The sequence below is a fragment of the Tursiops truncatus genome, chromosome 1, assembly GCF_011762595.2.
Source record: "Tursiops truncatus isolate mTurTru1 chromosome 1, mTurTru1.mat.Y, whole genome shotgun sequence".
In the NCBI taxonomy this organism is placed as follows: Eukaryota; Metazoa; Chordata; class Mammalia; order Artiodactyla; family Delphinidae; genus Tursiops; species Tursiops truncatus.
This window is the reverse complement of record NC_047034.1, coordinates 155,941,440-156,085,618: the sequence shown is the minus strand read 5'-3', so window position 1 is coordinate 156,085,618 and position 144,179 is coordinate 155,941,440. Positions and strand designations below refer to the sequence as shown.

Here is a 144,179-nt window from a genome sequence, read left to right as displayed (position 1 = left end):
TGTTAAATATTTAATAATAAATCTAATAAAAGATACATAAAAGTATAAATATTTACTCAAATTCATTAAAAAAGACCTAATCAATGGAGAGATATTTCACATTCATGGATAAAAAATCATGATTTTGTAATGATGTCAGTTCTTTCCATATTGATCCCTACATTCAATGCTATTTCAATTTTTAAAAGTGTAGGGCTTCCCTGGTGGCGCAGTGGTTGAGAGTCTGCTTGCCGAAGCAGGGGACACGGGTTCGTGCCCCGGTCCGGGAAGATCCCACGTGCCGCGCAGCGGCTGGGCCCGTGAGCCATGGCCACTGAGCCTGTGCGTCCGGAGCCTGTGCTCAGCAACAGGAGAAGCCACAACAGTGAGAGGCCCACGTACCGCAAAAAAAAAAAAAAATGTAATTTGATAAGCTGATTCTAAAATCATTATGGAAAAATAAAGAACCAAGAACAACTAAGGCACATTTTTAAAAACTTTTTATCATGAAAAATTTCAAACACACACACAAATATATAGTAGAAAGACTAGTATAACACCCCCGCCCCCATGTATCTATTACCCAAATTCAATTATTATAAATTCCTGGCCAACTTAGTTTAATCTATATATCTCCCACTCTCCCTCTCTGTATTATTTTAAAGTGAGTCATAAACATAATATTTTGTTAATAAATATTTTAGTATGTATCTCCAAAACCCAAGAATTTTTTGTTAAACCTAATTGCAATATAATGATCACATCTAATAAATTTAACAATAATCCCTTAATATCATCAAACATCTAGGGAAATAGCCAATCAAATATTTCTGATTTCTCATACATTGTACAGTGGACCCTTGAACAACACAGGTTTAACTGTGTGGGTCTACTTATTCACAGATTTATTTTCAGTGAATGTGTACTACAGTACTACATGATCCATGGTTGGTTGAACCCACAGATGTGAAACAGCAAATATGGAGGGCCCACTGTAAAGTTATAAGTGGATTTTTGACTGCTCGGAGGGTCAGCTTCCCTAACCTCCACATTGTTCAATGTTCAAGGGTCAGCTGTAATTGACTGATGTCATTTAAGTCTTTTTAATATCTAGATTCCCTCTCTCCATTTTTCTCAGCAAATTTATTTGTTGCAAAAAACAAGATTGTTAATCTTGAGAACTTCCTACAGTTTGGATCTTTTTACCTGCAGAGTTATTTATCATATTTCTTTATCCCTCATATTTTTTGTACATTGCTAATTAGATCTAGAAGTTTGATCAGATGCAGGTTCAACTTTGGGGCAATAATTCTTCATAAGTAATGTTATATATTTCTATCATAATCTCTCTTTTTATGATGTCTCCTTTTTCTGCATTAGAGGCTGCAAAATGGTGGTATACCAATTTTATAATACCCTCCTCAATTATTAGCTGGAGCACTTTTACAAAGAAATACTTCTATCAAAAGAAACTTCTCTCCTCAATTATTTTACTGCCCTAATGTAAAGTTTGTAGAGGAAAAGAAGAAAAAACACGTGATTTTTTTTTCCCTTCAGTTTTCAGTCTTTTAAACAATGAGTTGGGTAAAAAAATGAATCTTGACCTCAAAAAGTAGAAGAAAAAATCTTTGACTATAAAAAAAGCAATTCAACATGGATTATAGACCTAAATGTGAATGGTAAAATATTAAAGCTTACAGAAGAAAATATAGGAGAATATCTTTATAACCTTGAAATGGGCAAGTATTTCTTAAGCAGGATGCAAAATGTGCTACCAGTATAAGAAAATATTGAAAAGAGGATTATGGGAATATGGTGGAGTAGAAAGCACCAAGAATCTGTCTTCCCACCTATACATCTGCATTGTGAGAATTTGTCTGATATAACTATTTTGGAACTATGGAGGCTATTGAGGGCTTGAAACTTTCAGGGGAAAACTTGGACTGTAAATTGCTATTGATTTTGGTCAATTTCAGCTTTTAGTACGGTAGCAGTGGCCTGTTCCCCATCCTCAGCCATGTAGCAGGTAGCTGTGCATGTATTCCTAGAGCAGTTTGCATAAGCCAGGGTGCAGAAAGGGCCCTGTTCTCCAACTATCAGAGATCTATGCTCTGCTCAATGAAGCCATATCTAATAATAGAGGTATAGACAAAGAGGAAGTGTCCATTGTTGTTGGACTTCCACCTATTATTGCAAGACCCTACCCCTCTGGCTAAAGTGATTTCCAGAGATTTATGGGCCTGGAGATTTTTTTCCCCATTCATTTTCCTCTTTTCCATTTTTGGGACACAGGAATTAAAGACTAAGATATTCAAAAGCAACTACATATTCAAGAGAAATTAGAGTGTCACCATCCATGCCCAGGAAAAGGTACAGGCTCAGAAAACACTTGAGAAGACCTCAACTTTACACCTCATGTTGATCCTTGGTACAGAAACAGCCTACAAGAATTTATTTTAAAAAAACAACAGCAAACCCTCAGGATGAGGGAAAAATCTGATTTCCAGAGTTACCACATTATTAGATTAAAATGTCCAGATTTCAACAAAAACAATAAAATCACAAAGCCACAAAAAAAAACCCACAAATCACAAAGAAACAGAAAAGTATGGCTCATTCAAGGGAAAATAATAAGCCAACTGAAACTGTCCCTGTAAAAGAACTAATGGTGGCTCTACCAGCCAAAGGCTTAGAACAACTGTCTTAATAAAAAGAAACTGAAAAGATATTCTGGAGATGAAAAATATAATAACTGAGGGGAATCCCCTGGTGGTCCAGTGGTTAAGAATCCTCCTTTCAATGCAGGGGACACAAATTCAATCCTGGTTGGGGAACTAAGATCCCACATGCTGCAGGGCAACTAAGCCCATGTGCCACAACTACTGGACTCTGGAGCCCGCAAGCCACAATGAGAGAAGCCCGTGCACTGCAAAGAAGAGCCCGCGCACCTCAACTAAAGATCCTGCATGCCACAGCTAAGAGGTCCACATGCCACAATGAAGATCCTACATCCTGCAATGAAGACCTGACACAGCCTAATTAATTAATTGAAAAAAAATACAATAACTGAAATAAAAATTTACTAGAGTGTCTCAAAGGCAGATGTGAGCAGGCAGAAGAAAATATAAGTGAACTTGAAGATAGGACAATGGAAATTACTGAGGCTGAGGAACAGGAAGAAAAATGAACAGAGCCTAAGGGACCTGTGGGGCACCATAAAGGAGACCAATGTACATATTGCAGGCATCCTAGAAGGAGACAAAAAAGAGAAAGGACAAGAAAGAGAAAGGACTCTTCAAATATTTGGCTAAAAATCTCCCAAATTTGATGAAAGACATGAATATAAACATTCAAGAAGCTCAATGAACTCCAAGTAGGATGAACCTAAAGAGACCCACACTGAGACTAATTATAATCAAACTTCAAAAGACAAAGAGAGAATTTTGAAAGCGCAAAAGAAAAGCAATTTGTCAAAAACAAGGGATCATCAATAAAATAGTAAGCAGATTTCTCATCAGAAACTTTGGAGGCCAGAAGAAAGTGGCCAATATATTCAAAGTGTTAAAAGAAAAAACTATCAACCAAAAATCCTATATTCAGCAGAACTGTTCTTCAAAATGAGGGAGAAATTAAGACATTCACAGATAAACAAGGCTGAGGGAGCTTGTTACCAGTAAACCTGCTCTGCAAGAAATGTTCAAGGGAGTCCTGCAGATTGAAATGAAAGGACACTAGACTCAAAGCTGTATGGAGAAATAAAGATCTCACTACAGGTAAATTCGTGGACAATTATAACAGCTAGTATTATTGTAATGATGATTTGTAACTGTATTTTTTGTTTGTTTCTACATGATTTAAGAGACTAATACATTTAAAGAAAAAATTAGTGTAAAAGTTAGTATTACTATAAATTTGGTTTGTAACTCCAAATTTGTTTTCTACATAATTTAGGAACTAATGCATTTTAAAGAATTATTAATTTATGTTATGGGGCACACTATATGTAAAGACAAAATTTTGTGACATCAACAACCGAAAGGGGTGCAGACAGAGTTTTTTTGTATGTTATTGAAGTTAAGCTGGTATAAATTCAAATTATTGTTATAATTTTAGGATTTTAAATGAAATCCCCATGGTAACTACAATGAAAAATAGCTCTAGAATATACACAAAGGAAATGAGAAAGGAATTTAAATGTTTCATTACAAAAAAAAATACCTAAACACAAAAGAAGACAATAATGCAAGAATAAGAGTGGCTATACTAATGTCAGACAAAATAAAATTTAAATCAAGAAGCATTACAAGAGGGCTTCTCTGGTGGCGCAGTGGTTGAGAGTCCACCTGGCAATGCAGGGGACACAGGTTCGTGCCCCGGTCCAGGAAGATCCCACATGCTGCAGAGCGGCTGGGCCCGTGAGCCATGGCCACTGAGCCTGCACGTCCAGAGCCTGTGCTCCGCAACAGGAGAGGCCACAACAGTGAGAGGCCCGCGTACGGCCAAAAAAAAAAAAAAAAAAGCATTACAAGAGACAAAGAAGGACATATGCTGAATGAAATAAGCCAGTCATAAAAAGATAAATACTACATGAGGTAGTATTTATATGAGGTACTTAGAGTAGTCAAAATCACAGAGACAGAAAACAGAATGGTGATTGCCACTCATCGGAGGGAGAAGGGAATGGACAGTAATTGTTTCAATAGGTATACAGTTTCAGTTTTGCAAGTGGAAAAGTGTTCTGGATATGGATGGTAGCGATGGTTGTACAAGGATATGAATGTACTTAATACCACTAAATTGTACACTTTAAAATGGTTGTGAGGGTAAATTTTATGTTATGTGTATTTTACAACAATTTTTTTAATTGAAGAAAAATATTAACAAATTGGATTTTGTTAAAATTAAGCAGATGTTCACTAAAAGACACCATTAAGAGAATGAAAAGGCAAACGACAGACTGGGAAAAAATATTTGCAATACATGTATCCAATAAAGAACTCATATCCAGAATATAAGAAGAATCCCTCCAAATCAACATGAAACAAAATAACAAACAAAAAAATTTAATGAGAAAAATACTTGAGTAACTACTTCTCAAAAGAAGGTCTCTCACTGGCCAGAAAACCTCAATTGGATACCACCACACACCCAACAGAATGGCTATATTTTTAAAAGAACAATACCAAGTGCTGGTGAAATGTGGAGCAACTAGAACTCTGATATATTACTGGTAAGTGTGTAATGGTACAATCATTTTTGGAAAACTGTTTGACAATATCTCTTAAAGCTAAACATATATCTACACTATGACCCAGCAATTCTACTCCTAGGTATATATCCCCCCAAAGTGAGCGCATATGTCCACCCAAAGACATGTACAAAAATGTTCATGGCAACTTAATTCATAATGGCCCCCAACTGAAAACAACAAAATGTCCATCAATGGTAAAATAAGTAAATAAATGTTAGAATATTAAAACAGTGGAAAATCATGCAGTAATAAAGAGAACAAACTACCGCTACATGTTACAACAGTGAAGATTTATAACCTTGCTTCTTAAAATGTGGTCCACAAACCAGCAGTATCAGCATCACCTGAGAGCTTGTTAAAAATGCAGGATCCACGGTCTTACTGAATCAGAATATACATTTTAACAAATTCACTAGTTGACGCAAATGCACACTGAGATTTGAGAAACACTATTCTATATCTTGTTCTGAGTGATAGTCGCATAGATGTATATAACTGTAAATTTTCATCAATCTTTACATTTAAGATAATACTTTCAATTGTACACATTTAGATCTATACATTTAAATGCACTCTATTGTGTCTTTTTAAACTCGATACAAAATTAAGGTAATCAAATAAAAGTAATGATTTGGTTCACTAGCATTCTTAAGGGCACCAATGAGGATTTTAAAAATATCATTACAGGGACTTCCCTAGTAGCCCAGTGGCTAAGACTCTGCGCTCCCAATGCAGGGGGCCCTGGCTCGATCCCTGGTCACGGAACTAGATCCCGCATGCCGCAACTATGGATCCAGCATGCCACAACGAAGATCCCGCATGCCGTGACTAAGACCCGGCACAGCCAAATAAATAAATAAATATTTAAAAAATATCTCATGGGATTCTCTGGTGGCACAGTGGTTAAGAATCCACTTGCCAATGCAGGGGACACAGTTTCAAGCTCTAGTCTGGGAAGATTCCACATGCCATGGAGCAACTAAGCCCATGCACCACAACTACTGAGCCTGTGCTCTAGAGCCCACAAGTCACAACTACTGAAGCCTGCACGCCACAACTACTGAAGCACGGGCGCCTAGAGCCCATGCTCCGCAACAAGAGAAGCCACTGGAATAAGAAGCCCGCATACCACAACAAAGAGTAGCCCCCGCTTGCCGCAACTAGAGAAACCCTGCATGCAGCAATGAAGACCCAACCCAGCCAAAAATAAATTAATTAATTAATTAAAACAAAATTTTTAAAAATCTCATTACAAACTCATGGATTTAAATATATTTAAAGTATTTAAATCCATTGAATCCATGAATTAATTATTCTATTTTGCTCTCTTTTTCCCATCTTTGACCAAAGAGAGCCTCTTTAAGCTGACTGCTGGGCACTTTGCAACTCCAGAAATATTGGTGATTTCCTTGCTTTCTAATATAAGAAAATGTTCCAGAACTTCCCTTGTGGCTCAGTGGTTAAGAACCTGCCTGTCAGTGCAGGGGACACAGGTTCAAGCCCTGGTCTGGGAAGATCCCACATGCCGCGGAGCAACTAAGCCCGTGTGCCACAACTACTGAGCCTGCACCCTAGAGCCCGCGAGCCACAACTCCTGAAGTCCACACGCCTAGAGTCCATGCTCCACAACTAGAGAAAGCCTGCGCACAGCAATGAACACACAACGCAGCCAAAAAAAAGAAAAAGCAAATGTGGTACATATATACATATTATACAATGGAATACTACTCAGCCATAAAAAAGAACAAAATCATGCCATTTGCAGCAACATGGTTGCAACTATAGATTATCATACTAAGTGAAGTAAGTCAGAAAAAGACAAATATCGTATTATATCTCTTATATGTGGAATCTAAAATATGACACAAATGAACCTGCCCATCAAACAGAAACAGACTCACAGACATAGAGAACAGACTTGTGATTGCCAAGAGGTGGGTGGTTGGGGGAGGGATGGACTGGGATTTTGGGTTTAGTAGAAGCAAACTATTACATATAGAATGGATGGACCACAAGGTCCTACTGTGTAGCACAGGGAACTATATTCAGTGTCCTGGGGTAAACCATAATGGAAAAGAATATAAAAAGGAATATATGGGCTTCCCTGGTGGCGCAGTGGTTTAGAGTCCACCTGCCGATGCAAGGGACACGGGTTCGTGCCCCGGTCCAGGAAGGTCCCACATGCCGCGAAGCGGCTGGGCCTGTGAGCCATGGTCGTTGAGCCTGCACGTCCGGAGACTGTGCTCCGCAACAGGAGAGGCCTCAACAGTGAGAGGCCCGCGTACCGCAAAAAAAAAAAAAAAAAAAAAAATAAAGGGGAGTATACATATATATATATATATATATATATATATATATATATATATAACTGACTCACTTTGCTGTACAGCTGAAATTAACACAACATTGTAAATCAACTAAACTTCAATTTAAAAAGAATTGGCATCAAGAATTTTTTAATTTCTTTATATGAGTTCCTTCAAATGAATGAGAAAAAGATAATGAAATAGAAAAATATATGATACAAGAGTAAAATACATGAGCAAGATATATGAGCAGGGAATTCTCAGAGGAAAGGCCTATGGTTAATATACACTCAGAAAGATGCTCAAACTTATTAGTAAACAGGAAATGCAAATCAAGATCACATTGAGATACCAACTTACACCCTTTTTTTTTTTTTTTTTTTTTTTGCAGTACACGGGCCTCTCACTGTTGTGGCCTCTCCCGTTGCGGAGCACAGGCTCTGGATGCGCAGGCCCGGCAGCCATGGCTCACGGGCCCAGCGGCTCCGCGGCATGTGGAATCTTCCCGGACCGGGGCACAAACCTGTGTCCCCTGCATCGACAGGCGGACTCTCAACCACTGCACCACCAGGGAAGCCCAACTTACACCCATCTGATTGGCAAAAATTAAGATATCTGACAATTCCAAATGTTGGAGAGAATGTGGATCAACAGAATCTCCTATATTTCTTGTGGAGGTATAAATCTGAACAACGATTTTTAAATAATTTGGCATTAATTTACAAAGTTTGCCATTACACAGACCCTCAAGGATAATATTCAGAGTATTAACAACCAATACCACATGGATACGGACAAATTAGAACAGATGCCTGGCCAACCAGACTGGATGCTAGCCAATAGTGCTACTGGTGTGCACTGGTTTGTTACTAATGCTACTTCCAGTACAACTCAGCATTCCACCCCTATTTACATACCAATGGAAACTTGTTCATGTTTATCAAGAGATAGGTACAAGAATATTCATAGCAAGACTGTTAGATATTAATGCCCAGTCAAAATGCCTATTACCAGAAGAACAGATAAAACAATCATGGAGTAGTCACACAATGGAATATTATAAAGAGCATGTAGAAATATGGATAAATCTTAGTTAATATAACGTCAAATTTTCTCTAAGTCCCAGAAGATTATATACACGCTAATACGCTTTTCATAAAGTTCAAAAACAACTAAAACTGAACAATATACTTAAGCCACATAGACATGTTATAAAACTATAAAAACAAAAAAGAAAGGGAATGATCATCACAAATTTAGGAAAGGGGAAGCACAGTTATAGGATGAAGAGGAGTAGATAGGTAGCTCTTCCAGCTGTGGGGTTGGATGGTGGGATTATAGGTATTCACTACATTCTTTTATATATACATACAAACATTCATTCATACACAAATAAGAGGTCTATGTCCAATGACGCCAGTGACCATGAACTAAGGGTTATGATTTATCCAATTCTGTGTCTCAGATTCATTAAAAAATTAAAGGCAATTTTGAAACATGAGCAAAGAACAAGGAATTTTAAAGAATGACCAAGCAGATAAGAAAAGGAACTAAATATAACTTCTAGAAATGAAAAATATACTAGTTATAATTAGAAACTCAATAAATGGGTTTAACAGCCAAGTGGAAGCAGGTACTAACAGAACCAGTGAAACAGAAAGATAGGACTGAAAAAATATATGCAGGAAACATCATAGAGAAATAAAGCTCTGAGGGAGAAGGGTTTAGAGACACGAAGGGAACATGAAATGACCTAACATACTTCTAATCAGAAGCCCTACCCCCCAAAAAAGAGGGAGAGAATAGGGCAGAAGCAATATATGGAGAGAGAATGATGATTTTTCAGAACTGATAAATATATCAAACTATAGATTCCCAACAAATTTCAAGTAGAATAAATAGAAAGAAATCCACACCTACAACATTATATTAAAACTGTAAAACCAAAGATAAAAAGAAGAATTTAAAAGCAGCCAAAGACAGGTTGTCTTCAAAGAAGCAATAGATAAGCTAACAATTGACTTCACACAGCAACAACAGACACCCAGGAAACAGTGGATCAGTATGTTCAATACGCTAAGGAGACAAAACAGTCAACTTAGAAATCTGTGCCCAGTTAAAAAAGACTTTTCACATTTTTTTTTTTTTGCTATACACAAAACCATCAATTTTATTCCAGAATACATCATCTTAATGATAATAAAAAGCTTCTGTATGCATATACTGCCAAGACATTTTAAAAGGCCCAAATTTTAACAAATAGAATAGAGAGTGGCATGGACATATATACACTACCAAATGTAAAATACATGGCTAGTGGGAAGCAGCCGCATAGCAGAGGGAGATCAGCTCGGAGCTTTGTGACCACCTAGAGGGGTGGGAGGGAGACACAAGAGGGAGGAGATATGGGGATATATGTATATGTATAGCTGATTCACTTTGTTATAAAGCAGAAACTAACATACCATTGTAAAGCAATTATACTCCAATAAAGATGTTAAAATAAAAAGACTTTTCAAGAGCATGGTGAAATAAAGATATTTCAGAGAAGAAAAAATTGAAAGATTGCCATTAGCAGACCTCAATAAAGAAAATTATAAAGGAAGTTCTTTAGACAAAATATCTTCTCATGTAAAAAGTGATCTCAGATGAAGGTTTAGGATGCAAGAAGTAATGAAGAACAAAGAAAATGGTAAATATGCAGATACATATAAATAGGCCTTGACTGTATAAAACAGTAATAATACAGGATGGTGGCTTTTTCAAAGATAGAATTAAAACATATGACAACAATAGCATATATCTCTGGAAAAGAAAGAAAAAAATGTAATTAAAGTATCTAAGACCACTGTATTTGATGAGAGGAGGATAAAGAGATCGATTAACTTTAGACTTTCATAAGTATAGATGTTAAATTTTCTAGAGTAATCAAAAAAAGAATAGAAATAGAATATATTACTTCCCAAACAGTTGTAGAAAAATTGAAATACAAGTTCGTCAATGAAAGTGGGAATCCAAGTACCATTTCAAGATGATGAGACTGTGGGAATAATGGTAGGAGATGAGATTAGTCATAAAAGCAAGAGTCAGATTATAAAGGGTCTGGTGAGCCCAGCTGAGGAGTTGGATGCCTAAGCAATGTGGAGTCAGCGAAGTTTTAATTTAGGCAAGACTGACATGATCAGATCTGCTTTAAGAAACAGCATTTTTTGTTTTTTGTTTTTTGTTTTTTTTTTTTTGCGGTACGCGGGCCTCTCACCGCTGCGGCCCCTCCCGCTGCGGAGCACAGGCTCCGGGCGCGCAGGCTCAGCGGCCATGGCTCACGGGCCCAGCCGCTCCGTGGCATGTGGGATCTTCCCGGACCGGGGCACGAACCCGCGTCCCCTGCATCGGCAGGCGGACCCTCAAACACTGAGCCACCAGGCAAGCCCAAGAAACAGCATTTTAACAACAGTGTGGATATAGACTAGATTTCATGTACACACACACACATTTATATAAAATCTCACAAAGATAATCAGAAGTGTCAAACTTTGCCAGGAGGTGAATACAAATGTCACACATTAACATTCACAACTAAATCTTGGTAGCTTAAAACCCAGGCCTTTTGAAAGCAAGCAAAAAGTGAGAGCTTTAACCCGTGGCTAGCCAAGCCAGAAACCTGCTCAGTCAGAGCCCAAGCATTTGTGGAAGCTCCCTCCACACTGGCATTGGCACCCCCATCATTGTTATGTGCCATTGTTAATGGAATTAAAATGCTGCTGCTTTGGCTTGAGATTAAAGTTATCTCTTGTGAAATGGAGAGAAAGCTTTTTCTATGTAATGCGCAGTTGGAGAGGTCCTGCAGTGAAATTGCTTGAGCTGTTAGTTATGTCATTCTTTTCCTCATTGTCATGGATATACAGGCGGGGACTCCATACCTCAGGCCCTAACGTTTCCATGAGAGTCATACTCCTGCTGAAGCTCCATGCTTATCGATGTTATCACCACCACCACCACTAGGAACCAATGAAGCAGGAACTCAGCCATGCCACATGCTGGTAGAGTTGGAATTCAGCTGTAGCCTGAAGGTCATGAAACTTAGAGCCTGTACTGTACTCATGGCCAAGAATCCATGGCTTCACTCCTTGGAAGTAAGAAAGAGACTGTCCTGATGAATGTTCAGTGGAAGAGAGGAGGGCAGCCATAGCGAGGTTGACTGAGCCCCACGGTGTTATAGATATCAATGATTTGACACTTCCAATTCAAAAAATAAAAAGTATTTTTATTTCCGTTGTTGTTTATCCACCCTACATATAATACTTTGCATCTGCTAATCCCGAACTCCCAATCCGTCCTTTCCCCACCCACCCTCCTCCTTGGCAACCACAAGTCTGTTCTCTATGTCTGTGAGTCTGTTTCTGTTTCATAGATAAGTTCATTTGTGTCATATTTTAGATTTCACATGTAAGTGATATCATATGTTATTTGTCTTTCTCCTTCTGACTTACTTCACTTAGTATGATAATCTCTAGGTCCATCCATCCAATAATGCAAATGGCATTCTTTCTTTCTTTTTTATGCCTGAGTAGTATTCCATTGTATATATGTACCACATATGCTTTATCCATTCATCTATTGATGGACATTTAGGTTGTCTCCATGTCTTGGCTATATGTTCTAGGGCCCTATGTGGGCTGCATGAGCTCTTCGGCTGTGATGGAGCCAACTACTGTGGACACGATGGTAAGAGGGACTGGCCCCTGGTCCAGTTGCCTCCAAGGCTCATGCAATAGCTGTGGACCCACTGGAGGGTGGGGTAGACTTCCTGTGTAGTAGGCTGTGTAGCCGAGGGCAGGGGGAGAGGTGGTTGAGGTTGGTGCCAGACTACTGGTGGGTGGGACCAGGTCCCCAGCACTAATAGTTTAGATAGAGGATTCCAGAATGATGCTTGCCAGCACTGGTGTTATTGCAGTAGAATGAGCTCCCCAAAATGGCTGCTGCCGGCATCTCCATCCCCAGAAAGAGTCCCAGTTGCCTCATTCCCCTCAAGAAGGCTTTCCAGGATCAGCAAGAGGGTCGGATGCAGGCTCCTTTCAAACTGCTGCTTCTGTACTGGGACTCAGAGCATGTGAGGTTTTGCATGCCCTGTTTAAGAGCAGAGTCTCTGTTTCCTATAGCCCTCCTGAATGTAAGCTCCACTAGATTTCAGAGGCAGATGTTCTGGAGTCTGGTCTTCCTGGCGCAGGATCCCCAGGCTGGGGAACCCAATGTGAGGCTCAGACTCCTCACTCCTGCAGGAAGACCTCTACAATTGTGATTTTCTGCCCTTTTGTGGATTGTCAACCCAGGTGTGCGGGTCCTGACTATCCCACACCCCTCCTACCTGTCTTGTTGTGGTTCCTTCTTTATGTCTTTAGTTGTGGAAAATTTTTAATGCTAATCATCAGGTCATTCTCATAGAGAGTTGCGCTGTAAGTAGTTGTAATTCTGGTGTGTCTGTGGGAGGAGGTGAGTTCAGGGTCTTTCTACTCTGCCATCTTGACCACTTCCCCCTAAGTATTTTCTAATTTTCCTTGTGATTTCTTCTTTGCTCCACTTGTTTAAAAGAGTATTGTTTAATCTCCACAACTTTGTGAATTTTCCAGTTTTATCTTTGTTATTGATTTCTAACCTCATCCATTGTGATCAGAGATTACTTTGTTGATATCTATCTTTTAAAAATCTATTGAAACTTAATTTGTGGCCTAACGTATAGTCTACCCTGAAAAATGAGCCATGTGTCCTTGAGAAGAGTATGCATGCTGTTGTTGTTGATAGAGTGTTCTGTATATGTCTGTTAGAATACTTTGGTTTATTGTTCTGTTTAAGTCTTCTATTTCTTTACTTCTGTCTGGTTGTTCCATCCACTATTTAGAGTGGGGTACCAAAGTCTTCAACTATTATTGTGGAGCTAGTTTCTCCTTTCAATTCTTTCAGCTTTTTCTTCATATATTTTTATTGTAATTAAGTGGTAAAATTTATAATTGTTCTATCTTCTTGCTGTATTAAACCATTTATTAATATATAATGTTCTTTTTTGTCTCTTGTAAACTTTTTTATTTGAAGTCTATTTTGTCTGATATAAGTATCACCATACCAGTGCTCTTTTGGTTACTATCGTATGAAATGTCTTTTCCCATATTTTCACTTTCAACCTGTTTGTGTCTTTGGATATCAGATGAGTCTCCTGTAGACAGCATATAGTTGGGTCATGTGTTTTACAGAGCTACTAAGCTCTGTCTTTTGATTGGAGAGTTTAATATGTTTACATTTAAAGTAATTACTGCTATTCACTTCTGTCATTGTGCTATTTGTTTTCTATATGTCTTCTATCTTTTTTGCCCCTCATTTACTGATTACTGTCTTCTTTTGTGTTTAGTTGAAATTTTTAGTGAAATATTTTGATTTTTCATTTCCTTTTATGTATATTCTAGAGCTATTTTCCTTGTGGTTTCCATGGGGATTACATTTAACATCCTAAGATTATAACACTATAATTTGTATTTATACCAGCTTAACTCCAATAACATACAAAAACTTTGCTCCTTTACAGGGCTGTCCCCACCCTTTTCAATTGTTGATGTCACAAAATTATATCTTTATACATTCTGTGCTCAAAGTCATAAACTAATAGTTCTTTTAAATGCATCAGTATCCAATTATGCAGAAAATAAGATTTGGAGTTACAAACCAAAGTTACAGTCATACCAGATTTTACACTAATAAGTTTTTTTAATGTATTAGTCTCTTAAATCACATAAAAAACAAACAAAATACAGTTACAAGCCACTGTTACGATAATAATTGCTCTTATAATTGACCATGCATTTACCTTTACTGAGATCTTTGTTTATCCATACAGCTTCCAGTTACTGTTTAGTTTCCTCTCATTTCACCTTGCAGGATGCCCTTGAGCAGATACAGTCATGACAAACTCCTTCGGGTCTTGTTTATTTGAATGTCTTACTTTAATTTATCCCTCCCTTTTGAAAGACAGTTTTGTAAGTATAGGATTCTTAGTTGACAGGTTTTTTTTTTCTTTTGGCACTTCAGATATATTGATCACTGTCTTCTGGTGTCCAATGTTTTTTTATGAGAAATTTGCTGATAATCTTATTGATGATCTCTTGTATGTGACAGGTCACTTCTCTCTTGCTGCTTTTAAGATTCTCTCTCTGTCTTTGTCTTTTGAAAGTTTGATTATAATGTGGCTCAGCATGAGTCTTTTTGAGTTCATCTTACATGGAGCTTGTTGAGTTTCCTGGATGTTTATATTCATGTCTTTCATTGCATTTGAGTAGTTTTCATCCAGTATTTTTTTCAAATATTCTCTCTGCCCCTTTGTCTCTCTCCACTCCTTGTGGGACTCCCATTATGCATATGTTGGTCCACATGATGGTGTCCCACATGTTCCTTAGACTCTGTTCACTTTTCTACAATCTTTTCTCTTTCTGTTCCACAGCATCAACAATTTTCATTGTCTTATCTTCAAGTTCACTGATATTTTCTTCTGCCTGCTCAAATCTGTCTTTGAATTCCTCTAGTGAATTTTTCATTTTAGTTATTGTACTTTGCATCTCCAGAATTTCCTTTTTGGTTTCTTTTAGATTTTCTATCTCTTTCTTGATATTTCCATTTTGTCCATACATTGTTTTCTTGACTTTCTCCACATCTTCCTATAGTTCTTTGAGCATCTTTAAGGCAGTTGTTTTAAAGTCTTTGTCTAGTATATCTTCCATTAGATCTTCTTTAGGGATGGTTTCTATTGGTTTATTTTTCTTCCTTTGAATGGGCCACACTTTCCTGTTTCTCTGTGTGCCTTGTGATTTTTTGTTGAGCACTGTACATTTTACTCTAATAATGTGGTAACTCTGGAAATCAGAACCTCTCCCTCCCTCAGGGTTTTCTGGGTTTTTGCTTCTTTTTTCTTTTTTTTTTTTTGCAGTACGCAGGCCTCTAACTGTTGTGGCCTCTCCCGTTGCAGAGCACAGGCTCCGGATGCGCAGGCTCAGCGGCCATGGTTCACAGGCCCAGCCACTCAGCATGTGGGATCTTCCCGGAACGGGGCATGAACCTGTGTCCCCTGCATCGGCAGGTGGACTCTCAACCACTGCGCCACCAGGGAAGCCCTATTTTTTCTTTTTTGTTTTTGTTTTTTATTGTTGTAGGTTGTCTCTATGCTGATGATCGGCCTGAGTTGTAAACTTAATGTCTTCTTAGATCTTTTCTATGCCTTTTTGTGGGACTGTGTGGTCATTATTTAATTCTCCATGTAAATGCAGTTTCTTTTGAATGTGCTTGTCTTTAATGTCTGGTTCCCAAAAGGGAAAAAGTGAAAAATGAAGGAGGGGGAAAAGGGCACTGGTTCTTTAAATCCCCTGAAAGTCACTTCAGCCAAGGGGGAGGGTCTTGCAACAAGGGGGGAAGGTGCAACAACAATGAATGCCCACCTCTTATCACCACTGTGATAAGAAGCAGCAATTAGCAATCAGAGCAGAGACCAACTATATTTGGCAGACAAGATCATTTTTGCTACCACATGCTATGTGCAAACTGCTCTAGGAATACCTGCACAACTGCCTGCCACCTGGCTGAGGGGTGGGTATGGGTCACCTGTTATTGTGCTAAGAGCTGAAATTAACCAAAATTAACTATAATTTACTGCCCAAGTTTCCACAAGAAATTGTAAGGCCTCAACAGACTCTAGATTTCCAAAGTAGTTACAGCAGACATATTCTGCCAAAGCAATTGCTGTCTAGGTAAGAGACAAATTCCTGGTGCTTCCTCCTCTACCATCTTCCCAGAATCCTCCTGAACAGCAAACTAATATTACATATATTGTGAACTACTAAAAGAAAATATGGAAGTCAAAAATAATTACTGCATAATTAGTTTTATACCATTGCTAGAAAACCAAGATTTTTTCCTTTTTATTGGCATATACTTCATATGCAGGAAAGGGCACAGATCCTTAATGTACAGATCAATGAATTATTACATATGTAATCACTATCCCGGTGAAGAGGTAAACATTTCCAATATGGCAGAAAGATTTCCTTATGTACCATGCCACTTAATATCTCCCATGAGATTACCCACTATTCTAAATTATATCACCATACAGTAGTTTTGTCTGTATTTTACATTAAAACAGATTCCTACATACTATATATAGAAAATCCTAAAGATGTCACCAAAAAAAACTAATAAATAAATTCAGTAAAGTTGCAGAATACAAAATTAATATACAGAAGTCTGTTGTGTTTCTATACACTAACAACAAACTATTAGCGAAATTAAGAAAATAATCCCATTTACAATTCCATCAAGAAGAATAAAATATCTAGGAATAAATCTAACCAAGAAGGTAAAAGACTTGTATTCAGAAAACTCTAAGACATTGATGAAAGAATTGAAGATGACACAAACAAATGGAAAGATACACCAGGCCCATAGGCTGGAAGAATTAATATTGTTAAAATGACCATACCACCCAAGGTATTCTACAGATTCAATGCAATCCTTGTCAAATACCAAAATACAAAAATACCAAAGACATTTTTCACAGAACAAGAACAAATAATTCTAAAATTTGTAGAGAAACACAAAAGACCTTGAATAGCCAAAATGACCTTGAGAAAAAAGAACAAAGCTGAAGGTATCACAGTCCCTAATTTTCAAACTATACTACAAAGCTACAGTAATCAAAATGGTCTGGTAGGCACAAAAACAGACACATAGACCAATGGAACAGAATAAAGAGCCCAGAAATGAACCCACGTTTATATGTTCAATTAATCTACAACAAAGGAGACAAGAATATACAGTGGGGAAAAGACAGCCTCTTCAATAAATGGTGTCGGGAATACTGGACAACTACATGCATAAGAATCAAACTGAACTAATCTCTCACACCATATAAAAAAAAACAAACTCAAAATGGATTAAGGCTTAAATGTAAGACCTGAAAGCATAAATCTCCCAGCAGAAAACATAGGCAGTATGTTTGTTAATCTTTAGTATATGCTTCCAAATAGTTTTACAAATGTTTGTACAAGTTTATACTCCCATAAGCAATGTACGAAACTTCTAGTTTCTCTACATCTTCATCAACTCTTGGAGTTTTCAGTTCTTTTAATTTTAGCCATTTAAAATCGGATGAGTATGAGGTGGTATCTCATTGTAGTCTTCTTTTTTTTCTCATTGCAGTCTTAATTTGCCTTTATCTGAAAGATAATAATGCTGAACAGTTTTTACAAATGTTTACTAACCATTTGGATATCCTCTTTTGTAAGCAACCTATTCAAGACTTTTTAAGTTTTTAGTTGTAGTTTTTTTACATTGCTCATGAAAGAGTTCTTGATGTATTCCTGTTATGAGTTCTTTTTCCAAATATGTGTTTCAAACATTCTCTACAAGTCTATGCTTTGCTTCTACAGTCCCTTAATTTTGTCATTTGTTGAAGAGAAATTTGTAATTTGAATGAAGTCAAAATTACCAATCTTCCTTTTTACAATTATTTCTTAACTATAGTCCTTAAACTAAGTGCTGTTTAAGAAATCTTTGCCTACTTGAAGTTTATGAAGATATCTCCTCTGGTTTCTTTTAGAAGCTTTATCATTTTACCTTTCACATGTAGGTCTATGCTTCATCTCCAATTAGTTTTTAAGTAGAGTGTGAGGTAGGGATCAAGGTTAATTTTCTCCTATATCACTTATTTAAAAGACCCACTTTTGCCCCCACTGAATCACAGCAGCATTTTACTTGTAAATCAGAGGACTATATGGGTGTGGACCTATTTCTTCTCCTCTACTCTGCCCCATTGAGCTAACTGTCAATTTTTGCACCAATTACAAAGTATCTTAAAGCAATGTCTGCCTTGACCTCAGCCTCTGGCAATGATGGACTTATGGGACCTATGCTTAGCCTTCCACCAAAAGAAGTAGGAAGGCTTCCTTGGTGACACAGTGGTTGAGAGTCCGCCTGCCGATGCAGGGGACACGGGTTCGTGCCCCGGTCCGGGAAAATCCCACATGCCATGGAGCAGCTGGGCCCGTGAGCTATGGCCACTGAGCCTGTGTGTCCATAGCCTGTGCTCCACAACGGGAGAGGCCACAACAGTGAGAGGCCCGCATACAGCAAAAAGAAGAAAAAAAAGAAAAAAAAAAGAAGTAGGAAACTTGACAAAGTATATGCAACAACTGTTTTCATACATTGGACACATAGAGCAGAACTGTAAACCTGAGAGAAGGAAAACAAGCATAGTGAGCCCTATGAATTCCCCAGCAATCTGCCTGGAGATGCATTCTGGACCATGGTGCAGAGTAGATGATCTTATCCCAAGCAGAGTATGGAAGTCTTGTTTAATTGAGGAAAATAGAAATTGGGATTTGTGGAGCCTGACCTAGCTGCAACTCACAGGGCAAAGTTACAAATAAAAGGAACCCTGAAAAAAAGAGCTCTAGAAATCTGGTTAAAGGTTCCCTTGGGTTTATTCTAACCCCCAAGTCATGCACAAAAAGGGGAACACCACAGGGCAAAGAACATGTAAGGAATTGTAAGGTTAAAAGTTATCAGAGCTTGGGCTTCCCTGGTGGTGCAGTGGATAAGAATTCACCTGCCAAGGCAGGGGACATGGTTTCGAGCCCTGGCCCAGGATGATCCCACATGCTGCAGAGCAACTAAGCCCACGTGCCACAACTACTGAAGCCCATGCACCTAGAGCCCGCACTCCACAACAAGAGAAGCCACTGCAGTGAGAAGCCCGCACACCACAATGAAGAGTAGCTCCTGCTCACCACAACTAAAGAAAGCCCGTGTGCTGCAGCAAAGACCCAATGCAGCCAAAAATAAAATTAATTAATTTTTTAAAAAAGTTATCAAACTCACACAAGTTTGCGAGACATTCAAACTCTGACCAGTTAGAGTGGAGAGCCCTCACTGAACACCCGTGGCATTCACTAAAGCTCTCAGGAGGATCATGCATTAGTAGTAGGGCTAAATTATCCCTATAGTAAAGATTACTCCCAACTAGTCCTGATAAAACTTTAAAACAATGCTGAAGAAATCAATATGATTTGAAATAACTTAGTTGCCTCATAGTACAAAGTACAAAGCTCTTTAAAAAGACACTGAAACTCAATAACATAACTTCCAAAATGCCTGACATCCAATCCAAAAATGATAGATATGCCAGGAGAATGTGATCCATAATCAAAAGAAAAAAATTAGTAAATAGATACAAAGATCAGAAATGAGAACGCTAATGGAATTAGCAAACAATGACTTTAAATAACTCTCATATATATGTTTAATATAGTCAAGAATGTGAAGGAAAACATGAACATAATAAGGAGGTAAATAGAAGACTTAAAGATAACTAAGTGGAAATTCTAAACATAAAAAATACAACATGAAAAAGTCACTGGATGGGATTAATAACAAATTAGACGCTCGTGAAAAAAAGATCAATGAAGTTGAAGACAAAATAAAACTTCAAAATAAGGAATAGAGAGAGGGGGGGAAAAGAAAGACTAGGAAAAATGAACAGACTCAATGGAGCAATTTCAAGTGGGTAGAACCCTGCCAAGCTGTGGAGGCAATGTTGCCACCCCAGTGGGTGTGAATGGCAGAACATCTAACCAAAGAGGATTTTTCTCCAACCTTAAAATCTTGTGGAGCTTGCCTTGCTAGATTTCGGGCTTTCTTGGGACCCATCGCCCCTTCCTTCTTTCCTATTTCCCCCTTCTGGAACGGGAGTGTCTCTCCTATGCCTGACCCACCATTGTATTTTGGAAACACATACAGTGGTTTGTTTGGTTTCACAGGTTGAAAGCTGGAGCATAATTTTTTCTTGGGTTGGATTATACCTTGAGGATCATCCATATCTGATTTAGATGAGACTTTGGACTTTAGATTTTAGAATTGATGCTAAAACAAGTTAAGACTTTTGCAGATGTTGGGCTGGATTGAACATACTTGGTTATCAGAAAGCCATGAATTCGGCAGGAGGTTGGGGACAGGAATGAAATACAGTGGACTTGAATGTTTGTGTCCCCCAAAATTCATCTGTCAAAATCCTGCCCCCTCCTCAATGTGATGGTTATTACAAAGTGGAGCCTTTTGAGGTAATTAGGTCATGGGAGTGGAGCCCTCACGAATGAGATTAGACAACCATCATACACAAAACTCTTTCAGAAAATAGATGAGAAAACATCCCATCTTGTTTATAAGATCAGCATTATTGTGGTATCAAGTCCAGACAAAGATATTTCAAAAAAATAAAACTGCTGATCAATATCTCTCATGAACATAGGCACAAAAAACCCTAGATAAAATATTAGCAAACTGAATCAAGCATTATATTAAAAAAATGTCTTGATATCTGGAAGTGTAAGTCCTCAAAATTAAGTTCTGTCAAGACTGCCTTGGCTAGTCTAAGTCATTTATATTTCTATATAAATTTCAGAATCAGCTGTCAACTTCCATAAGGATAACCCTGCTTAGATTATAACTGAGATTGCATTGAATCTATAGATCCGTTTAAGGAGCACTGACATCTTAATAACATTGAGACTTCCAAACCGTGAATGTGGTATATCCCTTTATTTACTTGGATCTTCCCTAAGAATATCTTAAGATACTTCAGTTTAGAAAGTCTTGCACATCTTTCATTAGATTTATTAATAGAATTTGTGTGTGTGCATACTATGGTAAATGATATTATTTTGTTTTGTTTTCTAACTGCTGCTGTTGTATAGATATACCATTGTTTTCGCATATTGATCCTGTACCCAGTGACCTTGGTAAGTTCACTTTTTAATTCTAATATTTTGTCAATTTGGATTCATACGCAATCATCTACAAATATTGATGTTTTACTTCTTCCTTTCCAATCTTTTTAACACATTTCTTTTTCTTTCTTTATTGCTAAAATTGTTTTCTTTCTTTCTTTACTGGCTAGAACTTCCAGTAAAATGTTGAATGACATGGTGATAGCAGACATCCTTATCTGTTTCTGATCTCAGGGCTAAAGGTTTCAATGTTTCATAATTAAGAATAAGGTTAGCTGTAGAGCTTTTGGCAAGTAACTTTCATCAGAATAAGGAAGTTTTTCATTCCTCATTTTCTGAGACTTCTTATCATAAATGAGTATGATATCTATTAGTTTTTCTTTATTCTACTAATGTGGTGAATTACATGGACTGCTTTTTAATATTAAACCACAACTTGCATTGTTAGAATAAAACCTTCTCACTTGGAATGTATTATCCCTTTTGTATATCATAGAAATAAGTTTGTCAGAATCTTGCTTAGGATTTTTGCATCTATGTTCATGAAAGATATTGGTGTGTAATTTTTCCTCTCTTGTAATGCCCTTATCAAGTATCATTGCTATGGTGTTCTCACAAAATAAATTGAGAAGCCTTTGCTCTTTTTTCTATTCCCTGGAAGAGTTTTTGACTAATGGTATTAGTTCTTCCTTAAATTCTGAAGGTATTCACTAGTCATCTGGACTTGGAACTTTCTTTGTGGGAAGGTTTTAATTATGGGTTCATATTATTTAATATATAGAGAGAGATTCTAATTTTTACTTTTTTCTTGTGTCAGAATTGTTATGTCTTTCAAAGAATTTGCCCATTTCAGGTTTATTATCTTTTAAATATTTCCATAATTACTTCCCCTATTGCTATGTATATTGATAATTTTGTTTTTCAATCTTATTTTTCTTTATCAGTTTTGCTGGTTATTTGCCAATTTTATCAATCTTTTCAAAGAAGCAACTTTTGGCTTTGTTGATTTTATCTTTTGAATGTCTGTTTTATTTTCATTGTTCTCTGCTCTTATTTCTTATTCTTTTCCTCGACTTTCCTTAGGTTTAATTTGTGTTTCTTCTTGTAGCATCTTATTCTACTTTTTTTTTTTTCTTCCTATTTTTTTGGCCATGCCTCCCCAACCAGGGATCAAAATCGTGCCCCCTGCAGTGGAAGCATGGTGTCTTGACCAGTGGACTACCAGGGAAGTCCCTGTAGCTTCTTGAGATGGAGGCTTAGATCATTTGGTTTTAAACATTTCCTCTTTTCTAATATATTTACTTAAAGCTGTAATTTCCTTTCTAAACATTGCTTTAGCTGACTCTCACAAGTATAATAGTATAATAAGGGACTTCCCTGGTGGTCCAGTGGTTGAGACTCTGCGCTTCCAATGCAGGGGGTGAGGGTTCGATCCCTGGTTGGGGAACTAAGATCCCACATACTGCATGGTGCAGCCAAAAAAGAAAAAAAAAAAAAAAACTTAACCAAAAAAACAATATAAATAAATTTTAAGAACAAATATAATAAAATATTTGGAGCTAAATAATAATGAAAATGCAGTATCATTCAGCTTAAATATTTTATAATTTACATTATGGTTTCCTCTATGACTCATGGGTTATTTAAGACTGAATTGTTTAAAATCCAAATATTTGGAGGATTTTCTATTTATCTGTTGTTCCAGTTTCCAGTATAATTTCACTGTGGTCAGAGAATCAGGTTAGGTCAATTTTTGAAAGTTGCTGAGACTTGTTTTCTGCTATATCATATTTTAAATGTTCCATTTCACCTAAAAAGAATGTTGTTGAATATTATGTTTTATTAATGTCAATTAGATGCAGTTGATTAATTGTGCCATTTAAACACTTTATATTCTTACTGAATTTTTGTCTATGTGTTGTATCAGTTTCTGAGAGATATATGCTAAATCTCCAATCTGTAGATTTGTCTATTCTCCCTTTTAGTCCCATCAGCCCTTCCATTACATATTTTTGAGGATGTATTATTATTGGGTGCATATAAATTTAGATTTGCTATATATGTGTTTTGGATGGACTCTTTCATCACTAAGAAATGTCCCTTTTCTTCTCTATTAATACTTCTTGACTCAAAGTACACTTTGTCTGATATTAATATAGCTGCACCAGCATTCTTTTAATTAATATTTATATAGTATATCTTTTCCATGTTTTCACTTTCAACCTGTCTGCATCCTTTTATATAAAGTGTATCTCATAAAATGCAAATTGTTGGGTTTTGCTTCTTATCTGATCAGACAAACATTGTCTCTTAATGTTATTGTTTGGTCATTTACACTTAATGTAATCACTGATATAGTTTGGTTTAAATCTACCATCTTGCTATTTGTTTTCTCTGTCTCATTATTTCTTTGTTCTTTTACATTGCTTACTTGCCTTTTTTAAATTAATCAGATATTTTTTATTTTATTTTTTTCACCTCTATCACCTTTTTATGTTATACATTCTTTTATAATTCTTTCAGTGTTTACCCTAGAGATTGCAGTATGCATCCTGAACTTATGATAGTCTACCCTAAATTAGTTTTTCTTATATTGTAGGCATATTAGTGATGAATGTCCTCAGCTTTTGTCTTTTTTGGGGGGATTTTTTAAAATTTTTATTTTAATTATTTATTTTTTATACAGTAGGTTCTTATTAGTTATCTATTTTATACATATTAGTGTATATATGTCAATCTCAATCTCCCAATTCATCCCACCACCCCCACAACCCCCACTTTCCCCCCTTGGTATCCATATATTTGTTCTTTACACCTGTATCTCTATTTCTGCCTTGCAAATTGGTTCACCTGTACCATTTTTCTAGATCCCACATATATGCATTAATATATGATATTTGTTTTCCTCTTTCTGACTTACTTCACTCTGTATCACAGTCTCTAGGTCCATCCACATCTTTACAAATGACCCAATTTCGTTCCCTTTTATGGCTGAGTAGTATTCCATTGTATATATGCACCACATCTTCATCATCCATTTGTCTGTTGATGGGAATTTAGGTAGCTTCCATGACCTGGCTATTGTAAATAGTGCTGCAATGAACATTGGGGTGCATGTCATGCATAATTCTTTTTGAATTATGGTTTTCTCTGGGTATATGCCCGGTAGTGGGATTGCTGGGTCATATGGTAATTCTATTCTTAGTTTTTTAAGGAACCTCCATACTGTTCTCCATAGTGGCTCTATCAATTTACATTCCCACCAACAATGAAAGAGGATTCTCTTTTCTCCACACCCTCTCCAGCATTTGTTGTTTGTAGATATTCTGATGATGCCCATTCTAACCAGTGTGAGGTGATACCTCATTGTAGATTTGATTTGCATTTCTCTAATAATTAGTGACGTTGAGCAGCTTTTCACGTGCTTCTTGGCCATCTGTATGTCTTCTTTGGAGAGCTGTCCAGTTAGGTCTTCTGCCCATTTTTTGATTGGGTTGTTTGTTTTTTATAATATTGAGCTGCATGAGTTGTTTTTATATTTTGGAGATTAATCCTTCGTCCGTTGATTCATTTACAAATATATTCTCCCATTCTGAGGGCTGCCTTTTCATTTTGTTTATAGTTTCCTTTGCTCGGCAAAAGGTTTTAAGTTTCATTAGGTCCCATTTGTTTATTTTTGCTTTTATTTCCATTACTCTAGGAGATGGGTCAAAAAAAGTTCTTGCTGTGATTTATGTCAAAGAGTGTTCTTCCTGTTTTCCTCTAAGAGTTTTATAGTGTCTGGTCTTACATTTAGGTTATTAATCCATTTTGAGTTTATTTTTGTGTATGGTGTTAGGGAGTGTTCTAATTTCATTCTTTTATATGTAGCTGTCCAGCTTTCCCAGCACCACTTATTGAACAGACTGTCTTTTCTCCATTGTATATCCATGGCTCCTTTGTCATAGATTAGTTGACCATAGATGTGTGAGTTTATCTCTGGACTTTCTAACCTGTTCCATTGATCTATATTTCTGTTTTTTGTGCCAGGACCATATTGTCTTGATTACTGTAGCTTTGTAGTATAGTCTGAAGTCAGGGAGTATGATTCCTCCAGCTCCGTATTTTTCCCTCAAGATTACTTTGGCTATTCGGGATCTTTTGTTTCTCCATACAAATTTTAAGACTTTTTGTTCTAGTTTTGTAAAAAATGCCATTGGTAATTTGATAGGAACTGCATTGAATCTGTAGATTGCTTTGGGTAGTATAGTCATTTTCACAATATTGATTCTTCCAATCCAAGAACATGGTATATCTCTCCGTCTGTTTTTGTCATCTTTGATTTCTTTCATCAGTGTCTTATAGTTTTCTGAGTACAGGTCTTTTACCTCTTTAGGTAGGCTTATTCCTAGGTATTTTATTCTTTTTGTTGCAGTGGTGAATGGGATTGTTTCCTTAATTTCTCTTTCTGATCTTTCATTGTTATTGTATAGGAATGCAAGAGATTTCTGTGCATTAATTTTGTATCCTGCAACTTTACCAAATTCATGGATGAGCTCTAGTAGTTTTCTGGTGGCCTCTTTAGGATTCTCTATGTATAGTATCATGTCATCTCCAAACAGTGACAATTTTACTTCTTCTATCCAATTTGGATTCCTTTTATTTCTTTTTCTTCTCTGATTGCCATGGCTAGGACTTCCAAAACTATGATGAATAATACTGGTGAGAGTGGACATCCTTGTCTTGTTCCTGATCTTAGTGGAAATGTTTTCAGTTTTTCACCATTGAGAATGATGTTTGCTGTGATTTTGTTGTATATGGCCTTTATCGTGTTGAGGTAGGTTCCCTCTATGCCCACTTTCTGGAGCGCTTTTATCATAAATGGGTGTTGAATTTTGTCAAAAGCTTTTTCTGCATCTATTGAGATGATCATATGGTTTTTATTCCTTAATTTGTTAATATGGTGTATCACGTTGATTGATTTGCGTATATTGAAGAATCCTTGCATCCCTGGGATAAATCTCACTTGACCATGGTGTATGATCCTTTTAATGTGTTGCTGGATTGTGTTTGCTAGTATTTTGTTGAGGATTTTTGCATTTATATTCATCAGTGATATTGGTCTGTAATTTTCTTTTTGTGTAATATCTCTGTCTGGTTTTGGTATCAGGGTGATGGTGGCCTCATAGAATGAGTTTGGGAGTGTTTCTTCCTCTGCAATTTTTTGGAAGAGTTTGAGAAGGATGTGTGTTAGCTCTTCTCTAAATGTTTGATAGAATTCACTTGTGAAGCCATCTAGTCCTTGACTTTTGTTTGTTGGAAGATTTTTAATCACAGTTTCAATTTCATTATTTGCGAAAGATCTGTTCATATTTTCTATTTCTTCCTGGTTCAGTCTTGGAAGGTTATACGTTTCTAAGAATTTGTTCATTTCTTCCAGGTTGTCCATTTTATTGGCATAGAGTTGCTTGTAGTACTCTCTTATGATGCTTTGTATTTCTGTGGTGTCCATTGTAACTGTTCCTTTTTCATTTCTAATTTTATTGATTTGAGTCCTCTCCCTCTTTTTCTTGATGAGTCTGGCTAGAAGTTTATCAATTTTGTTTATCTTCTCAAAGAACCAGCTTTTAGTTTTATTGATCTTTGCTATTGTTTTCTTTGTTTCTATTTCATTTACTTCTGCTCTGATCTTTATGATTTCTTTCCTTCTACTAACTTTGGGTTTTGTTTGTTCTTCTTTCTCTAGTTCTTTTAGGTGTAAGGTTAGATTTTTTATTTCAGATTTTTCTTGTTTCTTGAGGTAGGATTGTATTGCTATAAACTTCTCTTAGAACTGCTTTTGCTGCATCCCATAGGATTTGGATTGTCGTATTTTCATTGTCATTTGTCTCTAGGTATTTTATGATTTCCTCTTTGATTTCTTCAGTGATTTCTTGGTTATTTAGTAATGTATTAGTTAGCCTCCATGTGTTCGTGATTTTTACGTTTTTCCCCCTGTAATTGTTTTCTAATCTCATAGCATTGTGGTCAGAAAAGATGCTTGATATGATTTCAATTTTCTTAAATTTACCGAGCTTTGATTTGTGACCCAAGATGTGATCTATCCTGGAGAATGTTCCATGTGCACTTGAGAAGAAAGTGTAATCTGCTGTTTTCGGATGGAATGCCCTATAAATATCAATTAAATCTCTCTGGACTATTGTGTCATTTAAAGCTTGTGTTTCCTTATTAATTTTCTGTCTGGATGATCTGTCCATTGGTGTAAGTGAGGTGTTGATATTCCCCACTATTTACTGTCGATTTCCTCCTTTATAGCTGTTAGCAGTTGCCTTATGTATTGAGGTGCTCCTATGTTGGGTGCATATATATTTATAACTGTTATATCTTATTTTTGGATTGATCGCTTGATCATTATGTAGTGTCCTTTCTTGTCTCTTGTAACATTCTTTATTTTAAAGTCTATTTTATCTGATATGAATATTGCTACTCCAGCTTTCTTTTGATTTTGCTTTGCATGGGATATCTTTTTCCATCCTCTCACTTTCTGTCTGTGTGTGTCCCTAGGTCTGAAGTGGGTCTCTTGTAGACAGCATATGTATGGGTCTTGTTTTTGTATACATTCTGCGAGCCTGTGTCATTTGGTTGGAGAATTTATTCCATTCACATTTAAGGTAATTATTGATATGCATGTTCCTATTACCATTTTCTTAATTGTTTTGGGTTTGTTTTTGTAGGTCCTTTTCTTCTCTTGTATTTCCCACTTAGAGAAGTTCCTTTAGCATTTATTGTAGAGCTGGTTTGGTGGTGTCAAATTCTCCTAGCTTTTGCTTGTCTGTAAAACTTTTAATTTCTCCATCGAATCTGAATGAGATCCTTGCCAGATAGAGTAATCTTGGTTGTAGGTTCTTCCCTTTCATCACTTTAAATATATCGTGCCACTGCATGCTGGCTTGTAGACTTTCTGCTGAGAAATCAGCTGTTAACCTTATGGGAGTTCCCTTGTATGTTACTTGTCGTTTTTCCTGGTTGCTTTCAATAATTTTTCTTGGTCTTTAATTTCTGTCAACTTGATTACCATGTGTCTCAGTATGTTTCTCCTTGGGTTTATCCTGTCTGGGACTCTCTGTGTTTTCTGGACTTGGGTGGCTATTTCCTCTCCTGTGTTCAGGAAGTTTTTGACTATAATCTCTTCAAATATTGTCTCAGGTTCTTTCTCTCTCACTTCCCCTTCTGGGACCCCTATAATGTGAATGTTGGTTTGTTTAATGTTGTCCCAGAGGTCTCCTGGGCTGTCTTCATTTCTTTTCATTCTTTTTTTTTTATTCTGTTCCATGGCAGTGAATTCCACCATTCTGTCTTCCAGGTCACTTATCTGTTCTTCTGCCTCAGTTATTCTGTTGTTGATTCCTTCTAGTGTATTTTTCATTTCAGTTATTGTATTGTTCATCTCTCTTTGTTTGCTCTTTAATTCTTCTAGGTCTTTGTTAAACATTTCTTGCATCTTCTTGACCTTTGCCTCCATTCTTTTTCCGAGGTCCTGGATCATCTTCACTATCATTATTCTGAATTCTTTTTCTGGAAGTTTGCCTATCTCCACTTCATTTAGTTGTTTTTCTGGGGTTTTAACTTGTTCCTTCATCTGGTGCACAGTCCTCTGCCTTTTCATTTTGTCTATCTTTTTGTGAATATGGTTTTCATTCCACAGGCTGAAGAATTGTAGTTCTTCTTGCTTCTGCTGTCTGCCCTCTGGTGGATGAGGCTATCTAAGAGGCTTGTGCAAGCTTCCTGATGGGAGGGACTGGTGGTGGGTAGAGCTGGGTGTTGCTCTGGTGGGCAGAGCTCAGTAAAACTTTAATCTGCTTGTCTGCTGATGGGTGGGACTCGGTTCCCTCCCTGATGGTTGTTTGGCCTGAGGCTACCCAGCACTGGAGACTACCCGGCTCTTTGGTGGGGCTTATGGTGGACTCTGGGAGGGCTCATGCCAAGGAGTACTTCCCAGAACTTCTGCTGCCAGTGACCTTGTCCCCGCAGTGAGCCACAGCCACCCCCCGCCTCTGCAGCAGACCCTCCAACACTAGCAGGTAGGTCTGGTTCAGTCTCCTATGGGGGTCATTGCTCCTTCCCCTGGGTCCTGATGCACACTCTACTTTTTGTGTGCCCTCCAAGAGTGGAGTCTCTGTTTCCCCCCATCCTGTTGAAGTCCTGCAATCAAATCCCACTAGGCTTCAAAGTCTGATTCTCTAGGAATTCCTCTTCCTGTTGCTGGACCCCCAGGTTGGGAAACCTGATGTGGGGCTTAGAACCTTCACTCCAGTGGGTGGACTTTTGTGGTATAAGTGTTCTCTAGTTTGTGAGACACCCACCCAGTGGTTATGGGATTTGATTTTATTGTGATTGCACCCCTCCTACCATCTCATTGTGGCTTCTCCTTTGTCTTTGGATGTGAGGTATCTTTTTTGGGGAGTTCCAGTGTCTTCTTGTCAATGATTGTTCAGCAGTTAGTTGTGATTCTGGTGCTCTCGCAAGAGGGAGTGAGCACACGTCCTTCTACTCCGCCATCTTGAACCAATCTTAGGAAAACTCCAAACTCCAGAACTCCACACTCAAGAAGCCCTCCTTTGGACGTGTTCAGTTTTTGTCTTTATTTCACTTTTATTTTTGAAGGATTGTTTTTTTTAGGTTGTCAGTTTTTTTTCCCCCAGCACTTTGAAGATGTCATTCCATTGTCTTCTACCTTCCATATTTTCTTTGGAAAACTACATATTAATCTTATTATTGCTTCTTTAATTGTAATGTATCTTCTGTATGATTTTAAGATTTTCTACTGTCTTTGGATTCAAGTTCTTTGACTAGAATATGACTATGACATTTTTGCTTGGCTGGTTTGGTTTGTTTGTTCTTATTTATCCTACTTGGGGTTCACTGAAGTTCTCAAATCTGTGCGTCAATGTATTTCATCAATTTTGAAAAATTCTTGGCTCTAATTTCTTCAGATATGCCCTCTACCCCCATCTTCTCTCTTCTCTCTGGCTCTCCATTACAAGCATATTGGAGTTTTGATTGATCTCATCATTTGTGTTCTTTTCTTAAATTTTTTTGTTCTTTATTCTCTTTGTATTTCTATTTAGATATTTTCTATTGACATTTCTTGAATTTTATAATCTATGTCCAATCTGCTGTTAAATCTATCCAATGACTTCTTAATTTCAGGCACTGTAATTTTCAGTCCTAGAATGTTTATTTGATTCCTTTTCTTTCTTTTTTTTCAAGTAAAGAAAGGAAACTCAAGTTTATTTTTCATTTTCTTGGTAAATGGTGATGCATGGGGGTTTTACACAAAAATGAGCTACAGGCTCAACTTGGAAGCCCCAGCTCCAACCAGTCATCTTCCATCAGTCCTCATCAGGAGGTAGTTCCAGAAGGAACTCTCCCTTCAAACAACATTCTCTGTACCATTTGCAATGGAAATCTGTGAGCACTTCTTTTAACAGAGGATATAAGCTATTGTCCCTGTTTGTTTAAGCCTGTCCCATCTCTTAATAACAGCAGCATTTTCAGAATTGTCAATCCACTCGGTTGGCCAGAGGAACCTGTTTTTTCAGCACATCCTCTTGTTTTAGTTAAAATTCATAATGCAGAAGATTAGTTATAACACAAAATCTCAAACATCTCCACTTCTGACATTGTACTACTAGTTTATTTCTGTTGTTACATTCCAGCTTCTCTGTTTTATTTTGAAAAATATATAGATGTAAATTCATTTTTACATGTCTAAATTTCCTATTTAATATTCAGAAGTAGGTGTATAGTTTTGTGTCTGTCCTGAGTGTGTGACCAGTGCTTAGATGCCACATTTTATATTCCATTATATTGCACTTTATTCCTACAGCATTGTAAAAGCAAATCTACTCAAAGAAGTCCAAATTAAGAACAAAGTCTTCAAAATGAGCATTTAATCTTCAAATATTAGTTCCACCACAATAGTAAGAATTAGCAGCACCACCCATTGACACCTTTTTATATCCAAGTATTATATGACACACCTTACGGATACTGTCTCATCCTTTACATCTGGGTAAAACTGAGCATGTGAGGGGGCAGTACTTTGCCAAGGTCCTATATCTGGAACATGGTGGGGCTGGGATTTCATCCTAGGTCTCTCAAACTCCAGATCCCATGCTTTCCCCCTCTGTATCCCATGCTTCTGTCATGCCTTAATTTCCAAGAAAAATTTAACAATTCAAGCAAAATAACTTGAACTAACTGGAATATTAGATTTTTCATTTTCTTTCAAATCACAGTAATATATCATTTTTTTTCTCAGTTGACATTTTTACAAAGACAGTTTGCTCATACAAGTGACCCCTTCCCCATGAAAACTGCTGCTGTTTTTGAAGTTTCAAAGGTAACCTACCCCATCTCTGATTCCCTCTAATGCCCCAGGACAGAAGCCCTGGCAGGCTGCAACTAAAAAGGTTATTTGACCCCTCATTGTCTTAAGTGCCTGAGACCAATAAAGTATTTGATGACAGACTTTTCTTACGTTGTTGCCATCAGTGTTGAAATGCTAATGATCCTTTCTTCCCAGAAAAATTACCTTGGTAAAAATTTACCTTGTAACATTAATTACTCATGTTTATTGGTAGATTTGCTTCTAGCAAGAGCTCGATTAATTTGTTTTACTTTTTTTTTTTTTTTTTTTTGCGGTACGTGGGCCTGTCACTGTTGTGGCCTCTCCCGTTGCGGAGCACAGGCTCCGGACGCGCAGGCTCAGCGGCCATGGCTCACAGGCCCAGCCACTCCGTGGCATGGGGGATTTTCCCGGACCGGGGCACGAACCCGTGTCCCCTGCATCGGCAGGCGGACTCTCAACCACTGTGCCACCAGGGAAGCCCTGTTTTACTTTCATATATAGTTTTTTGACTGGGTGAAATTATATGTGTGAATTCTGCTTATTAACTGTTATTCTGTTAATAAAAGAATCCCAAGTTTTGCCAATATTACCTTCTCTCTATTGTTCTCAAATCAATCACTTGATTCCTTTTGGGGAATTTCAATTCTCCATTGAAAATGTCTATTTTTAATTCATTTTGTCCATATTTTCCTCTATTTTCTTTAATCATTTTAATTAATTATAATTATTTAAAATCCTTGCCTTGGGGACTTCCCTGGTGGCACAGTGGTTAAGAATCTACCCGCCAGTGCAGGGGACACAGGTTCAATCCCTGGTCCGGGAAGATCCCACATGCCACGGAGCAATTAAGCCCAGGCACCACAACTACTGAGTCTGCACTCTAGAGCCCACGAGCCACAACTACTGAGCCCATGTGCCACAACTACTGAAGCCCACGCACCTAGAGCCCATGCTATTCTACAAGAGAAGCCACCGCAATGAGAAGCCCGTGCACTGCAATGAAGAGTAGCCCCCACTCGCTGCAATTACATAAAGCCCGCATGCAGCAACAAAGACCCAATGCAGCCAAAAATAAATTAATTAATTAAAAATAAATAAAGTCTTTGTCTTATACGCCAACATCTGGATCACTTATTGATCAGTTTTTATTGTTTGTCTGATGATCAGTCTCATTTTCCTACCTCTTTGCATGTCTAGTGACTTTTTATTGTGTGCCAGACATTGTTAAAGTCATGTAGAAGGTCTGTATGATATCTCCTATCACAGAAAGTTCCATCTTTCCTCTGTTAGGCAGACAGGATAAGGGACTGGTCACCTCAATCCAGTTACAAGTTAACTATGACAGAGCTGGGTGACAACTTCAGTATGATTCAGTCCACCTCCGACTCATTCTTGCTTTCAGGTTGGGCTTTCCTGGGCTTTTGACTAAGAGTCTAATTGCTCTCTGTCTCCCCAATCCTGAAAGACTCACTGGAGATTCGGTTCTGCCCTTTAGAGGCTCTGCACCTGGCACTTTAGCTTTTTTTCCTACCTCCTCTTTACTCCCACAGCTTCAAAGTCTAGAAATTTTCTTGAGGGGAATATCAGCTATGTTTTTGCATCAGGCCTCATTCCTCTAATTGGACTTTGTGTCCTAAGCATCTCAAGATTATGAGAGATTTCACTTGGCCTTTTGGAAGCCCTCAGCTTAGCTTCCCAGCCTTTCACACTCAGACTCAGAACTCAGAAAATGTCCTATGGTTACAAACAGCTGTGTTTTAGAGTCCCCAGTTTCTCACAACAGCCCCACTTAACTGCCAAAAGACATGTGGTTCCTTTTTCTACCAATATAAGGTCTCTGCATGGGTCAAGCTCAATACTCAACTCATGCACAGAATGAGCAAATGTTCCCAGGGAAGAAAACATCCAGTGACTACCAACTCAACTTAGAAGGGATACTCCCTGTCTGAATTCCAATTCTTCTAGTCATTGCTGCTTCCACAGCTCTTCAGTATCTTTAAAATATGGTATTTATAATTTATTTGGCTTTTTCCAGTTATTGCAACCAGAGTACAGTATGTGTTAGGGTGCTATACCCTATGCAAATCAGAATTCCAAAATACAAGTATGATTTGAATGAAGAACGAAAAAACAGCTTTCAGTTTTGAACATTGATTTAAAAGATTGCCAAGGGGCTTCCCTGGTGGTGCAGTGGTTGAGAGTCCGCCTGCCGATGCAGGGGACGCGGGTTCGTGCCCCGGTCCGGGAAGATCCCACATGCCGCGGAGCGGCTGGGCCCGTGAGCCATGGCCGCTGAGCCTGCACGTCCGGAGCCTGTGCTACACAACAGGAGAGGCCCATGTACCGCAAAAAAAAAAAGATTGCCAAGGATAAATCTATGGTCATAGTGCTAATGTGATTAACAAAGAAAGGTATACAAGGCAAAAGTTGGGCCAAAAATCCAGAAATATTCTTTGGCCATGTATTGTACATAGTTTGGATTTACTAAAAGACATAGTTTCAATTGTGCTGATAGCAATGACATTTTTTGGAGTAATTCAAAGATTATATGTAATATTTTCTGGACATGCCCAAAGATAGAATATATTGATGAAACACATCAAATATGACCTCAGAACCACTCTCAGACACATGGTAGAAATCTCAACCAAATGCCATTAAATCAATTACATTTAATTTACTTAAGATATGATATGTACCAGAAAAGTTAAATGAAACAAATAAAATTCTCCACTAAAGAACAAACTATGTTCATTGGTGGAAAAATATATTAATTTTAAAGAGATATTAGTAAAAAAAAATGTTAGTAAAAGTTTATAGAAACATAAGAGTTAACTATTTCACTTTTATTTATTTATTTATTGGCTGCGTCGGGTCTTTGTTGCTGCGCGCAGGCTTTTTCTAGTTGGGGTGAGCAGGGGCTACTCTTTGTTGCAGTGCCCAGGCTTCTCATTGCCGTGGCTTCCCTTGTTGCAGAGCACGTGTTCTAAGCGCGCGGGCTTCAGTAGTTGTGGCGAGCGGGCTTCAGCCCTAGGCCTCCGTAGCTGTGGTTCACAGGCTGTAGAGCGCAGACTCAGTAGCTGTGGCACACGGACTTAGTTGCTCTGCGGCATGTGGGATCTTCGTGGACCAGGGCTCGAACCCGTGTCCCCTGCATAGGCAGGCAGATTCTTAACCACTGTGCCACCAGGGAAGTCCCTGGACTGTTATTTTAAAATAACAGAAAATGACGACTCGTTGCTAAATTTGTTCAGATCTCTCTTCAATCAAGATTATACCTCAATCTATAGTACCCAAAAAGTAGTCTGTATAAAAATTAGTTTTGAGATTTTATGTCTGTGAATCTTATTCATTGTCAGACATTTTCCTTTCTTTGTTCTAATTGCCTCATATTTTATTGAAATCTCACTTTGGTTGTATATTTCACATGCAGTGTTTCTCAATTTCAAAAAAAAAATTTTCTGATATGTATAGATATATGTTTTAGTTTTAAAAGTGAAATAGGGCCTTCCCTGGTGGCGCAGTGGTTGGGAGTCTGCCTGCCAATGCAGGGGACACGGGTTCGAGCCCTGGTCCGCGAAGATCCCACATGCCACGGAGCAACTAAGCCCGAGCACCACAACTACTGAGCCTGCCCTCTAGAACCCGTGAGCCACAACTACTGAGCCCGAGTGCCACAACTACTGAAGCCCGCCTGCCTAGAGCCCGTGGTCTGCAACAAGAGAAGCCACCTCAATGAGAAGCCCGTGCACCGCAGCGAAGAGTAGCCCCCGCTCGCCGCAACTAAAGAAAGCCCGGGTGAAGCAACAAAGACCCAACCCAGCCATAAATAAATAAATAAATAAGTAAAATTAAATAAATAAAATAAAATAACAGTAAATTATTGAAATTTTTGAAAAAAAGAACTTAAGAATTTCTGTATGAGTATAGAAATGGCTTGAAGAAATGGTAAAAAAATATTTATATTATGAATAATGGTGATTTATATGATGAAATTAAAATAATTAATATTTTCTGTAATAATAATTTATCATACACCACCCAAACACAATGTTTGAACATAATATGTAAAATTAGATTCTCTCACCTTTGATAATTTGCTGATTTTCAGTCTTGAAAACCACAACTTTAAATGTATTTTTCTATTCTGTCATTATGAAGGTATATTTTTCAAGGAAGATGAATGGAATGCATTTCATTTAAAAATGTGCTTGCTTAATTTATAACTTGTAAATATTTAGACATATAGTATCTGGGCCTCCTTCTGCACGCTCACCCAGAACCCCACCAATGCTAGGGGCCAGCGTGAGCCCAGCACCCCAACCACTAGTACATTTCAGAGCTAGCCTGGTGCTCACGGAAAATTAGGGGCAAAGAAGCATGACTTAACGACAGCACTAGGGCCAGATGGTGGGCATGTTCCATACCAGCAGAGGGAAAGGGCAGGCCTGGGAGAGCCCTGGAGTGACTGGTCTGGGGAGGAGGTCCCAGTCCCTGAAGCTGGAATGTAGTCCATGGAGCTGGTTTCAGGACCAGTGAAAGACAGCTGCAGCCACAGGGGTATCTGCAAAACCCAGAGGGAAAACACTATCCTCCTTCCAAGGCTAGAGGAGAAGGAAATAGATGTCAAGGCAAAGAATCAGCTGCAGAGAGAGCGCCTGGGGCCAGGGCCTGAATACAATAGAGAAATCAAGCTGAGGTGTGACAGGCTTCCTGCAGGGGCTGAGGGAACAGGCGAGGCTGGTCTGGAGAGGCGGACTCAGGAAAAGCAAGCAGGGTCACTGAGGAAGCACGGCTGGCTGAGGGGCCCTAGGCTGGTGTGTGCAGAGCCGAGGACCTGGACCAGCCCTAGCCAAAGGCAGGAACGGGCTTGGGCTGGGTTCAGAGACCTGGACAGTAATTGAGCTGAAGGAGAGAGCGGGTTCCGGCAGGAAAGGAAGCGTTCTTCCTTCGGTGTCAGGAGCATCTTCTCTGCACCACGTTTGGACCCCACAGCTACAGGGTGTGGCCTGGGTGGGTAGGGGTGGGAATTGGGCGTTCCTGGCCCTACAAGAGGTAGCGGGGTCCAGGGCATACTGAAAACATACCCTAGACTCCCCCAGCTGCTGGGAACAGTTGGCAGATGAGTTTTCCCTGGATCCTGGAGAAAGAGGGTGTCCAGCATCTAATCAACGACCAACCTAGGCTCGCTCTTCTCCATCCTGGACTGAGGGAGGGTCTTGGGTCAAATTCTTGAAAGTTTAGAATAAATAAGGCAAAAAGAATCCAAAAGGATTGACAGTACAAAGCCATCTGTTCTCTCTCATCCCTCAAGCTCTTTGCCTCTGGGTTCTCACCCCAGGTTCCTACTCTCCTGAATCACCAGGGAGAGGGGAGGGTGATTCCCAAATGCACTAACTCCAAACAGAGGCCTTCCTTCCACTGTGTCTGAGCTCCCAGAGGCAATCAACTCTCAAGTTCTTTTTCCTCAGGTCAGACACAGAAGACTAAGTTAGACATTTCCCAAAGGAAACTGACTACTAAGGGAAAAGTCACATCAAAAGCAAGATAGAAAAAAAAAAAAAAAAAAAAAAAAAAAAATCCAAGATAGTACAAGACCACGGGGATGGATGATGCCACAGGGAATCATTTTTTTATTTGAACAGAATCAAATTTGGCCTCAGGAGATTCAGCTGGCTCTAGCGTGGACACGAGATCATTTCTCAGAGACCCAGCAAGAAGCAATTCATTCCACCAGAGCAAGTGAATTCATGACGTGGGCCCAGGCTGCCTCCTGGCCTTGGCCTGAGATGATGGTCAGTGTTGCATGGAATGAGCCAACCTAATTCCCAAGGAAGGAGAGATGACAATTACCAATGTGTATTTGGGCTTTTGTTTAATTCCTCTAGCAAGCAAGACAGGCGTTTGGCTGGTATGAGGTCTCAGGTGATACCCTTTCCCTTCCCACTTCTGCCCCCACTGGCAGGTTTCAGATATGGAGGAGACTGAGAAGACTTCTAGGAAAAAGAAGCAAATTAACCATGCCCACAGTTGAAATGCAGACAGGAGTCCAGATTCAAGGAGGAGGCAGGTGACAATATCCAGTCCTAGTGAGGGTGTGATAAAACAGGGACTGTTACGAGCTGTTGATGGGTGTGTGATTGGTGCTGCATTTTTGGAGGCAATTTGGTGATTTAATTAAACCATTTAAGTGCGCACACATACTCCTTGACGCAGCGATTTCACTGCCAGGAATTTATTCTACAGATTTACAAGTATGCAAAGATTTGTGGACAGGGACACTCATTGCATTATTAGTTATCACAGTAAAGCAAATGCCCAAGGGGTGGGATAGGGAGGGTGGGAAGGAGACGAAAAGAGGGAGGAGAAATGGGAATATATGTATAGCTGATTCACTTTGTTATACTGCAGAAACTAATACACCATTGTAAAGCAATTATACTCCAATAAAGATGTTAAAAAAAATGCCCATCAACAGGGGGATCAATTGAGTGAAATCAATACTCTGCATCTATTAAAAAGAATGAGGTAGATCTATACGTGCTGATATAAAAAGAAGTACAAGATACATTAAATGAGGAAAAGTGCAGAAGAGCCTTGTAACACTATCCCATTTGTGGATTTTTGAAGGAAATTGACTATACCTATATCTGTACTGTAATAGAAAATCTCTGGAAAGATACACAAGAAACTGTGAATGGTGGTTACCACCGGGAGAAGCTTTATTTTTGATTTTGCATTTTTCTCTACTGCTTTGAATTTCTTTTCATGAGCATTATTTTTAAAATGTAAAAGAAAACAGTTAAAGGAGGAATAAGGGAACAATGAAAGGTAATGTATCAAAAATTAAAGAAATTTCTCAAACTTACCATTAGAAGGCAAATTCAGCAATAGGACCTGAGGTCAGTAAGACATGGTAGCTGACTGGTGAACCCTTCCTGACCCATCTGACTTGGCAACATGAACACGCTGCCCTCACTCATTAAGCTTGAGATCCAAGCAGCCTTGTTATGGGGCCCCCTATAACATGGCCGAGGAGAGGGAGTGGTTCCATTCCCCCACTTGAAGCCAACTGCTAAGTCATCAAGGCACGAGGAGGGAAAGCACTGGTGGCCAGAACCATTGCCAGGGATTTGCACCCAGTGACAGAGTCCCGGCTAAGCTGAAGCAGAAGGCAGCAAGTCTGACGGATCCCTGTCCCAGCTAATGGCAGGATGGATCTCCAGCTTGGTTATCACCAAGTCTTGGCACAGGACTCTTGGGACAGTGGAGGTGATGGCAGAGTCGTGGGTAACCAGCAACTGCAGACGGAAGCAATCATCAGGACTGCTTCAAGAATGCATCTGGGGGCTTCCCTGGTGGCGCAGTGGTTGGGAGTCTGCCTGCCGATGCAGGGGACGCGGGTTCGTGCCCCGGTCCGGGAGGATCTCACGAGTCGCGGGGCGGCTGGGCCTGTGAGCCATGGCCGCTGAGCCTGCGCGTCCGGAGCCTGTGCTCCGCAACGGGAGAGGCCACAACAGTGAGAGGCCCGCATACCGCAAAAAAAACCAAAAACAAACAAACAAAAAGAATGCATCTGGTAATACAAGCTTGGAGAATCCCAGAAACACTTGAGGAAAATCTACCGGAGACTAGAATGTCTGAGTGAGTCCTTGAGCATTTTAAGCTAATGATATTCAGGTTTCATGCATTCATCTGACATACTGAAGTCTTACTACATGCAAGGCACAGTAGCAAGCAGTAAATATGACAAACATGGAATTTATTAAGTTGAATTGGATGAAAATAAAACTGCCACTATTCAACCCTTTTGGGTCTACAAAAATGGCACTCTCTTATGGATCGACATAAATACAGAGAAAAAGAACAACAGAAAAAAAAAAAAAGAACTAACCAGTTAATTGCTTGATTGCAATTGTGGAAAGAGCTATAAAGGAGCAACCAGATCTAACCCAGTCTAGGGAATGGTGTATGTGGTGCTGGTCAACAAAGGCTTCCCTACAGCTACGTTTGAGGAAGTGAGAATGGAAAGGAATTAACTTAGCAAAGGAGACGGAGGGACATCATTCCTGGCGGTCAGCTGCAAAGGCTTTGAAGAGGAGGAAACTGGTCTGTTCCAGGGACTGATAAGGTGACTCAACCCACGGAGACGGGCAGATGTGGTAGAGGAGAAGAGGGAAAATGAGGATGAGAGGATGCTGAGAGAGAAGCAGGAGGCAGTTAGCCCTTGTAGGCCCTGTTTAGGACTTTGGGGTTTATCCCCAGAGATTTTGAAAGCAATGGCATATTATGTGTATCCAAACACTGGCAAAGTCTAGGAAACATTCAGGTCAGTAAAGAATGTTCTTTCCCCTTTTGACAGAGCCCGAAGGTCTACAACTACAGGCGGCTAGTATGTGGCTGCGTCAGGACTGGAGTCTAGGTCCTTGCAAAGAGCTTTCACCACCCAGGACGCCACTGGGAGGGTGGCAGGGGTGAAGCAGGCAGCAGGCCAGGGGACTCTCTAGGAGGAGGCCGTGGAGGCCGAGGAGACCGAGTGTGACCCGGACCTCCCTACCCCCGGGAGGCAGCTCAGAGCCCAGCAGTCCTGGCAGAAGCTGCGCGCAGAGAAGCAGTAGATGAGCGGGTCCAGGCAGCCGTTGAGACTCAGCAGCGCCAGGCTGAGGGTGTGCAGGACGTCAAGCGTGGAGGTGGCCTGGCACCCTCTGTCGTCGCGGCCCACGGTGTCCTCCTGTCCGGCCACCCAGGGCGCCAGCAGCAGGTGGTAGGGCGCCAGGCAGAGGGCAAAGACCAACAGGTGCCCGAGCACCATTGTCCTGGCCGCGCGCCGGTTTGGACCGTCTGGGGCGAGGGCCGGGCCCGGGCCCGAGGGCGCCGCGAGCACCCGCGCCAAGCTCACATAGGCCGCAAGCACCAGCAGGAAGGCGGCGGGGAAGGCGGCCACGGTGTCGTAGGCCAGGTCCGCGCTGGCGCTGCCCGGCCTGGGGCGCAGCGCATGCGGGGCGGCCAGCGAGGGTGCGGCACAGGCCTGGCCGGCCAGCCGGGCAGCAGCACACGTGGCGCGGGCGGGGCCCCTGCGGCGCAGGGCTGGGCGGCCGCACCGAGCCGCAGCGGCACACGCTGGTGAGCGCCGCGAAGGCCAAGGCCGCGTAGGTGGACACGCAGTAGGTGGTCCCGGCCGCGCGGCAGGCAGCCTCCAGGAAGGGCCAGTGGGTCGGGCCCAGGTAGTACGTGAGCCGCAGCGGCAGTGTAAGCATGAAGAGCACGTCGGCCATGGCCAGGTTGAGCAGGTGGAGACGCAGGGCCTGGCCCAGGCGCCTGCCGCGGCGGACGAACACTGCCAGGGCCGCCACGTTAGCCGGCAGCCCCAGGCCCGGCGCCAAGGCGTAGGCTGTGGGCACCGCAATGAAGCCAGCAGGGTCGCCCCAGGGGCTGCGGCCGCCAGCACCAACACCCAGGTCCCCAGCGCTGCTGTTCATCTCGGACCTTGGGCTAGCAAGAGGAAGAGAGGTCACCATGGAGGTTAGCCATACAAGAGCCCTCCATCCCGCCTTCCCCCACCCGACCCCCGTCCTCTTTTCCTCAGTCGGTGGTGGTGGGAAGCCCGGTGAGGGGCTGAGGCCTGAGCACAGCCAGCACCAGCTGGGGATGGAGAGGAGGGGATGGGCTCCAGAGTTATCTGAAGTAGAATGAGCTTGGTGACAAGATGTAGAAAATGAGGAAGAGACAGGAATCCCAGGTAGTTTGGAAATTTCCAACCTTGGCGACTGGGAGGGTGAAGGTGTCCCTCACAGATGGTGTACGGTTCTGACTTGTGGTGCCCAGGTATGTGCATTAATAAGCCTAAGCAAGGCTGAGCCAACAGGGAGTTATGGAGAAACCAGGCTGGAATATAGGGTCCTTCCTAGAAAAAGCCCACGCCTCCCTGCTCCAGTGCCATCCAGATCAGTAGGGGGGAGAGTGAGGCGTGGATGGAGTTATGGACTTAGGATGCAGTGACCCAGAGGCAGGCCCATGCACAGTGACCTTGGACTTACCTTGGTGAAGGTCCTCTCCTGGGGCTTGCCTGGAGCACCCTGGGCAGAGCTGAAAAGGTTTCAGGTCTCACAGGCCTTCCAGTCTTGTTTCCTTCCCCCTTGCCTTTTGACCACAAAGAAGTCCTGGGTCTGATTTAAAACTTTGGACAGCAAAGCAAAAAGAGCACAGGCCCGGGAATCAGGCAGATCCTAGATACACACATTTATCTGCCATTATGACCTCGGGCACATTACTCAGCTTCACTGAGCCTGTCTTCTCTGCTGTAAAATGGAGATTAAAATACCTGCCTCACAGTGGTGTTGGGGGGATTATGAGAAAACATAAGTAAAACTCTGAGCACTGGCTGACACTGGGGAGATACGCTCCCTTCCCCTCTAGGCAGCACAGAGATGAAAGTGTACACTCACACAGGCACACACACAGCGTTAGGGACACGGACACCCCAGTCAAACACAACAGCACAAACACATCTGGGCATATTCCCCCTCTCCCCAAGGGGGTAAGTGCACAAGCCAATGTCCTGTTCCTAGTTGTGGCACATAGTCACACTCCTAGGGTGTTCCAAAACATGGTTCCTCCAATACCAAAATTTGTACTTCTTACCTTTGAATCTCTCAGGCTCCAGTCCTTTCTGGGACCCTGAGTGAGTGTATTCCCTTCTGCCCCTCGCACTCAGCTCGGCCCACCATGGCTCTGGCCCTAACCATCCCACCCTGAACCTCTCCCCGCCTTCCCACCAGATCACTCCTCTCTTACCTCTTGCTGCTCTGGCTGCTGCAGATCTCTTTGGGTTCCTGGGGGCCTGGGTTTAAGGAGCTGAGACAGATGAGAATCCACTGCCACCCACATATCCTAGGCCCTCCCATCAACTGACTAATCCCAAGACATGACATGAAGAATGGGCTCAACAGCTGGAAGGGCTGGAGTCCACCTGTGACAGCTGTGAGCAGGGTTTGTGGGGTGCAGCCAGGGCCCCAAGGGAAGGGAATGTCATTGCAAGGCAAGGGGGCACAGGGAGGGAGATAGCAAAGTATAAGGAAGGCCTCGCAGCTGAATGTCATTGTGCCAACCTGACCAAGGCTTAGGCTGTGGTTTGGGGGGCCCATTTCCTAAGGCCTGGCTTCTCCTTGGGGTGAGGCAGCACAGCTAAAGCTAAAGATACTCCTGCTGCTGTCAATCCCAACTGCTCCTCCATACCAGCTGGCCAGCCTACTCTTCCAGCACCCTGCCTTTACTGAAGCTGCTAGGTGGGCCCTACAGCCAAGCTTGAAGGGCCCTGTAGCTGCTAAATCAGCTTACAGGCCAAGCCTCGGTAAATAGGAGCCTTCAATCTAATACCAGCTGTGTGAGGTTTTACTCAAAGTCCTGGTTGGAGACAAGCTGGCTATGGAATCCTGGAAGGGGTGGAGATGGTAAGAGGCCAAGATCCCAGGGTTTCCAGGCTCTACTTTCAAGGGCTTCAAAATTTTCATGCAGAAGGGCAATTCTGGGAAGCAATGGAGATTTAATTACATTGAACCGATCATCCCATCTACCTTCAAGTTGAAGAGCAGGGGTGCCACACCTGCCCACTTCCAACTTTGGCAACTGGTGCAGTGGAAAGTGTGGGTTCTGGAGTCAACCAGGTCTTAATTCTAGTCTCAGGTCTGACACATAGGCACTTAAGCTTTCTGAATCCATTTTCTCATCTGTAGAACTGCTATTTAATAACAAACGCTATTTAATAATAGCATTTACTGAGCACTTATTATGTACCAGGCACTACTGTAAACACTTTAACTCACTAAATCTTCACAGCAACTCTATGAAAATATTTGCCATTATTATCCATATTTGCAAATAAGTTAATAAGTGGCACTATCTACTCTCTCCCTTCTTCTTTGCTGACCACTTGACCAGTGTGGGTAAATCTTAACTTGTCTAAGTCCAACTTGGAAATTCCATTCTCCTTGCCAGTGACTGGTCTAAGAATGGAAATGTGACATAATTCTGTACAGTGGGATGCAAGGGGAAACCTAGGGTCTTCTAAGAGAGCTTTCCTCTTTCTTTTCACCTTTGGATATTATGTGCAAATGTGTTGTCTGGAGTTGCTTCAGCTATTTTGTAACCCTGAGGGCAGAAGTCAATAAATTGAAAGCAGCACAACTACTGAGCCTGCGCTCTAGATCCCACGAGCCACAACTACGGAGCCTGTGAGCCACAACTACTGAAGCCCAGGCGCCCAGAGCCCGTGCTCCACAACAAGAGAAGCCACCACGATAAGAAGTCCGCACACCGCAACAAAGAGTAGCCCCCACTCACTGCAACTAGAGAAAGCCCATGCACAGCAACGAAGACCCAATGCAGAGAAAAATAAATAAATTTATTTTTTTTTAAAAAAGAAACTGAAGCTATGTTATCTCTGGACCTCTTATGTGACAGAAAGTTTCCTTATTGTTTTGACACACTGTACATGTAGTATACATATACTACTACATATATATGTATTAATATACATATATATGTATACACACACACATACATACACACACACACACCCCTAACTATAGAGAGGTTGCATCACTGTGCTTTCAGACACAAGAAGACCTAACTAAGAGTGCCAGCTTACCTGAGGTTCCCAGCTCATCAGTGTCAGAGCAGAAATTACCCTTCTATAGTGAAGATGAAATGGAGTAATATACATAGACTTCTCTCACTCCTGTGGGCTCCCAAAAGCCATTCCCTAACCCCCAAAGCAATTTGTAGGCTGGTGGCTAGAGTATTTGCATAAATAAATGATTTCTTTTTCTTCACTATTTTCCCTTATGGAGGTACATCACTTCCCAAAAGAACCCCACTGAGGTGAAGATGGTTGGTGATGTGATAGTAGGTACCCTAACATGGTCACTTGCCCTCGAGAATTGTCTCTCACACACACCCTTCCGACTCCCTAGGACCTCTGGGATTCATCACAGGTTCTGGCACTGCTTTAACGTGCAGCATGCCTTAGAGTTGGCTGTCCCCTGCCTCCATCTAGGTGCCAAGGAGCACTTCCCTGGCAGTTTCAGGTCCTGTAAAATGACTTAATGCCCATCTCTGTTAGCTTTACAACTCTCAAGTGCACAAGATAAAAAGGAATGGGAGGGGGCTTCCCTGGTGGCGCAGTGGTTGAGAGTCCGCCTGCCAATGCAGGGGACACAGGTCCTAGCCCTGGTCTGGGAGGATCCCACATGCCACAGAGCTACTGGGCCCGTAAGCCACAACTGCTGAGCCTGCGCATCTGGAGCCTGTGCGCCGCAACAAGAGAGGCCGCGACAGTGAGAGGCCCGCGCACCGTGATGAAGGGTGGCCCCCGCTTGCCGCAACTGGAGAAAGCCCTTGCGCAGAAACAAGGACCCAACACAGCCAAAAATAAATTAATTAATTTAAAAAAGGAATGGGAGGGACATCCCTGGTGGTACAGTGGTTAAGAATCTGCCTGCCAATGCAGCGGACACAGGTTCAATTCCTGGTCCAGAAGATCCCACATGCTGCGGAGCAACTAAGCCCATGAGACACAACTACGGAGCCCCCATGCCACAACTACTGAAGCCCACGCGCCCTAGAGCCCGCGCACTCTAGGGCCCACATGCCGCAACTACTAAGCCTGTGTGCTCCAACTACTGAAGCCCGTGCGCCTAGAGCCCGTGCTCCGCAACGAGAAGCCACCGCAATGAGAAGCCCATGCACCACAACAAAGAGTAGCTTCCGCTCACCACAACTAGAGAAAGACCGCGTGCAGCAACAAAGACCCAACGCAGCCAAAAACAAATAAAATTTAAAAGAAAAAAAAAGAATGGGGAGTACCCCACGTGGCTCAGCAGGCAGAAGCAGGTATACTCAGTACTCTGCCGTACTCGATGTGTAAATTCTGAGCATATAATAAAAACCTTAAAAACGTGCATGCCTTTTGAATCAGCACCCTCACTTTTAGGGAAAGAAAATAAATATGCAGAGATGATTAACTGTGAGGTTTACAATAGTTAAAAAATTGGGAATAATCCAAATGTTTCTCATTGGGGGCTTGTATAGATACATTACAGTACATCCTTACAATGGAATACTATGCACCCATTAACATCAATGAGGTAAAACAGACAGAGAATGGTATTACAGTGTATTAGGTTTAAAAAGCAGATAATAAAGTAGTATATATGGTCTCATTTTCATTTAAAAACATCTGTATAAAGGCACAGAAAAAACTGGGAGGTACAGTTATACAAAGGAATTGAAAGTAGTTATTTGGGGGCATTAAAAGTTTCGGTGATTTAAATTTATTTTCTATTTTCATATGACATGAGGAATGCTAGAATATGTAACATGTACCCCTCAAAAAAGAGCAGTAAATGTCCAAGAGACAAAGCAGGGCCAGGTAGACCAGATGTCTACTTCAACGCTGGCCAACCTTGGGTGTACTGGTAACAAGGTGACATTCTGTGTTCCACCATGTTCCTGCTTTGGCAGTGACATGGCATGAGGAGGCAAGACAGACTCTACTCCCAGGATTCCTTGAATGCACTTGGAGACTTCCTCCTAGGGTGTCTGAACATCTTTTTAGTTTGGACTAAGAGCTAGCAGATATCCAGCAGCAGCAGGAGCCCCAGGCAGACGATGGCTGGGATGCAGGTGTTCAGTGATTCTTTCAGAGACACCAAAGTGAAGATAGCCCCTGGAATGGAAAATGAGGTCCCTGAGGCTCCCTGGGAATGCTCAGGATATCCAGGAGCTCAGGGCCCTCCAGCCAAGCTGACCCACTCTACCTTAAGCCCTCTCTTGAACACTGCCCCCCACCAACACACACACCCTAAACTAGCTGCACTCATCTCTCTGACCTCCCAGAGAAAGCAGAACCAGAAATCAAAAGTTTCTTGAACTAACGTAGACCCTCTCAGATGGCAAGAAATAGCAACAATCCAACCAAACAGGGCAAGGTGAGTAGGTGGGCATTTTGGAACAGATTCTCCCTGATCCTTCTCCTTTCTCAATCCTAGTGGAGGGAAGAAGGCCCAGGGATTGGTGGTGGAGGTAGTGGGAAAGATCTGAAAATGAAGGAAGCTGTGGAAATGGAAAGAAAGCCTGGAAGAAGGGTGGTAGTGGCAGCAGCAATGGTGACACAAGGCCAGGGGACATAGAAGAGCCTGAAGATGTCTGGCCTTTGAAGCAGCAGCTGTCTTTGTACATCAGCAGTTCCTGTGGGCAGAGCCACTAAGAGGAGGCCCTCTAGGAATGCCTGCCACAGGGAAATCCTCTGCCTTTCTGGTCAGGGGGCCCAGCTTCCTTGCTCTCTGTTTCCACCTGCCAGACACATGAGTCCAGTGGCGGCTGCTACTCCAACCCCTCATCTCAGGGTAGGGGTAATGAGAAAGGGGTAGGGGCTTTTAGGTTACAATATATCCTTATAATGGAAATACCATGCAGCCAATAGAATTGATGACATAGAAGGTATATCTGACATAGAAGAGGGTTATAGTATATTAAGTTTAAAAAGCACTTGGCCTAGTCTGAAGACCATGGAAACTGCAATAGAGCAGGAAATGCTTCTGGTTCCAGATGAAAAGAGTGGCAAAAGTAACGAGAACAGCCAGACTTTTTGCTATCACCCTCGCCTAGAAGTCCCCATTTCACCAGCCCAGTTGCACCCCCCTTACCCATCATGAGCAGTGTCAAAAGCAAGTTGCTGATCTCTTGCAGCATCGGTGGGCCCAGGACCAGCAGCAACCCAGCTAGCAGTTCCAGCCAGCCCACAGCCACTTGGTAGCTCATGGGATCTGGCTGGTAGCCGAACACCTTCAGTGGAAACACCTCAGCGAACTGCACGAACAGGGCTTTCTAGGGGCGGCAGGGAATGCCTGTCAGCCAGAGTCACCAAGGATCCACTGCCCAGATGCTCCACAGAGGCATTCTGTGCCAGTGCCCTCAACGCCCCCAGCAAAGGAGATACTACTCTAGGCCAGGTCCAGGGCTAAGGTCAGCCAGCCTGGAAAGGAGACGGCCTCCCTGGGGGGCTGAGCTTTGGAATCAGAAAACAGGCTTTACGCTCCAAGAAGGGTGGGATGGTGGTACAGAGATGGACTGATTTTCTCACCAGATTACAACCCAGCCCCAAATTCCGGGAAGAGGAAGCTAGGCTTGGGCTTTCTCATCTAGTGCCAAGGCCTTGGGAACTCCGGCGCTTCTCTTTCTGTTTGGCCTGGTTTCTCTTCAGGCTACTATGCAGGGAATATCTGGTGAGGAGGAAGGGAATGGAAGGGGAGATTCTTGTTCATTAAACAGATTCTACTCAATATCATATGCTGGGACCTGGCTCTCATTGCAGTAGACAGAAAGGGAGTTGAGGGGGTCAAAGTGAGTGACTCAGCTCGCTCGCTAAGTCAAGCTCTGTCCTGGGCCACATGACAACTTCACCTGGACCCTTAGGTTGGCTACCTTTGCTGGCTCTCCCACCTCAGCTCTACCTCCCCTACTCAGTGCTCTAAGGAAGAAACTCTAAGCTGTCCGGTTCTGAGGATGTACTTCCCCAAACAACCCCCCACCCTAAGCCAGGCCTGGAAGAAGGAAACTGGCAGAGATCTAGAAGTCTGGCTTATCTGAGGGACTGGGCAGATTGGTGGGCAGAAGGACATGACAGCTTTTCGGAGAGTCTGGAACTAGACAGGAAGTCGAAGGGCGACTTCTAGGCCTCCCTCTCAGGCTCTGGGAAGGGCTCTCTGGATTCTAAGTTAGGAGAGTATCTAAAGTTTGGGTCCTGCTTCTTGACTAGTTGTGTAACCTTTAGCAGATACACTTCACCTTCAGGGCAGGTTTCCTACTCTGATAAGCAGGGATTAATAACCCCCCGCCTCATGAACACCCCCAAGAACTCAAGCAAAGGAAGGAGGGCGCAAAGGGAGCTCGGTCCCTCTCTCTCCCCAAGGGTCCCAGAGTATTCCTCATCGGCTCCAGATTTGCCTGGGGCCAAAAATGCCCGAATGGAAGGGAATGTGACCGTCCCCTTCCAGGGAAAATCCAGAGAACTCGGAGGAACTCCCCAGGCAGGGGCCCACGCCTAAGTAGCTGTCCAGGTGCTCCCCCCAGCTCTAGCGCCGTCTGGCCCGAAGACAGGCGGGTCCGCGGGGCGCGGGCGGGCACGGAGAGGCGGGGGCCGGCCGGGCACCTGGGTAACGGCCGGGGTCGCAGCCCCCGCCGCCCTGCGGCCAGTCCCCCGCCCAACCGTCCGCCGCCCACCCCGCGCCGCTCACCATCTGCTCTGACACCGGAGCCGAGATCTGCTCCGAGAGCTTGGCCGCCCCCGTGAGCGCGAAGAAGCCGCCCAACAGGACGCGCAGAGCTGCGAGCGGGAGCGCCATGGCCGCGCCGGCCTCCGCGACGCGCCCGCCTCAGGGTAGGCCCCGCCGAAAACCCGCCCCCTGCCGCCCGTCCGTTTCCTCCCTCCCGGGGCGGCCGGAAGACCTGCGCCAGAGCCGCCGCTCCTCGCCCCCAAGGGGGTTGCCGCCCTCTTTTGGGCCAGCACCAAAAGGCTGAGGCAGGAGACGGCGCTTGGGCAGGGCAGCCCCATCTCACAGATGGGGATACTGAGGCCCACTTGCTCTTAACTAAACGGGCCCCTCCGAATTCAGGGAAAGTCTCCCAGCTAGTATGGACAGAGTAGAATCAAACATGGGTATATGGACGTGACGTGCAGAAGAGCTCTGTGACGGTCAAAAGACGTTGCGCGGCGGGGGTTAGGGAGGTAGGGGAGGAGGGAGTCGCTCCTGCCCTTGCCACACTAGCTTGGCGATCCGAGCTGTCACCTAACCTCTTTGGGCCTCAGTGGCGTCTGCATCTGTAAATGGGGATAATGCCGTTATCAGTTCCGAGCCTAGAGCAGGCCTAGCAGAACGCCTGGCACATGTAAGAACTCAGAATTATTTGTACATTAGTAAATTTATGAAATTATTAAGAATAAATCAATAACTAGTAATTTTAAAATAAGTTGTTCTTTTCTATCATTGCCTGAAATGTATTTTCCCTCTAATATCTCTCAGCTGAAGTTAAAATGGGAAAGGTGTTTGAAAATTCAGGTTCTTACAGCCATGGGTAGAGAGGCTTTCACTGAACAAAACCCTACAGGCCACTCCTGGCCCATCTGCTTTTACCTGGAAATCTATCTAGACCTGGATGAGAAAACTGACAAATTCAGAAAGCGCTCTGGTTTTACTCCCTTCCCCTCCCTCAGCTAACAATGTTTGTTTACATTTTTTAATAAAAATTTTTAAGGCAGCTTTCATGACACATGAAAATTATATGAAATTCATGTTTCAGTGTTCATAAATAAGTTCATAAACTGTGGTTTATTGAACCACACTTTGCGTATTGTCTACTGCTTTTGTGCTGCAACAGCAGAATTGAGTAGTTCCCACCTTACAGCCTGCGAAGCCTAAAATGTTCATTACCCAGCCTTTTATGAAAAAGGTTTGCCAAGCCCTGGTCTAGAGAGCCAGAGAGGCCCCTAACAGGGGTCTCAAACTCTCCTGCTGCTTCCACTTCCTGATAGCCGAGCTGCTTGGATCTTTGTTTTCTACCTACCCACAACCTGCTGGGTAGGTAGCCGGCAGGCTGAAGACTGAAATGTCCTATGTGCTTCTAAAGACCAAGCAGTTTCAACATCCAGGTGTGCTAGCTATTACATTATAAACTGGGCCTTTCATTACCTACATCTTTGTCACTAATCCAAATTATCTGATCAGTTAATAAAATAGCTAAGTTCTCTACCTTGGACTATTATATATAATTATGTATAAATGCATAATTATTAAATTCCTCAATGAAAAGAGAAAAATTATTAAAACACTTATTTAATCACCGAGAACACACATCCACATTAGGAATTTATATTTTAGGATACTTATCTCATACAAAATTTAACACAAAAGTATAGACTTTGATAATAAGCAATATGCACATTACTATTCTTTCTCCTTTACTAATTTTTCTATCCTCGGAATTAAAGATGTGACTGCAAGTCGTAGGGCAGGGCCAGAAACCAACAGATTTCTTTGTTTTGACTCAGTCAAAGCTGAAAATGTAGCATCACATAAATAAATAGTTGAAAAAGGCAATAAAAATTTCAGTGCCTTTTCATGGAGTTCTGGGTAACTTGCCTTTGCATTTATCCAAAACTGAGTTACAGACATTGATTTAAATACTGATTGTAATCCTAAATCTGACGATAACCGTGCTAGTTTTTCTTCTTCGAAGTCCGTGAGATTACTATTTTGGTGATTCATAAAAGGATTAATTATCCACAAATTTCCTGAACACAAGTCTTCTTCTGGTGGGTAACAGTCATTGAGCATTTGAGAAAGTCCTTCCAGGTGCTCAAAAATAATGCTTGCAATACTGCTCATATTTAAGCCTGATGAGTTTGAGAATTCAGAAAATGAAGGGAACATGTCATAATCATTCTCTTCCATGCGCTTCAACCACATTTTTAACTTTTTCTTAAGTATATCGATTTTATTATACAAATTGAAGAGAGTAGTCATAGATCCTTGGAGACTTAAATTTAGTTCATTTATAAGTGAAAAAATATCTGATAAGTAGGCCAGCTTTGCAACCCATTCCTCATCAAAAAAATATTTGGCCAAATCTGAATGGTTTTGATTTAAAAATATTTCAATTTCATGTCGTAATTCAAATAATCTTGTTAAAATTCTCCCTCTTGATATCCAACGTACTTCAGCATGAAGTGGTAAATTCACGTGCTCAGACCCCATCTCTTCACACAAAATTGTTAACATTCGTGAATTCAACGCATTGCTCTTTATAAAACTTAAAATTTGTGCTGACTGCATAAGAATTTCATGTAAGCACGGAGACAACTTTTCTGCTGCTAAATGTTCACGGTGAATAAAACAATGTGTAAATGCCACTGTATTCATGGCAACTTCTTGAATTTTTGCCCTTAAACCAGAACACCTACCAGTCATGCTTGCAGCCCCATCTGTACAGAGACCAACACAATGCTTCCAGTTCAGAGATTTACTATCAATATATTTATTTATTAGTTCAAATATTTCAAAACCAGTCATCTGAGAAGGCATTTCAATGCAACATAATAATTCTTCTTTTATATCACTACAACCATAATCAATGAAACGAATATAGCACAAAAGAAGGGTGGTATTTGAGATTTCTAATGACTCATCTATCTGAAGGGCAAACCACTTTGATTCTCTGACTTTCTGAATCAGCTGATCTTCAATGTCTGCAGATAGTTCATCAATCCTGTGTCCAATTGTACTATTAGAAAGAGGAATGGTTTTCATTTTGTCTCCAGCACTGGAACCCAAAACTTCTGAACACATTTCTGCTAAATATGGTTTAATTATTTCTTCAGCAATGGAAAATGGCTTTTTGCTGGCAGCAATTTGGAAAGCAATTAAATAAGAAGCTTTCACAAGTGACTTTTCAACTAGTAAACACTTTTTTAAAGCACTGTTTTGACATTCCATTTCAAGAGATTTTTGTTCAAAAAAATCTACTGGTTTGTTTTCTAATTCTGAATGCTTTGTCTTCAAATGATGAGAAAGATTTGCTGGCTTCATGTTTTCACTGGATAAAATTTCTCCACAGATGACACACTGTGGTCTTGGTGAGCTTTCTTTTGATCCCGGACAGATAATAAAACCAACTTTTAAATATTCCACATCATAAGTCTGGAAAAAACCTATTCTTTTTTTCTTTGCAGGTGGAGAATCAAGTTCCGCATCATTTTTCTCATTAGGCATAGATAAATCTGAATGAAATATTTGAATCACTGTTATTTTCAAGAACAAATAAGCAATGTTCTTTATGTTTTTCCCCCACGTTTAAAATTTATATTTTGTTACTATTCATATTTGTCAAAAGCATACACTAATTAAGGTTTAAACACAAACCATAATACTTCCATGATGCCATTAAAAACTGAATTTCTTGGGACTTCCCTAGTGCTCCAGTGGGTAAGACTCCATACTCCCAATGCAGGGGGCCAGAGTTCGATCCCTGGTCAGGGAACTAGATCCCGCATGCATGCCGCAACTAGGAGTCCACATGAGGCAACTAAGAAGGCTGCAGGCAACAACTAAAAGTCCACATGCCGCAACTAAGAAGCCCGCATGCCGCAACTAGAAGATCCCGCATACTGCAACGAAGACTAAGACCTGGTGCAGCCTAAATAAATATTTTTAAAAAACAAAAAACCAAAAAACTGAATTTCTCTTTGCCCAAAGCTTGGTCACTGACTGTAGTAAAACTGTAGGCAGTGGTATGTGTCCTAGCAGTGCCATGTATTCAGTAGATTAGTGGAATTAGGGCTGATGTCCATAGAATACACCAAGTTAAGAGTAAACTATTTTAGGGACTTCCCTGGTGGCTCAGTGGTTAAGAATCCGCCTGCCAATGCAGGGGACATGGGTTTAAGCCCTGGTCCGGGAGGTTCCCACATGCTGCGGAGCAACTAAGCCCATGCGTCACAACTACTGAGCCTGCGCTCTAGAGCCCCCAAGCCACAACTACTAAGCCTGCGTGCCACAACTACTTAAGCCCGCGCACCTAGAGCCCGTGCTCCACAATAAGAGAAGCCACCGCAATGAGAAGCCCAGGCACCACAATGAAGAGTAGCCCGCACTCACCGCAACTAGAGAAAGCCTGTGTGCAGCAACAAAGACCCAACGCAGCCAAAAATTAATTAACACCAAAAAAAAAGAATATACTATTTTACTTTTTAAAAGATGGGGAAAAAAACTGAGAGGAGAAAAAAATTTGGCAAAAAGTTAACATTTGGTGAATCTAGATGAAGGGTATATTCATTATGTATATTCATCTAAGGGTGTTCATTGTGCTGTATTTTCAATCTTTCTGAATTTTGAATTTTTCAAAATTAAAGTTGAGGGTAAGGGGGTTAATTATTAGTTTTAATACCCAGTGTCAGTGAAGGTGTAGAGAAATGGATGCTCTCAAACATTGCTGATTGGAGCATAAATTCATATAACTTTTCAGGAGGGCAATTTTGCAATACATATCAAAATCTAAGCCTTAAAATTCTATGAGAGCTTTTGAATCAGTAATTCCACTACTTAGGATTTATCCTAAGGACATAATTAGACAAGTGGAGAAAGATCCATTTATACAGCTTAACTCAATACTGTTTATAATATTAAAAAACTAGAAGCAATCTAATGTCAACCTTAGGAGGATGGATATACATTATATATATCCATACGTTATATATACTGGAATCTATGCATCCATTAAGAATCTCAATGTATATTTAAATTTACGTTGATGTGGAATGATGTTTTCGTGCAATGTCAAGTGAAAAAGTAGTTTACAACAGTATACAGAAAACATCCTAATACTTAATCTAGAAATTCAAAAATGTATAAGCACACACATACCCACATATACAGCTGTCCACAGATCCCTTACTACCTTCCACATGTGAATGTGTATTTAATATAAATTCATGTAAACGAAGAGTGTATCATTTTTACAGGAATATAAAACAATCAAATTTACTGAGGAAGGAAAAGAGAATTCTCCTTGACTCCTACCAAAAGAAAGGCATCCTACATAAAAACTCATGGTTAGCTGTTGACAGACTAAGCTTTTACTTTCATCTTTTGGCTGCGCCGCACAGCACATGTGGGATCTCAGTTCCCCAACCAGGGAACGAACCCGCACCCCTCGCACTAGAAGCGCAGAGTCTTAACCACTGGACCACCAGGGAAGTCCCCCGACTAAGCTTTTAAATATATTCTATGAAGTAAAAGTAGCATTAAAAACAAAAATCAAAAAATGTTTTGGGCAGAGTAGCCTATAAAAGTAACTGAAAACATAAGGGTAGTGGGATTAAAAGCAGTTAACATGGATTGGGGCAAGAGTGTACAATATTTTCAAGTATGAATTCAAATAATTTTCCTAATCACCAATACCTCAGACATATAATTATACTCTTAGTAAGTCAATTCAGTATTTAAAAAAAGAACCAAGGTTAAATCACTAATACTTTTAACTAAATTCGTATCTTAGTAATTATAATAGCCTGTCTATACATTTGAAAAGCAGTGCACATGTACAGAAGATGCTTGTCCACTCTACACATAATGCTTTGCGTGCATATGGATTCAATTCAGTAGTTATTAGTGTTAATGACAATAAATACAAAAGGAATCAATTAGATGTTCAAAGTATGTGATCCAAGAATTGTTTTCACATTTAAGAAATTGTCAATGGCTTTCTTTTCCTTTCTTAAAAAATCAAAAACAAGCACACAAAACAGAAAACAAACTTACTACATGTGGAAAGCACAACAACACATACCTGTCTGACATTCCTTGTGTTGTGTATGTGGTTTGCAAGAGGTGGCCTTGGTCTGTGTGACGGGTTTGCACAATAATGCTTTGTTCTTTAAAAGCTTCAAAGACTGGGAAGACAGAAGTTTCATGGCATCTGTCTGTGTACTTCCCTAGTTAAAAAAATCCAGAAACCAGAGAGATTTTTTTTAGTACCTTCTCACTGACTAATATTGCTATCAGTTGAAAGGTGACATATATCAAGAGAAATATAATTCTCTAAAAGAGTGGTACAAGAAAGTTGCTTTGGAAAATATATACTAATTCCTAATTCTTCAATCAGTATCAGTACCATTTATTGATTTAAAAAAATACTCTGCCAATAATAAGTACAATCAAAACAAAGAAAACAATCTGATTAGGACAATTGGCTATTCAGAAAACTTAGATCCAACTTCAGACCATATGCAAAAAAATATTCCACATCGATTAAAGACCTCAACGTGAAAAAAATAAAACTTTAAAATCAATGGAGAATTTTCAAATAACCAGAACTCAGAGGAAGTATTCTTAAATAAAACACAAAAGAGTTAAAAATATAGTAGAAAAGGTTGATACAACTGACCACCTTGAAGTTTTAAGCTTTTGCAAACAAAGGTCTTAAAGGGTGAAGGATAAACAACAGAGTGGGAGAACGTATTTAAAACATGTTCTTTCATTCAGTAAACATTTACTGAACGTTTACGACAAGCCAGGCACTGTCCTTAGACCTGGGCATACAGCAGAAGACAAGAAAAAGTCCTGCTCTTATGGGCCTTACCTTCTAGAGGGAGACACAGAATATAAACAAGTAAAACAAATACATAATGTATAATTCCAGGTAGTAATAACTGCTATGAAAGAAATAAAGCAGGATAAGAGAATGGAGAGTGACAGCGTGGAGCAGAGGTAATTCTGGAGTAAACATTTGAGCAAAGACCTTATGAATATTCAAAAGAGCATGTCATGCAATGCCTGAGGTCAGAGGATTCCAGGCAGAGGGACTGAGATGCAAAAGACCTGAAGTGGGAAAGAGCGTGACATGCTTAAGGAACATCAACAAGAACAAGGCTGAAATAAAGTTAAGCCAGGGCTAAAATGATACATTTGGAAAGGTCGGCAGAAGCCAACTTGTATAGGACCTGGAAGGTCTTAGTAAAAAAAAAACAACAGAAAATTAGGATTGTACTTTAAGCATGATGGGAAACCACCGAACAGTACACAGTAGCCTCCCTCATCTGCAGTTTTGCTTTCCTTCGTTTCAGTTACCCATGGTCAACTGCAGTCTGAAAATATTAAATGGAAAACTCCAGAAATAAACAATTCATAAGTTTTAAATTGTACACCATTCTGAGTAGCACTATGGAATCTCTTGCTGTCCCATTCTGTCCTGCCCAGGAAGTTAACCATCCCTTTGTCCAGCGTATCCTGCCCATTAGTCATTTAGCAGCCATCCTGGTTGTCAGCTTGATTGCCGTGGTGTCACAGCGCTTCTAGTCAAGTAACCCTTATTTTATTTCATAATGGCCCCAAAGTGCAAGAGCAGTGATGCTGGCAATTCAGATATGCCGAAGAAAAGCCCTAAAGTGTGTCCTTCAAGCGCAAAGGGAAAAGCTTAACACTTCATCACAACACCTACGTTTTTCACCTCACTTCATCACCTCATATCACCACCACAAAGGTGAATACAGTACAATAAGGTATTTTGAGACAGAGATCACATTCATATAACTTTTATTATAGTATACTGTTATAATTGTTCCATTTTGTTATTGTTAATCTCTTACTGTGCCTACTTTATAAATTAAACTTTATCATAGATATGTATGTATAGGAAAAACATAGTGTATATATAGGGTTCGGTACTGCCCATGGTTTCAGGCATCCACTGGGGGTCTTGGAACGTATCCCCCACGGATAAGGGAGTACTACTGTTATTTAAATTTACTTTTTAAATAGGTGATAGAGGCAGTAATTTTGAATGACGTAACAATTCAAAAGGTATAAAAGTGTATACATGAAAAGTAAGTTTTCCACACCTGTCTGCCATCTATCCAGACTCAGTCTTGAACACAGTGTTCCCAGTTTCGTATACATCCTTCTAGAGATGGGCTATGTAATTAAATAAGTTGCTTCTGACTACACATGGTAGCATATTATTAGCAAGGCTCAGCACCTTGCTTTGCCACTTAGCGAACTATCTTGGAGGTATTTTCATAAAACTTTATACAAAGCTGCCTAGTAACAGCTTTATACACTGAATGTACTACATGTAATTTGAAGAGTCCCTGCTGCTAAACATTTAAATGTTACAAATCTTTTGCTATTATAAACAATGCTACAATAAATATCCTTACATACAAATTGATTCTTCATGTGCCAGTGTATCTGTAGACCAAGGTCTTTCTCTTTTCCTGCAAAAGCTTTCTTGTTTCCATTGGGTCCATGGCTTGGGAGAGGGCTCCAGCGTGGTTAAAAAGCTGCCTAGTGGCTGCAGGAAGAGGCTCAGACAGAAGCCCTGACACCGGAGGATAACAGAGGGGCCCCTCAAAGGCAGCTGGGCTGGAGGCTCCTAGCCCTTCTTGAGTTGAGGGTGGCCCCCTCAAAGATATACTCGCCCAGCCCAGCCTAACACCAGCCAGTGTGTCAGGTGGTGGCCCATCTTCTTTATGAGTTTCATCTCCTCATCTATGAAGTGATTCTCCAGGACGTCACAGAGATGGGGGTCTGCACAGGCAGAACCAGGGTATGAAGATCCAAAAGGGCCTGGTTCAGGCTCTTCTCCACAACCATGGTGGCTTCCATGGCATCCAGGGTTTTACCCCACTCATCTTGGGACAGTTTCTGCACACCCTGGAAGAGGATACAGCCACTGCGCTGGTTTTGCATCTTCAGGAGACTCGGAAGAAGTGGCCCACACTCTCCAGAGCCACATGACCACGGCGGAAATGGATGCTCAGAGAGTGGTACGTGTAGGAGGCCAGCAGAGGCAGGCTGACCAGGCGATTGACGGAGGCCTCCACCTTGGTGGAATAATTCTGACCAGTCTGGGAGTTCTTGGTTGACTGGCAGTAAGGACGATGAATGTGCAAAATATACCTGAAAGATAAATTCTTAAAATTGGAGTTCCTGGGTAAAACGGTATTTATGTTTTAAATTTTAATAGGTTTTACTAAATTGCCCTCTGTAGCAGTTTTACCAACTGCCATTGGCAATATGTAAAAATGCCTTAACAGTGTAATTCATCATTTTTATCTTTGCCATCTGATAAAACTGTAGTTCTAAATGGCATTTCTCTAATCTTGAAGTTGAATTATGTTTGCATGTGTTTAAGAACTATTATTTCCTGGTCTGTAAACTGATGGATCATACTTTTGCCCATGTTCCTAATGGGTCTTCTTACTGACTCACAGACACTCTCTACATATGGAAAAAAATAGCCTTTTATGGCATAAATTGCAACCTTGTTTTTTTCTGTGTCTTTGCCTTTGAAATGTAGTTGAATTTTCCTTACAAATCTTTTATGGCTTTTGGGTTCTGTGACATATTTAGACAGACTTTCCCCACTTCTGCACTAAAATTCTTTCCTATACTTTTTCCTAGTACTTTCATTATTTTTTAAAACTTAAAACTTTTCTCCATCTAGACATCATTTTGGTTTAAGAGGTAGAAATCCAACTGTATTTTCTTCCATATGTCTACTCAGTTGTCACAACACTATTTACTGAATAATCTAGATCTCTCCTACTGATCTGAACTGCCACCTAGATTGTTTCTAAATTCGCATATATATATATATATATATATATATATATATATATATATATATATATATATATTTTTAGGTCTATTTCTAGACTTCTTTTCTATTGAGCTGTCTATCCATGGCTTCTTGTTGTTTCAACTACGTAGCCTTATAAAGTCTGTTGTATAACTGATTCACTTTGCTGTACACCTGAAACTAACACAACCTTATAAATCAACTATACGCCAATAAAAATTTTAAAAACATTTTTTTAAATTTGTAGTTATCCTATAGTTTTGGGAACTAGCTCTTCCCCTTCTCTATTCTTCTTTTTTCAAAATTTCACTGAAGGTTTTTAAAGCACTGGAATGACAATCTGATTTGCGTTTTAAGATGATCATTCTGGCAATAGTGTGGAGAAAAAAACTGCAAAGGGCAAAAATGGAAGGAGGAAGACAAGTAGGAGGTCACTGCAATGCAGAAGAAAGGTGATGGTGGCTCAGACTAAGAAGACAGCAACAGGAGTGATAAGAAGGAACACTGGAGAGGAAGTGTGGGGGAAATAAAACAGCTCTGCTTTATTTGAGATGGCTATTCACAATCTAAGAGTAAATGTCAAGCAAGCAGTTGGATGGATACGTGAATCTAGAGCTCAGAGGTCAAGGCAAGAGAAATAAATCTGGTAATCAGCCACCATCTAGGTGGTTTAAAACCACAGGACTATAATGAGTCCCCTACAAAGAAATGTAGATTGACAAAAGGAACAAATGATTGACCTAGAAGCTGAAGAAGGTATTTCAAGGAATGAAGGAGAGATCAACTGTATCAAATGTTACTGAAAGGATGAGTAGAATAAGAACTGAAAATTGACCACTGGATTTGGCAAAATAAACACTGATGGAGATCTTGACAAGAATAGTTTCAGTGGAGTGGTGCAGACAAAAGCCTGACTAGAGTGAGCTAAGGGAAGATAACAGATAAGGAAATGGTGGCAGCAAGTAGAGGCCACACTTAGAGGAGTTTTTCCAAAATGGAGAGCAGAGAAATGGGACAGTAGCTGAAAGGTCATGGTGTTAAAGAAGGATTTTTTTCAGGTAGGAAAGATTACTGCATGTTTTTGTGTTGGTAAAAATTGTAAGTAGAAAGGAAGGTAAATCCAGAATATATAAAGAAACCCAGGACTTCCCTGGTGCAGTGGTTAAGAATCTGCCTGCCAATGCACGGGACATGGGTTCAAGCCCTGGTCCAGGAAGATCCCACATGCCGCAGAGCAACTAAGCCCATGCACCACAACTACTGAGCCCACAAGCCAGAACTACTGAGCCCTGCGTGCAGCAATGAAAACCCAATGCAGCAAAAACTAAATAAATAAAAATAAACGTATTAAAAAAAAGAAATCCATAAGAAAAAGACAAACACAAATATGGGGAAAAATTAAAAACAGGAAATTCAAAGAAAATTCAAATGTTCAAAAACAGAAATATAAGCAAACACACTAGTAATCAGTGACATGTAAAATAAAACAAGATATTACTAAACAGACTGGCAAAAGAAAGTTTAAATCTGACAACATAAAATAACAATAAGGCTGTGGGAAATAAGTACAAAAATAAACTGCTGGTGGGAATGAAAACTGGAACAGCCACTCTATAGGGCAATTTGAAAACTAAAAATGCAAATGCACTTTGTCGCCAAAATTCCATAATTCCATGTCTACACTAGACAAACACCTGTACACGTGCACAAGGAGACACAGAATGTCCACTGTAGCAGATATTTTTGATAGTGAAGCAATCTAATGTTTATCAATAGGCAATAGATAAATAAAATATGGTCCCTATATACAATATTATACAGCAACAATGGGAATGTAACAAATCTATTAAATATCACATGGATATTTTAAAAAATAACATTATTTTCCATGGATGTGTATATATGAATGTGAAAGATTAAAAATGGTCTGAAAGGACACACACCAAACTCAGAACAGTAGTTGCATCTAGGGTTGTGAAAAAGGACTGAAGGTAGTGATTCATTTTTTAAAAAGGAGAAAAAAAGGGAGGGTAGAAGAAAAAACAAAAAAACTGTGAGCTAATAAGCCAAATCTATCAATGGTTAATTCTGGATGGAGGGAATACAGTAGAACAGGGAGTTGGCAAAATACAGTTCATGGGCCCACCACCTGTGTTTGTAAATAAAGTTTTACTGTTCCAGTGTTTTACTCACTCATGTATTGCTATGGCTACTTCTGCACTACAATGGCAGAGGTGAGAAATTGTAACAGAGACTGTATGCCCTGCAAAGTCTAAATATTTACTCTCTAGACCTTTATAGAAAAAGTTTGCTGACATTTGCAGTATATTCTCTTCTTTGCACTTCCCTGTATCTCACCTTTCCCCCAAATTTAAGACCACTTAAATAACCTGAAGAGATTCAGACCAAAGTCCCAGAGAAACAAAGAAAAAATTCTAAAACTGTCAGGTTTTTTTAATCATAAAAATACTACATTATTTATTATTATACTTTTTATAGACTAAACTGAAAATATTAATCAGAACTATTCTGTAACATAGTTTAAATGATTGGTGAATTACAGAAATACTCCATATAGGGAAAACATATATAGGGCAGTCACATTTAATATGAGGGATGTGTTCCTGAAAATCCTGAACAATTCAAAACCAACATAATTCAAGACTAATTGTCCCACACATATAAAGTAGAGGAGGGATGCATTATCAGAGTCATAAGCCTATAACCAATATAGAATATTTTTATAATACATATTAATAATACTTATTAATATAAGGTACATTAACAACGATTCATTATACAGTTAGGCAGTTAATAACAAAATTATTAATTCTACAACATGGCGATCTATTAATAATGTAATTTTAAGATATAATTTAATGTACAATACATAGCATACATATAGACACAAAATTAACTTACTGATAGTTCATTAACTAATGTAGTATACTGCCTGAAAATAATTAAGTAGAGTTATCACCATCTTCCAACAACACTAATAATGGGAGAGTTAAGAGATATCGAACTAAGTAGGATAAACTATCTCTCCACATTACGGAGAAAGCTGGTCTGATTCCCTGGAAGACTTTTGCTAAAGAATGAATCTAATGAATCTAACGTGGTTTGTTTTTTTTTTCTCATTTTTTCTTTTTTCACTGAGGATTTCTTGATATGCAGACACACTGTCCGTCTTTCGCCTTGCCACTGTGGAACCGCAATCCACATTTGGATCATCTTCAAATATAGCAACTGGTTGCTGAAATATGGTCAAAAGTCTATGCCAGTCACTTCACTGCTAGTTGATGTGTTAAAGGCCCAGGCTAATTGCTGGGGCCCTCTTCCTTTGTTTTTCTAATTCTAGCAAGTCTTCCTTTATTAATCCCTGGGCAACAACCCAAGCAAAATTTCAACATTCCTTTCAACAACCTTGCACAAATTTACCTTCTTTACCATTTTCATAGCTTTTTTTTTTTTTATTAATTCATTTAGTTTTGGCCGTGTTGGGTCCTCGTTGCTGCATGCGGGCTTTCTCTAGTTGTGGCGAGCAGGGGCTACTTTGTTGCGGTGCGCAGGCTTCTCATTGCAGTGGCTACTCTTGTTGCGGAGCACCGGCTATAGGCGAGAGGGCTTCAGTAGTTGTGGCTCATGGGCTCTAGAGTGCAGGCTCAGCAGTTGTGGCTCACAGGCTTAGCTGCTCCACGGCATGTGGGATCTTCCCAGACCAGGGATTGAACAAATGTCCCCCGCACTGGCAGGCGGATTCTTAGCCACTGCACCACCAGGGAAGTCCCTTATAGCTTCTTTATTACCAGATGTTATGGTGTCTTCCAAGTTAAAGCCTCTTTAAATTCTGGTAAAGCTGAAATGTTTTGATAGCTTCAGTGTTAGCAGATACAGCTGGCCTGCTCATTTTTATATTCTTAAAACCTTGGTGGGCTTTAAAATTGGAAAGCCAGCCATGACTTGCAGTAAACCTTTTTGTCTCAGTGTCGCCTCCTTTCAAATCATCAAAAATACTTCATGCCGTAGCACAGATGATAGCTTGGCCCTAGGGACGCATTATGGCAGCACTGATTTTGCAGCTGTGTTGCCAGGATTTCTTCCATTTATTCCATTATCCTTGCCTGGTTACAAGATAATTTTGTGAACTAAAGAATGTACCTGCTTTAATACTGCTTTGGGGTTTTTTGAGCATTATCTCTAATACTCTGCAGGGTGCACTCTCCTAAATTAACAGCATGAGATATCATAGCAATGGTCTGGCCTTCTTCACAAAGTTTTATCACATCTAACTTCTGCTCCAAATTTAGAATTTGGGGCACATTTTTTAGTATAGCAACACCACTTAATGAACATGAATGACGCTGTTATATGATATCAATATTTAAAAAAAGATTTGAATTGTATCAAGAGCAAATGTTAAGAGAGCAACACAACAGTCACTGAAAACATTAACTCAAGATCTGACACATTAGGTTCGTGTGATACTGATAAAGGATGATAGGAATTTTGTTTTCCTGCTAAAGTGATGCTGACATAGGACAACAATGAGATAGTCTGCAATTCTTTCAGCCTGCCAGATTTGAAATTATATATTTCTTTAAATTTTTTTTTAAATCTTGGGAAGTTTCACAATAAAGTGGGAATTTAAATATATTTTTATTTTGCACTATTTTCAGCCTCACGTAATTCAAAGATGCATAAAACAACAATATACTGAACTTTTTCAAGAGACCTTCTAGTCTAAAAGAAAAATACTTGAATGTAGTAAAAGAGAAAAATAAGCAACCAGACGGAATTAACAAGTATTTAAAGAAACTCAGGAACCAGAACACAAACAATAAAATCAGGAATGCATTCTTATTAATGATCTAACTTTAAGATTCAAAAACAAAAATCAGTGTATAATATATTACTCTACTTTTTAAAAAGACTAAGCAGCAAATAGACATGAACTCAGACATATATTAGAAGGCTATATCCAAAATGAAACTAAACCCAAGGGGCATTAATCAGGAAAATATTTAATAAAACTTACATCTTCAATGATCTTTGCTGCCTCTTTAGTATTAACTGCACCTGTTATAAATTAAAACATACATTATCCCTAGAATATACAGAAGTAAACACTAAAACCAAGAGGTTACTTTCCTCTTGCTAAGGTGGTCTACAGCCTAGTCCAGAATTTCTCAAAAAGTGGTACAAGGAAACTTGGCATCAATACTACCTGGGGTGCTTGGTAAAGGTAGGGATTCCTGGGCCTAATCCCATCCTACTGTATTAGAATCTCCGAAGGTAAAGGCAGTGATATTAAAATCAATTGGGAGATTGGGACTGACATATATACACTAATATGTATAAAATGGATAACTAATAAGAACCTGCTGTATAAAAAAATAAATAAAATAAAATTCAAAAAAAGGGCTTCCCTGGTGGCACAGTGGTTGAGAGTCCGCCTGCCGATGCAGGGGACGTGGGTTCGTGCCCCGGTCTGGGAAGATCCCACATGCCGCAGAGTGGCTGAGCCCGTGAGCCATGGCCGCTGAGCCTGCGCTCCACAACGGGAGAGGCCACAACAGTGAGAGGCCCGCGTACCGCACAAAAAAAAAAAAAAAAAAAAATCAAAAAAAAGAGATAAATAAATAAAATCAATTGGGTTCTTAAAAAAATAAACTATACATGCCGCTTGCTACCCACTTCCCTCAGAGACAGAGGGGCATGTTTCCTCATATAAACATATATGTAAACATTACCAATAAGAGCTATTTACCCTAGACAACACTCACCTCTACAGTCTACCCAAATGCCTTTACATCAAGTCATACCTTTTAAAACAACATTCTCTGTGAGCTGGGCAGGAGATATTTTTGCCAATGACACCACATTGGTTATAACTGGTATTGTATTTGTCCTTGCAGAAGGGAGCTCCACTGAAGCAGTTTGTGCCTTAGAAATATTTACTGATTAAAATAGACAAAAAGGTAAGACCTAGTATAAACAAAAGGATCACACACACACATTAAAAAAAACCCTGTTTAACAGCTAAGTTTCAAGGTACAATGCAAATATCTAACTCTGTATAATGTTGGGTTGGGTGATTCTGTTCAGATTAGTGTTCATTAGGACTTAAAGGGTACCTGATTCTCTAAAATTATAAACTTCAACTGATACTTAATAGGTGAAAATACAGGTATCAGCTTCAGGATTAACCGGACTTTTCCGTTAGTGAATACTAAAATTCCTACACCTAAGCTTGATTCAAATAAAAATTTAACATGCTAATTTTTATAAGTAAGTTGGTGATGTAGCTGTCCATCCACATAAAAACAGTGACTTTGTTAACCCACATTATACAATGAAAATTCTACCACCACCCTAACTGGTCTTACGGAATGAATGATAACACAAAAGATTAGTGCAAGGCATATGTGATTAAGGTGATGATTAATAAGATTGCAAAGGCAGACAAAGGCCAGACTTTAATGTCAAAGCACATGAATTCTGTCAATTCAGCAGCATGCCAGGCTTTGAGGAGAGAACATAACATCAGATGTTTTTAGTCTAACTCAGAGAAGTGCTACTTCAGAGAGCTACTTTCAGAACATGCCACATATCTATTCATCTGGATATTCTGACCACATTAGCTGTCCTACTTGCAAAATTATTTTATTCTTAGCCAGGAAAAACTTCGCTACCTGTGAAGAACTGGTCTACTTTATTTTTTCTGATATAATTAATGTGTTGTTCTTTTTTCCTTGGCTACAAGCAAGCTCTGGATCAAATCTGACACCAGTCACAACAACCATATTAACATACTTATATCCTCTTCCTTTGTTTGCCCTGATGTTCTGTTTTTATTTCTGGTTTATTAACTGAATAGCATATATCCCTTAGTGTAAGTTATTTATGTACAGATAATTCAATCAAAAGCAATCAAATCTAATTTTCCTACAAAATCAGTGCTTATATGTTTACTGATTCCTTGGTGTGTTTGATTTTGATAGCAAAAGGCATCAGGATTAATTTTCCCTCAAGAGCAATCTTTAAGAATTCTTACAGGAAAATTTAAGGAAATTCAGGCTATTTGACTCCAGCGAAATTTGTTTTATTATATTATTTACAACTGTGTGTGCTGATAGTAACTTAGGACTGACATAAAGACCCCCTTAGCCAAGTTTAACTTTACCTTTATTTTGTGACAGAGGGTCATTCATAATTTGCTGACGATGACAAAACTCCATGACACAAAATAGGTTACAGAAATGTTTGATGTTTCCTCGCCATTTTATGGACTCACTTAGCTTACCCTGTCGTTTACAACCATCACACTTGGCCATCTGAGAAAGAAATGTAAAACAGGATAGGCTTAAAACTGTAAAATAATGAAAATATAACAATAATCATAAAATCGGAGGAACTATGAAAACAGGATACGTGAGTCAGTTGAGATCACAAAATGTAAGGTTCCTACCTTAAGACACTGTACTTAAAAATATATACACTATTTGTTTCGTATAGATGCCCTCAATTGAGAGGATATAAAAGTTATCTCCTGTTTTCAAAATTACTGATGAAGGAATCTAAAGATAGGCTTTTTTTTTTAACGTTAAGAGGTAGCCTACTGCAGTATAAAGAATATGGGCTTTGGAGTCATAAAGATTTTGACTCATTCAACAAATATCTAACTAGATATCCTTCGTCTTGAGCATTGAGATAGGTCTTGGTCATATAATTATGAAAAAGACCCCCAAAGAAAGTTATATGTTAGGAAGGTAGACAAGTAAACAGGTGATTTCACTGGAATGTTACAGGTGCTGTCCATCACCTACCAGCTTCTTCAGGGGCACATTACTTAACCTCCCTGGACCTTACTTTTTTTCCTTATTTATAAACAGGTAATACTATACCTACCTCTTAGGATTGTGGTGAGGAGTAAATGAAATAACACTTATGAAGCACTGGACATGTATTAGTGGTTCAATTAATTATAGCTTTCTTTGTTAGCCTTTCAAAAAAAAAATTTTTTTAAGAAGGCAGGTGAGGGTTAAGGAGGTCAGAGTCATTTGACCTATGAAGTGAGAACAAGGTCTGACTTCAAATTTCTCAGAGTAACTTTCTGAATGAGAGAGCAACTTAAGGCAACATAACTATGTAAAGTTCTAACTAAAAAAAACCCAAAGTTATAAATAAGGTCCGTGTGCCTTATAAGAAAGCAAAAATTAAAGGAACATATCTTCAAACAACAACAAAGTCTCCCGAAATTCTATACTTTTTTTTAAATTCTTTTATTTATTTATTTTAATTCTATACTCATTACCCCAAAGATTTCATGTTTATATTCAATTGAATTTTGCTTTAGGAGCCCATAATTTATTTACCCAATTCTAAACACCCAATTTTTCTTCACATAATCTGAATATATTTCAAATAGAAAATAATTTGTATGAACTTCAGAAAGCCAAAGAGATATATTACATTTACCTGATAAAACAGAACAGTAAATTTGGTCATGCAGTCTTCACAACAAAACTCTTCTAACTTGCCCTCCAATCGATTTTCTACCAAATTAGGGGATGTCTGTGAACAATAACTGCACATCTTACAGTAGTTTCCCCATCGTTCTCCAAAGTCACGGGCAGAGAGGAATTTGCAAACTGAGAACCAGAGGGATAAAAGCAAGAAACATCAAGTTTATATAAACTTGAAGACAGTAAAGTGAGTTTCTACAGTCTTAGATAGCAACTTTAAGCTAATTTCTAAATACTTGACACAATTATTTGCCTCTAGGTTAAAACACAGTCTTATCTATATTCACAAAACAAATATATCACTTTTGAAACATATACTCTAAATATTAGGTCGTCTATATTCAGAAACATCAGAGGTATTGGGTTGGCCAAAAAGTGTCTTCAGTTTTTAAGTAAAAATAAAAGACACATTTTTCATTTCCACCAAGAACTTCATTGAACAACGTATTCACCCTTTTGTTCCACTACCTTCTGACATTTTTCAGGCAACTTCACAATTCCATCTTCACAAAACTTTTTTATCTTTTTGAGCAAAGAACTGTTCAGGTGCCTTTTACTGTCTTCCAGGAAAATGAAATTTTTCCCATTAAAAGAATTTTGTAAAGACCAAAATAAAAGGAAATCCGAAGGTGCAATGTCTGGTGAATACAGTGGATGAATCAAAACTTCCCAGCCAAGTTGTAACAGTTTTTGCCAGGTCATCAAAGAAACATGCGGTCTTGCGTTATCCTGATGGAAGGTTATGCGTTTTCTGTTGACTAATTCTAGACACTTTTCATCAAGTGCTGCTTTCAGTTGGTCTAACTGGAAGCAGTACTTGTTGGAATTAATCGTTTGGTTTTTCCAGAAGGAGCTCATAATAGAGGGCTCCCTTCCAATGTCACCATATACACAACATCACCTTCTTTGGATGAAGACTGGTCTTTGGTGTGGCTGGTGGTGGTTCGTTTTGCTTGTCCCACAGTCTCTTCCATTCCACATTACTGTACAGTATCCACTTTTCATCGCCCGTCACAATTTGTTTTAAAAATGGAACACTGGGGCTTCCCTGGTGGCGCAGTGGTTGAGAGTCCGCTTGCCAATGCAGGGGACACGGGTTCGTGTCCCAGTCCGGGAAGATCCCACATGCCGCGGAGCGGCTGGGCCCGTGAGCCATGGCCACTGAGCCTGCGCGTCCGGAGCCTGTGCTCCACAACAGGAGAGGCCACAACAGTGAGAGGCCCGCATACCGCAAAAAAAAAAAAAAAAAAAAATGGAACACTGGGACTTCCCTAGTGGTGTAGTGGTTAAGAATCTGCCTGCCAATGCAGGGGACACAGGTTCGAGCCCTGGTCCGGGAAGATCCCACATATCACGGAGCAACTAAGCCTATGTGTCACAACTACTGAACCTGCTCTCTAGAGCCCATGAGCCACAACTACTGAAGCCCACGTGCCTAGAGCCCGTGCTCCGCAGCAAAGACAAGCCAGTGCAATGAGAAGCCTACGTACCACAACGAAGAGTAGCCCCTGCTCACCGCAACTAGAGAAAGCCCGCGCACAGCAACAAAGACCCAACGCAGACAAAAATAAGTAAATAAATAAATTTATTTAAAAAAAAAGAGAAAAAAGCCAAGTTCAAAAAAACAAAACAAGGGCTTCCCTGGTGGCACAGTGGTTGAGAGTCCGCCTGCCGATGCAGGGGACACAGGTTTGTGCCCCGGTCCGGGAAGATCCCACATGCCGTGGAGCGGCTGGGCCCGTGAGCCATGGCTGCTGAGCCTGTGTGTCCAGAGCCTGTGTTCCGCAACAGGAGAGGCCACAACAGTGAGAGGCCCGCGTACCGCAAAACACAAACAAACAAACAAACAAAAATAAGAACGTCTTCCTTACGTTTAAGTAGAGAATTGCATGCGGAAATACAGTCAAGGTTTTTTTCGCTTAACTTATGTGGAACCCAAACATCAAAGCGATTAACGTAAGCAACGTGGTGCAAATGATTTTCAGTGCTTGATTTGGATATTTTGAGTATGTCAGCTGTCTCCCGCGTGGTATAATGCTGATTGTTCTCAATGTCTCAATTTGATCACTATCAACTTCAACTGGTCTACCCAACCGTGGAGCATCGTCCAGAGAGAAATCTCCAGCACGAAACTTTGCAAACCACTTTTGACACATTCGATCAGTCACAGCACCTTCTCCATACACTGCGCAAATCTTTTTGTGTTTCAGTTGCATTTTTACTTCCTTGAAATAATAAAGCATAATATGCCAAAAATGCTTTTTTCTTCCATCTTCAATATTAAAATGGTTACATAAAAATTCACCAATTTTTTTATTTTTTTAATTTTTGCCCATGTCGGATCTTAGTTGTGGCACACAGAATCTTCGTTGAGGCATGCGAGATCTCCTCGTTGCAGCACGCAGACTTCTCTCCAGTTGTGGCATGCGGGTTTTCTCTTCTCTAGTTGTGGCACGCAGGCTCCAGGGCACGTGGGCTCTGTAGTTTGCGGCACACAGCCTCTCTAGTTGAGGTGCGCAAGCTCAGTAGTTGTGGCGCATGGGCTTAGTTGCCCCGCGGCACGTGGAACCTTAGTTCCCTGATCAGGAATCAAACCTGTGCCCCCTGCGTTGAAAGGTGGATTCTTTACTACTAGACTACCAGGGAAGTCCCCCAAAATTCACCAATTTTGATAAGTCTTTTTTTAAATGCACGCTGATATGACAGCTGTCACATACAATCTAACAAAATTGTTTCAAATGAAGTTAAAGAAAACTAAGTGCTACAAGAGCCATCATACAGAAAAAAACGAAGCAACCTTTTGGCCAACCCAATATAAAAGTTTCTTAAGCCAAGAAGCAGTAATTGCCTAAGTACCCTCTTTATGAATGGGTGCAAAAACAAAAAGATCTCTGAAGTCATAGCTAAACTTACAAAGAGATTTTCTATATACGAATACCATTGACCTAATTATATTTTTTTTTGACCTAATTATATTTTGAAAGTTTTTCTTTATTGAGATTATTATAACATTTAAAAGGATAGAATTTAAAGTGAATTAAGTATATAAACTCAATAAAAAAGCTTCAAATTATACTTCATAAAAGAAATTACTTGAAAATTAATTGTGGATTAACAGCTCAACTCATCATGAATTACTTCATAACAACCATATGCTCTGCGGCCAAAACTGAGCTTTTTTCTTTACCTTCACTACAGAATGGCTTATCAACCCCTGAGAATCGTACAGTCTCCTTTATAATTTTCTGCAGTTTACAGTAGTCACACATTGCCATAACTTTATTTCTCTTTTTGTATTCATCAGAGCAAATCTTGCCACAAAACAGAAACATTTTACCCTGCAGAGGAAGAACAGTCATTAATATCTAATTAAATTAAACAGTTGCTTTATTGTTAAGAAATCCTTTTCTTTCTCATTTCAAAGCAAACCAAGGGACTGTCAAAGATGAAAAGACAAAAATACTTCTTTAGATAAACTCATATTCAATCCCTTCCACGATCTCTCTTTACCTTGTAGAAAAGAAGTTCTGGTTTTGTGGCAAACAGATGGTTACAGTGCTGACACTTGAGTTTAACAACTGTATGGGTTAAAGCAACTTGCTGGGACTGAGCAGAAGGAGGCTGGAGATTGGCTGCGGCAGAGCCACTGACGGAGCTGCGGGAAACGGCAGAGGTGTTACCTCCTCCTGCTGACACTGCTGACCCAGAGGGTGGACTTACAACCACTTGGCCCTGAGACAAGGGCACTGCTGAAGAGTTTGTTCCTTTTGGCTTGTTAAATACATTCTGAATGAATACAAATAAGGCAAAGATTTTATCAACTGAGAAATAAGGTAACTTGATCAATTTCATTTTCTCATTTTAATAAATTAATTCCCCCCAAACGTTTCTTGAAAATTTTATTGAGTAGTTCACAGAAAGAGTTGAAATGGCATACTTCCAGAATAGGACTGAGAAATGCAAATTAAAAGATTGAGGACTAAAATTCAGGCTTTCCAGACAAAGATCTCTAGTACATGACTAATTAATAAATTAAAGCAGCCCTCTCCTTTCCCCCAAGATACCCCTTCACCTGCACTCCCATTACCAACCAGCCTCTCATGGCTATTAAGAGCACAGTGGCCACCAGTAGTCTCTTTCTCCCTGGTGCCAGGGATACTACATCAGGCATCTTCCCACCCAGGAGGATGGGAAACTCTACCCTTTCCCTGTGTATCAGAGAGAAGAGAATGGGACAAGTACGTGGAAGCTTCCATATCCACACCAGGACTCATTATGTATCTGGCCCAGGATGAAACGAAGGGACACATGAGCACATCACCATGCCACCTATCCAAACCATAGCCTAGCTTCCATTCTTTTGAAAGGGAGAGAGCCAAGGGAGAAAGTGGGAGAGAAAGGTAGTTTAGGTGAGCACTCTGAATTAAGAAGGACTGAGGGTCAAATCTTGGGCTCAGACATTTTGCAGAAATGACCTCTTGGATCACAGCTGAATAGAATTTTTTTCTTTCTAACTTAATAAGCATGGTCCTTCAGCAGTTAACATTTGCCATAGACCAACGCCTAAGAGAACTGCAAGGGTAAAGTACTACCTTAGCTCATACCTGGAAAGCCACCACACAACTGGAGCTGCAGAAGCTGTATATAGTTCCATTGGACATGGCTAGGTGATACTGAGGGACTGCTGAGGTTTTGCAACTATGACACAAAACCTGGACACCTTGGTAGCAAAAAATAAAAACCAATGAGTAAGTTACACAGATGAACAAATGATCCAAAAATGTATTAGGAGAGTAAAAAAACCAAATATGCAGTAATATGCAAAACAAAAAAGAAGGAACTTTACAATAATATGTAAAGCTAACCTCAATTAAGTCCCACTTACGCAAAAATTAACTTGGAACTTATACGTGTTTTTTCTCTCTTTTCACATATGAAATTACAAAATAAATACTTCAATCAAGAGAATCACTGAAAAACTTTGTCACTTAAAAATCAGCTCTTGGGCTTCCCTGGTGGCGCAGTGGTCGAGAGTCCACCTGCCGATGCAGGAAACGCGGGTTCGTGCCCCGGTCCAGGAAGATCCCACATGCCGCAAAGCGGCTGGGCCCGTGAGCCATGGCCACTGAGCCTGTGTGTCTGGAGCCTGTGCTCTGCAACGGGAGAGGCCACAACAGTGAGAGGCCTGCGTATCGCAAAAAAAAAAAAAAAAAATCAGCTCTTTGTGGGACTTCCCTGGTGGTCCAGTGGTTAAGAATCCGCCTTCCAATGCAGGGAATATGGGTTTGGTCCCTGGTGGGGAAACTAAGATCCCACATGCCACGGGGCAACTAAGCCCGTGCGCCACAACTATTCAGCCCGTGTGCCACAACTAGAGAGAAGCCTGCGCACCACCACAAAATATCTCACATGCTGCAACTAAGACCCAACGCAGCCTAAAATAAATTAATTAATTACTCAAAAAAAATACTGCATGGATCCTTCAAAGAAAATAAAAATAAAAATCAGCTCTTTGAAACTAAAATAACCTTGGGTCTTTATTTAACCACATAGATCAGTTTAGTTTGTAACGAAGTGAAAGAAAAGCAGTCACATTCTTCTTTAACAGTTACGAAATCTATAAATTTATCAAACTTAAACATTACCTGAAGAAATAACTGTCTTAACTCTGTAAGCAGATAAGCAATTAATAGAGCAGAAAAGCTCTGTTTTTCCTGAGTCGTTCGTAGTCTCAATCATTTCAGCTGAGGGCCTCAATGATTTCCCCAAGGCATATGGAGGAGTTTGGGCTGAATTCTATTAAAATAAAATAAGATTTAGATACCTAGTACAAGCACACGTATATATATATGGTTTAAGGAAGGAAAAATAAAATCTACCTACAACCAAAGCCTTTGGCTAAAATATTTGAGCATGACAATGATAGCAGCTACACTAAGTACAGACTTTCCTAAAAGTTGGGATGTAGGAAAAATAAGTTCTTTCAGACAATAATACAGGCATACCTCATTTTATTGTGCTTCACTTTATTATGCTTTGCAGATACTGCATTTTTTACAAATTGAAGATCTGTGGCAACCCTGTGTCTATCAGTGCCATTTTTCCAACAGCATTTGCTCACTGTGTCACATTTTGGTAATTCCCACAATATTTCAAAATTTTTCATTATTATTGTATATTTTATGGTGATCTGTAATCAGTGATCTTTGATGTTACCACTGTAACTATTTTGGGGCACCATAAACCACGCCCATTTAAGACTAGCTAAATTGATAAACGTTGTATGTGTTCTGACTGCTCCACTGACCAGCTATTTCCCATCTCTCTCCCTCTCCTCAGGCCCCCTATTCCCTGAGACACAACAATATTGAAATTAGGCCAGTTAATAACCCTACAATGGTCTCTAGGTAGTCAAGTGAAAGGAACAGTTACACGTTTCTCACTTCAAATCAAAAGCTAGAAATGATTAAACTTAGTGAGGAAGGCATGTGGAAAGCTAAGAGGCCTAAGGCTAGGCCTCTTGTGCCAGTTAGCCAAGTTGTAAATGCAAAGGAGAAGCTCTTGAAGGAAATTAAAAGTGCTACTCCAGTGAAGACACAAACGATAAGAAAGCAAAACAGTCTTACTGCTGATATGGATAAAGTTTTAGTGTCTGGACAGAAGATCAAACCAGCCACAATATTCCCTTAAGCCAAAGCCTAATCCAAAGCAAGGCCCTACCTCTCTTCAATTCTATGAAGGCTGAGACAGGTGAGGAAGCTGCAGAAGAAAAGTCTGAAGGTGGCAGAGGTTGGTTCATGAGTTTTAAGGAAAGAAGCCATCTCTAAAACATCAAAGTACAATGTGAAGCAGCAAGTGCTGATGCGGAAGCTACAAGTTATTCAGAAGATCTAGCTAAGATAATTAATGAAGGTGGCTACATTAAACAACAGATTTTCAATGCAGATGAAATAGCCTTCCATTGGAAGAAGATTCCATCTAGGACTTTCATGCTAGAGAGAAGTCAATGCCTGGCTTCAAAGCTTCAAGGACAGGCCAACTCTCTTGTTAGGGGCTACTGCACCTGGTGACTTTAAGTTGAAGCCAATGCTCATTTATTATTCTAAAAATCCTAGGGCCCTTAAGAATTATGCTAAATCTACTCTGCCTGTGTTCTATAAATGGAAAAACAATGCCTAGATAACAGCACATCTGCTGACAACACGGTTTACTGAATATTTTAAGCCCACTGTTGAGACCTACTCCTCAGAAGAAAAGATTCCTTTCAAAATATTATTGCTCATTGACAATGCATCTGGTCACCCAGGAGCTCTGATGGAGATGTACAATGATATTAATGTTGTTTTCACACCTGCTAACAAATCATCCATTCTGCAGCCCATGGATCAAAGAGTAATTTTGACTTTCAAGTCTTATTATTTAAGAAATACATTTCGTAACGCTATTGCTGCCATAGATTGTGATTCTTCTGATAGAGCTGGACAAAGTAAATTAAAAGCCTTCTGGAAAAGATTCACCATTCTAGATGACATTAAAAGCATAAGTGATTCATGGGAAGAGGTCAAAATATCTACATTAACAGGAGTTTAGAAGAAGTTGACTCCAACTATCATGGATGACTTTGAGGGGTTTAAGACGTCAGTGAATAAAGTAACTGCAGATTGGTGGAAATAGCAAAAGGACAAGAATTAGAGGTGAAGCCCGAAAGATGTGACTCAATTTCCACAATCTCAGGACAAAACTTTAATGAACAAGGAGTTGCTTCTTACGGCTGAGCAAAAACAAGTGGTGTCTTGAGATGGAATCTACTCCTGGTGAAGATGACTGTTGAAATGACAACAAAGGATTTAGAATATTACATAAATTTAGTTGATAAAGCAGCAACAGGGTTTGACAGGATTGATTCCCATTCTGAAAGAAGTTCTACTGAGGGTCAAATGCTATCAAACAGCTCTGCATACCACAGAGAAATCGTTTATGAAAGGAAGAGTCAATCCATGCAGCAAACTTAATTGTCTTATTTTAAGAAACTGCCACAGCCACCCCAGTAATCACCTTCAGTAATCACCACCCTGAGCAGTCGGCAGTCATCAACATCGAGGCAAGACCCTCCACCAGCAAAAAGATTACAACTCGCTGAAGGCTCAGAGGAATGTTAGCATTTTTAAGCAATGAAGTATTTTTAAATTAAGGTATGCACATTGTTTTTCTAAGACATAATGTTATCGCACACTTCACAGACTACAGTATAGTGTAAACATAACTGTTATATGCACTGGGAAACCAAAAATTTGTGTGTCACTTTATTGCATTATTTGCTTTATTGTGGTGGTCTGTAACTGAACATGCAGTATCTCTGAGGTACGTCTATAAATGCCCTCTCTTTCTAAAGGTGAAGAAAAGACATAATCTATCTAAGTTAGTTATCTAGTAAGCTGCTTTCCTAGCTACAGAAACTGGATGAACTCAATCACATGTCTCTAAAACTCTTAACTGATGAAATGTCTATAAACACTATTTTAGAATTATTTAAGGATTAGCTCTTTACTTTTTGAAAGGACCCACATAGACCAGAAACATACCTCTTTCAACCAAGAATATATATCAATTATATATATAATATGTATATATATAAATTATATTCGTGTGTATGTGTATATAAGAATTGATACATATAATCTTGCTTTATCGCAGTGGTCTAGAACCAAACCCACAATATTTCTGAGGTATGCCTGTAAAATGTAAACTGAAAAATATTAGTAACTACTCATCTATATTAGCAACAACAAAACACATTAAAAGTAATAACTAATTAGTCATAACATACTTCTCTCATCACAAATAATCAGAGAGGACCAAGTAATCCATGAACCGAAGGACCACCCTCAGGACAGACCTGGACATCAATCTAGGATAGAGTCTACCACCTTGAAGGTTACTTAACTAGGAAGACTCTTTATCAGGAGATAGAAAAGATGTTTAATGTATATTAGGAGATTCTACAGAACTACCTGTAGTTCAAGCTGAGTTTCATAATAAAATTTGCCTGTAAGGTTATTCATGTTTTAAGAAACAACAACAATAATAATGCTACCATTTATATAAATTACCAATGTTATTACTTACTGAGTGTTTACCATGAGCAGGCCCCACACTAAGCAATTTACATACACTGTACCATAAAATCCTTTCAATAACATAGTGAGATACTTTAAAAAAATTATATATATATTTTTAATTTAAACAAACTTTAAATTAACAAATAAACAATAAAGTAGGAGACTAAACTTACTTCATCTGGCTCCTAAGTCCAAGCTCCTAACTGCTACCCTGTCACTGACACAATATAAGGTCTTTTAGTAATGAATTAAATAGGGAAGTAAAAGGTAGGAAAATATAAATTGCAAAGTTACAATACATAATCTTCCTGGTAAAAGACGAACATCATTCATGCAGTTGATAGGGTATAATACCAGTAACAAAATCAGGAATGGAAATGATTTTTGGAATACATATATATATGTATATATATATACACACACACATATATATAAAACATGGATTTTATTCTTGTGAAAGTAGTAGCCAGACTGCAAAAAGTGGCTAAGTTTCTAGAAAAGAGATACTTTCCAAAGATGAACATCTATTACCAACTGCTCAAAGGAATTAAAAATAAACCAAACATCCTAACTGAAAAAAACTTTTAATTATCATTTATACCTGTTTAAAAAATAACTTTTTAAAGACCCCATATTATTCAGCAATAATTAAACTGACACAAATTAATATATTTAGTAACGAAACTAATAAATAAAAATTAGCTAAAATTTTAAAAAGGCAGTTGGAAAATAGAAAAAAGAAAACAAAAAAGCTACAGTATTCTAATAAGGCAATGTTGCCAGAATAATTACAATTCATTCCAAAACACATTTAAAATATATATTTTCTAAAAGGAAAAAGATGTTTTATATTTGCTGATTATATCATCTTTTAACTCTTGGTCATAGTTTATTCACAATAATATGGGGTTTTCTTCACTATCAGTATGTCACAGAATATTTCAGACTCATAGCAAATCATGAAATTATATTTGTGAATTCTTGGCCATGAAGGAAACCCTAAAAAATGACCTAGTTCACCTATATCATCTCACTGTCAAATCAACCCTTACAGCATCAGAATCTATCCCATTTTTCAGGAGGGGAAATCACACACCAAGATCAACTGATGGGAAGAGCTCACTCTTTTACGCTGCACTTCATCCCTGTGCAGCCATCTCAGAAGGGGTAAGCCCAACTGTACACAACAGACTGATATTCATACCTGTTTATATGCTGTGATACTTGTTGAACTAAAAACCTTCTGGGACTGGCAAGGACCAGAGCTACTATAGCAATAGCTTCCACAGTTCTCACAACAGTTCATGGTAAGGTTGTTGGTAGAATGAAATTTTGAAAAACAGGCATCACTACAAAGACCATGTACCACATTTTGATATTTAACTTCAAATCGAATCTAGGAAATAAAAACACATACAGATACAAAATAAGCAAAGCCAGTTAAAAACATCTAATCTGTGAAGAGAATCCCAATAAAGGTGAAATTCAACTTACATCAGCATTCTTCTGGCACATACTGCACCTAGTTGAAATGCTATTGGTATATATGGTAACAACAGGTTTTTTCTTTAGCTCATAAGAAGAAAGGCATGATTGGCTGCAGAAATCCTTGCTAGGAGAGGAATTTTCAAATCGGGTTGTGATCACATCCTTTGGATTTAAAATGTCTCTAAAAATAAATAACAAAGGCAAAATGAAATGTGTTCTTCGTAATTGTAATTTCTTCCTCTTTGTGAGCTAAAATAACTACATTTACTAAGGGCAGCTATTGTATAGTAGTAAATGGGTAGCCCTGGAAAAGGCATCTGGGAAACTGGGTTTGATGATTAGTTCTATTACTTATCATCTGAGTGACAATGAGTGAGGCAATTACTGTCTCAATTTCCTCATGTATAAAACAGAGTTTATAATACTGAATTCATAGATGTGTTGAAGGAGAGCTACATTTAAAATATATCTAGCCAGATGCTCATGAAAAAAACATTGAGGCTTCCAGCTCCAACCAACTTTCATCCACTGGAGCCAACAGAACAAGTGGCCATCCCACAACTCCAGACCACAAAACACTTGTCCTCTTACTACCCAGTAGCTGCCAAGAGTAGAAACATGAATGAAATAAGGAATGAAAAAACTTTTTATTTAAATGTAAGATTTGGGAAACAGATGAACTACCAAAGATTAGCATTAAAAATTAGCATGGTATATAAATCTTCACTATAACTGAAGAGACCAAAGAAACAAATGACAGACAAAAGCACTATTAAGGCTTGGTATCAGAGGACAGATGGAAACAAGAATGAAACAAAAAGGATACAAATAACTGAGTTGTTCTATGAGACTTGTAGAGTTATTCTGTAAGAGCTAATTGTTACAATAAGCACTGCCAGTAAAAACAGAGACTAAGTTATTGCCATTCTTCTGACAAGTATAAAAACTGAAGGAAATAGTCATTAATTAGAAACACTAGTTTCTAATTAATGACCACACAGTAAAGAAAATTAATGGCAATAATATTATGTACTACAATAATGTACTGGGTAATTTCTATGTGCCACACACTGGTCTCTTTACTCAAATTATCCAATTTAATTATCAAAAAACTCTGTAAGGTAAGTATTATTAGGACACCAAATCAGAAAGGTTAAATAATGACTTGCCAAAGTCATTCAGCTGGTAAGCAGTGAAGCCAGAATACAAATCGAGGCAGTCTGATTCTACAGTCCATGGACTTCATCATTCCACTATTCTGCCTTCCATCCTGTACCTTTATTATACAGAACTCCATGGTAAACTACAAAAGAATAACAACAGCAACAGGGACTCCCCTGGTGGTCCAGTGGTTAAGACTCCGTGCTCCCAATGCAGGGGGCTCAGGTTTGATCCCTGGTCAGGGAACTAAGATCCCGCATGCTAAGATCCTGCATGCCGCACCACACAGCCAAAATAAAAAAAAATTAAAAATATAAAAGAACAGCAATAGAGCACTACTTTAATGTTCTAAAACTCACCTAGCCTTACTAATATGACAGTGAATCTTGGAAACCAAGTGGATATGCCTACATGCAGATGAAGTATTAATTTTGAAAAGTAATTTTTCTACTAAAATGAAAGCAATTAAGAATTTTATTTAATAATGTAAATCTGCCAGTGCTATATATATATAAGTAAACCAATGAGAATGACTTTTTAATGAAAATCTGTGCACATAAATATAAATGCATTCTAAACTTTATACATCCAAATATATGTTTCCTCTTAACATTCACCTTAGAGAAACCATACCTCTCCCAACAACATGGCTCAAACATTTTTTCTAATTTCTCTTTTAAGTTATAAGAACTCTAAGCACAACTTTTTAATTTTATAGTCAGAGACCATGTTTAACAGTATGACTCAGTTTAATCATCTACACTAGTCAGCTGGTAAGACATCAAGTAACTTTTGGCAATGTGCAAAAATCAAACCCCAGCTTGAAAGATAGATTTATCACCTAACTTAGTCTAAAGGAATGTTTCACAGCCTCTGAAGGCAATGCAAAATCAAGAGACAAAAAAAAATTTTGAATAACAACAGCATTGTGGTAAAAAGCCAATGACAAGAGTCTCTACTTTTAAGAGAATATGTATTTGGATGTATAGGCGGTGTTATGTTCTTTAAAATTTAATTAATTTCCTTTTGATATTTGATATGTTGAGATTGAATATCTAAAAACAAAAAACTAAATTTACTCTTCCAGATCAGTTTCATGAGAATGACATAAAAGAGTTAAAGTAAGGTATTAGAGGGGCATTTTGGAACAAAACTAAATTTGAATATTTAAGTAAAATGTTTTAAAATGCCTCTTTGCTTTTAGTCGGGGATTTCCATTTTAACAGGATCTACTTTTAGATACCTAAGGCCAACACACCAAGCAGATAAAGAAACTATCATATATCGCCAAAGACAAAATAGAGACCTATAAATTATGTTAAATATACATAATACCAAATTTATTATTAAAAATAATAGGATCCCACTTATTAAGCATTTGCTATGTGCTAGGTCCTGTGCCAACACTGTCTCATTAAAACCTGAGGAAGTAGATATTATTTACCAATGAAGAAACTAAGGCTTAGAAAGGTTAAATATCTGACCCAAGGTCATATAGCTGGTAAGTGATAGAGCTACAATCTAAAACCAAGCTCTTAACTTTCCTTGCTCTACATTAGTGACTACTGACAACACACTGTATTCCTAGAATTGCACTACCACACAAATAGGTAAAACGTGCCAAATTCTTCAAACTTACTGAGGCAGAGAAAGAAGTTTATATAACTTCATTGCTATTTCTTCCTCTCTCTGCATCTATGCATTATTATAAAGTAACAATGACCCCCAACAAAAGCTCACAAGGACTTTTCAGGAATAAATGCATTATTTTTGTGGCCATTTACCTTCTAAAGAATTAAATAACTTTCATATACTATTATACGGGTGATATTATTTCATTCTATACTTCAATAACATTCACGATAACAATTTTGAGTATTGTTGTCTACAATTACAGTAGACGTACAATATAGGAGTGGTCCTATAGTTTCTCACAAATAATTTATTTCTTTCTAATTGAAAGATAGGAAAACTGGTCTAAACAATACTTTTTTACATCAAGTCACTTATTTAACTTTACAAAACTTTAGAATTTGCAAACTTCTCAATTAGCTAAAAAGTATTTCCAGGGAAATGAGCTAAAGAGATTTAAAATAGCAATAGCATATTTGAACTAAAAACACTTAAAAAGTAAGGGATATAATTAAGAATTTCATACTTTGAGCAGTTTGCACAGGTTTTCTTGGGAGGAGGTGGTAGACAGACAGGTGAAGAATATCCGATGATGCACCTTGTGGAGCAAAAGAGCTGAGTAGATCCTGTCTTATGAAATGCAGTTTGCCCCTTATAAAGCATTTTTTTGCAACCAGAACAAAAAACCTGAATAGCTACGGCTGGAACTGAAGGAAGCGATATATTTGGGCCAGATGATGCAAGAGAGAGCTGAAAGCCTGGGGTCAACTGTTGGGCTATAAAAACAAAATAAGAAAAAACAACAAAAACTGTTTTCACATCAACATGAACATATACACATTCTCTATTTTTTAGGACAAATTCCCTCAGTCTTGAAATCCAATATTGAGGCAATAACCACTCTAAAACAGGCAGCTTCAAACTTTTGAACCATGACACATGTTAGAACTACATTTCACATTATAACCCAAGAGACACACACATACATCTGTATGTGCATGTGTGTGTATATGTATATAAAATTTAATAACTGAAACAGTAGTTTCATGAAATAATATGCTTCCTTACTATATGCACCACACTCTGATATACAGTTGACCCTTAAACAACTCAGAGGTTAGGGGTGCCGACCCCACGCAGTCAAAAATCTGTGTCCTGCTATCTCTGTCTCAAAAACAAAAGAATTGATAAATGACTCATCCAAGGGCAGGAAGCTGAAACAGTCTGGATAGAATCAGGACTCAAACCCTAGTTCTTCTGATTCCACATATTGTGATCTCCAATAGAACATAAAAATGTCCCCACACTTAGTTAATTTACAGATCTGTAGAATAAAAATACAGGTACTATATTTATTGAAAAAAATCACCTGTAAGTGGAACTGCGTAGTTCAAACCCATGTTGTTCAAGGACCAACTGTAATTATATTCCACTTTTTAAAATACTGGTCAAGACCAGCTAGCCAGTTTGAAAAGCACTGCTTTGTCTAAAGGAAGAAAAAGACTTACATGAGGTACTTTCCCTCAATTCTACTGGTCAGAATATAACAAATACTGATTCTAACTAACTTACAGTTCTGTTTCTTACCAAGAGGACTGTCACTGACTGAAAAGACAGCACTAATTTTCAGTTCACTTTCTTGAGTTTTCGGCTTTGAAGCATGTACATATTCCTTAAAGAAAAAAAGAAGAGACAGAGAAATGAATACAGTGTTAGTACTGAGGAAACTAGAAATTCAAACAAAAAAATAACTGTCATATTCATCTCTTCTACATTATAGTCGTAATCACCTTCAAATACCTCAAAAGTCAAAATTTACAAGTTATTAGACTAGATTTAATCTTTTTCTTTCTTTTTTTTTGGCTGCATTGGGTCTTCGTTGCTGCACGCAGGCTTTTTCTAGTTGCGGCGAGCATTGGCTACTCTTCGTTGCGGTGGGCAGGCTTCTCATTGAGATGGCTTCTCTTGTTGCAGAGCACAGGCTCTAGGTGCACAGGCTTCAGTAGTTGTAGCACACAGGCTCAGTAGTTGTGGCTCGCGGGCTGTAGAGCACAGGCTCAGCAGTTGTGGTGCACAGGCTTAGTTGCTCCGCAGCATGTGTGATCTTCCCAGACCAGGGCTCAAACCTGTGTACCCTGCATTGGCAGGCGGATTCTTAACCACTGCACCACTAGGGAAGCCCTAGATTTAATCTTTACAAAAAGGATCTTTAGAACTGAAGAATCTTTTATGATAGTTATATCTACTTCTCAAATGTAATCTTGTTATATGGGAGTAATACACAGCTATTTCAATGCTGAGCACTACCCCTTTTATAGGCTGTGTTTATAACGGAGCAATAAATGAAATTAAATCTGAATGATTTAGAGTTTGGATCAAATTAGTAATTTTAGCCAACAGATTTGCAAGTGGCATATCTCTTAATGTCAGAAGACACGAGTTTCAATGCAATCTGCTCATTACACAAAAAATCAACACAGCCTAAATCAGGTTTACCTTTAATGTATTCTTCAAAATGCTTTAAAATAACACGTAATCATGAAAGAAATTAAAATACATATACCTAACTTGAAAAAGAGTGCCCTTTATTCTGAGATCAGAACTACCCTACATTTTGGAGCGGCGGGGGGGGGGGGTGGGTTGTTAAAACAGCCTTACATATTTCAAATAAAGTTTATTTATTTTTTTAAATGACAGTGTTCTTTTTTTTTTTAGTTATAGTATTTTATTTATTTTATTTGTGACTGCGTTGGGTCTTCGTTGCTGTGCACAGGCTTTCTCTAGTTGTGGCGAGTGGAGGCTCCTCTTCGTTGCAGTGCGCAGCCTTCTCATTGCGGTGGCTTCTCTTGTTACAGAGCACGGGCTCTAGGCGCGTGGGCTTCAGTAGTTGTGGCTCGCGGGCTCCGTAGTTGTGGTGCATGGGCTCAGTAGTTGTGGCATGCGGGCTTCAGTAGTTGTGGTTCGCGGGCTCTAGAGCGCAGGCTCAGTAATTGTGGTGCACGGGCTTAGCTGCTTCATGGCATGTGGGATCTTCCCGGACCAGGGCTCGAACCCGTGTGGCCTGCACTGGCAGGCGGATTCTTAACCACTGCGCCACCAGGGAAGCCCTTAAAGTTTTTTGGGTTTTTTTTTTTGCGGTACGCAGGCCTCTCACTGTTGTGGCCTCTCCCATTGCAGAGCACAGGCTCCGGATGTGCAGGCTCAACGGCCATGGCTCACGGGCCTAGCCGCTCTGCGGCATGTGGGATCTTCCCAGACCGGGGCACAAACCCATGTCCCCTGCATCGGCAGGTGGACTCTCAACCACTGCGCCACCAGGGAAGCCCGCCCTCAAAGTTTTTTGAAACAATGGTGATAATAAATGGTAGTTGTATTTTTAATCTCCCTGTACTTAGCAAAATAAATGACAAATTTATCGGTTCCCAAAGTTACTTTGGAATTTCTTTGGAATATTAAATGCCAAAGATTAAGAACCACTGCATTAATTTACCACTTCCCATGATGTACGTTATGGCACCAAACAAACTGCTGCCTATAAGGTAAGAATTATTGAACCTTCTTTATGGATGAGGAAAGTGAGGCTTAGAGATGTTCATCAACTTGTCCAAGGTCACAAAGATACTAAGTGCACAGATGGGAATCAAACCCAGGTCTCTCTGTTTCAAAATCCATGCTGTCTCCCTCCTAAATGTACAAATACAATATAACATAATTACTATAATGAATTCAAACTCTGGTCCCCAATGGAAATTAAGTTCCCCTGTTGTAGCTTCTCCCATCTCCTTTCACTCACAGCACTTGTCATAATACATCATATCATATTTATTTGGGTGATAATCTGTTTAATGTCTAACACCCCTCCTCCTCCCCCACACATACACTAGACCAAAAGGACCATGTCCACTAGGGACAGGGACCATATCTGTTTTTCCACCTCTGTACATTCAACACCCAGCACAGTCAACATAACAAAGAAGACTGTGGGTTCCGGGAGCAGACAGAAACAGGTGTGGTCCTGGTTTTTTTTTTTTTTTTTTTTTGCAGTGGGGTGCCCGGGCACCAACACAACTTGATACGTTTGACTGTACAGGACAATGGTTACAGCACACAAAGATTCAGAAAGACCCACTGCTTGGGCCCAACAAAAGACAATATTCGCCCTCTGAATTCACAGTCCTCGGGGCTGCAAGGAGGACAGGCTTTTTCCTACATGCCTCTGGTAGAAGGTCCATGACAGTACTCAGTAGAGCCACATCTGAGCCTAGCTGTATGCAGTGGGTGGATAAGACAGGACAGCCTCATTTCAATTACTTGGGTGCGACCCTGAAGACACAGATGTGGATGGCTGAGTTGTTGTAGATCTGGGTCAGCAGCGCTCACGTGTAAGTCTCTGGTTCCAGTTCAACGACAAGCTCCACAGTGGAGGTACTGGCACCACCTGCCGGAACCTGAAGCTGCCAGCCTGAAGCTGTAGGGCAATGTTGATGGTGCAGTTGATGGCCAGTGCATGTAGATCTCAGTGCATGAGTTCTGACCCCATGCCCGTCCGTCCAGCAGTTTCTGGCAGTGGGCCAGCTGGGCCTTAACCTCAGTCTTCATGTTGACAGAAATGTCATTGGGCTTCCGGTGCAGGCAGTGGGGAAGCCGCTTCCACAGGGTGTACTAAACCGGGTCCAGCTCAGCCTCGATGGCCCCGCGGGGCTCTCGATTTTCAGCCATGCTGTGTGCCTCCCTCCGGTCCACAGTGTCCTCCACGCGCATGTGGCCCACTCCCCTGCCAGGCCACTCAAGCATTGCGCCAACCAGCCAGAACACAGAATGCTGCCCATGACCCCAAGGCCCCAAGAAGGGGAGAAAAGGAAAGGGGTATGCCGCAGGAATGCCAGAACACTAGTGATCCCGGTTCTTAAACAAGTTATTTAATCTTTCTCAGTTTCAACTTCCTTATCTATAAAGATAATATTACCTAACCCACTGGACTAGATTTATGGGGGATAAATGATTTAATACAAATAAAGTGTGTAGTGTGATGTCTTGCAGTTAGCCAGAAGTTAAACATGATTTAAGAACAAAAATGCTAGCTCTTACTCTTTTCATAATTATGACATTGAATAAATATTTGTTGAATGAATGAATCTAAGTTAGTTCAATTCAAAGTGGACATTCAAGTTCATTCAATTCAAATGTTCTTAAACATTATACTCAAATAACAGTATTTACTTATTGGCACTTGCAAAAAGAAGAGGAAGTTAAAGTACCTATATACACCTCCTTCAACTTACCAAAAAGAACACTTAAGACTCAATAAAAAATTGTCTTACCATCAATTCAATCTCTAGTATTTTTCTAATATGCCTGTTACATTTCCCTAGTCAGTTTCTTTTACTTCATAAAGTAAACTGTTCCACACCTCCATCACTCATAAGTCCCAACCCCACATTCTTCCTGCTCAGTAATGTTTCTATTTCACCAAGAAAATAGAAGCAGCTAAGTAAGAATTCCTGCAACATTCTGATTCCCCCCCCCCCCACACCATGCCTACAAATTGATCAGCAAACTGTCCTTGAACCTTACAGGAAAAGGCAACCTTCTCAGTCATGACTAAAACAGCGCTTATGTTCAGGATCTCTTTCCCTCTCCCTTCTTACAGCACTTCATACTGATTTTGTGTATCCTCAGCCTCTCTCTATCTTGTCAACTAAAAGCAGCATGAACTGTAAAGAGGCAAAAAGGTAGTTTATTTAGGTTCTTAGAATTGTAATTCAGGGATCACAGATTCCGGAAGAACCCAGAATAGTGTCCCAGTGGAGGAAAATGGGTGGAGGTTTTTATGGGGAAAAGGAGGAAGCTCACACAGGCTTACACAAGCTGTTTACCAAGAATTTGGATTGGACGATAAAACTGTTCTGTTCATACGATTGGGTTATCAAGCACGTCTCATCCATTACTAGGGAAAGGTATGGTTTCCTTAGTCCAGAAAGAGTCCAGTTCTCAGCATTGTTCTTTCCTTTTGGCAACTCAGCAACTATTCAGCAGTTTTATGTTAGAGAGTTCAGCAAAAGTTCAGCATGGGCAGCAAATGTGGAGATCCTCAAGACAGTCTCAGTCATTCTTGCCTTTGTTCCTTTCACAACCTCCATATAGGTTTCTTCCCTTCGGCTTACAAGGAACCTATTCCCTAAGGAACTACTGCCCTCTCTTCTCTCTCCCTTTACAACCGAACTTAGAGAAAAAGTATTCCATTCTTTCTCTACTTCCTCACTTCGATTCCCTCCTGAACACAATGCAATCAGGCTACTGCTTCAACTGAAGGTGTTTTAAGATAACCGATCATCTCACTATTGTGTAATTCAACAAACAATTTTAGGCTTTATCTTACTTGGCTTCTCAGATACATCTGACACTGCCAATGATTCCACTGGTTGTCTTCGGATTATGTTATTACTTCAATTCATCATTACTATTTCTTAGTATCCTTCATTGATCTTATATTCACCCCTGAAGTCAATGGTTCCAAATTCAGTGGCATCAGAAGCCCCTAAAAGTCTTATTAAGACATAGAGTGTTGGGTTTCAGCCTCAGAATTTCTGATTCAGCAGGTCTGGAGCAGGGCCCAAGAATATACGTTTTTAACAAGTTCCCAGGTAATGATGAGGCTGCTGCTTGAGGGACTACTTTGAAGCCATTTTGAAGCACTAAATTAATCTAGTTCCCAGCTTTCTATCCTGAGCTCTACTCTCTTTTCTCTACTTTTGTTCCCTGAACAATCTCATCCACCTTCATGACTTCAACTATCACCTATATAGGGTCATCAGATATAGCAAATAAAAATATAAAATGACCAGTTAAATTTGAATTTCAAATAAACAACAAATAATTCTTTAGTATAAGTAAGTCCCAAACATTGCATGTAACATACTTATATGAAAAAATATTCATTGTTCATTTGGTAGTCAAATTTAACTGAGCATTCTACATTTTTATCTGGCAACACTATACCTACAGGTAGATAACTCTCTCATCTCTAAATACCACATCCATATGGGCAAATGCCTCCCAGTGCAAATTACCACTTGAATGTCCCACGAGCCCCTTAACACAACAGATTCCAACACTTATTACTTCCCCCCAAATCCTGTTCCTAGCCCCTCAGTAAATGGTACTGTCACAAACTCAACTTACTGAAGCCAGAAACCTCTTGAGTATTCCTGGATCCTCCTTGACCCTCATACTTCATTTGCTATCTCTAAGTTGGATCAATTCTACCTGAACATCTAAAATCTATTCTCTTCTCCCACTTTACTAGTGAAATACTCAACCACTAAACACACCACATTCTCTCACCCCTCCATGACTTGGCACATGCTCTTCTCTGTCTGAAGCTCTTCATCAATTGCTATTAACTCAAGCGCTACCCATCCTGTGAAGCCTTCCTCTCCTCCCTAGACAGACATAAGGGATCCTTTCCCTGTGCTCCCAATGCACCTTACACAATATTTAAAATTACAGTAATTACATAATACTGTGATTTTATATCTGTATAGAAGTGGCACAAAGCAACAGAAAGAATATATGCTTGAAGCCAGTCAAAACTAAGTTCCTATTCTAGTTCTGATGCTTCCTTTGAGTTTGTAAGTTACTTAACCTGTCCTTCCCTCAGTTCCCTCCTTTGTAAAATGGGGTAAGGATACTTCCCTCCTATGTTTGTAGAGTTTAAATGAGAATAGGTAAGACATATGTAGCATACCTTCTGGCAGGGAGAAGTCACCCAGCAAATAATTACCTCTCCCATTTCCATACCTTTATTCCCCCTTACTATCAATTCTCTTGAGAGCAGAGGCCCTATCTTTTCATCTTTGTAGCTCCTCTGAAAACAAAATAACTAACAAAGCTTAGCATCCTAGTTAAGGGTTTGGGCTCTTGAACCAGACTGCCTGGGTTCAAATGCTAACTCACCCATTTACTAGTTGTGTTACATTTAGTTTAGCAAGTTACCATCTGTGTCTCTGTTTCCTTGTATGTAAAGTGGGAATAATAACATACTTAACTCGTAGGGTTGTAAGCGTCACATGTAAACTGCTTACAATGGTGTTCAACAAGTGCTTTAGGTTATATAAACAGGAATAAAAGTCACTGAACGACTGAATGAGAGCTCAACTATAGCTTTAATATCCAGAACAGACCCTTAGTATATCATAAAATACTCAACTTTTCAATTTTTTGTCTATTTTCCAATATTCAAATACGACATGAAAAATTGCACATACTATTTGTTCAATTGGCTTTTCCACCATAGGTCACACTCTCAATCATGAAAAATTATAGCCTATTCACCTTGAAGCATTAATATAAACCAAAAGGAACTAAGTAGGTCCCTATCCACTTAAATTTACAATGTAAGCTGTTAACGGGATTTTCATTATCACAATTTTTATACAGAAAGAATACTCAATTAACTCACAGTACAATATTTCTTAAATTTTTATACTACAGGCAAGGTACGATGAAAGAAATATTGGATCTGGAATTTTAAAAAACTGGTTTTGTATCCCAGCTTTGCCATGAGACCTTGGTGAAGTCACTTATTCCTTCAGGCTCAGTTTCCTCATCTGTGAAACACAGCCTCTTTTATTTTGATTATTGAGCATGTGCCAGTCATTGTGCAAGGAACTGAGATCAAATAAGACGAGACCCAGGAAACCAAATTCATTGACCTCCAGATGCCATAATAAATGTAAAAGCACTACATGATTTAAAAAAAAAGACAGAGAAAGAATGGCTAATTCTACCTGAGTGACAGTTAAACTATATCTTAAAAGAGGAGGAACTTTTTGCCAAGCTAAAGTATCCAGTTTAGGATACACAGGCAGAAGAAATGGCATGTGCAAAGGCAAGGAAATAAAAATCAACAGAATATACCTTCCTGTGAAATGCAAATAGTTTGCAGGAGCATAGATTAGAAAAGGTGGGAAGCACTACTGGGCATATATCCTGAGAAGACCATAATTCAAAAAGAGTCATGTACCACAATGTTCATTGCAGCTCTATTTACAATAGCCAGGACATGGAAGCAACCTAAGTGTCCATCAACAGATGAATGGATAAAGAAGATGTGGCACATATATACAATGGAATATTACTCAGCCATAAAAAGAAACGAAATTGAGTTATTTGTAGTGAGGTGGATGGACCTAGAGTCCGTCATACAGAGTGAAGTCAGAAAGAGAAAAACAAATACCGTATGCTATCACATATATATGGAATCTTAAAAAAAAAAAAAAAAAAGGTTCTGAAGAACCTAGGGGTAGGACAGGAATAAAGACACAGACATAGAGAATGGACTTGAGGACATGGGGAGGGGGAAGGGTAAGCTGGGACGAAGTGAGAGAGTGGCATTGACATATACACATTACCAAATGTAAAACAGATAGCTAACGGGAAGCAGCCACATAGCACAGGGAGATCAGCTCGGTGCTTTGTGTTCACCTAGAGGGGTGGGTTAGGGAGGGTGGGAGGGAGATGCAAGAGGGAGGAGCTATGGGGATATATATTTATGTATAGCTGATTCACTTTGTTATACAGCAGAAACTAACACACCACTGTAAAGCAATTATACTCCAATAAAGATGTTAAAAAAAAAAAGAAAGAAAAAAAAGGTGGGAAGGATGAGTGACGACACTGAAGAGGAAAACAAAGGCCTAAACATGGATAGTTCGGATGCCACACTAAAAAGTTTATGTTTTATCCCTCATGAGGAGACAGGGTCTTTAAAGAGAGCAGTGTCATCAGATCTATAAAGAGCACCATAGTGCTCTTTCCCTGTTGCTGGGGAATTGCATGGGAGGTAGAGGCACCGGTGCATTCAAGATTCGGCTCCACCCATAACCCATTGCTGTGGCCATAACCCACCGCCTTGGTGGAGGAAAGCATTTCCACTGGAGGTGTAATGGACATTAATACTGCTTTACAAGAGATGCTGAAGACCACCCTCATCCAGGACAGCCTAGCATGTGGGATTCCAAAGCTGCCAAAGCCTTAGACAAGTGCCAATCCCATCTCTGTGTGCTTGCATCCAATTCTGATGAGCTTATGTCAAGTTGGTAAAGGCCCTTGTACTGAATGACAAATCAACCTAATTAAGGTTGATGGTAACAAGAAACTAGGGGAATGGGTAGGCCTCTGTAAAACTGACAGACAGGAAAATCCCTGTAAAGCGGATGGTTGCAGTTGTGTGGTGGTTAAGCAAAGAGTCTCAGGCCAAGGATGTCATTAAGGAGTACTTCTAATAGAAGAAATGATCAAATTAAAAACTTGGCTCTTGTTCCTCAAAAAAAAAAAAAAAAAAAAATCACTATACAGAGTTTTGGTGAGATATGTGACTGAAGACATGACGATGAATAGGAAACTGTTATAAAAGTCCAGATGAGAAATAATAAAACAGGGAGGAAAGGGCAAGGTAAAAAAAATATTCTTAAAAGGCAGAACCCACAAAACTTGACAAACAAATGGTTACTTCTGGCAAAAAAAGAGAAAGAATTTACCATCTGGAGGGAAAATAAGTGTCATGGATACCACCATCCCCCACCCCACATCCTGTAGACACTACCTCAGAACCCTTCGCAGCACAGCATTTTAGGAAGGCGTGGAGTGGATGAACAAGACAACATCTACTTGACATCCCTGTCCTGGAATGACACTGCCTTTGAGATAATAAGAGAAATAGAGTATTATCACTATGACTTATTTTATTATTTATATTTTCAATATTATTGATTTGCTTATGCAATGAAGCCAATAACTAGAGTATAAAGCAAAAGAACTGTCCATGAAGGAAAAAAAAATCATTTTTTGCCAAAACAACTAACTGGTCTCTCCACACTAATCTCCACAGATTTCCAATCTGGGTCCCTAAAAGGTAGCCATATGATCTTTCCAAACATGTTTATCTTATTCTCCCAAGTAAAACCCTACAATGGCTTCCCAAAGCTCTCAGGAGAAGACCAAAATTCGTAACAAGGTCCACAAGGTTCTGCATAATCTGGCCCCAAACTACTTACACTGCCTCATCCTAGAAGTAGGATAGCATAGGCTCTGAAGTCTGATACCTGGGTTTGAATCCAATCTTTGCTATTTATGAGCTGTGATCTGTGGTAAACTGCTTGACCTCTTTGTACCTGGTTTCCTCATCTCTAAAATGGGGATAATAATATGGTTGTGAGAATGGTGCCTGGCACAGTCTAAGTACATATAAGTGTTAATAGTAATAAGTTAGTATTTATAAGATCATGTTATTATGATATAATATACTCTACATATTGACATATTAATATCACTATTAGTATTGTTATTATGATCATCATTATCATCGTTATCACCATTTTTGCACCTCTTCTGTTCCAGGCCCACTGGTCCTGCAGTCCTTCAAAAGAACCAAGCATCTTCCCAAATCAGAGCTTTCCTGTATGGAGATTACTCTACCTGGAACACTCTCCTCCATGCCTTCACCTAGTCAATTCATTCTTCATAATGCGGCTGACAAATCCTTCTCTAGCCCCCTGCCCCCAATCAAAACTAGGTCAGATTCCCCATTTCAGGCTTTTCTTCCACAGCACTTGTCTTAGTTTGTAATTATATATATCATGTGATCAATTACTTGTGTAATGTCTATCTCCTCTACTAACCTGCAAGCTCTATGAAGGAAGGGACTAAACTGATTTTGCTCACTCCTGGATCCCCAGAGCCTGGCATAGAGTAGACCACAAATACTTACAGAATAAATGGAAACTACTATCAGATACAAGAGAGCTTTTTAAAAAGGTACCAATGGAAAAAGGGTAATACACATTACTTTCTTCCCACAAAAAGAAATATAATAGAGTTACCAAGATATTTTTTCATTCAAAGAGCAGAATAGGTGATTTACTCATCTAATGGGGAAAAAATCAGTTTGGGTTACCTTACAAGTCAGAAACTAACTAAAAATTTGAATTCACCAGGTAGAAAGGAAGACATTTTTTAAAATTTAAAATAAATATGAAATGCTTACTTGAGCATTGTCAGGTTCTTCTTTAATTTTGTCCAGAAGCCCCCGCTGCGGTGCCATTGCTTTGCCACATTCACCATCCAAAGGTTCTTTCATTCTAATTTTTTAGGTAAAGGAATTCCCCGGTCTAAAACTAATAGATTTCTTCTTGGTGATGGATAGTTGGATTCCTAAAACACAACATAAAGGATTGGTACTCAGGCTTTTTTTTTTTTTTTCATGTTTATCTATATCAAAAGCTTTGTTTTGAGCACAAGGTTTTAGGGCTAAGCATTTGGAAAAAAAACAACTCTTCTGGGGCCATGACTCTTCTCCTTTCTTCCTGCCTTCTGCTTCTTTGGTAGCTGCCTTCACATAAAGTCTTACAGCAATAGCTCCCGCTTCCCTGATAGCTTTAAAGACAAATACTCTGGTCTTTTATACGTTGAAAGTTACTGAGGTAATTAGACTGGCAGACCAACACGTGAGAGAACGTTACCAAGCTCTTAGAAGAAAGGACTCAGAAATACTGTTTCTGAGTCCATGAGAATTAGTACTTGGAGGCCCACCTCAGCTTACATTTCTCAAAATGGGGTACACCAAACTCCCCACCCCCACCTCTAACTCAGCCTTCACTAGAGGCCTCCATAAGGGCCCCAACTCTCGGCTTAAAGATAGATAAGAGCGCAAGTTGCCACCACAAATGAACAGGTATGCCCTTACGTAAAGTGGACCACCTGCAGGGTCTCACGAAGGCCATGCCCAGGAATGAGCCCCTCTGAGATCCGCTTCCCAATCTCCTTCTTGTAAACAAGATTAGTCATTCAGCGGACTTCCCTTCCCCTAAACAGGACGTAGTACACCTAAAGCAAAAAGGAAACTCTCCAAAGTTGTCTTTACCCAAACAGGCAAGCCAGACATGGAAATGGGCAACTGGCTTAATAACCAGTGCGAGGGATGAGAATTTAGGACTACCTGCCACAGTTACAACAATCTATGGGCTCTCGTGTCGTAATCGCTCCCAAAATCTCGTCCCCACCAATAATTCCCACGCCTGTCACAGGGTACAAACGCTGCAACGTTGTATCTTTCGGAGAGAACGCGACCCGCAAATGCCTGTCAGCGTGTCCCTGCAGCGAAACCGCAACGCCCGACTGCGCTGCTTCCGCCCAGCGCCCGCCTCGTCACGTGGCGCGGCCGCCGCCCCGCCCCACGCGGCCCCTCCCGCTGCTACCGGCCGCGCTCACCTTCTGGTGGCTTCCCTGCTCCCGGGGAGCACCGACCGGGGAAGGAGGAGTAGAACCCAAGGCCCCCACCCTGGGACGAAGATTATTTTCTCTTACGGGAATTTTTCCGCCTAATCCATCGCAACGCAACACCCGGACAACTGCGCGTGCGCAACCCTGGTCTCCGCCCCCTTTCCCATTATGCTCCAGACCTGAGCTGAGTGGATTTCCCAGCATTCCTCTTTCCTCAGTTATGGTTGACTTCTTAAAGAGACCAAAACCCAATGGTGAGAAGATAGAGGAAGAGGTTGGGAAGAAACTAAGGGGCGTAAGATGACGCTGTTAAGTGCCCTGCACCATTCTTTATTGCCCATGTCTGGAAAGGTGACCTGCCAAGAGAACATGAATAAATAATAGCTGATATTTATTAAGCCAAGTGTTTGGTAAACACTTGATATGAATCTTTCCACTTAATGCTCACCACAACTCCAAGAGGTACAATTTTTGTCTGGGAGCTGTAAATGAAGACATCAACTTGTTCAAAGTCAAGATTTGATGTGTTTTCACTCAACATTGTTTTGGAGATACATCTATGATCTGTGAGGCTGTCGTTTATTTGTTTTGACTGCTGTATAGTATTCCACTTTATGAATGCGCTGCAGTTTAACTGTCTACTTCTGATGGACATTTGAGTTATTTCCAATGTTCGGCCATTAGGAATAATAGTGCTGTGAACATTCCTGCCTCTTGTGACACATATGCTAGGTTTATACCTAGCAGTGAAATTGCTTGTTGTGTATATATGAAACTTAAGTGGATAATTTCAAACAACTTTAGAAAGTGGTTGTTTCAGTTTGTACTTCCACCAGCCATTTATAAGAATTCCATTTGCCCCACATCCTTGCCAGTAATTACTACTGTACATCTTTTTAATTTTAGCCATTCTGGTGGGGGTATAGTGGTATCTCGTTGTGATTTTACTTTGGATTTCCCAGATTTCTAATGAGGTTGAACCCATTTTCATGTTTTTTGATATATGGATAGCCTATTTTATGAAGTGCCTGTTCAAGTCTCTTACTCATTTTTGTATTGGACTGTCTGCCATTTTCTTATGGATATAAATTCTGGTGTCCTTTGATGAACATAAAAGACCTTTATGCTTAGTGTTTCTTGTGTCCTGTCAAGAAATATTTTCCTACCAAAGGTTCTGATTGACTTATGGAATTGTTATTACTTTGTCTTTCTCATTTAGATCTACAATCCATCTAAAATTGTATCTTCTGTATGCTGTGAAGTAAGTCAGGTTTCATTTTTCCATGTGAATGTTAAACTGATTAAGTGCTATTGTTTAAAAGTCTGTGCTTTCCCCCACTGTTCTTTATCATCACCTGTATATATATAAGTTGTCATAAATGCGGGTTTGTTTGAAGACTAGGTAATCTATTCCTTTTGTCTCTTTTTGTGGAAATATCACACTGTCTTTATTTCTGTAGTAGCTTTATAATAAAACTTGATATCTGGTAGAAAAAGTCCTTTGTCCCATTGTGTTCTTCAAGACTGTCTTGGCTTTTCTTGGTCCTTTGCATATTTATATACATTTTAGAATCATCTTGCCAAATGTGACAAAATTTTCCTTATAAATTTTAGAATCAGCAAGGATTTTGTTTACTACTACACTAAGGCTGTAGACCTGTTTTGGAGAATTGCCATTTGTTATTCACTGTGTTGAATTGTTTCCCCCAAAAAAATATGTTGAAGTACTAACCCTCAGAATGTGACCTCATTTGGGAATACAGTTGTTGCAGATGTAATTATTTAAGACAAGGTCATATTGGAGTAGGGTTGGCCTTAATCAAGTATGACTGGTGTCCTTATAAGAAGAGATGTAGAGATGGACACATGAAGGGAGAACACCAGTTGATAATTGGGGCAGAGATTGAAGTGCTGCAACTGCAAGCCAAGGAATGTCAAGGGTTGGTGTTAAACACAAGAAACTAGAAGAGGTAAGGAAAGATTCTCCCATACAGATTTCAAAGAGAGAATGGCCCTACTGAAACCTTGATTTTAGCCTTCAAGCCTCCCGAACTATGAGACAATAAATTTTTATTAGTAACACTTTATGACAGCAGGCCCAGGAAACTAAGATAGCATTATATAGGGTTGACTCCTCCAATCCATGAAAATGGTATATCTCTCCATTTATTTAAATGCCTGTAATTTAATATTGTTTTGTAGTTTTTAAGTATAGAGAGCTAACATCCTTTTAAGATGTTTTTCTGGATCTTTGATATTTTATGTCATTTTAAATGGTAAAATTTCATTTTCTAATAGTTCATTTCAATTGTAGAACTACAATTGACTTTTGTATGTTGGTCTTGAAGCCAGCACAATTGCTAAATTCATTTATTAATTCTAACAGTTTATCTATATATTTTTTAAAATTTTTTTAGTTTTCCAACTATGTAGAGAATAATGACAAATCATCTCTTCCTTTCCAAACAGATGACTTTTATTTATATAATTTTCTTGCCTTATTGTGCTGGCTAAAACCTCTAGCAATGTGTTAAATGGAAATAGTGACATTGGGCATCTGTATCTTCTTCCTGCTATGTTGCTTTCAACATAAAACCATTAAATACTATATTTGCTTTAGAATTTTTGCAGTCACCTGTGGGGGGTTAAATATGTTGTATTGTTTGCAACTCCTCCCATCAAGAAAGGGAGTCTATTTCCCTACCCCTTGTTTCTGGGTTGGGCCTTGTGAATTATCTTGACTTATAGAGTATTACAGAACCGATGTCATGTGAATTCTCAAGCATAGGCCTTATAGTCCTTGCAGCTTCTGGTTTTTCTTTTGGCTGCACTGGGTCTTTGTTGCTGCACATGAGCTTTCTCTAGTTGTAGCAAGTGGGAGCTACTCTTTGTTGCAGTGTGCGGGCTTCTCATTGAGGTGGCTTCTCTTGTTGTGGAGCACAGGCTCTAGGCCCACGGGCTTCAGTAGTTGTGGCACGCAGCCTCAGTAGTCGTCGCTTGTGGGCTCTAGAATGCAGGCTCAGTAGTTGTGGCACACAGGTTTAGTTGCTCCATGGCATGTGGGATCTTCCCAGACCAGGGCTCAAACCTGTGTCCCCTGCATTGGCAGGCAGATTCTTAACCATTGTGCCACCAGGGAAGTCCCACATCTTCTGCTTTTACTTTCTTGGAACATTCCTACAACATATCAAAGTTAGATGGGTTAAACTACTGAATGATGAAAAGTCATGCAAAGAGTGGCCCCATGGCCAGCACCAAGGCCCCATACCTGTGAGTGGAACCATCTTAGATCCTCCAGGTTGCTAGCTGACTGCAGCTTCATGAGCAAGCTCAGGCAGAAGAATTGCCTAACTAAGCCCAAATTGTAGAATCACAAGTAAGTAAATGGTTTTTGTTTTAAGTAAATAACTTCTGGGCTGCTTTGTTATTTAGCAATAGGTATCTGTTCCAGAATTAATATCTAGAAGTGGAGTACTGCCAATCCTAAAACCTAAAACATACAACATTGGCTTTGGGACCAGGCAGCAGGCAGGGTCTGGAAAGACAGCAAGGAAACTCTTAGTGGAGTCTGGAAGAGCAGTCAAGAAATTGTTACTGGAGGCTAGAAAAAGACTAACCAGTGTTATGTAGTGACAAAATGTTTGGCAGTGCTGCCACCTGTACTAACTTAGAAGATAGAAAATGTACTTAATGAACTTGTGGACCTAGATTAGGGGATTTCCAGAAAGAATACTAAAAGTGCCTATTGATTTATTTTAACCATCTGTGATAAGCTATTGTAAAAGAGAAATAAGCTAAAGAAGGAACTATTTTGTTTTCAAGCAGAAATTAGACAAAATATAAAGGGTCCAGGACAGTCTCTCCAGCTAGCACAATATCATCAAAATAAGAAATGGCGGGGGACTTCCCTGGTGGTCCAGTGGCTAAGACTCTGTGCTCCCAATGTAGGGGGCCTGGGTTCGATCCCGGGTCAGGGAACTAGATCCCACATGCCGCAACTAAGAGTTGGCATGGGCTTCCCTGGTGGTGCAGTGATTAAGAATCCACCTGCCAATGCAGGGGACACGGGTTCGAGCCCTGGTCTGGGAAGATCCCACATGCCGCGGGGCAACTGGGCCCATGAGCCACAACTACTGAGCCTGCACGTCTGGAGCCTGTGCTCCGCAAGAAGAGAGGCCGCGAAAGTGAGAGGCCCGTGCACCACGATGAAGAGTGGCCCCCGCTCGCCGCAACTAGAGAAAGCCCTCGCACAGAAACGAAGACCCAACACAGCCAAAAATAAATAAATAAATAAATAGATAGATTGGGCGTATCTTGTAAGTGGCTCTCACAGAATGGGTTTCTTTTTTAAAAAATTTTAATAGCTTTATTAAGATATAATTCACAAAAAAAAGATATAATTCACATACCATACAATATACCCATTTAAAGTGTACAATTCGGGACTTCCCTAGCAGTCCAGTGGTTAAGACTTTGCGCTTCCACTACAGGGGGCATAAGTTCTATCCCTGGTCGGGGAAGTAAGATCCCACGTGCCACATGGCACAGCCAAATAAATAAATAAAAATAAAATGTACAATTCAATGGATTTTGTGTATTCACAAAATTGTGCGATCATTACCACAATCAACATCAGAACATTTTCATCACCCCAAAAAGAAACCCTGTATCTATTAGCCATCACTCCTCATTTCCTCCCAACTCCTAGGCAACTACCAGTCTACTTTATTTCTCTATAGATCTGCCTATTCTAAACATTTTTTATAAATAGAATCATACAACATGTGGTCTTTTGTGACTGACTTCTTTCACTTAGCATGTTTTCAAGGTTCATCCACATTTCAGCATGTATCAGTATTTTATTCTTATTGCCAATTAATATGGATGGATTACCATATTTTATTTATCCATTTATCATTTAATGGACTTTTGATTGTAATGAATAATGCTGCTATGTACAATCAGGTGCAAGTTCTTATGTGGACATAGGTTTTTATTTCTCTTGGGTATATACCTAAGAATGGCATTGCTAAATTATATGGTAGGTCTGTGTTTAACCACTTGAGATTGTTTTCCAAAGTGGTGTACCTTTTTTGCATTCCCTCTAGCAGTGTATGAGAGTTTCATTTTCTTCTCATCCCCTAAACGTTTATTATTATCTCTCTTTTTGCTGATAACTGTCTTAGTGGGTGTGGAGTTGTATCTCATTGTGGTTTTAATTTGCATTTCCCTGATGACTAATGATGTTGAGCATATTTTCATGTGCTTATTGGCCAATTGTTGATCTTCTTTGGAGAAATGTCTATTCAGATCATTTGTCCATTAACTGGCTTGTCTTTTTGTTATTGAGATATAAAAGTTCTTTATATATTCTTATTGCAATGCCCCATCAGATATGTGATTCGCAAAGATTTTATCCCATTCTGTGGGTTGCATTTTTACTCTCTTGATGGAATCTTTAATTTTACTGATGTCCAATTTATTTTCTTCTGTTGCTTGTGCTTTTCAGTGTCATATCTAAGAAACCATTGCCTAATCCAATGTCACAGAGATTTATGTCTATGTCTTCTTCAAGGATTTTATAGTTTTAGCTCTTACATTTAGGTCTTGATCTATTTTGAGTTAATTTTGTATATAGTGTGAGGTAGTGGGTCCAACTTCACTCTTTTGTATGTGGATACCAGTTGTCCCATACCCATTTGTTACAAAGACTGTTCTTTCCCCCACTGAATTATGTTGGAATGCTTGTGGAAATGAATTGACGTGAAGGTTTATTTCTGGTCTCACAATTTTTTTCCATTGACCTATATGTCAATACTTATGTCAGTACCATGTTGTTTTGATGACTACAGATTTGCCATAAGCTTAAAATACATATATTTTTCCAGGTTTTTCAATACTAAAAGAGGCCCAATAGCAGCTCTAATATTTTTGCCCAACATTTACTCTTGTGTACACCCTTGAAACCTAAATTTGGTCTCTGGTGTTTTTTTCCCACCAAAAGAATCTGGAACTCATTGCAGAATAGATGATTCTATGGGGCAGGAGAAAAATCAGTATGGCTTTGGAACATTCTGTTGTGTCAAGAGTGTTTCAAGGATGTCAGGGGCAGAGCTAAAAGGCCAAAGCTTAAAGATGTGCTCACTGACCAACTTGCAATTATTTTATTTTATTTTATTTTAAATTATTTACTTTTCAGTTTGTGTCTCTTAATTCCCTACCCCTACCTTGTCTCTCTCCCATTCCCTCTCCCCACTGGTAGCCACTAGTTTGTTGTCTATAACTGTGAGTCTGTTTTTGTTTTCTTGTATTCATTTGTTTGTTTTATTTTTCAGATTCCACATGTGAGTGATAACACAAAGTATTTGTCTTTCTTTGACTTATTTCACTAAGCATCATATCCTCTAGGTCTATCTATGTCATTGCAAATGGTAGAATTTCATTCTTTTTTTCATCATCAGTGATGACATATGGTCCTAGGCTTTTCTTTGTTGAGGATTTTCTTCTTATTACTGATTCAATTTCCCTACTGATTAGGTGTTTTTGTTTTTGTTTTTGTTTTGCCATGCCACACAGCTTATGGGATCTTAGTCCCCCACCAGTGATCGAAACTGGGCCCCAGCAGTGAAAGCACTGAGTCCTAACCACAGACCACCAGGGAATTCCCAAGACTTTCATTCTTTTTTATGGCTGAGTAATAATCCATTGTATATATATATACCACATTTTATTTATCCATTCATCTGTTGATGGACACTTAGGTAATTGTAAATAATGCTGCTATAGACTTTGAGGTGCATGTATGTTTTTGAATTAGTGTTTTCGTTTTCTTCATATATATAACCAAAGGATTGGAATTGCTGGATCATATAGTAGTTCTGTTTTTAGTTGAGGAACCTCCACACTGTTTTCCATAGTGGGTACACCAATTTACATTCCCACCAAGAGTGTGCTAAGGTTCCCTTTTCTTCACATCCTCACCAATATCTGTTATTTGTAGACTTTCTGATGATAGTCATTCTGAGAGGTGTGAGGTAATATCTCATTGTGGTTTTGGTTTGCATTTCTCTGACTGTTAGCAATGTTGAGTATCTCTTCATGTGCCTTTCAGCCATCTGATATATATTTTTCAGAAAAATGTCTATTCAGGTCTTCTGCCTATTTTTTAATCAGGTTGTTGGTTTAGTTTTTGGGTTTTTTTATTACTGAGTTACATGAGCTGTTTGTATATTTTCAATATTAACCCCTATCGGTCATATCATTTGCAAATATTTTCTCCCATTCAGTATGTTGTTTTCTCACTGTTAATGGATTCCTTTGCTGTGCAAAAGTTTTTAAGTTTAATTTGGTCTCATTTGTTTATTTTTGCTCTTGTTTCTTTTGCCTTAGGAGGCATCCAAAAAATATTGCTATGATTTATGCCTATGTTTTCTTCTGACCAACTTGTAATAATTTGATTGTAAAACATCATGATTTGGGTTAATTGGAATAATTCAAATCTATAAAGGTTATACATCCATATTAAGACTGAAAAGAGAAAAATAGCTTTAATACAATAAAAGGATGAATACAATATGATACATTTAATAATGAGTTATATGTGTATCTGCAAGTAGAGGTGTGAATGCACATGTATTTTTTCTTCTGTAAAGGGTATGTTGATTTAAATATACCTACATATAATTTACTTATGTTTATGCTCTATGTATGTATGTATGTATGTGTGTGTGTGTGTGTGTATATATATATATATATATATATATACAAGCAAGTAAAAATGAACCAAAAATTTATGAATAAGCCAAAGCACCTTTAAAAAGTACCAAGTAGGGGACTTCCCTGGTGGCACAGTGGATAAAACTCCACGCTCCCAATGCAGGGGGCCCGGGTTCAATCCCTGGTCAGGGGGACATGCATGCTGCACTGCTGGTGGGAATGTGAATTGGTACAGCCACTATGGAGAACAGTATGGAGGTTCCTTAAAAAACTACAAATAGAACTACCATATGACCCAGCAATCCCACTACTGGGCATACACCCTGAGAAAACCATGATTCAAAAAGAGTCATGTACCACAATGTTCATTGCAGCTCTATTTACAATAGCCAGGACATGGAAGCAACCTAAGTGTCCATCAACAGATGAATGGATAAAGAAGATGTGGCACATATATACAATGGAATATTACTCAGCCATAAAAAGAAACAAAATTGAGTTATTTGTACTGAGGTGAATGGACCTAGAGTCCCTCATACAGAATGAAGTAAGTCAGAAAGAGAAAGACAAATACCGTATGCTAACACATATATATGGAATCTAAGAAAAAAAAATGTCATGAAGAACCTAGGGGTAAGACAGGAATAAAGACACAGACCTACTAGAGAATGGACTTGAGGATATGGGGAAGGGGAAGGGTAAGCTGTGACAAAGTGAGAGAGTGGCATGGACATATATACACTACCAAACGTAAAATAGATAGCTAGTGGGAAGCAGCCGCATAGCACAGGGAGGTAGCTTGGTGCTTTGTGACCACCTAGAGGGGTGGGATAGGGAGGGTGGGAGGAAGGGTGACACAAGAGGGAAGAGATATGGGAACATATGTATATGTATAACTGATTCACTTTGTTATAAAGCAGAAACTAACACACCATTGTAAAGCAATTATACTCCAATAAAGATAAAAAAAAAAAGAGTTTGCACGTCACAACTAAGGAGCCCTTGAGCTGTAACTAAGGAGCCCGCCTGCTGCAACTAAGACCCAGTGCAACCAAATAAATAAATATGTTTTAAAAATAAAAAAAATTAAAAGTACCAAGTCTAGGAAGGAGCCATCAGCACTAGTGATTTCATAAAATTATCATGACCCGATAAAAGACAGTCCAGCAGTTACTCAGCACCAGATTAACAGTAAGCAAGTAAAAATAGAGTTCAACAGATATTCTAAAGATGAGAAAAGTGAATCAAACTTTCATCTCTCAGGTGATAAAACAACTAAATGGCCCTACTACTTATAATAAAATACTGGTTAGAAATACCTAAGTTTTCAAGCAGAATGATGTTATGTAATGGCAGGATGATTGATTAGGGACTATTGATCATGCAAAACTTAGGGCTTACAAAGTTTCCAGTATAGACACTAAGCTTCAAAAATTAAAAACCATAAGGACGACAGAGAGTTATGTCTTATGATATTTTTTTAAATTTTACTACTTAAAAAAAGGCTTTTAAATTAGTCTAAATTACCTTGAACATCAAAACTAGGTCTTAAATCCCAACTAAGAAAGAATTAGTTGATATCGCAGATCCCAGAACCTCAACTGGTCTAAAATTGCATTTTTTTCCTATTGAATTTGGTAATATTTCTGAAATCCCAGAAATATTTAAAATAATATTACTGAAACCTTAAGAAGATAACGAAGTATAGGTATAAACTTAAGAGGTATAAAAACAGTGCAAAAATAATGCAGTAATATTTAACCTACGGCATTGAATAGGTTAAATATAAGTGTAGTCAATTGTGTAATCTTTGCATTTGTACATGCTTTGCTGATTTTTAAGGCATATGAGATATTCAAAAGTATCAACCAGGGACTTCCCTGGTGGTGCAGTGGTTAAGAATCCGCCTGCCAATGCAGGGGACACGGGTTCGAGCCCTGGTCCGGGAAGATCCCACATGCCATGGAGCAACTAAGCCTGTGCACCACAACTACAGAGCCTGTGCTCTAGAGCCCGCAAGCCACAACTACTGAGCCTGTGTGCCACAACTACTGAAGCCCGCATGCCTAGAGCCCATGCTCTGCAACAAGAGAAGCCACCGCAATGAGAAGCTCGCGCACCACAACAAAGAGTAGCCCCCGCTCGCTGCAACTAGATAAAGACAGCGCGCAGCAAGGAAGACCCAAAGCAGCCAAAAATAAATAAATAAAGTATCAGCCATATTAAATTTGTAACTGCAGTTTAAATTGTTTAAGGAAGTTAAAGTAATCAAACGTGTATTCCATGTTTAATGCTCAAGAAAAAGATGATTTCAACATATTGTTTATTAGAAATACGACTTTAGTAAATTGGGTGTTAAGCAACAAACAAGTAGCTGTGAGTATTCTCCCCCAGGCACAAAAGTCCCCTGGATGTAAAAGAATCCATCAAATATACTGAATCATGGGCTTCCCTGGTGGCGCAGTGGGTGAGAGTCTGCCTGCCGATGCAGGGGACACAGGTTCGAGCCCTGGTCTGGGAAGATCCCACATGCCGCGGAGCGGCTAGGCCCGTGAGCCATGGCCGCTGAGGCTGCAAATACTGAATCATAAGTCACAAAGTAGATAATATGCTTTTACTACTCCTTAGGAAGAAGGGAATGTAATAAATGGGGGACTGGAATAAAGGGTTGGTTGAAAGGATCAGGGAAACTGTGCCACATACACTTTCTGAGAAGGACAGACAACCAAACAGATAATTAGTCTACAGTGTGGTGAGTATTACAGAAGAGATACTCTGGGAGCACAAGGAAAGAGAAGTTAACTGAAAAAAAAAAAAAAAAAAAAAGAAGTTAACTCAACCTGTGTACCCTTTACATACCAGACATAATAAAATACTATGCAATTGGCCAGATGTTTGTAACCAAAATCACGGAAACCTCACATCCAATGGCCACAATCTGAATCCTTCGACCACCTAAATTTGCTCCACCTGTGAAATAATATATTAAGATATCCCACTTTCTGACTACAGCCTTCTATCTTTTCTATTTTCTCACTCAATTTCTCTCTCTAAAGCTATACTTCTATCTTATGAAGACATCTGGTTCCTTAATCAGTCTATTTTCATCCTATTAACCTTCCACTGTCTTCTCTTCCTTTTAGATTTTTGTACTAGTCACTTGCCAATACGCTCACCTTTCTCCTGTGGCCCTTCTGTTGTACCTACCTGGAAAAAACAACCCTGAATCAACTTCTCCATGCCTACACCTGGGCTGCTTACTATTGTTGGTAAAAAATCATACAGCCTACCAGGCTGGCATGAATATACATTCAAGTTCCTCAACCTCAACTGTGCTAATGGTATTGTCCAGAAATCTTCCCATGCCTTTTTTGTCAGTTCTCTCTTTCATTCTTCACAATGACTATTCAGAGTTTCTCCCTTCTCTTCAAATCTGTGACCCTTTCATCTCACTCATGGCAGATGACCTGACCTCTTAGTCCATAGAGAAAATACCATAGAAGCCATTAAATAAGAACTTCTTCAGTTCCTGGCACCAAACTCACAAGGTTTTCTGCAATTATACCAACCATTCTTTCTTTCCTCCAATTACAAAGGAGGGAGTGTCTCACCAGCTACCCCTTTATCTTCTTTGTCATAACAACACACCTCTTGGAAGAGCTGATTATACTCACTGTTTTCATTTCTTCATATCACACCCACTCTTCAATCCACTGCTATGATACCATATTCACTGCTTTGTGATACAATATTCTCGTACGCCTTGGTCATTTCTTTTTAATCTCTTTCCTATGTTCCCACATCTGTACTAATTTTTAAATTATCAGTGCTCCTCAAGGTCTCTCTCTTTGGTCTTCTTTTCACCTCATTGTACCCACAATAATTGTACTCTCATCACCCACTTCTGTGGCTATAATCATCAACACTGTGGTGACCCAATGCTATAACTCTTTCCCAGATGTTTCTTCTGAACTGTTCCAGCTGCCTATTAAACATTTTCCTTTGGGTATTCCATAGGACTTGAAACTCAACAAATCTAATATTGCACCCATTATTTGCCCCAGTGCCCCACCCCCTCAACTACTTCTCCTTCTCCTGTGTTCCCTATTTCATGGAATGATACCACCATCCACCAGGTTTTCTTTCCACCACCACCGCCCCCCCCAATTGGCAGTGGAAGTGCGCACTCCTAACCACTGGACTGCCAGGGAATTCCCTACCAGGTTTTCTGATCATCATGCTTAACTCCTTCATCTCATACTAATCCACAGTGATTTTCTCTTAAACATCTCTTTAATAGGTCCTTTTTTCTCCATCCCCACTTCTACTCCTGGGTCAGACCACCATCATCTCTGATTTGGATTACTACAGCAGTCTCTGAACTGGTCTTCAGAAGTGGTCTCTGTACCTACAGCTATTCTGCCCTTCCTACCCTTACCCCCAACCAGCCAAAGCAATTTTTCTAAAGTGTAAATCCGATCAAGTAACTTCCTTGATTAAAATTCTTTTGTCTTCCCACTACCCTTCCCACTCCCTAACCTAGTTTATAAGGCCCAACATGATGTGACCCCCATCTACTTCCAGCCTCAATTCTAGCTGCTACTTCCACTTTGTATAATAGGCTTCAATAATAGTGAATTTATTTCAATTCCTCAAATGCTTCAAGCTCTTTCTTGCCTCAGCCTTTGAACAGGCTGTTCCTGGAATACTCTTCCCCCTTCTCTTTGTCTGGCTAAGTCCTACTCAGACTTCTTATATCAACTTTTATGTTATTTTCTCCTGGAAGCCTTCCTTGACCTCCAAGCCTGAGCTAGATGGGAACTTTTATGGGCCTCCCAGCATCCCATACTTCCACTCTCATAGGGTCATGCTGGTAATACCTAGTTACATGTCAAAATCCCCCACTAGACCAGCTCTATGAAGGCAGGAATTTGTGTCTATCTTGGTGCTTTTTTTAATCCCTACCATCTAGTATAGTGCCTGTCACATAAACAACACTCAACAGATACCTGTTAATTAATAATAATAATTAATGATATTCAGCACTTACTTTTGGGCAGATATTATGCTTTATATACATTTTCCCGTTTGATCTTCTCAGCAACCCCATAAAGTATTATTGTCATTTCCATTTTACACATGAGGAAACTGAGGCTCACACAGGTTAACGCCCAAGGTCATTCAACTAGTAAATGAGAGAGGCAGAATTTACACATGGGCTGTCTGACTCCAAAGATAGTATTGTTATATGCTGATCTTTAAAATGGGAAGATGAGCTAGCAGGAAAAGAATACTATTATTTCAGATATTACCAACTAGGTTGGCCCAGATTAAGTGACTCCAAGAGTTCCATGGAGGTCATGATGGAAACACTGGGGAACAGTGCCAAATGCCAGGCCCCTGTAAGATTTAATATCAGCTGAAAAAAATAAGCCAATTTCAAGGTGAATTTATTTAGTATTTGGTCATTTGTATTCATAGTCCAGAGACCGTAACAATGAGAAATAGAAACAAAGACATCCTGAGGCAGAAATGATACATTCACTGATCCATTCATTAAACAAACATTTATCGAGTGACTCCTTGTCCACTATTGTGTTAAGTGCTAGGAAATAAGATGTAAGAGGCAAAGACACCCAGTTTCAGAAACACAGAAAGTGCACGTGAGGCAGAGATGCAGAGCAAGACTCACACAAAGAGTTTCGTCTGAGTTTGTTTGTGTGATAACCAGCAAATAAAATCTAAAATGTATTTCAAAGAATTGTCCTGAGACACATAATTAAAGTGCTTTAAAAAAAATTTTTTTTTAGCATAAAGAACCTTGAGGAGGGAGAAGGGCTCTTCAAGGAGACAAACAGAATTGACACATTCTTACTCTCCCTGTGGCACATTGTTCCACATATTGCCAGTTAGCTACGTACTCACAAGCTGGTGAAATCTCACACTACAGTTTTGCATCATTCTTTGACTCTTGATTTCTTTTTCCCAGCAAATTTATGAGGATTTTTCCCCATTATAAAAGTGATACAAGGTTATGGTTGGGGTGGTGGGGGCGATAAATAAATAAAGAAATAAATATTTTAAGTTGTAAGGGAAAAAGAAATCTACCCTCAGTCTTATTGTCTCAAAGACAGCAATTCTTTACATTTAGCATATTTTCCCTTATCTTCTTTCCGTGAGTTATTTTTTAAAATGTATTTGAAATGATGCTACTTATGCAATCCTCCATTCCAACTGTCCTCACTGTGTGGTAGCCATGTGCTTCAAAGAGGACTGATACTACCACTCAATTCCAAGGGTTGTCCCTGATATAATTCAGTAACAGTATCCTAGACTCCTTACCACACTAATTGGTTCAAAATCAGCACAAGATCCCAGATAGGCCAGCTGGTTGTGAATGAGAAAGTATACTCCATGGTAATGAGCTTGCTACCATGAAGGAGGCCAGCTTGAAAATAAAGTCAATCAAAGAAGGCAGAGCTGGGGCTTCCCTGGTGGCTCAGTGGTTGAGAGTCCGCCTGCCGATGCAGGGGACACGGGTTCGTGCCCCAGTCCGGGAAGATCCCACATGCCGTGGAGCGGCTGGGCCCGTGAGCCATGAACGCTGAGCTTGCGCGTCCGGAGACTGTGCTCCGCAAGGGGTGGGATAGGGAGGGTGGGAGGGAGACACAAGAGGAAGGGGATACAGGGATACATGTATATGTATAGTTGATTCACTTTGTTATACAGCAGAAACTAACACAACAATGTAAAGCAATTATACTTCAATAAAGATGTTTAAAATTTTTTTAAAAGGCAGAGCTTCATTATGTAATACACCTGAAACTAACGTACCTAAGTCAACTATATTTCAACTAAAAAAAAAAGAGGGTAGAGCTGAGAGAATTACAGAAAAATACAACCTAGTCCAGACAAGTATGGAGTTTATCTTCTTTCTATACTGTTCAATTTTATGACTCAATGCATTCCCTTTATTGTTTAAACCTGTTAAAGTTGAGTTATATAATACTTGCAAACAAGCATGCTAAATGGATATACTACCCAAATGGGATAATCAAATGAAGGAATTTTAGCACTAGACTCTAAAAAAATAAATGAAGCCTGTTTTTGGGGGGGGGCATAGAATACAAAGAATAAAGTTGTGGTATTAATTCCCATTCTTTCTGAACTCCTACTCTTGGGCCAAAAGCAGGATACTCTTAATATCTGGGTGTTTTCCTAAGGGTATGAATGTCATTGATTATGGATGAGATCCTGAGGGCTTTTCTTGGACTATGGCTTGACTCCTACTGGGCTTCTCTCTTTAGATACTTATTTCAAAGAGGTAAGTCAAGGAAACAAGTTGGGTTCCCATGCTTCATCCAAAAGTAACAGGTATGAATTTTAGGGCATATGCAAGTATGGAGGAAATAACTTACTTGTTTTCTCATAATCAGCTTAAATCTAAATCTGAGACCTCATGCTTACACTGGCAGAAAATTTAATCTCAGTCATTATTGGTGTTCCCGAGAAGAATGCCACCAGAGGTATGTATAGGTCCCATGGTGGGTCTTACTCGCCACCAAAGCATCATGGAATCTCTGCAGCTATTAGCTCAGTAGTCCAGACTGGTTACATCAGAGATGACCATTGCCCCAGTCTGCAGGTTCTCATCAGGACCAGTGGCTTGATCATGAGTATCTTCGGCAAGGATGTAACTCCTTATTCTCAGGGTCCAGCACTCTCCCCATAATGCGGTTGAAGAACATGTTGCAGGTCCCCTAAAATCACAGAACTATAGACCTTCATCCTCTTCCTGTAATTCTGAAATCTTTTCTTCCTTGGTTTCCTCTAAGGCATCTCTCTGCCTCCTGTCTCCCCTAACAACTCTCTCTCTCTCTCCCTCCCTCCCTGGATAATTTCATACTCTTTTCAGTCAGACTGAATTTTTACAAAACACGAGACCAGCTCTTGACTTCCAACAGCTTCTGCTTTTGGTCCTACTAAAATCCCTGAGATAATGATGCAAGGGAGGAAAAGTGTACAACAAATAACACAAATTAATATCTCAAAAATTAGATAACTGGGGCTTCCCTGGTGGTGCAGTGGTTGAGAGTCCGCCTGCCGATGCGGGGGACACGGGTTCGTGCCCTGGTCTGGGAAGATCCCACATGCCGCAGAGCGGCTGGGCCCGTGAGCCATGGCCGCTGAGCCTGCACGTCTGGAGCCTGTGCTCTGCAACAGGAGAGGCCACAGCAGTGAGAGGCCCACGTACTGCAAAAAAAAAAAAAAAAAAAAAATTAGATAACTGCCCCATGAACAAGCAGTTTGCACACCCGATGGAAGTCCTCACCCAGAACGAGGATTCAATTTTTTTTATAGTGTTTTTTTTCTTTTTCCTCAGTCCTGTTATCAGAAGCAGAGGTATGCACTCACTGCTCCAGTTCTCTTAAAGTTTCTACACAAAAGGTAAGGCTTTTCTCATGGATATTTTTTACTCGTAAGAGTCATTCATTAGAAACAGGAGCCTATACATCTTATAGGCTGAACTGCTTTATCTTGCTGAGTGAGACAAACTTTATGAACCTAGAAAGTAAAACACATTTATTGTTAGGAATTGCTCATGAGTACATTTATTAAAAGACAGGATTTTGTGGACTTCCCTGGTGGCACAGTGGTTAAGAATCTGCCTGCCAATGCAGGGGATAGGGGTCCCATCCCTGGTCTGGGAGGATTCCACATGCCACGGAACAACTAAGCCCATGCACCACAACTACTAAGCCTGCGGTCTAGAGCCCGCAAGCCACAACTACTGAAGCCCACGCTCCATAACTACTGAAGTCCATGCACCTAGAGCCCGTGCTCCGCAACAAGAGAAGCCATCATGAGAAGCCCACGAGTAGCCTCTGCTCGCCGCAACTAGAGAACGCCCATGCGCAGCAATGAAGACCCAACGCAACCAACAATAATTAAACAAATTTATTTAAAAAAAGACAGGATTTTGTACTGCAAGTGACAGAAAACCAAGTCAACATAGGTTAAGAAAACCTAGGGCTTCCCTGGTGGCGCAGTGGTTGAGAGTCCGCCTGCCGATGCAGGGGACACGGGTACGTGCCCCGGTCCGGGAAGATCCCACATGCCGCGGAGAGGCTGGTCCCGTGAGCCACGGCCACTGAGCCTGCGCGTCCAGAGCCTGTGCTCCGCAACGGGAGAGGCCACAACAGCGAGAGGCCCGTGTACAGCAAAAAAAAAAAAAGAAAACCTAATGTCTCACATAATTTGAAAGTTCAAGAGTTGGACATCTGGGGCGTCCCTGGTGGCGCAGTGGTTAAGAATCCGCCTGCCAACGCAGGAGACAGGGGATCGAGCCCTGGTCCGGAAGATTCCACATGCCTCGGAGCAACTTAGCCCGTACGCACAACTACTGAGCCTGCACTCTAGGGCCCCCCAAGCCACAACTACTGAAGCCCGTGCGCCCCAACAAAGAGAAGCCACCACAATGAGAAGCCTGCTCGCTGCAACTAGAGTAATCCTGTGCGCAGCAACGAAGACCCAACACAGCCAAAAACACAGCAAATAAATTAATTTATTTTAAAAAATAAAAAAAGAAATGTCCAAATCTGGCTGCCACCTATAATACATAGGGCTTCAGGGCTAAACTCCTAGTCCCTAGTCAGGGATCTGAACAGCCCCCTCACCCACCCCCAAGGTTGCCTTTTCCTATTGACAGAAAAGTGGCCCAGAGGCTGGGTGGGCGGGGGTGGGCGGCGGATGCACTGCGCATGCTCGGCCGCAGAGAACGCCGGGGAAGGGGTGGGGCCTGCGCGACCGTTTCCCGTTGAAGTTCTTTTGAGAAACGTAGCGCGGCGACCGTCGGTGAGAGAAATTAGTAAGCCTCCTTAAGCGCTTGTAGTGTCGGTCTTTATTTCTGTGCTTTACCAGAGACAGGCGGAGAGTTTGGCCAGTCGGAGGAAGGATGAAATGTCTGGGAGGGCCGGGGTTCCAGGGACTCAGCCCTGCGTGCGGATGCCGCCATGTGGGGGCCGGGAATTCGGGGTCAGGCCCCTGGATAGTGTTTGTCGTCTCCTTTAACCTAGTCTGCAGAGAGTCGGGGCGTTTTGCCCCCCCCCCTCGACTCCCCCGCCAGCTTCCTGCGTTTCTCAGCGCTTACTCTGCTCCTGCGCCGTAACTGCCTTCAGCCTTCGGTCTTTCTCCATGGCCTCCGTTTCTAAAACATTACTTTGATCCCACCTGTGGCTCTCCCTCGTTAAGCAGTGATTTTTTTTCAAACTGAAAAAAAAATCATGGAACTCCTTTTGCAAATAGAGTTGTACATGGGATCTTAAATAAAAGGTATTTTTTAATTGTTATAAATGTTTGGCTCGTCATGAAATGGGATTTGAAATTTTGATTAGATGAAGGTACAGTCTTTGTCATTTTATGTTATGTCATTTTGCTTTTGTGTACAAGATTGAATCGAAAGTATCTTGGTTGCATGGACTAATGTTTACAAACGGTGACTTTTTTAACTTTCTCAGGTTGCAATCTCATCATACTTTTAAATTAAACTGACTGGAAAGTAGGTAAGTGGAGAATTTTCTCTTTAAGTGTTGAATCACTGATAACATCTGACGATAGCTTGTATTCCTCATCACAAATATATAAGACAAGAAGCCCCCGAAATTTATAACAAGAACTACATTTAGTCCTAACACTTTGCACATTTAACTCTTAGGTTGAGGCAAGAGTATTAGTTAAAGGAGTAGATGCCCTTGCTAAAACAGTAAATTCACTTCTAGGATTTTCTGTGAGTGGACATATACAGTTCAGAACAAAAAGTGTAAGTGCAAAGCTGTAAACTTCCTCATCAATGACACAGCTACAAGGCATTGAATTATATTCACCCTGATGGCAGGAAAAGCTATTTTCTGAAGGTCTCTGTTAATCTAGCACAAATTAATGCTTTGGAGGTCACCAAAATACTTCACATTTGGTATGTAACACAGTTAAGTGTATCTCATAATTTTATTAGTTTTTTTAAAGTAAATTTTTACTTAAAGAAATATGAAGTGTTTGATGAACCCCAAAAGCTACTGATGTACAAGACTTAAGTTCAAGGTTTTTGGTATTTAAGGACTTTCCGGATATGAACCACATCTGCTTTTCCAACTTCATTTCCTTCCACTAGCACTCTTGCATTTTATCTTCATCAGTAACTCCACTTCTTATAGTTCCCATATATTTGTGTTTTTCCACATACTGTCCCTATATCTGAAATATCCCCCGTGATTGCTTCATAGACACCTACTTGAAAACCTAGCTCAAATATAACCTTCTAAGACTTCTTTGACCATCTTCTCTTACCTCATTTCTGCTTTGTACCTCATGTATGCTTACATTGTGCTAGGCAGAGTGTTATGAGAGTCTGCATGTGGTAATTATCTCTATAGCCCCAGCACCTATGCACTTCATCAGTAGTGGCTCCCCATTGCCTACAGAACTAAAAATGGACATTTTAGTTTGGTTTGAGAAGCGTTTAGCCTTCTGCCTCCAGTCTTCCTATCATTCCAGTAAAAGAGCTTGCAGAACTCAACGAATAAAACAAATCTTTGGAAAGTGTAATGCGTAAAGAAGTAGCTGTAATGCAAAGAAATAAGAGTATACCTGCTTCTGGACTCTTACATTACTCATTTTATTTTTGCTTATGTCCATACCATACCATCTTAACTACTGTAGCTTTTTAGTAAGTCCTCAAATTTTTTTCTTTTTTGAGATTGTAGTGCCTATTTGAGGTTGTGTATACATTTTATGTACATTATGGTCATCTTGCAGGTTCAACAAAAACTGGGATTTTGATCTGTAGCTCAGTTTGGGGAAAACTGACTTAATATTGAGTCAATCACTGTCTCTCTCCATTTATTTAGATCTTACTTTATTTCTCTCAGCATTGTTTTGTTTTCAGTCTAGAGATCTTGACGTATTTCATTAGATTTATTCCAATATTTGATGTTTTATGACACTATAGAAAAGTTATTTTAAATTTTTAAATTTCTAATTCTACAAAGAAATATAATTGATTTTTTTAATATTGACCTTGCTAAATTTACTTAATAATTTCAGTAGTTATTTGGAAATCCTTTTGGATTTTCTATGTACACAATATGTCATCTATAAGTAATGATGATTTTAATTTTTTTTTTTTTTTTTCTTTGGTACATGGGCTTCTCACTGTTGTGGCCTTTCCCGTTGCGGAGCACAGGCTCTGGACGCGCAGGCTCAGCGGCCGTGGCTCATGGGCCTAGCCACTCCGCGGCATGTGGGATCTTCCCGGACCAGGGCACAAACCCGTGTCCCCTGCATCGGCAGGCGGACTCTCAACCACTGTACCACCAGGGAAGCCCTCACTTTTATTTTTGAAGGATGTTTTTACTGACTATAGAATTTTAGATAGATTTTTTCCCCCCAGCATTTTAAAGTTATTCCATTGGCCTCTGGCCTTCATTGTTTCTGACAAGACAGCCTTCATTCTTATTTTTGTTACCCTGTATGTTAACGTCCTTTTTTTCTAGCTGCCTTTAAGATTTTCTTTTTATCTTTGGTTTTCACCAGTGTGACTATGATGTGCAGAGTTGTCTTTTCCTTATGTTTATCTTATTTTTATTCATAGAACTTCTTGAATTCGTGTGGTTTGAAATTTTTGTTCATTTTGGGGAAATTGTCCAGCCAGTATTTCTTTAAATGTTGCTCCTGTTTCATTGCCTGTTTTCTCTTATTCTCAGGCTCAGTTTACATGTGTGTCAGACCATTTTGCTATTTCCCACATGTTGCTTACATTATTTGTATCCTTTTATGTATCAGTCTGACTACTTTGTACTAACCTGTCTTCTAGTTCACTAATTTGATATTAAATTCATCTGTTGAATTCTTAATTTCCCTATTTTACTTTTCAATTCTCAAATTCCCACGATTTTTTTAAAAATTGAATTCCAGGATTCTGCTGAACTTTTCCATCTTTTTCTGTATTTTCTTAAACACATCAAAGTTCTTGCCTACTAACATCAGTATGAGCCACACTGTGGGTCTGTTTCTGTTGTCTTTTTTCCCCTTGGTTTTTAGTTTTGTTTTGTTTGATTAAATTATTTATTTGGTTGTGCTGGGTCTTAGTTGTGGCAGGCGGGCTCCCTAGTTGCGGCATGCAAACTCTTGGTTGCAGTATGCGAACTCTTAGTTGTGACATGCATGTGTGATCTAGTTCCCTGACCAGGGATTGAACCCGGGCCCCCTGCATTAGGAGCACGGAGTCTTAACCACTGCACCACCAGGGAAGTCCCTTCAGTTTTGTTTGTTGGGGGGTTGGGGGGAGTTTGCTCATACATTTTTATTCTGGACATTGTGGGTGAAAATTTTGAAAGACTCCTCCAGAGAGGACTGCAGTTCATTTAGGTGTGCAAATAGTACTAGCAGATTACATTGATCCTGTTGAGGGATTCTGTTAGGCATTAATTAGGGCTGATCTATTTAGGTTTGCCCTTTCTTCTAGGAAGTAGTCTTTTCTCCTGGGTTGTGGCCCTTACTCTTAGGGCTTGGCCTCCTGGAGTCTCAACTGAAAGTCCACATCTTTACCAAGTCCCCTCTTCCTTATCTGGGCTTAAATTTCAACTGTTCTTAGCTTTGCAAAGCTACTGTAATCTCTTTTAGCCTCCCAACTGCTGTTTTCTGCTAGGTTTTTTGGAGTCTTGCTCTGTAGATGTGCAGTTTAAGGGTTAGCTAATGAGTGGAGATGGGGAATATTTGTGTGCAAATTTGGGGGCTTATTTCTCTGAGGTTCTTTCCTCCCAGATTGTGCCTCTTGAGTTCCAGCTACTTAGGCACCCAGAACTCCTATCTCCGTAGCTCACTGTGCTGCTATTCTCTGCTTGGGCATTTTCCTTTATCCTGGAAGGTGCCCTCAGAGGTAAAGCCTGTTAATTTTTTTTTTTTTTTTTTTTTGCGGTACGCGGGCCTCTCACTGTTGCGGCCTCTCCTGTTGCGGAGCACAGGCTCCAGACGCCAGGCCCAGCGGCCATGGCTCACAGGCCCAGCCGCTCCGCGGTATGTGGGATCCTCCTGGACCGGGGTACGAACCCGCGTCCCCTGCATTGGCAGGCAGACCCCCAACCACTGCGCCACCAGGGAAGCCCAAGCCTGTTAATTTTATAATTGTTTCCAGTGGAAGAATTTAGCATACTAAAAGCTATTCTGTTATACCTAGATTTATCTTATCTAGGCATATCTTATTTTTAATTCTTGCCAATTTGATAAAATCTAGAGCTGAGTTGGTTTAGAAGCTGAGTAGAATTTGAATAGGCAGAAATGACTTTGCAAGTAGAACAGTAAGAGCACAAGTGTAGTGGGGAGGGAAATTCTCTCTTTCTTAGATTGACAATTAATTAATCTTTCATCGACAGGTTTATGTATGCAATATTGTACTAATTTTCCAGGAGGAAAGTATATACATTCCGTCTGGAGGTCTGTCTGTGTGTCTAGAAGTAACTGCTAATAGCTTGCCATTTCTTTGCAGTCTCAAGGGTTTTTGTTTGTTTTATTGAAGTATAGTTGATTTAAAATATTGTGTTAGTTTCAGGTGTACAGCAGAGTGATTCAGTTATATATATATTTCTTCAGATTATTTTCCATTATAGGTTATTACAAATATTGAATATATATATATATTTACTGTGCTATACAGTAAATCCTTGTTGCTTAGCTATTTTATGTATAGAGGTTTGTATTACTTAATCCCATACTCCTAATTTATCCCTCCCCCTTCCCTTTCCTTTTGGTAACTGTAAGTTTGTTTTCTGTGTCTGCTTGTTTCTATTTTGTGTATAGACTTATTTGTATTATTTTTTAGATTCCACATATAAGTGATATCATACAATATTTGTCTTTGAGTGACTTACTTCACTTAGTATGATATTCTCTAGGTCCATCCTTGTTGCTGCAAATGCAATGTTTCATTCTTTTTTATGGCTTAATAATATTCCGTTGTATATATATACCAATCTTCTTAACCCAGCCATCTGTTAATGGGCACTTGGGTTGTTTCTATATCTTGGCTATTGTAAATAGTGCTGCTATGAACATTGGGGTGCATGTATGTTTTTGAATCAGAGTTTTCATCTTTTCCTGATATATGCCTGGAAGTGGAATTGCTGGATCACATGGTAGCTCTATTTTTAGCGTTTTTTTAAATTTATTTATTTATTTATTTTTCACTGTGTTGGGTTTTTGTTGCTGTGCGCCAGCTTTCTCTAGTGGCAGCAAGCAGGGGCTACTTTTCGTTGAGTGCGCAGGCTTCTCGTTATGGTGGCTTCTCTTGTTGAGGAGCACGGGCTCTAGGCGCACGAGCTTCAGTAGTTGTGGCTCACAGGTTCAGTAGTTGTGGTTCGTGGGCTCTAGAGTACAGACTCAGTAGTTGTGGTGCATGGGCTTAGTTGCTCCGTGGCATGTGGGATCTTCCTGGACCATGCCTCAAACCTGTGTCCCCTGCATTGGCAAGTGGATTCTTAACCACTGCGCCACCAGGGAAGCCCTATTTTTAGTTTTTTAAGGAACTTCCATACTGTTCTCCATAGTGCCTGCATCAATTTACATTCCCACTAAAGTGTAGGAGAGTTCCCTTTTCTCCACACCCTCTCCTGCATTTATTATTTGTAGACTTTTTGATGATAGCCATTCTGACTGGTGTGAGGTTATACCTTATTGTAGTTTTGATTTGCATTTCTCTAATAATGTTGAGCATCTTTTCATATGCCTGTTGGCTATCTGTATGTCTTCTTTGGAGAAATGTCTATTTAGGTCTTCTGCCCATTCTTTGATTGGGTTGTTTGGGGTTTTTGATATTGAGTTGTATGACCTGTTTTTATATGTTGGAAGTTAAGGCCTTGTCGGTCACATCATTTGCAAATATTTTCTCCCATTCTGTAGGTTGTCTTTTTGTTTTGTTGATTGTTTCCTCTGCTGTGCCAAAGCTTTTGATGAGGTCCCGTTTATTTTTGCTTTTATTTGTTTTGCCTTGGGAGACTGATCTAAGAAAATACTGTTACGATTTATGTCAGAAAATGTTTTGCCTTTGTTCCTTTCTAGGAGTTTTATGGCATCTTATATTTAGGTCTTTAAACCATTTGGAGTTTATTTTTGTATGTGGTTTGAGGGGGTGTTCTAATTTCATTGATTTACATGTAACTGTCCAGCTTTCCCAACACCAGTTGCTGAAAAGACTGTCTTTTCTCCATTGTATTTTCTTGCCTCCTTCGTCATAAATTAATTGACCATAGGTGTGTGGGTTTATTTCTGGGCTCTCTATTATGTTCCATTGATCTGTATGTCTGTTTTTGTGCCAATACCATGCTGTTTTGATAACTATAGATTTGTAGTATAGTCTGAAATCTGGAAGCATTATGCCTCTGGCTTTGTTCTTTGTCTTTTATGGTTCCCTATAAATTTTAGGATTATTTGTTCTACTTCTGTGAAAAGTGTCATGGGTGTTTTGATAGGGATTACATTAAATCTGTAGATTGCTTTAGGTAGTATGGCCATTTTAACAATATTAATTCTTCCAATCTAAGAGTATGGGATATCTTTCCATTTCTTTGAATCATGTTCAGTTTCTTTTATCAATGTTATATCGTTTTCAGTGTATTGGTCTTTTACTTCCTAGTATAAATTTATTCCTTAAGGTTTTATGGGAGTTTCTAACATGATTTTGAATGAGATTTTTTTTTTTTAACTTTCTGATACTCACGTTTTCCTTTAAAAACATGTGACTTTGGTTTTCTGCTCCATGATATATCCCTCTTTGGTTTAAATTAAAATGTTTTAAATTACTTATTACCAAGTAGTACTAACTAGCAGAAAGATATTTATCCTATGACGGCTAATAGTCTCCAACATACATAGTTTAGCCCCAGTTGGGGAAGATGGGTGCGACTATGTTAAAAAGAGGTCTCTAGGATTTATTTTACTCCTTTGTTCATTGTACTGAAAAAGGAAGTAATGAATTTGTTATTCGTATATGTCTTTTGCTCTTTTTGGTTTTTTAGTAGCTAAAGAAATGTTATATACCATTTTCCTCTACCTCAGAAGTATATATATATTTTTTAATATTTAACTGCTCTGCCTTTTTTAATACTTTATTTATTTATTTATTTATTTGGTTGTGCCAAGTGTTAGTTGCAGCACGCAGGATCTTCATTGCCGGGTGCAGGATCTTCGTTGTGTGGCCTGCAGGATCTTTTAGTTGTGGCACGTGGGATGTTTAGTTGCAGCATGCGAACTCTTAGTTGCAGCATGTGAACTCTTAGTTGTGGGATGTGGGATCTAGTTCCCTGACCAGGGATCCAGCCCGGCCCCTTGCATTGGGAGTGCAGAGTCTTAGCCACTGGACCACCAGGGAAGTCCCAGAAATATATTTTAGATTAATTACACTTTCAGGGTACTTTCTATTCTTTGCCTATGTGATGACTGACATGTATGAAGGGATTCCTAGATGTTTTATTTTTAATTGATCTTTAGACTTAACATAGCATATTTACTTTCAGATGAAGGGAATATACAATCTAGTAGTTAATTTCCAGTGAGTTTTGCTTTGCTGGTTGTATGTAACACTCAGATGGGTTGAGCAGAGACTATATGAGCTTTTATTGCACTTCACAGTCAGGCCTTATTTAATTTTCTGCCTTGGGATAGGAGTATCAACTACAAATTAGCACTTGCCGTTGGCACTTGCCAACTACCTCTACAAGGATTAAATCATGAGCTGCTGCAGCTGCTGACTTTCAACACCCCCTGAAAGGAGTTCAGGGTGGAGAGCAGAAATGAGGCACTCTGTGCTCTGGGAAAAACTGGCAGAACAGGTCTTCAGATAGTTATGTATTTTCAGGAGCCGATTTTATGAGCCCAATTCTTGTTATCTCCTCATATCTAGAAAAGCACTAAAATCCTTCATGGTGATGACTGCTCCTCCGACTAGCAGAAGTATACTCCCTCTTCACCAAAGTCACATATATACTGACCTTCCCCCCTACCTCTTTGGAGCAGTTTCTCAGAGCTATCTGAAATGCTGTCTCCCTGTCCTCATTTTGCCCCAAATAAAACTTAACTCGCAACTCTTACGTTGTGCATTTTTTAAGTCTACAGGAGCTTTCAGTAAGAGCTGAGTTAAAGATCAGTGAGTTGAGTGGCGGAGTCCCAACCTCAAAAATAAAAGACAATTACGGAACTTCGGGGTTTTCAACGTACTAACTCAGAATAAAACCAGAGACCTGGAGTTACTCCAGTAAGAACTTTAACTTAATCATATCTGTTTTACTTATCTCCTACCCTCCATAATCATTAGTTGTAAAGACCTTTTTTTAAAAGAGTATCCTTTTCTCTTGGAGGTGATGTAAGAGGAATCCAGGAGACTTGTCCTCTGCAGCCAAGTTAGGATTGCAGGAAGGGAAAGAGTTGCAAAGGATTTAGAATTGGAGGTGGCAGCTACAAGAAAAATGGAAAATAGACCTCAGTTAAGGAAAAAGAAGAACACAAGGAACCAGTCTGTCCTTAAGAGAAGAGGCCTTGGAGCTGAACAGTTGTTACCTGAAAACTGGGTTTGCCCCTTGGTGGGCGTCAAGCCAGTAGACACAACCAAGCCAAAGATCTGGAGAAGGAAGGATTTATTTATTATTATTTGCAGCAAATAAGGAGAACACTGGGGATCTTTACCAAAGCAGTATCTCCCCAACAGCAAAATTGGGGAAGTTTTAAGCTAAGGGTACATGCCTGTTCATGAAGGGACTTGAGCAGAGGAGAATTCAGCGTAGAATTGGGGGAAAGGTCGACAGAGTCCAAGCTTTAGTTGATTGAAGTCTGGAGGCTCAGCATCATCTTTCCATCCTCCACCTGGGTGGGAGCCTTAGCTCTTACAGAACTGAAAGATATATTGTTATTCCCTTGAGGAACCAGGACCCTTGCCCCAAGGCTGCACTGTTGTTTCTTGACTGCTCCTCCCTTGTTTCTGTATTCCCTCAAGATCATTAATTACTGAGACCTGTTCAAGGCCAAGCATTGAGGCCAGGCTTAGATCACAAAATGGCTTAGGCCAAAATGGGTTCTCTTATGTCAGGAAAGCCATTCCTGGTTCTCTTCCTCCAGGGACCCCCTGAGCTATCTGCTTACACAATCCAAGGCTCCTGTAGTTCCTCAAAAGTTATAAAATGGAATTCTTTTTTAAGCTTGAGTGCACAGCAATCTTTTATATTGATTTTGGATTTTAGCTATTGTTTGGGGGTCTTTTTTGCAGTTTTTTGTTTGTTTGGCTGTATTGGGTCTTCATTGCGCGCGGGCTTTCTCTAGTTGAGGCGGGGTCTACTCTTCATTGCGGTGCGTGGGCTTCTCATTGCGGTGGCTTCTCTTTGTTGCGGAGCACGGGCTCTAGGCACACACGTTTCGGTAGTTGTGGCACATGAGCTCAGTAGTTGTGGCGCACAGGCTTAGTTGCTCTGCAGCATGTGGTATCTTCCCAGACCAGGGCTCGAACCCATGTCCCCTGCATTGGCAGGTGGATTCTTAACCACTGAGCCACCAGGGAAGTCCTTAGCTGTTGTTTAAAAAGAAAAAAAAAGTCAACCCAGTAAATTTAAAGATCTAACTGACCTTATTCATGAATCTGGCAGTATCCCATCTAGTAAATAGCAGGGCACTCAAGGAACTGTACAAGATGGAACGTTTTTATAGGCAGAAAGAGGGTAGGACAAGAAAGCTAAAAGAGTGGACTAGTTTAGACAGGGTCACCTTCCCTTAGGGGAAAGCAGGGGGTCTTGGGCAGATTACCTCACTAGTGCTGACCAGGAAATTAAACTGATTGGCTTAAAATTCCACTCCTTGGAGAGGCTGAAACTACAGTTCTGTTAGGAATTATCAATAAGTCTTGGCGGGGCTTAGCACAGTTAAGGCCAGCTTGGGCTTGTTGTTTCTTCTTAACGCTATTTACCAAAAAGGAATCCGTTGATGGGGGGGGGGATTAAGTATAATGGGGAAATAACTTCAAGACATAATTAGAAGGTATATTTGATATAATTTGGTGATTAGATGTGGGAGAAGAGGCATTTAGGACTGTCCCTAGATTTCTGGCTTGGGAAATTGAGTATATACCATAGTGTCATTTCCCAAGAAAGGGAACATGTGTAAAGCAGGTTTATGTGGATAATATAAGAATATGATTTTAAATCTCCTGGACTTGAGGGACCTGTAGAACATACAAGTGGAGATATTTAATAGGCAATTGGGTATATGGGCTAGAGCTCAGGTATGTAGGGGAAAAATAGCCTATAGATGATAGTTGAATCCCAGGTTGTGCCCATAGAGCAAGCAAGAAGAGTCCTGAGGAATTGTGCTTTGGAGGAACACAGATGTTCAGAAGCAGGTGAAATAAATGTTTGAGAAAAAGACTGGCAAAGAGGTAGGAGGAGAGATAGGTCTTGGAGTCTTAAGAGTCAAGGAAGGAGAGGGACTTCCCTGGTGGTCCATTGGTAAAGAATCCGCCTTCCAATGCACAAGACATGGGTTGGATCCCTAGTTGGGGAGCTAAGGTTCCATGTGCTGCGGGGCAACTAAGCTCATGCACCACAAGTACTGAGCTTGTGCACCTCAAGGAGAGAGCCCGCGTGCCACAAACTACAGAGCCCATGTGCTCTGGAGCCTGTGCGCCACAACAAAGAGCCCGCACCGCAATGAAAGATCCTGCAGCCTCAACAAAGACCCCTGCATGCTGCAACTAAGACCCGACGCAGCCAAACAAATAAAGAAAATAAATAAAAGAAATCCTTCACCTTTAAAAAAAAAAAAAGTCAAGGAAGGAGAGAATTTCAAAGACAAGTGAAGGAACAGTCAGAGGGAGGGCAGTAGCTTTAGAAATTTTTGAATGTATTTAAATGATTCTATGAGAGAAACCAATAAGGAGGGGAAGAGGCGACCTGAGGGAATAGAAATAGAGACTAGTCTCTATGCAAGAAAAAAGCATAAAGGTTTATCTACTGGAGAAGGCAGAAAGCAAAGCTATATTGGGGAGTAATGGATGAGGGAAGGAAGCTAGTGTTGTGAAAGAACGTTTTGTGCTTCCAGAAAATTACTATATTTGAAGGGACTAATGTTTAAAAATCAGATTCTTGAGACTTCCCTGGTGGTGCAGTGGTTAAGAATCCACCTGCCAATGCAGGGGACACATGTTCAATCCCTGGTCCAGAAAGACACCACATGCTGCAGAGCCAACTAAGCCCGTGTGCCACAACTACAGAGCCTGCTCTCTAGAGCCCTCAAGCCACAACTACTGAGCCCGCACACCACAACTACTGAAGCCCGCACGCCTAGAGCCCGTGATGCGCAACGAGAAGCCACCACAACGAGAAGCCCGCACACCACAACAAAGAGTAGCCCCCGCTCACCGCAACTAGAGAGAAAGCCTGCGTGCAGCAGCAAAGACCCAACACAGCCAAAATAAGTAAAATTAAAATCAGACTCTTTATCAGTTCATATTTTATTTTAGGAATCTGGATACTGTTTTCCAAGAAAAAACCCATTAGTTTGGAACTGGAGGATTTCTTTGCATCAGACAGTAAGATGAAAGAATCAACAACAGATGGTGAATGTGACAAGGCAGTGGCGCCACAACTGAAGAGGCTAGATGAAATTAAGGCAGAACCTGACAATGCTCAGGTAAATATTTTACCTTATTTTCTATTTTCTAGAGTAGTATTTAATTATAAATTTTAGTTATGCAGGTGCTGGTTTATCAGTTGAAAATCTTAATTCCTTCCCCAAAGCAGTTGACCAAGTAACAACAGGGTGTGCAGTAAGTGCTGTAGTGAGCATATGCAAGAATATGAGAGAAGGTTGGACTGTTTGGAAGTGGGTTTGGGGGTTGATAAAAGGATTGCTTAGGGTATTATGGGCCTAACTGAGGTTAACACATTTTTGTTTTCATTTTTCTTAACTTGAAACAATACAAATAATTACTTATATGTTTTTATGTTGCTGTCTCTATTAAGTAGTAGAATTATTTAGTACATTTTAAATTCTTAGAATTTTTCTTTATTATTTGTTTATCCAAATTAGTTTCATATTTATCCTTAAACTTCTTTAAACATGTTAGATGCTAAAGAACCTATAAAGGAAAAACTGAATCAAGCTGTGAGTGTTTTGTAAGTAGGGCCAAATTTCCTTAGAATGTTTATATATGAACCAGCTGAAATTTATAGTGAAATGAAAAGTAATTTCATTTTTAATTAATTTCTAGTATTCTGTTTACAAATAGCTAAAGTAAATCAATACCAAGTAAGGGTATGACTCCCACTGAGTTGGTGACAATGGGAATATTGTCCATCTAGGAAGTACCCATTGCTCCTTCAGCCCGTGGACATTCAAAGACATAGATCAAGTTTAGGTAAATTGCCTGCTGCTCTGAAAAAAATCCTCCTTCGTTAGACTCATTCAGCCTAACCTAACAATTTTTGTGTTTAAGGACTTTATGAAGACAATTAGCTATTGGTGATCAGAACAAGAAGGGAAATAGGATCATTGAGTATGTCTACTCTCTTTTTGTAGTAGCTAGTGAGGGACTCTGTTAACAAAACTTTATAAAGTCATATCTAGGTACAGTAGGAAATATTGTAGTAATTGATGGGTGTTATCAGCCAAAGGTCACCAAAAGGGTAGTGCTTACTTATGTACCATGGTTCAATTCAATTATGCAATTCACTGAACAGACTTGAGCATAATATATCATTTTCTATTGATTGACTGGTCGTTTTCATTATTTTTCAACTCTTTTTTAGGAGTATTGTCAAGCCCAACAGCCCAAAACTCAGGAGAATGACCTGAAAATAAACACTACGTTTTCAGACAATGGTAATAGAATTACTTAAGTTAATCATATTTATTCTGACCAATGTGATAGCCAGTTTATTCTGCTTTTTTAGAATGCCTTTGAATAGTGCATTGATTGTTTTGGGTTTCAAGTCCAAGAGAAGTAACCTCTATGAGATAATGGAAGAATGCATGCTTAATATTATGTAAATACTAATTTTTTTCCTTCCTGTTTTGTGTTTATAGCTTCTCCGATGACTACAGGCATTCAGCTTTCTCTGGCATCATCTGGCATGAATAAGATGCTTCCCTCAGTTTCAACCACAGCTATTCAGGTTTCCTGTTCTGGCTGTAAAAAAATTCTTCAAAAGGGGCAAACTGCTTATCAGAGGAAAGGGTCTACTCAGCTTTTCTGCTCCACACCGTGCATCACTGAATACATTTCATCTCTCAATTCACCAGCTCTTCCGAAGAGAACTTGTTCAAACTGCTCAAAGTATATAATTTTAAATTATGGCCCCTTTTACTTCCCTACATAGATCTTGATCAGAATCTTGGTTGTAATTTTCTGCATGTTTTTTTTTTTTTTTTTTTTGAAGAAGTAATCACCTAGGTTTAGGTAAAAGAAGCTACTTCTGCTTTTAGTTCCTCTAATAGCTTCTTCAGAAATAGTTTTTTTTTATCAAGAGATTTCCAGAAATTAAAATGATAGGAGCTGTGTTTCTCTTCACCTTTAAATAATGACTTCTGAAACTTATTTTCCTATTCTTTTCATTTGAAATTCTCTGTAAGTGGGGTTATTGCGTGCCCATTATATTTTATCATTTAACTGTATAGTGAGCAACCTACTAAAAATTTAATCATATAACAGTTATTTTTTTGACCTTCCAAGGTGTAAAGTTATTTAATGTTTATCTTGTAATGGCAAGTGAAGTAGTTTAATTGTTTTGAAAATTGAATAGCCTTAGGTAAACATAGATGTATGTATGTAATCTTTTTACGTTTTCTGTGAACTATTATTGGGGTCTTTTTTGCTAACGTTTTTACATATGTAAAGCAATTTAGATGAGAAGGGAAGTAGTAGTGATTTCATAATGTCCAGAACTTTGAACACTACACTAAGATGTCTAAAGGATCAGTGCTTTGAGAGTCCCATAGTATTATAATTCTGGTTTGTTAGCACTCATTAAATGCTAGTGTTAAGTTTAAATGTCTTTGTTTCAGAACAAGAAAACGCATAGGCTACCAGTTTTGCCAGTAAATATAAATTCCTTTCAGATAATATCTTGTTTTGGAATCAGATTGCCACAATTTGAATCTTGCTTCCTCAATTTACATTTTGCTACTCTATGTGATCCCTGAGCCACTATACAGCATCATCATTTGGGAGCTTGTTAAAAATGCAGAATCTCAGGTGTCACCCAGGCCTATTGAATCAGAACTACATTTATCCCCAAATGATTCATATACGTGCTAAAGTTCGAAAAGCATTGAGAACTTCTTTTTTAGTATTCCCATCTATTTTGTTAAATGTATGTAAGAATTTTGATCATTAAATAATATATTTAAGTGATCAAAATAATATTTGCATGTAATAAGAACCCAGTAAATGTTGGCTGTCACTATTATTCTCTTAACAAACTCACATACCCTTTATACTGGTTGCTTCAGCTCCTCATTTGGCTGCTGCTTCAGGAGTTAACCTTTGCTTCAAGTCTTCCTCCCCAGAACTCTACTTACCTTTCTTTTGTGCTTTGTAAACCCTTTAACACTATACTGTGTCCTTTTTCTTTTTTGCTGTGAGCTGTATGGCACTCTCTTCAGCATGCTTTCTTTCTCTGCAGAGTCATAAAACTGGAAGGGACCTTAGAGATCATCCAGTCCAAATATTTTCTTTTGGTTTTGAGGAAACTGAGGCTCTGAGAAGTTAAAGTATCATGTTGCTGTGTTTGGAGTTTACCCATTATACATCTTCAGCGGAGCTCCCAGACAGATGACAGATTGAAAAGGCTGAAGCAGGAAAGATTTAGTGTGTAAGTTGTTCTCTAAGGCAAAGAAATCCAATATGAACAAAACATGAAATAAGTTTTACTTCCTTTGGAATAAAAATGTTTTGATAGAAAATACTATTTTATAGGTTGGTGGAAATGTGGTACAGTGATGCGTAGGCTGCGAGAGGCTGTCCATTGTTCAGAGTAACCTTTACTGTTTTCAGAACTTTTTACTGTACATTCATTAGCCTCTTGTATTAGGTATGTAGTTCTCAAGATTTTAGCTAATTATCAGTTGAGGTTTTTGATGAGGTTTTTTTTAATAGTGATTTTAAATCTGTTCTGAGTCGCTATAGGTTTTTTTTTTAATTGAAGTATAGTTGATTTACAATGTTGTGTTAGAGTCAATGTAGTTTTTACTATGTTTCATGAACCAAATGAAAGATAACTTTGAAAATGACATTTAAAGTCATGTTAGAAAGATAAGACTGTTCTTTTGAGAGCTATGTATTTAAGTGTATTTCTGTACTTCTGTATCCCAATTGAAGCTAACCAGAGGTCCTGAAAGAAATTAGTGGAGTTTAAAATAGGCCTATGCACTAATGATGTAACACTTATTTGTAAGAAAGTTGTTCAGACCTATGCTCAGCCTTTGGTTAAGCTAATTTTAGGCACTTTTAACAAAATTCATTTTTGATTTTTTTTTCTTTAAATAAGGCCTTAGTAGATTAGAAGCTAGCAATCTAATATGCTAATAGCAGTAGAAGCCAATAAGCATTTTCAGACTTCAGTGCTTCTGCCAGTGCTATTTCTTCTGCCTTCCTTCCCATCTGGCTAATTTCTTACTATCTTAAAGGTCTGCCTCAAATATCTGTACCCTTTGTCTATTCCCATACCATTCCTTCCTCTTATTCCCCCCAGCCACCCAGATAATTGTTCCATGGTCTGTGTTTCCATAGTGTTCATAACTCCCAAAACATTGATTGTAAAATTAATGTTATTAAAGAATTGATAATGCTATAGTTAGACTATGAACCTCTTGACATTAGGGACCAGATTATACTCATTTTTATGTCCCCAAGGCCTAAACACTGCTTGGCACACAGTGAATCCTAGAAAAAAATTTGTCACAACTCAGATACTGCATGTAGAGCTACATCTTAAGCCAGTAAAATGACTGGTGTTGTGATAATGAAAATTAACCTGTAATTTTGGTGCTGTTTAAGGAGGCAGAAAGATTATAGTACAGATAGTCCCTAACTTACAATTGTTCTACATAATGATTTTTCAACTTTACAGCAGTGCTAAAGCGATACACATTCAGTAGAAACCTACTTCGAATTTTGAATTTTGTTCTTTTGCTGGGCTAGTATGATAGTATGCAGTATGATATTCTCATGATGCCGGGCAGCGGCAGTGAGCCCCACCTCCCAGTCAGCCACGTGATCACAAGGGTAAACAACCCATACACTTAAAATCATTCTGTACAACCATTCTGTTTTTCATGTTCAGTACCATATTCAGTAAACCACATGATATGTTCATCACTTTATTATAAAACAGGCTTTGTGTTAGATGATTTTACCCAAGTGTAAGCTAAGGTAAGTGTTCTGAGCACCTTTAAGGTAGACTAGGCTAAGCTATGGTGTTCTGTAGGTTAGGTGTATTAAATGCGTCTTTGACTTATGATATTTTCAATTTAAGATGGGTTTATCTGGACATAACCCCATTGTAAGTCAAGGAAGATTTGTACACTAAAAATTTGTAAATATTGAGGTTTAAAATAGTGTTGATTTCAGGAGTATTTCATCTGGAAAACTTACCCTGAAAGATTGATATTCTGAGGGATCTAGGTAGCCAGATATCTTGGTATTTCCTGTAGTAGCAGTTCTCACATTTTCTGGTTTCTGGACCCCTTTACAATCTTAAAAATTTTTGAAGACCCAAAGAACTTTAGTTTTTTTTTGTTTTTTTTTTTTTTTTTGCGGTACGCGGGCCTCTCACTGTTGTGGCCTCTCCCATTGCAGAGCAATGGCTCTGGACGCGCAGGCTCAGCGACCATGGCTCACGGGCGCAGCCGCTCCTCGGCATGTGGAATCTTCCTGGACCGGGGCACGAACCCGTGTCCCCTGCATCGGCAGGCAGACTCTCAACCACTGTGCCACCAGGGAAGCCCAGAACTTTAGTTTATGTAGCTTACATCTACCTATACATATATTGTGTTAGAAATTAAAACTGAGGAATTTTTAACTATTAACTCATTTAAAAGTAATAAACTCTGCATGTTGACCTAATTTTTTTTTTTTGAATAATAGCGTTTTTTAAAATTTAGGAGAAATTTTAAGAAAAATTTAGTGAGCACTGTTTTATTAGTTTTACAAACTGCTTTACTGTCTGGCCGGGTTCTCATATCTGCTTCTGCATTCACTTGGTTATAAAATGTTGTTTTGGTTGAAGTCTGAAGAAAAGCTGACCTTACAAATAAGTATTTGGAAAAGGGAGGAGTGTTTTAATAGCATTTCATATAATTGTGGAAGTTCTTTGATACTACAATTTTCTTAAAGGATACTACAGTTTCTTAAAGGTTAGTTACAATGTAGAATCTGAAGCCATATCAATGAATTTTTTGTACTGTCACGTTAAAATTTATTGGTCTAGGGCTTCCCTGGTGGCGCAGTGTTTGAGAGTCCGCCTGCCGATGCAGGGGACACAGGTTTGTGCCCCGGTCTGGGAAGATCCCACATGCCACGGAGCAGCTAGGCCTGTGAGCCATGGCCGCTGAGCCTGCGCGTCCGGAGGCTGTGCTCCGCAACGGGAGAGGCCACAACAGTGAGAGGCCCGCGTACCGCAAAAAAAAAAAAAAAAAAAAAAAATGTATTGGTCTATTTGTACTTTGAATTGTTCTTCTACCCACAACTGATTTTTGCTTCATGCTATAATCATTTGGAAAATATTGATTCCTTGAGGTATGCAGATCTAAATGTCGTGTTTCATTATGCAATATATTAAAAATCACATTTTAGAAAATATCACTAATCTCACTAAGAAAGTCTACGTATTAGGAAGCTATCAAGCTGGAGGTTTTCCAAAATTCTAATTTTCAGTGAAAGCTCATATTTTATCATTGGCAATAACTACTGCCAGTTGTTTTCCTTGAGGTAACAGTCTTACTTTATTCATTTTTGAGAAAATATCTGCCAGATACCTACTTCTGGTTAATAGTTTCCCTGATAGTCATTCTTTGAAATAAATAGGTATTCCATGAAAAAAGTAGCTAACTCAGTTGTTTGTTTGTTTGTTTGTTTATGGCTGCGTTGGGTCTTTGTTGCTGCGCGTGGGCTTTCTCTAGTTGTGGCGAGCAGGGGCTACTCGGGGGCTTCTCTTTGCGGTGGCTTCTCTTGTTGCGGAGCACGGGCTCTAGGCACTTGGGCTTCAGTAGCTGTGGCATGTGGGTTCTAGAGCACAGGCTCAGTAGTTGTGGCACACAGACTTAGTTGCTCCGTGGCATGTGGGATCTTCCCGGACCAGGGCTCGAACCCATGTCCCCTACTTTGGCAGTCAGATTCTTAACCACTATGCCACCAGGGAGGTCCCCTAACTCAGGTTTTAACTCTTAACATTCCTACATGAGATTTTCCTTGAAACAACCATCATACTTTGGTGTGCAGGAGAAATAATTTATGCCTCCGTCCCATTTCATCTCACAGAATCTTAAAAAGATGTACTGAAGGATTGAGTTTTAATAAAGTAAATAACTTACAACAAATTCATGGTTGTGAATAGTGCGAATACTGGTACCTTTTGGCGTCACTGCCTTGATTTATGCTAAATAAGGCTCTGGCAGTTTTACCCACCGTCGCTTTTTTTTTCTCCCTATTTATTGAGGTGAAATTCATATAACAAAAACCATTTCAGTACCTTTTAGTACATTTACAGTATTGTACAACTACCACCTCTATCTAGTTCCAAAACATTTCTATCATCCCAAAGTAAAATGCCTTATCTGTTAAGGAGTTTCTCCCCATTCCCCTATCTTCACTCCCCTCAACCCCTGGCAACCACCAATCTGCATTCTATCTATGGATTTATCTATTATGAATATTTTATATAGACGGAATCACAACTTGTGACCTTTTATGTCTGGCTTTTTTCCCTTAGCATAGTGTTTTCAAGATTCATTCATGTTGTGGCATGTGTATCAGTACTTCATTCTTTTTTTTTATAGCCGAATAATATACCACAATTTGTTTATCTGTTCATTTGTTGATGAACATTTAGGCTGTTGCTATCTGTTATAACTGTTAGGAACCCTTGTGTATATGTACTTTTTTGAGTACTTTTTTTCAGTTCTTTGGCGTATATACCTAGGAGTGGAATTGCAGGGGCCCACCGTTGCTTTTGCACCATCTGTTCAAATGTCAACACAGTGAAAAAGGCAAATAACATGTTAATATTATGAAAATAGTTTTGATCCTGTGGACCTCCTGAAAGTATCTGGAGAATCCCCAGGAATTTGTAGATCAAACTTCTAAATCCTCTGTCTTGTAGATTCCAGAGTTTGTCAGGTATGAATATGTGATTTCTCGTCATCACTCTATAATCACTAGCACCAACTAATACAGGCAAGGTAATCCTCAAACTGTACTATCAGATGTGTTTATAATCCTTAACGTTATAGATGAAGATATTAACATTTAGGGAATATAAATGACTGAATCACTGTTACTTAATGTAAGTGATAGAACTAGATACCAAATTCAGGTTTTCTTATTTCAAGGCTGATGTTCCTACTATTTCACAGTTCTTCAGGTAAATGAAACAACAGGGGAGAGGGTTATTTAAGGGAGTGATTTAGCTTATGAAAAGAAAGAAATAATTGTGGTAAAAGAGTTTAATGGTACCCTTGTTATTTATTTTTAGAGACATTGTAAATCTAAAGGATGTGATCAGTATGCAGCTGGAAGATACTACCACTAGCAAAACTTTTTGCAGCCAATCTTGTCTTTCATCATATGAAGAAAAAAGAAAACCATTTGATACCATATGTAATAGCATTCCAGCCAAGTGCAGCATGTGTCAGAAGACTACTGTTGTAAGTTGCAATATTTCTTAACCTTGAGGGACTCTGATTATTCTGCTTAAATATCAGAGTTTTTACTAAGTCTTTTTTTTAAATCCTAGATTCAGTATGAAGTAAAATACCAGAACATGAAACGTAGTCTTTGCAGTAATGCCTGTTTTTCAAAGTTTCACTCTGCTAACAACCTCATCATGAACTGTTGTGAGAACTGTGGAGCTTACTGTTCCACTAGCTCTAGTCTGTTCCATATACTTCACATGGAAGCACAGTCTCATTACTTTAATAGTTCAAAGCGTATTACAGCATATAAGCAGGTATGAATAAAGATCTATTGCATAAAGTGAGGACCACTCCATTTGAATTTGATTGCATAAGACTCAAATGAAAAATGGAAGGTTGAGTTCCTTCCATTAGTTGGCTTGTGAATGTTTCCACTTTAGGAAACTGGCGGTATAGATATTAGTACCATTGGGAATATTTTTCGTTGGTAAGATGATGAAGGAGATGATATAAAAGACTTCTGACAGTTGTTTTTCACATAACAATTCATGATAAATGCTGCATGGAGATTTTCCTAAAGAATCTCAGGGTGATGATCTTGTCTTGAAGAAAAGGCAATCAGAGGGAAGCTTATTTATAAGTTAGATAGCAAGCATAACAATAGTCTATTGGTCAGTAGGACTCAACCACAGAAATGTTTTTTATTTTTTAATTCCATGTATTTCTTACACCTAAGCAAGGTTAAGATAAATCAAGAATGTCACATGCTTTTTTCTGAATCAGGAGTCCTAGTAGGCAATAAACCAATGAGAAATAATCCCCTATTTCTGATAGGAGAGCCTTGGATGGGTGGCTCTGAGAGCAGAGAAGCTGGCCCTGCTTTGCAGGACTAAGTGAGCTGAACACAATAGTGGTCTGAGCCCCTTTCATGAGGTGGACTGTCCCATGTCTTGCTTGTTCTGGTGACGCTTTGAGACCCAATTGTATCCCTATAAATTCTTCCATAAAAACAAGCAACTGAAGATAGGAGTCTTAACAAGCCACAGTTCAAATAGGTCATTTGTGAGCCACAGCTTTTCTATGACAGAATGCCCACACCATGAGAGTACCCTGCCTTGGGACCAGAAATGGGAGAACAGAGAGCATAGAACCCTTTGTCTGAAAGCAGTTAATGCCATTCCTTCTTTTCTTTCTTTACCCCTCACACTCAATAAATAGACCTTCTCCTGTTTTTAAGAGCCTGTATTTGAGTACTCAGTTATTCCGCATATGTGATGGGGCACGGCTTATTTGGCTAGATGAGTTAAGAAGCACCACCTAACACTATGCCCTGCTGCATTTAAGATATTGTGTGATTGTGATAATGTAGAAAATCCATATTGTTAGTGAACTGTAATCAAGAATTAGATTCCCCGGCGGTCCAGTGGCTGGGACTCTGCGCTTTTACTGACAAGGGCCTGGGTTCAGTCCCTGGTCAGGGAACTAGGATCCTGCAAGCTGCACAGCGTGGCCAAAAAAAAAAAAAAAAATAGTAAAGCACTCAAACTTATGAATCCAAAAATGCAAAAATGGGGTGGCTTTTTATTTTAAAAAGTTGATTGGTATAATTGTAATTATTTTGGCCACATCTTTTTAAAAATTAATTAACTTATTTATTTATTTATTGCTGCGTTGGGTCTTCACTGCCACGTGTGGGCTTTCTCTAGTTACAGTGAGCGGGGGCTACTCACTGCACGTTGTGGTGTGCGGGCTTCTCATTGCGGTGGCTTCTCTTGTTGCGGAGCATGGGCTCTAGGCACGTGGGCTTCAGTAGGTGTGGCACGCAGGCTCAGTAGTTGTGGCGCGTGGGCTTAGTTGCTCTGCAGCATGTGGGATCTTCCCAGACCAGGACTTGAACTGTGTCCCCTGCATTGGCAGGCGGATTCTTAACCACTGCACCACCAGGGAAGCCCCCAAAATTCTTAAAAGTATAAATTTCTGGGTCAACATACAGGGATACTTTAAATATTGATAGATATTAATGTTTTGTGAATCTTCTCAACCACTGTGCCACCAGGGAAGTCCCTGGCCATATCTTCTTACTAGAGTACATTAGTTAAGTATTAGCTTTCCCACATGAGTAACAAATTAGTTATAAATTATACCACTACTGTTGGTTAATGTAAACATTGATGAGTTGTTATATTTCGTAAAATATGAAAATTCCTACTAATAAGGGACAAAAATAGTAATTTTCAAAATTACACTCTACTTTTTGTTTCATTGTTCCTTTGCCAATATCCCATTCTTTCCCAGAAAAAGAAAATCTGTGTAAGATATTTTCATTTGTCTTTGCACTTTGTGTACCCCTAAAAGCTGTTCCATTTCATCATTGTCGTTAGTGTTAACTTAGTATTAAGTCCAGGAATGATGGCTCCTGTTTCACCCGGAAGAGTAGGTGGTGAACCTCCCCATTTTCTATCCTTTTCCTTTGCAACCTTACTGCTTACAGAATGCACTATGTTCTGTACCTCTTACTGCTTGTGTGCTGCTTTTTTACAACGTGCTTGAATTTTCACCATGAAGTTAGGCTAGCAAAACAGTGTTTCCCACAGCATCTTGTAATGTGTGTTAGGCACCCTTTTTTGGCTCCTCCTTAGCACTAGTAAAAGGCTTTCCTTAGTTGATGCGCAAGTTGGCATTAAAGACAGACCTGTAATTATAAGACTTTTGTTGATTTGTCCAGTTGGCTTTAGTTGCCTGGGATGATGAACATCTTTTATGACCACTTTCTTCATTGCTTGCATATGTATTGTTATAGCTATTAATATACCTGACAAATAATACAAATAGTTACCTAATAGATTGATCAGTTTCCTTCACTTTAGTCATTACAATCTATAAGTGCCTTTTTTCTGTTTTTAAGAAAATACAAAAATATGACTTCATTGTTATTATAATATTTCAACTAAGCAATGGTTGTGAGCATATGTCATATACCAGGAATATGAATATTATTTTACTCTCTAACAGAAACCAGCCAAAACACTTACATCTGTTCTTTGCAAATCACTGAAACCCTCAGACGAAATGATTGAGACTACCAATGACTCGGGGAAGACAGAGCTTTTCTGCTCTGTTCATTGTTTCTCTGCTTACAGTAAAGCTAAGATGGAATCTTCTACAGGTACTATTTTTTTTAGCAGTTACCAAAGATTTAGTAACTGTTGAAGAATATTACTGCTTTCCTTTAATTTATAACCTTGATTCATTTCTAAATTAAACTGACTTAAAAGTCAAAACAATCTAAAACTTGTTTCAAAGAACAGTTTCCAGTATTTTTGCATAAAAGGAAGGCCACTTCATCACCAGAGATTTAATATTTATTTGTAAAGATTGTCATTTTAGAATATAGAATCTTCTAGTTAGCCCTGCTTTGTAAAAACAAGGCTATTAGTTACATTTTTCACATGGAGTAGAGCTAGTCGGAAATACTTTGATGTTCACTAATAGAAAGGGACAGAGAATCCAGAGCCAACTGTGTATTCTATCAAAGAGCCTCATATAGGACCAGTGGTGCTAATTTCATAGACGGTGGAATGAATGATTCCCCTGGGGCTTGTGCATCATGCAGACTGGCTTATTATAGAAAGCTCTTTAATACTAGCTTAGACACCAACTCAGCTCCATTCATATTGAGTTTATGAATCCTGGAATGGTTAGAAATGATACTTAGGAGATTCTCTAGCAATGTTCTTCATGGGTAATTTCACAGTAAAGATTTGCTTGACAGTTCAAGCAAATAATATAAAAGGACTGATAAACTGCGTGCAAAGGTAAAAGATATAAAATGATGGGAAATGTAAATTATCTGTTTAATGTTGATATTAATCTTATCCTAAAGAACCTGGATATTCCTAAGCCCTAATAAAAATTACTCCAGTACCCACTAATACTTAAAGCAATTATTGATAGATATTTGCGTTATTCGTTGAAACACTTGTAATTAAACAGTGCTTTCTGACTGATTGATTCTGCCTGGTTTATAAGATACCATTTAATTTTTATCAGTAAATGTTTCCATGGTGCATGATGCTTCAACAGATCTCCTTTCTCCGAAGAAAGATACAACTCCAGTTATAAGCAATATAGTGTCATTGGCAGATACTCATGAAGCCCTGCCCGTCATGAACTCTGATGTATTACAAGGTAAAAATTGATGTGACATTCTTTGACATATACACTGTTTTGCCATACTTGATTAGAATATAGAATCTGTCTTTAAGTTTTCTTTTGGTTGCCTAATATGAAATAAGCAATTATATAGTTAATGATGCTATTTTATAGATTATGGTATAAGATCTAGAATTTATGCTTTATTTTAACAGGTACAGTTTCTTCAGTAACAGCAAATGTTGAGGATGTAAGTTTTATTCTTAATTGTTTTTGCTACTATCTTTTTTAAGCTTTCTTTTATAAACATATTGTGCATGTGTGTATTTGAGCATATTCATTCCTGATTTGATCATAGAGCTCAAAAATGTAGAGCAATAAACACCTTTTGTTATTCACGTTCAGTTTCCCAAATCTCAAGTTTGACTTGAAATTATTAATAAGAATACTAAGTTATAAATAATTGTTAATGTTTCCCCCTAGTGGAGCTCATACTGTTACCCACCCATTGATTTTTTTTGTTATTAGAATGGATATGTTCGATATTTTAATTGATTATTTGAAAACTGTTCAAAGAAATGTTATTTTGTCATTTTCTCCCAAGATTTCTAAGACTTCACCCAGTGAATCAAGTAATGGTGTTGCTAATAGTAATGTGGAACAGCCAAGCCTTGCACCATCTTCATCAGTACTCAGTCAGCATACAACTGGCTCCAGTATAGAAGTACAAAAAGATCATGTGTCAAACCAAGATGCTACAAACAGTATGAAATCCATGAAAATAAGAGATGGACTACGTCACCCAAAATTTACATCCAAAGTACAAAAAGTTAAAGGTAAATCACGAAGTATTAAAAAATCTTGGTGTTCAAATTTTCAGCAATTAGAAAACAGTATTAAAAAGGATGTGATATTCTGTTATTCGTGTCAGTTGTTCTGCCAAAAAAAATTTAGCTATGGAGGAGAGTCATTTGCAGCCCAAGGAATTTCCAATTGGAAAAAAACTCTGGAAAAATTCAGAAAGCATGAAAAAAGTGAAATGCATTCAAAGTCATTGCAATTTTGGAGGGAATACCAGTTTTGTGATGAAGCCGTTAATGACAGTTTATCTAATCATTCAAAACAGATTGAGGGAAATAAAAAGTACCTAAAGCTTATAATTGAAAATATTTTATTTCTTGGAAAGCAGTGTTTACTCTTAAGAGGAAATGACCAGTCTGTTTCATCTGTGAATAAAGGCAATTTTTTAGAATTGTTAGAAATCCGAGCAAAAGATAAAGGAGAAGAAATATTTCGACTTACGAATTCACAAGTTGACTTCTACAATAGTACACAAATTCAAAATGATATTATTGAAATAATAAAGACTGAAATGTTACAAGATATTGTAAATGAGATCAATGTCTCCTCAGCTTTTTCAATAATATGTGATGAAACAACTGATAGTGCCACTAAAGGGCAATTCTCTATTTGTGTAAGATACCCACAGAAAACATCAAAGGCTATATTAATTAAAGAAAGATTTTTGGGTTTCATAGATGTTGAAGAGATGACTGGAACCAACTTACACAGGAGTATTAAAACTTACCTGCAGCAAATTGGAGTTGATTTGGATAAAATACGAGGCCAGGCCTATGATAGCACCAGTAACTGGAGGGGAAAATTTAATAAAATTGCAGCAGAATTCAAGAAGGAAGAGCCAAGAGCTTTATACCTGCATTGTTATGCACATTTTTTGGATTTGGCGGTGATTAGGTTTTGCAAAGAAGTAAAAGAGCTCCGAAGTGCTCTAAATACTCTCAGTTCTTTGTTCAACACTATTCATGGGGAAATGTCTGTAAATTTTCAAAACATTTATAAGCTAAGTCAAAACAAAACATGCAAAAAACATACATCACAATCATGTTGGACAGTCCATGATCGTACGTTACTATCTGTGATTGAGGGTCTTCCAGAGGTTATTGAAACACTGGAAGTTCTATCAAGCCATTCTTCAAACACAAGTTTAGCTGATGAATTGAGTGATTTGTTGGCATTGGTTTCCAAATTTGAATTTATCTTTTGTTTGAAATTTCTTTATCGAGTACTAAGTGTTACAGGAATTCTTTCCAAAGAGCTTCAAAGTGAAACCATAGACATTTTTTCTTTGTCTTCAAAAATAGAAGCAATTTTGGAATGTTTATCATCTGAAAGAAATGATACTTATTTCAAAACTATCTGGGATGGAGCAGAGGAAGTATGTCAAAAAATAACCTGTAAAGGTTTTGAAGTTGAAAGGCCTTCATTTCAGAAAAGAAGAAAAATTCAGAAAACAATAGATCCTAGCAATTCAGACAGTATGTTTTTTCCTACCTCAACAGAAGAACAATATAAAATTAATATTTATTACCAAGGCTTGGATACTATATTACAAAATTTAAAATTGTGTTTTTCAGAGTTTGATTATTGTAAAATGAAGCAGATTTCAGAACTGTTACTTAAATGGAATGAACCGTTAAATGAAGCAACAGCTAAAGATGTCCAAGAATTTTATAAACTTGATGCAGACATCATCCCAGAACTTAGATTTTATCGGCAATATGCAAAGCTCAACTTTGTCCTAGATTATGATTGCATCAGCTTCAGCAATCTTGGCCATTTGTTTATTCAGCATGGTCTTCACAATAATATTCCTTGCATATCAGTGCTATTATATATTGCTTTGTCTTGGCCAGTTACTTCAGCAAGTGTTGAAAATTCATTTTCTACACTGTCTCGTCTTAAAACATATTTATGTCATACCAGGGGACAAGAAAAGCTTAGTGGCTTAGCCCTAATGGCTGTTGAGCAGGAATTGGTAAATAAACTGATGGAACCTGAAAGACTCAATGGAACTGTGGAAAAGTTTATCCTACAGGTGAAAGAAATATAAAACTTGCTAACTTGAATTTACCTGAAAGAATTTTGTATTTCTGTTGGCTATCAGTTTTTATTTCAAATTTTTGTCTTTTAAGAAAAGAAGTTTTTTCATCAGAACATGTAACATTCATTTGGTTCAAAATTCATGACACAGAATGATATACAGTGAAAAGTTTCCTTCCCTTTTTTAGTACCCAGTTTCCCCTCCCAGAAGTATTAACTGTTTTTTAAATATCCTTCTGGAGATACTTAATCATAAATGTACTGTGCAGTGCACATTGTTCTTCAGCTTGCCGTTTTCACTTAACATGATTTTTTGAGATTGTCCCATATCAGTACATAGAGTTTCTTGATTCTTTTTTTAATAACTGCGTAAGATTTAATTGTATGGATGTACCATAATATATTGGAGCAGTCCCTACTGACAAACATTTTCTTTCCAGTCTCTTACTCTTGCAAATAATGCTGCATTTAATAACCATGTACATAGGTCATGTTGCACATTAGTGAGTTGCTGTGAGAAAAAATTTTAAACTGAAGTTATTAGGTCAGAAGATTTGTACATTTTTATTTTTCGTAGATATTGGCAAATTGCTTTCTATAAGGATTGTATCATTTTATACTCCCACCAACGTGTGAGAGTTCCTATTTCCTCGAATCTTTATAAAGTATTAACAAACATTTTGATCTTTGCCAGTCTGTTGAATAATGATATGTTAATCTCTGTGGAGATTAAATCTCAATAGAATTTTTTATTTTCACTTAAAAATAAGGTTGCGTATCTGCTTGAGCCATTTGTATTTCCTTTTCTGTGAAACCTCATATATTAAACATTAAAACTCTAAATATCGCTGTGGTTTTGGTTGACTTAGCTGGGTGACACAATAGGAATTCCTAATCTACTTTATGAAAATATGACTAATTTTCAAATAATTCTGAAAGAAAGAACTCTTTCTGTCTTAACACTTTAGAAAAGTTTAGATAACAAGGGAAATGTGTTCCTCAGAGATTTGAAAGAATTTAGTGGTAGATATATCTGAGGCTGGTTTTCTTTTATAACTTGTAATTTTTCTAGAAAGAGCATCTATTTCATTGAGTCCTTCTTTCAAATGAATCTGCTTAGAGTTGTAGAAAGTATTCTCTTAATTTCTTCTATATACCTATACTTGCTTTCTTCATTGATCTTCTATACACATTTTCTTTCTTGATTAGGCCAAAACTAGTGATTTATTTTATTTAGTTGTTTTCCATACACATTCTTAGGTTTATTTATCAATCCTACTCTACTTTTTAATTATGGTTGATTTTTAACATAAAAATAAAAGAACGTAATAATTAACATTTAGTTCTATTAAATCCTAACATTTTGCCATGCTCCAGATTTTTATTTCAGAAATAAAATATTATAGATTGGGTTAAAGCTCCCTTGTAAATCTTTTCCTGATAATATTTTTGTTTTTCCACAGAGGCAATGATTATTTGGTGTGCATCATTCCATGCTTATATAATTTTATACTTAATACATAGCCTTGTTGCACATGATTGTAAACTTTATATAAAACTTTAAGTTGCATTGTGCTTATCTTTCTGCAATTTGCTTTCTTTCACTCAGTGTTGTTTGAGATTTATATGTGGATTTCTAGTTTGTTTATTCTAATTGCTGAATACCATTCCATTATATGAGTATACAAGTTCATCCTTTATTTATTTATTTATTTATTTTGTGTGCGCGCTGAAATTTTTTTTTTAACATCTTTATTGGAGTATAATTGCTTTACAGTGGTGTGTTTCTTTTGTATAACAAAGTAAATCAGCTATACATATACAGATATCCCTGTATCTCCTCCCTCTTGTGTCTCCCTCCCACCCTCTCTATACCACTCCTCTAGGGTGGACTTCCTTTATTTAAATGGATATTTTATATGTCTGATTTTGCATTTTTATAATATTCCAGTGATCCTTTTTTTTATATAGTATGCACATTGAACAAATATTTATTGAGCAAGTACAATATACTAGATGCTATTCTAGCTGCTGGATATCCAGCAGAGAATAAAATAAGGCCTTGACTCCAATGAAACTTGGCTTTCTAATGTGGAAATCCAAGAAAGATATTAGAAGAGGTTGCTTACCAACTCTTCATGTAGATAGATAGATGATAATACAGAAAAGAATATTTGTATGCTTCATAGCATAAAAGATGAGGCTTTGAGAGCTGTGGCCACCTGAGGCTTTACCCTACTGGCCCACAAGTTGGGAAGGTCTGTTCTAAGGTACTTACTTAGAGGTGGACTTGATGGGCCAAGGCTATGTGCATCTTCCACTTTAATTAGACTTCTCAGTTATACCATTTTTCTACTCCCACCCACAGTATCTGTGTCTGTTGTTCCACATCCTTGCCAACATTTAATATGGTCATTTTACTCTTTTTAAAAAGTTCATTGATTTCTACTTTAATAGAAGGCAGTTAATCTTTAGTATTCAATGCTTATTGCTTACATTTTCATTCTTTTCTGTTTGGTAATGAAAGTGCTTAACACTATGAACTTTCCTCTGAAGTGACATTTGCCTACCATGTGTTCTTCTCATTTTCATTATTTTCTAGCTATTCGCATTTGTGATTTCTATCTTACTGTGGAAGCAAGAGTTAATTTCAAGAGGTAGGGTGGTTTTTTTCCCTTTTTTTTTTTTTACTTTTTTAATAGTCTACTATAAAGCCAGTAAAATAAGAGCTAGACCTGAAAAAGAAAAAAAGGATAACTACAGTAATTAAAACAGCTTTCCTGGGAATTCCCTGGTGGTCCAGTGGTTAGCATTCAGTGCTTCCACTGCTGGGGGCCTGGGTTCAATCCCTGGTCGGGGAACTAAGATCCTGCAAGTGTGGCCAAAAAAAAAAAACACACCAGCTTTCTTTGTTGAATACCTACTATGTAACCTAGTACTTTTCTCAGTGCTTTATGTTATTTCACTTCTCACAACCTATTATTTTATGGGAGAAACTAAGACACAGAGGTTAAATATCACATAATTAGTAAACAGTGAATCTAGGATTTGTACCCAGGCAGTGTGACTCCATAGCTCATGCTTCTAATCACTGTGCTCTACTACCTTTTATATAAACTGTTATCACAGATATTCCTAAATAAAAAATTAACTACCAGAAGTACATTGAAGAATAGAAGATGACAGAAATAGCAGTGTATTTTTTTAATCTCCCAAATCCCTTCATAAAAGCAAAAACCCATGCATGGCATCTATAGCAAGTCTTGGTGACAAGGTATCCCCACAATCCCAAAATAAAATTAGATAGTGACAAACTCAAAAGCAACTGTAAAACCTGAGTAGTGCCATTTATCTGTATGGAAGGTCATGGATGAAAATCAGTGGGACGTCTGATGGCCTTGAGAATAGATCTCCCAAATCAACAGGTTTCCACTGGAAAGCATGGCTGGCCAATTTGAAAACTGCAGCCAAAAAGTGACCTGGAGATGCCAATTTGCAGGTGAGTTAAGGGGACTGTGCTAAATTCCAAATTTGTTGGAGTTATCTAGGTCCTTATGGGCTCTTGAAACTAACAAATGTAAGATTCATTCCAAAACAGAACCCTTTCAAGGAGAAACTGCTGGCTGTATACACCAAATTCTGCAGGACAGGGACAGTAGGGTCAAAGGAAAGACAGTGTATAGTGTGAAGTGAGGGAGAGAGGCAAAGGAAGCAGGTCTCAGAACTAGGTCATTTATTTTAGTCACTTTGTGAAAATAATAGTATTTCATGAACCTTGAAGACGGAAAAGTTAATTCTGTCTCAAAAGTACAGGTAAATGTTTCACTTAAAACTTAGCAACAGAAAAGAATTGTGAAATATACAAAATTATAAGAATAAAGAACAGTAAATCCTTACAAAACAAAAACCTGTTTCAAACCAAGCTAAAAGAAATTAAATGATAAAAGCTATAAAAGAACTATAAACAAGAATTAGAAAAACTCAGATGAGTGGATAAAAGAAAGGTTTAAAAAGATAAATGACAAGAATTCAGGAAAGCATTAGAAATTAAAAGAAATAAAAGTCACTGTAAAAGTGAAAACTAATCTAGAAGGAACTCAAAAGTGAATAAACAATGGATAATCCCTAAGAGAAATAGAGGGTGGAAATGGAAAGAAGGAAAATGTTTTAAATCAAGAGAAGAGTGATATCACATATTGAAAACCTGATATCCATATAAATAGAGTCTGCAAAGAAATCCAAAGCAAGGGGAAAGAGCAAATACTAAAAACTATGTGCCAGTTATTATGCTATTTTCTATGCACCCACCCCTCTATACTCGGCTTTGTGGTGATCATTTCTGCTTTAGCAGGATTTATGTTAGCCTCTGCCAATAGGAGTCACTAGAGGGAGACTGCAAGTCTGAAGGAAAGGATTTGTTCCATCCTGTCTACTTTCTGTGAGCTTTATGTCTGCTTGTGGTTCTTGTGAGCATTATGCCAGCAATGCTGTTTTCATCCAGCACTTCCTTCCCTAGCAGCAGCTGAATGTGGTTGCAGTTTCTATTACACTTGCAGAAGCCTTATCGTCATGCTTCCTTCTGTCAGAGACACCTGCAGCCCCTCTTCAGGGATCTAGGTCTTAGGCCCAAGCTCAGAGACCAGCACCAGCATCATCCCTCCTCAGAGCTGTAACTTCCAGCTCCATGAGGCCCCTCTAAATTTAAATTCCTATCTCCTTTCTTTGTTCTCTCATCTCAGGATATTAGCTGCTACCTCCATGACATCTTGATGTTCTCTTTATCCTTTCAGTAACTTAGTTAACTTTATACTTAACGTGTTTTTACATTCTCTCTGTTCAGATAACTAGTATGGCTTCTGCTTCCTGACTGAACCCTGGCTGATGCACTGAATTCAAGACAACTTGCTTGAAATTAGAAAGACTTTATGCATTGAAAAGACACACTGTGCACCTAGGAACACAGACCCAGGATGGTCAGTGCTGAGTAATGGCCTAAAAAAAGAATGAAAAAATTTTTAAAGGGTTTTTTGAAGAAAAAGTCCTTTGAGAGTCCATGCCAAAAAAAAAAAAAAAAAAAAGCAGGTATAGGGAAGGTAAATCCGATTATTTTCACACTTTTCCATAATGACACTCTATGCCAAAAGACAATGAAGTAATGTGAACTTACTCAGGATTTTATATCCAACCAAATGGACTTTAAAGCGTAAGAGTCACAGGCTATCATCAATATGCAAATTCATGGAACATTGTTTCCATGACCCCTACCTGAGGAATGTATTAGAATAGGGTTCAGATAACCAGATTGACTGAGAGGCACTGATGTAAAGCATGG

General features: G+C 39.3%; 3 protein-coding genes, 1 long non-coding RNA gene and 2 pseudogenes across 38 annotated transcripts; 3 read left to right on the top strand and 3 right to left on the bottom strand.

Moving 5' to 3' along the window:
* Positions 1-39,488: 39,488 nt before the first annotated feature.
* TMEM35B (transmembrane protein 35B) lies at positions 39,489-49,276 on the bottom strand. Of its 7 annotated transcripts, none has more exons than XM_073792274.1 (4): positions 49,038-49,254; positions 42,538-42,583; positions 41,781-41,883; positions 39,489-41,235 (listed from the first exon to the last, which is right to left on the bottom strand). In XM_073792274.1, exons 1-4 carry the CDS (start codon positions 49,143-49,145, stop codon positions 40,422-40,424), a joined length of 1,071 nt encoding a protein of 356 aa, XP_073648375.1. In that variant the 5' UTR covers positions 49,146-49,254; the 3' UTR covers positions 39,489-40,421. The 7 variants fall into 7 exon arrangements, with proteins under 7 accessions (XP_073648375.1, XP_019793712.1, XP_073648388.1 ...); XM_019938153.3 differs by having other exon boundaries at positions 41,781-41,920; positions 42,538-46,468; positions 49,038-49,175; XM_073792287.1 differs by having other exon boundaries at positions 42,538-46,468; positions 49,038-49,175.
* A 163-nt stretch (positions 49,277-49,439) lies between these two features.
* Positions 49,440-94,271, bottom strand: ZMYM6 (zinc finger MYM-type containing 6). 20 transcript variants are annotated; one of them, XM_073792266.1, is made up of 17 exons: positions 93,861-94,037; positions 92,910-93,076; positions 91,470-91,563; positions 82,451-82,535; positions 81,390-81,639; positions 78,077-78,251; positions 77,787-77,978; positions 73,109-73,259; positions 72,068-72,183; positions 70,974-71,249; positions 70,651-70,801; positions 67,417-67,589; positions 66,122-66,272; positions 64,761-64,895; positions 63,974-64,014; positions 55,144-55,288; positions 49,440-49,621 (listed from the first exon to the last, which is right to left on the bottom strand). In XM_073792266.1, exons 2-17 carry the CDS (start codon positions 92,984-92,986, stop codon positions 49,590-49,592), a joined length of 2,244 nt encoding a protein of 747 aa, XP_073648367.1. In that variant the 5' UTR covers positions 92,987-93,076; positions 93,861-94,037; the 3' UTR covers positions 49,440-49,589. The 20 variants fall into 20 exon arrangements, 19 of the variants coding, with proteins under 19 accessions (XP_073648367.1, XP_033694151.1, XP_073648321.1 ...); XM_033838260.2 differs by lacking the exons at positions 49,440-49,621; positions 93,861-94,037 and adding exons at positions 50,618-52,576; positions 94,133-94,271; XM_073792220.1 differs by lacking the exons at positions 49,440-49,621; positions 93,861-94,037 and adding exons at positions 50,618-52,576; positions 94,229-94,257.
* On the top strand, positions 49,630-92,329 carry LOC141276486 (uncharacterized). The gene is made up of 3 exons (XR_012326113.1): positions 49,630-49,689; positions 77,662-77,749; positions 92,264-92,329. It is a non-coding gene; the product is annotated as an uncharacterized lncRNA (long non-coding RNA).
* On the bottom strand, positions 84,554-91,460 carry LOC109550419 (ribonuclease P protein subunit p20-like; annotated as a pseudogene).
* LOC109550351 (small ribosomal subunit protein eS12-like) lies at positions 90,771-91,149 on the top strand (annotated as a pseudogene).
* Positions 94,272-111,639: 17,368 nt separating the features above from the next.
* Positions 111,640-140,540, top strand: ZMYM1 (zinc finger MYM-type containing 1). Of its 10 annotated transcripts, none has more exons than XM_019938146.3 (11): positions 111,650-111,728; positions 112,378-112,422; positions 123,405-123,574; positions 124,693-124,765; positions 124,970-125,219; positions 131,635-131,806; positions 131,896-132,108; positions 134,807-134,960; positions 135,878-135,982; positions 136,162-136,196; positions 136,551-139,700. In XM_019938146.3, the coding sequence occupies exons 3-11, from the start codon at positions 123,479-123,481 to the stop codon at positions 138,855-138,857; spliced, it is 3,405 nt and encodes a 1,134-aa protein (XP_019793705.1). In that variant the 5' UTR covers positions 111,650-111,728; positions 112,378-112,422; positions 123,405-123,478; the 3' UTR covers positions 138,858-139,700. The 10 variants fall into 10 exon arrangements, with proteins under 10 accessions (XP_019793704.1, XP_019793705.1, XP_019793702.1 ...); XM_019938143.3 differs by having other exon boundaries at positions 135,845-135,982; XM_033838221.2 differs by having other exon boundaries at positions 111,657-111,715; positions 135,845-135,982.
* The last annotated feature ends 3,639 nt before the right edge of the window (positions 140,541-144,179 follow it).

Bases quoted from the DNA above. Each gene is read 5' to 3' on its own strand.
- TMEM35B (XM_073792274.1), bottom strand. From the start codon at position 49,145: ATGGCGCTCCCGCTCGCAGCTCTGCGCGTCCTGTTGGGCGGCTTCTTC. The intron at 42,584-49,037 runs GTGAGCGGCGCG...CCTTAAACCCAG, and splicing joins CTCCGGTGTCAGAGCAGATG to GCCCCCAGGAACCCAAAGAG. The intron at 41,884-42,537 runs GTAAGAGAGGAG...TGTGGTCAAAAG, and splicing joins AGCAGCCAGAGCAGCAAGAG to GCAAGGGGGAAGGAAACAAG.
- ZMYM6 (XM_033838260.2), bottom strand. From the start codon at position 92,986: ATGGTGAATGTGGCAAAGCAATGGCACCGCAGCGGGGGCTTCTGGACA. The intron at 81,640-82,450 runs GTAAGAAACAGA...TTGTTTTTATAG, and splicing joins AGTCAGTGACAGTCCTCTTG to CCCAACAGTTGACCCCAGGC. The intron at 64,896-66,121 runs GTAAAGTTAAAC...TATTTTAATCAG, and splicing joins CCCTCTGTCACAAAATAAAG to TAAATATTTCTAAGGCACAA.
- ZMYM1 (XM_019938145.3), top strand. From the start codon at position 123,479: ATGAAAGAATCAACAACAGATGGTGAATGTGACAAGGCAGTGGCGCCA. The intron at 125,220-131,634 runs GTATATAATTTT...ATTTATTTTTAG, and splicing joins ACTTGTTCAAACTGCTCAAA to AGACATTGTAAATCTAAAGG. The intron at 135,983-136,161 runs GTAAAAATTGAT...TTATTTTAACAG, and splicing joins GAACTCTGATGTATTACAAG to GTACAGTTTCTTCAGTAACA.